The sequence below is a fragment of the Epinephelus moara genome, chromosome 3, assembly GCF_006386435.1.
Source record: "Epinephelus moara isolate mb chromosome 3, YSFRI_EMoa_1.0, whole genome shotgun sequence".
Lineage (NCBI taxonomy): Eukaryota > Metazoa > Chordata > Actinopteri > Perciformes > Serranidae > Epinephelus > Epinephelus moara.
Window position 1 is genome coordinate 30,831,975 of NC_065508.1, and position 144,179 is coordinate 30,976,153.

Here is a 144,179-nt window from a genome sequence, read left to right on the forward strand (position 1 = left end):
AACCTAGTCCCCAATCTGCATGTCTTTGGACTGTGGGAGGAAGCCGGAGTGCCCGGAGAGAACCCACGCTGACACGAGGAGAACATGCAAACTCCGCACAGAAGGGCCCCACACCCGGGATCGAACCGGCAACCCTCTTGCTGTGAGGCAACAGTGCTAACCACCACACCACCGTGCCGCCCATTAAACAGTGCATATTAAATCAGAAAATTGTTCATTATCAATAGACAAGGGAGGGAGAGAGATCAGAACTCAGTGTAACAGCTTAACTAACTTTCACTCTACACTCCACTCCTGCCTCTACACTGTATCAAGATGTCAGAATAGTGTTCCATCAGCAGTTTTGGATTACATTTCCTACGGTGTCATCTGTTCATCAATACCTCAGTCTGGATGATTATCCGACTGGATCTTCTTAATGAAGCGTTCGGCTTCGTCGGCGCTGTTGAAGATGTGTGAGCGCTCCTTGTAGGTAACTACAAGCTGGGCAGGGGGTATCATACCGTACTGGAGCCCCAGTAAACGGAGTTGTCGCCTCGCCTCCTCAAACTCTTTTAGCTTCTTGTGCATCTCTGCTGCCATGTCTTGGTAGAATCTCACCGGCTGATTTTTGCAGAGGACCTGCCTTTTCGCCCTAGCCGCTCTCATCACCGCTTCTTTGTCTTTATAATTTAGAAACTTCATTGTGAGGGTTCTAGGTGCGGAGTTAGTTTTATGTTGTCTTCTTGGTCCAAGCCTGTGTGCTCTTTCCACCGTAATTTTCCCCTGGAGCGGCGCTAGCTCCAGCGCCTCCGGTATCCAGCTCTCCAGGAATCCACAGGTGTCTTCACCCTCCGCGCCCTCAGGCAGATTAACAAGCCGTACATTGGAGCGACGTGATCGAGCTTCCAGGTCCAGTACTTTCTCTTCCAGGTCTTTATTTTTCCCCTCTAGATTTTTCACCTTCTCTTGGAGCGCAGTCACATTGTCTTCTGTTGTTGAGATTCTCAACTCTGCCTGTGTGACTCTTTCTGAGCAGTCTGTAATGTCTCTCCTTATATTTTCAATCGCAGACAGGATGCCATCAAATTTGGATGAGAACTCAGTCTTCATGGTGTTAATAGCTGCCAGTATTGTTGTCAAAGTGGTACCGGACTCCTCCCTGGCAGTAGTAATGTCTCCCTCCGACTGTTTTTCGGGGCTAACGCTAGCGTCGGGCTAGCGCCAATGCTAGTTTCCATGGCCTCGCTGTTAGCGGTGAGCTTGGCTTTGGCAGTTGGAGTTGCAAAATTAGTTAGGTTGGTTTGCTGTGTCCGGCCGCGATTTGTCTTCCTTTGTCTCATCGGTATTTTCTTAAACCCTCGTGTTGTAGTTGGACCGAATGACGCATAAAATTGAGCTTCTTAGAAAGGATTTGAAGATTTGAGTAGCAGAGCAGTCTTACACGCGTCTACTCAGCAAGCCGCCATAACCGGAAGTCTTTGTGCCATATTTGAAGTAAATTCTTCAAGGTGTTCTTGAGATACCGAAAGAGGGGCACAGTGAACTTGAACTCTGACCACCAAAATCAAATCAGTTCTCCCCTTTTGTTCCTGAGCTATAACATTAAATAATTGCTAAAAAAGTGTTTTTGCAGAACATTATGATTAGGGATGGGTCACGATTTTCGAATTTTCGAATAGTCGTTTTATTTTGAAAAATCGATTTCGCCGTCTTATTTCCCCCCTTTATTTGACATGCAATTCAGCTCCTAACCGCACGAAGGCAGTATAGGATTGCTACAGCGGTGTGAGATGGGCTACCAGCTAGTTTGATGCTCTTCTACAAACAGGAGAAACATGCAGAGACTACTACAGTCATCAAAAGGTTCCGTACGCAGTCAGTGGAGCCCAAATGAATACGCCGCGACACTACGCTGACGTGACGCTTTGCAGCAAGTGGAGCCCGGCCGTAATGATGAATGGATCTCTGTGTGCATGGCTCCAGGAGGGGAGGGGGGAGGGGGGGTCGATTATTCGAAAAATCGTCGAATAGTTGCCATGATTTTCGAATAGTGTTTTTGCTTGTGCTGCCCATCCCTAATTATGATGTCACAGTATAGATGACCTTTGACCTTTTGGATATAAAATGTCATCACTTCATCATTTTATCCTGTTAGACATTTGTGTGAAGTTTGTCAGCGTATTAATTCTTGAGTTATGGCCAAAAACATGTTTTGTGAGGTCACAGTGACCTTTGACCAGAAAATTCTAATCAGTTCATCGTTGAGTTTGTGCCAAATTTGAAGATATTCCCTCAAGCTGTTCTTGAGACATTCTCTTCATGAGAACGAGACAACCAAACTCTAATCAGTTCATTGCTTTGTCCACGTGGACGTTTGTGCTAAATTTAAGAAAATTTGAAACGCGTTCTTGAGATATTAAATGCACGAGAAGGAAACGGACATGGTCAAGGTGACCGTGACCTTCAAACACCAAATTCTAACCAGTTCATCGTTGAGTCTAAGTGAATGTTTGTGCCTAATTTGAGGAAACTCCCGAAAGGCCTTTTTGAGATATTGCGTACACAAGAATGGGACAGACGTACAGACGGACAGCCATGGCTGTTGTCAGCGCAGAGACTTAAAACCACGTGGCTCAGGTTGTAGCCTACTGCTAATTCCTTTACTTTGACTCTGAAATCATTGCTTTCCACTGTTGGCATTAAAATCCATTCTTATTTCAGCCTGTGAGGGCGACAGACTGCAGGTACCTCTGTAGTAGGGCAGCAGATCGAGGAAAGCTTGTCGGACTTTCTCCCCTGTGAGCGGCTGAGTGTCCTCCAGGCTGTCCAGCAGCGGGCCGATGGAGTAGTACTGAGCCTCTCTGTGCACTGCCCGCACCCGGTCCCTGTGGGGAAGCTCGCCTTCTCGCAGGAAGTTCAGGATGTCCCTTTAAATGGAACAGATATGGACAGATATGGAACAAATTCACTCAATGCTTCAGTATATTTCAAGCTTGCCAACATGCCTGGCTACATGTTTATGTCTGCCTTTCTGTTTTTTTGATATATACATACAATACAGTTCTTAAGTTTGGTTTTTATTTCTGTTATAACAGACATTATTGAAGGAAAGACGAGAAACATGACAGCTGATTCCAAACCTTTAGCCGACGGTGTGCATTTTTAGAGAAAGAATAAAATATACTTTAATAATCTCAGAGGGAACATTTATTTAACACACAGGCCCGAAATACACACACCTGCACAAACAGGACCTATACATGCGCTACATATAGAGATGTCAGAGCAAGGGGGCTGCCTATGGATGAGAGCCTTGCTCAAGGGCACCTCAGCAGTACCCAGAAGCATGGACTTGCACCTCTTCAGCTACCAGTCCACATGTCAAGTCCACAACGTTTGCGTTATTAGCACCACACTCTATCCAACTGAGGTAACGGTCCTTAAATCTGTTTTAAGTCTGGTTCTTGCCACCTTGAAAAGTTCTCCATCGACTCCTCTGTTGTTGGATGCATCAGCAAAGACAACGAGAAGGAGAACAGAGGACTGATACAGAGCTTCATCACAAGGTGCAACTTCCTGTACATTTGTCTTCAGCTGTGTGTGAGTACACTGAGAGCTCCTGACAGCTGGACTCCAAATCCTTGTTTGTATCAACACACTCGGCCAGTAAAGTAGATTTTCTGCTTGTCTGCAGCAGAACCTGGAGGGCTCGTGAACACAGAGGATAAAACAAATGCAGAAAAATACTCCTGGAGGGGGAAAAAAAGCTGCTGCAGTGTACAACAACAGCAGATTTATTTTCCAGCCAAGACAATAGCCATAAAAACACTGGTGTTAATGGCTCGTCCTGAGCGTCTGGATACATCTGCAGAGGTTCTCTTATTGTTTTACTTTATATAGTTACACATCTTCCCGTTCTTGTTCTGCTTGCTCCTTCTTTTTAAATCTTTCATACACACCCCCTCACACAGACACATTCATACAGACCTGACCTTACCCCAACCCACTTCTTACATCAGTCATAACGTCTTGACTCAGCATGTCATCACATTCATATTTAAAGCTATTTGCTTTTGCTTTTTAGCAATGCCAGCGGCCCACTTTGGTCCAGACTTAAATATCTTATGAAATTTTGTACAGACATTCATGTTCAGCAGAGGATGACGCCCACTTGACCTTCATGAGCGACTGACTTTTCCTCCAGCACCTCCATGAGGCCGATGACTCGACAACTATGGGATGGACTGCTATGCTTTGTTACAGTCTATTAACACAAAATTTAAGCTAATTTTAAGCTATAGAAATGGCTAATGCGAACCTATTTTACAACGAGGAGGGTTGTTCTTTAAAATCCCAAATATCTGTGTGAAGTGACAAAATATTCCCATCAGCCTCAGCTGTTTGGCAGGGCTCTAAATACTCAGACTTTCCTTGTGCTGTAATTTGCAGTGGAACTACAATATGGTCATAGTCAGGAACATTTGGTGCAGAAATCCACTGCACTGTTTTGATCATGTTAGGACTTCTTTGATGACGTCACAATTTAACAATGATGTGTTATAAATTATTGCTGGAATGCAAATATTTCTTCGTCCTTTTGGGCTGCTTCAAAACCCGGTATCATGACAACATGAATAGAAGCACATCAACATTAAAGGGGCGGCTGACTTGCCCAGGTTTTTTGTCGACAGAGGACCCATGATACGATATTATCACGATACTTAAGTCACGATACAATATCATTGCAATATGCTCAGTATTGGGATAAACTTTTGTTACATGCTAAAAACATTTTGCTGCAATAAAAATGTCAGATGACCAGACTGAAAACTTTATCTTAGGGGGTAAAACTGGTGTTGACAAAGTTTTCCTTTGGGGAAATAATTTGCAGTTGGAAAAAAGGTAATAAATAGGAATATATTGTATCGCAATATTGCAATAATAATAATAATAATAATACATTATACTTATATAGCCCTTTTTATGGCACTCAAAGATGCTTTACAAATTAAGGGACATGACAGAAAAAAAAGCAAGAGAACAAATTAGGGATGAGGAGAAGAAACTGTCAGTGATTGCAAGCAGCGTTGAACAGTTGAGTCTTGAGTGATTTTTTTAATATGGAGAGAGAGGGGGAGTCTCAGGTGGGTTTGGGGAGTGAGTTCCAGAGGGTGGGAGCAGCGATGGAGAAGGCCCTGTCCTCCCAGGATTTGTGCTTGGTCCGGGTGGGGTGGGACAGGAGGTTTGCTTCGTCAGTGTGTGTGGGTGGGAGTGTGATGATGGACGAGCTCAGACAGACAGGGTGGGGCCTGGTTATTGAGGGCTTTGTATGTTATGAGGAGGATTTTAAAGTGGATTCAATGGGGGATGGGGAGCCAGTAAAGCTTATGGGGAACGGGGATGATGCGGTCACGAGCAGCAGAGTTCTGGATATACTGGAGCCTATTGAGGGTTTTTGAAGATGAGCTATAGAGTAGACTGTTATAGTAGTCCAGACGGGAGGTGATGACAGCGTGGATGAGGGTTTCTGCAGCTGGGGAGGAGAGGGATGGACGGAGGCAGGCGATGTTCTTGAGGTGAAAGAAGGCTGTTTTGGTGATGTGTTTAATGTGCTGGTCGAAGGAGCGGGATTCATTGAGAATGACGCCAAGATTTCGTTTGTGAGGGGAGGTGGATACTGTGGAGCCATCATTGTTGAGGGTAAAGTTATGGGTGGATTTGGTGAATGCTTTTGGTCCAATAATGATAATTTCAGATTTGTCATAGTTTAATTGGAGGAAATTGGTTTGAAGCCAGGATTTAATTTCATTTATGCAGTTTGTCCGGGTTGAGTGGGTGGCAGTGGAGACTGTCTTGGTGGAGATGAGGAGCTGGATATCATCTGTGAAGCAGTGGACCTGGAGACCATGACAGCGGATTATGTAACCAAGGGGAATCAGGTACAGGATGAAGAGGAGGGGACCGAGAACTGAACCTTGGGGGACACCTTGGGGGAGGGGAGCAGTGGGGGATTTGCAGTTATTGATGGAGATGAACTGAAGTCTGTCAGAGAGATATGATTTAAACCAGTATCGTATCGTGGGTCCTCTGGTGACTCCCACTCCTATGCTGAGCCCTGGTTTCGGCTGCCTCCAGTATCCTCACAATTAATTGTACATTAGTTCATTAGTTTTCAATTGAATGTAATATTATATATTAGTTTATTGCTGTACTTCATGTTAATTGTTTCACGTTGCAGGCTTCATGTTTAAGGTAAAAGATAAGAAAGATTTTACTGTCAGGTTAATGCAGGATGACTAGACTATATACAAGACTGTGTTATGAAAGAATAGAAAAGTATAAATAGAAGTGAGAATGTGAGAATAGGTGCAAAGTGTGATTATTGCAGCAGCAGGTCGTGGGTCTCTGAGGATATTTATTTAACACCAACTGAAAAAAGCGATCCTTTCCGTTAAATATAATTAGTTTTGTCTGTGGCTGAGACAATGCACACTGCTTCACACCTTTTCTTTCTGTCAGTTTCTGCCGGCTTTCTTTACAACTTTGTCACCCTTTCCTGTCCTTTACATAACAGAACGACACCACCACGTAGCTCAGGGCTATTGTGTGTCTGTCCAGACGCAGACTGAATCTGCAGCTTCGTACATTGGCCAATTTTTTAAATTGGTGCAGGCATATGTATCAGCTAAAAAGCACAAAAATAGATATGTAAATCAGTTTACAGGAGTAAGCCAGAGAGACAGAGAGGCTCATGGATACCTGTCAGAATATAATGAGCTGCCATCAGCGGCTTTCAGACTGCAGAGTGTGAACTTTTCTTATCCTCCGCTATCTCTCGGTTGCCTTTTACAAACGTCCTACTCTCTCACACAACCCTCCTCTCCCAAGTGTTTCTGGCAGTTCTGAGGAGATATTACTGCAGCTGGTCTGCAGACAGACAAATCAACAAAACAACCACAATACAGGTATACTATGCAGGATTTTTCTAGAAAACAATTATCAGACAAAAGTAACTCCCTCAATCATCACTTATAAACCACTCACAGTGGTTTATAAGTGTGGTTACAAGGTTACTTCGACATGCAGACTGGAGGAGCCGGGGATCAAACTGATGGTCTTCCAATTGGTGGACAACCCACTCTACCTCTGAGCTACAGCCGAGAGACTCTGCTACTGCCTGAATTTTCTTTTTATTTTGCTGTGTTCGGGACGTTCCTGGGCACAGAGTGTTTTTAATGGAGAGCCCTTTCTGGAAGAAATCTTTTATTTTAAACCAAAACACGATCTTTTTCCTAAAACTTGAAGGCAAACTTCTCCCAACAACCATAAAACATGGATTAACAACATCATCATTTAACAAAAGTATATAACTTGGCTCAATAATAACTCTGAAGGTTCAAAGACACAACAACTGTTTTTTGCTGGTCACCCATTATTAGTTCACGCATGTTTACTCTGCATCAGTTAGCCTAGAAGCTAGCGGAGATTTCCACTACTTAAAGCTTAACAAATGATGTATTATTTATACTTTTTCTAACGCACCATTGGTTTAAGTCACTGCATCTCCTGACAGAACAGCTCGGTTGAATGTCAGCCTGCATGCAGGTGTTTTCAGCCGAACATTGTTGAAACAGAGCAGATAATGTTGCTGTCGTGAGAAGTTAGCGGAGTGAGATGTCCATCCAGGCAGGTACGTCGTTTTTTGATCCCATAACAGCATTATTTACATATGGCATGTGCTTTGACTGCTCACCTGTATGTTCAATATTTCCATGCTGCTGACTTATTCCTGTGTAAATACCATCATCCTCATTGTCTTTGTCTCGACTGCTTGCCGTCTGCCTGCTGATGCTGCCTGAACTTGGATTTTTCAATTTGTTTTCCAGGCCAGAAAAGCGTCAGTGACCCTCAATCATCACTGAATCACAACGGTGCATTTGGACTCTAAATATTTAGTTTGTACGTTTTTCTTTGGGCCCTCTGCAGTCTACTCAGTGGTGACATTGAAGAGGTTTAAAGGGATATTTCACTGATTTTCTACCGGCTTTGTATCCAAACATTGTGGGCAGTATGTGTAAATGAACTGTGGTAAACTTCCCTCCATCTAACCAGCGCCCAGATATCATCCCCTCCCCCAGAAACTGCGCTGACTGATGTTAAAGACATATCATTAGGCTGAGTCTCGCTGGCTGTTGCTCAAACCACAGGCTGTCCTTCCGCATTTTCGTATTGAGTCAAGTCAGTTCAATTCAGTTGACTTTATTGGCTTAACATTTAACATGTGTTGCCAAAGCACAAATACAGTTAAAAGGCAGTGAACAATATTTACAACTGTTTACACAAATAATAGTCAACAGAGCAAAATAGAAATATATATATAAAGTGCATATATAGACACATATCATGTGTCACATATGTGTTACCGATGAACACGTTTTATGTGTTTGTGTGTGAAAAACAAGCAAAAAACAAACAAATATGGAGTAGAGGAGGAAATAAAAAGCAGACTGAGCTGTAAGGAGATTTTATGTGGTGCTGTGTAAGTAAAGAAACTAATAGAAAATAATATATTCATACAAAATCATAGGTATTAGTTGGCTATAAATCAAGATTATGTTAATACACTGCCTATTTCTCTCCTAAAATGTCTTAAGAATCACATTTTAGTGCCCTGTTTAGCTGTAATAGTGAGAGTTTTTGAACAGGAAGTGAACGCCATACTGTTTTCTGTATAGTGAAAACAGAGGCAGAGAAAACTGAGTCGAGCTAAATAATGAATCTATTGCTGATATTTGGCTCAGCTTTTTGATCTCACGCACACACACAGTGCAACTCACCCAAAATATGCTCCATCCCGATCAATGAAGTAGCGTCCCTCAGCGTCACGTGGGATGTAGTGACGCCCGCTGAACATGGCGGCCAACATGGTGTCCTCGTATCGTCGCAGCGTGGACAGGCGGGTGGTGAAGTATGTGCCCCCAACGTTCAGAGAGATGACCTCTGGAAACTGGGAGAACTTGGAATTAAAGGCTAAAGCTGAGACTGTAATGTTTGTTACACAAATTTAAAAACGTGTTGGATAGATGGGCATACACCCCCAGAGCTCAGGTGAGGTCAGGACTTCTAAAAAGTCCGCAACCAGGTGTCAGACCATAAGCAACTGGCATCTAAAGCTTCGTTTCCACCGAGCAGTTCAGTTCAGTTCAGTTCAGTACACTTTTTTTTCTGTTTCCACTGTGAAAAGTTGTGGATGGTACCAATGGAACCGTTCCTTACCGTCCCCATGTTTGGTCCCCCCTCTGCTGGGGTACCTAGCACACAGACCTGGTACTAAAAGGTGGAGCTGTGAACACTGCACTCTGATTGGTCAGTAGAGGACGGTCACTCTGCTCAGGGCTGAGTTGTGTCTGGTTTTGAGGCTCATGTAACCACTGTTCATACTGTGGAGAGTTTTATTAGTAAACTGTAACTATAAAATGAAAGGATGTTTTGCTGCCTCTCACAGCAGCTGGAGTCTGAGAAAAAATAACTTCTTTCACTGGGCCGACTGCCGGCAACTTTTAAGGTGGAATGTTAACTTGTGATGTTACTCAATGCATGAGTTGATGACGTGAATCCATCAACACACCTTAAATTTCACTTTGACAACTTTGACTATCACTTTAGTTTTTATACATTCTCGGAACCCATCGGCTGTATTAGGCGTCTGATTTCCGGCAGACGGCGATACAGCCTCTAAGGGCAGACCCCCGATTTTTTGGCATTCCGTCTTGATTTGGGCGGAGGAGGTGAATTTCCGTTTCCGACTTCCATTCATATATAAGTAAATATGCTGAACCATTGCGATGGATTCAGAGTTTGCAGTGACGCAAATATGTTCCGCCTCGTTAGTTCACCGCACGGACCGTTTAACCTGGCAACAACTGCAGCCGGCTCAAACTTGATTGGTCAATATCACGCGGACTACAAACAGCCTACAACCGGAAACCAGGGCTCTTCCGCTCTTCTTCCGGAGGCAAGATCTCCGGGGTTTGCCTACAGACTCTACATTCACTGAATGTAGAGTCTGTATATAGAGACTGGTTTTTATATGACAGACACTTTTAGTAATGACTTTAAAAATATAGATTAATTTGGAGCGGATTATGTGAAGGTCATATATTCTAATTCTCACCTCCTGCGGGCTATAGCAACACTAAACCCCTGAGCTTGCCTGAGAAGGACTAAATGCACAAAGCTGCCATTTTTAAATATCTCATGGAGAGAGACTCTCACTGCAGCCTGTTCTATTTTGTTCTGAAAATGTCGGCGTGCAGCCTCGTTCTGTGGACAATAAACCAGGTGCAGACTTCCATCTGTGTCACCGCTGATGAGGAAATACAGCGAGTGCTGGACGGAGCAGTGAGTGACAACAACCCCGCCCACATTTAAGAGGACTGTCTGTGGTGGAAAAACTAAACAGACCGAGGATCTAGGTACTTTGTCTGAAGGGTTACTGTTGGTTCCAAAGGTACTGTACTGAAAGGGTTTGGTGGAAACTGGGCTTTAGAGACACAGGGCCAAAAACCCCAAATACAGCGAGGCAAACGCAAAACGAGAGTGAATCTGTGGTTGGCTTTTACCCTTACCTTTTTGGCGAGTGTGTTTACAGACAGTAACCGACAATCCTGCATAGTATACCTTTAATTTTGGATATAGAGTAAACTTGTTTATCTTTATGTACTTTAGAGACCTAAAGAAGGTTTTTCCAAATATGCACCAGAGGAGCAGTAGTGGTGGTTAAATTTATCAATTACTAGTCTTTAACTGAAAGATAAACTGTTCATCCATGAAATTAAATGTGCAGTGTAGATAAATAAAGAATTATGTGGTCAATTTTAACCTCATATTTTTGACAATATCTGTCTGTTTTACAATTTTTTTTGTGATATTTGGTTCTTCTTTTTATATTAGTTGTTGTATTGGATAGTTTGTCCCCACCTACAGTAGTTTATCTTGTAACCTTGTTTACAAGTGTAAGATCTAATTAGCCTTAATTTAAATGGATGCCAGGAAGCTGCTGCCCCTTTAACTGGTGACTATATTTACACTTCTATATATATGTGGTTACTGTATATTTAAAAAGGTACTGGCGCTACTTGTCTATATTAATTTTAACTAATAATAATCTCAGGACTGAAAAGTCGTTATTAAAGTTAGCACAGGACTCTTTAACCTCTCCTAAAATTATGTCTTCAAGGATGAGTAACACAACTGCTACTGGTACTACTGGTACCGCATTACATTATAGGAGTTAAATATGTGTCCCCCCACCACTTCACCCCCTTTACATGCACACAGTGGACACACTTTCCTAAGAGTAGAACACTGATTTCTATGTTGTTGTTTACAGGAGTGCATCCTGTTGGTCACCAGACCAAACTTAATTAAAAAATTCAGAGTTAATGCCTCTTTGGATTATTCACAGAGCTGTGAATAGCCCGTCTTTGACTTCACTGTCAGACCACAGATATAAGAGGATTATTCTGCTGTAGCCACGTCGCTCATTAACACAAGCAATGTGACGCACCTGTAAGCCAATCATAGACAGGGCTGTGCCAGCTCAGCTGACCTCTGACCCCTGTATAAGCAGCCATATACAGCGCAAACTGTGCCGTAATTTGGTCGAGATATTATGCACTTTTATAGTGTTTCCATTTTCCACGACTTTGCACTTGTACTCCTGCAATTCAGAGGCAAATGCAGCACTTGTTACTCCACTCCATTTATTTGACAACAATAATTCATTTGCAAATTCAGGTTAATGACACAAAATATAATCAACATACAAATTATAACATCTTATTATGGATAAAGAGAAGACGTTTGATTCCTCGCTGCCCAGCAGCATGAATTATAGCAAAATATATTTTAAAAAAATATTTTAAAAAATGCTCTGCTGTGAACTTTTGCACATCTCCTGTTAAATATTTTTGCACATCCTACACAAAACTTTACAGCTTATTCTGAAACAGCTACACTGCACATATTGCACGTATATGTTATTTGTATCAACTGTTGTGTAAATTAATTTGTGATAAAAATCATATTTTATTAACTCTTTTTTTTTCTAGGGACTGTTTGTTATTTATGAGGGAGGAGGGTGCGGTGCAAAAAGGGGGAGGTATGTCAAATAATTTTTTAAGCACTGAGGAGGGACTTATGTTTTTTATTTTATTTTAGCTTAGAAGAGGGGCATACAAATTCAAATGGTTGTATATTGCATTTATTTTAAAAGAAAACATGTCTTACAAACAGCCTGCGTGGGTTTAAAAGGCATGTTCCTTTAAAAATCACCAAAATCACACCATTTCTCGCAGCTAGAAAGTGGAAAAACAGAGATTACTGTTGGATTTTTAAATTTCCGATGATCCCTGGACACATCATGTGCAACAAACACTTATATATATTTCATTAAAATCACAATTTGGCCAAAAATAAACCATTTGCACGATGAGTAAAAAACTGAGGCTTTTTTCAACTCCAGGATTTCATCCTCAACTTTTAACTTTCAAACATCAAAGGGTAACTTTTAAAATCTGATAACTAATTTATGGTGGAGAGAGGGTCATGGATTGTCCACCAGTCACCCAGGGATGCTCAAGGAAAAATATTTGTAGCTTCAGGGAGGGTAAAAAAAAACAAAAAACAAAAGACAACTTGTTACTTTACAAATTAAGATTTTTGCATAAGGGACTGTTCTTTATTTATCAGGGGAGGATGTGACTTTATTTTATTTTTTTCTTCTTTTTGTTTTTAATTTTGACCCTCCCCAAGCTACAAATATTTTTCCTTGAGCCTCTCTGAGTTACGATGAAAACACATCATGTGACACCCGTCAAGTTCCGCCCTTAGCACACACCGGAAGCGTCGCGTCATCAGACGACCACGCAAAGTTATTATCACTTTTACTGACAGATCTGTACTTCCTCCACCTCTGCGTTAGCTTAAAATCACGCGTGGACAGCCCGTAATGAAACTTGATTTCTCACCTGAGGAGTTGATCTCCAGAGCTATGACTCACCAGGCAATATGTTTTTGGTGATTGTTTGGCCACAAAAGATTATTATATCAATTTCATCACAGATAACCAAATTTCATGACTTTTCCAAATCTGGAAAATGTAACTGTGAAATTCCATGACTTTTCCATGTTTTCCATGACTGTGGGAACCCTGCCCAGTGCTTAAAATAATCATTTGACATAGGGCTGCCCCCTGATAGTCGACCAAACATTGGTCGACCAAAAGGGTCATTAGTCAACAAGATTTCATTGGTCGCTTAGTCGCACAAAAAAGTGAAACTCTATTTGGAGCTGCGCCTTGTCAAAATAAATCCAAACCTATATAACTGGACCATGTGGGAGTTCAATTTGAAAGGACAGACACAGGAAGTGTCCACGCTCAGCAGTCAGACGGGAGTCAGGTTAATTTCCATGGCTGGTACATGCGGTTATTCCACAGGCTAATTAATAACATGTCGGGCAGGAAATCCAAAGTGTGGGATCATTTTGAGAAGGTGAAGGACGAACCCAAGGTGATATGTAAACTCATCTTCATTGGTCCACTACAAACATGACGTATCATCTGAAACATGGAAGTAGCTACATGCCCATTAGCCCACAGCGTCATTAACAGGCGGCTCGCTCAGTGTGTGACGTGCACTTGTAGATAAAATATAGGCCTATATTAATGAAGGTTCATTAGTATGGTTTTGTATTTCTCTGTAATGTAGCACAGTTTTAACAATGTTACTGATACTATTCTTTCTCACACCTTCAACTCAAACCACTAAAATATATCATTTAATCATTACATTCATATCAGAAACATGCGGGAGACTAGTCGACTAATGGACCGTGATGATGACTGTTGGTCCACCAGCCCTAATGTGACATGCCTCCCCCTGTTTACACCACCCCCTGATAAATAGCGAACAGTCCCTCAGATAAATGTAGTGAAATAAAAGATATTCCGCTCTAAAATAAAGCAGAAGTAGAAATTGGCATTAAAAGAAAAGTCTCAAGTATAGTACAAGTACTTCAGTAAATGTATTTAGTTACATTCCGCCACTGAAATTAGTTCATTGGATGTGAGGCTAACTCTGGTGTCAGTGTGGTGGCTGTTTGCTAGCTTGTCTCTGCGCTGGTTTACCGTGATTTCCTCCGGTAAAACAGGCCGGTAAAGCGGCCTAACGTTACCTCCTGCTCCGGTGTGTTGAGCGAGGAGCGGAGCGGCGTGCCGAGGCTGAAGCTCGGTGCTGGGGAGGCCGGCTTTCGGAACTCGTCCTCCGCAGCAGAGTCCGCGCTGGACATGGCATCGCCCGGTTTCTCGGTGTCCCCCGCGGCCGAGAACACCACCATCACTCTGGGTAGAGGCAGCGTCCGTCTCTCCTGAATGAAGCGCCTCACCCGCGTCGTGGCGGCGGGCAGCGGGCTGAAGGACGGAGCCGGACGATCCCTGCTGCCGCAGCCGTCAGAGCCGTTGGAACCGCTCGAGCCATTCTGCTGCATGCGCGCGGCGAGCCAACTCTCGGCGGCACCTACTCAGCGGTTGACAGCACGAGCCACAGAGCGCGACTGTTATTAATAATCAAAACAACAACAGCGGAGGGTGGGGCTCGCGCGGCAGCAGGAACACACCCCCGCCTTCAGAGCGAAAGCGGAAGTAAGTTCGGGAAATTCCGCTTCAGGAATGAAACATTTACAAACTACAGGAATGTCAGATTTTGGATCCAAAATGTTTTTAGTTGGCAGTCCAGACTGGGCCCGTGCTGTCTTTGCTCGTGCGTGCTGTCACGTGTCAGACAGGCACGCCGTCATCACGTCAAGGAGCCGCTCGTGGCCGCGAGGGAATTAGGCCTAAATCTGTATGGAGATCGATTTGTCTCAATATTATGTGTGAACTGATCGATAACCTGTGTTAATGTGTAATCTGTACATATAAAACACCTTCTACAAAATGAATAAATATGCAAATAAATAAAAATAAAATTTAAAAAATAAATAAAAATTGAATAAATAAAAAATATATTTAAAAAAATGTCAACTCAAAAACTATTTTGCAAATATAAAGGGATCTGCAAATACACAAACAAATTCCAAAAATAATATTAGAAAAAAACACCCAGTGTGCTTAAAATGCAAATCCGGCAGCATAAAATTGAGATTCACAAATATCTGCTGGAAAGTTGTAAATGTTGAAAAGATATTCATAAGTTTTTCACTGATTTTTAAATTAATTAAATGGATCCACATTTTTTTTTAATTGGTGGAATTTGTATTTGTAGATTTTTTTTATAATTCCAACATGTTTTTTTAGTTTACAATTTTAATTTATTTATTTATTTATTTACCTTTTTTATTTATTTGTTTTAACACATGAACACAGAGACTGTCAATGTGTTCACACACTAAAAAAATGAAACGTTGGCAACTCACATTAAAAACGTCCAAATAAAGGCACATAAATCACGGATTTGTTATTTATATGATTTACATTTATATGTAAATCATAAATCTGATCTAATAAGTGCTTAGAGTTATTTCATAATGGCCAATTTTAAGGAATGCAATTTAAAATTCTTACTGGTGGAATGTAACTATTAATTTTTTATTATTTTTAATTTCATCATTTTATTTTATTTTGTATTATTTTATTATGTTTTTGCTTTTATTTATTTTTGTATTCATTTATGTTGACATTTTTCGTCTTGCATTTTGCCCTCCTTTCTTTCATCTTGTTTTAATGGTAACCAACTTTACCCCAGTTTTGTCTCACGTCTGTGTTGGTACGACTGTTTGACTTTTGCCTTCTGAGTATTCTGTTTCTGCTTTTGTTTTGTTCATCTAAGCACTCTGTCATCTCTGTTTTTAAAGGTCCTTTAAAAATAAAGTTATTATTGCCCCTTGAACTTTTGTAGGTTTGATTTTGATTTGATTTTTTAAATTTGATTTGATTGTGCAGTTTTTGTGGGTTAATTGGCTTTAATATAAATCTGTCTCACCAGCTACTACTCCACTTAACCAGAGTGCAGTTTGGTTTTTATATTGTTATTTTACAATAATATACATGTCTATGGGGTTTTTTTTAAAGGGCAGATATCACAGGTCAGACTTTACTTAATTTTGACCAAATATGTAAACTAGCTAGTTACTGTGTTCTGGCTGAATAGTGACACATAACCAGGGGTAGAAAGTAACTATGTAGATTTACTCCAGTACTGCACTTAAGTACAATTTTGAGGTACTTTTACTTGAGTGTTTTAATGTCCTTCTACTTTATACTTCTACTCCACTACATGTCAGAGGCAGCTATTGTATATTTTACTCCACTACATTTATCAGCAGTAGTTACTTTACAGATAAAGATTTTACGAACAAAAGGTGAATTCGTAAAATCTGTTACTGCGCCACATATAAAATTATACAACAATACATAAAGTTGTTAAAATGTGCTCCACCTCTAAAAGTTGTACATTAAAAACTTAAAGCATCTCTGTACTTTAATAGTTTAAGTAGCCTATATTTTACTGTTAATACTTTTGTATTTTTACTTGTAACAGAGTATTTTACAGAGTAGTATTTCTACTTTTACTTCTTCCACCACTGTTCATGTAACAACATCTGAAAATGAACAGTGGGCCCTTTAAAATCCTCAATAAGCAGCTTGAATTAAATTAAATGAAAATACCAAACGGTACACTCAGTTGAATCGGAGCCATGTTTTCGTGTCCACTTCAAACCACACAGATTGTAGATGTGCTCTTTAGGGAGGTCCTCTCGGCCCCAAGTGTGACGGATGTGGTGTTGAAAGAGGAAGCACAGCTTGTGCTGCTTCTACTGTCTGAAGAATGAAGACAGCCGCAACACTGAAGGTAAAACACAGCAAATATATCAGATAAGAAATCTTCTGTTTAGCTCCAGTCGGTGCTTTTATTATTCTGAATGTGTGTGTTTGTGTTGGACTTAAAGTAGAACTCATAGTTCTGGTCTTCAGTCCTGCAGGTCTGGGGAAGGAGAAAATTAAGTCTAATTAAAAAGGACACAGGGACGACTTTAAAAGAGATTAATAACTTTGACATTTGTGACCACACTACTGAGAGTTTTTGTAAAAGGTGCAACATTTTTTCTTCGTGGATCCACGGACACGAAATATTTTACTTGAGTCATGATTTCCCCAAAAATAAGAGAAGGAAAGTTGCTAAATACATTTACTCAAGCACTGTTTTGAAGTGCTTTCAACAACTACTGAATTTCAGAGCGTAATATTGTACTTTATAAGTAAAAGTAAAAGTAAGTAAAATATATTTAAACTGCACTTTTCACAGACAAAGGTCACAAAGTGCTTCACAAGGGCATTTTACAACAAGACAGAAAACACAAGGACAAAGTGACTACGAGGGCCACGTTGGTAATAGTGCACAACTAGCAAACTCTTTGCATACAGGAAAAGTGTCTAAAGTCAGCAGACGGTAAGGGATCAGGCAAAGCATTCCAATATTTAGGTGCTATGGCTGCAAAGGCTCGATCACCACGGGTCTTACGGCGAGTGCAAAGGACAGACGACAAATTTAGCGTACTAGATTGAACTGAAGAGTGCGGGTGAAGTAGTTCAGCCACCTCAGAGGGAGCCTGACTGTGTAATGCTCTGTACGTAGGAATGAGAATTTTGAACTGGATCCTGAACTCAATAGGAAGACAGTGAAGGGATTTTAGTTTAGGGGTAATATGATAGTAGTCTTGCAGCAGCGTTCTGGATTGCTTGCAGTCGAGCAGGAGCAGACATACTCAATGAGGAGAAAGGTGCAGTACAGTAGTCAATGCAAGTTGAGATAAAGTCATGTATAATCATTTCCAGTTCAGCAGCTGAAACAACAAATCTCAGTTTACTTATATTTCTCAAATGGGAAAAAAAAAAGATTTGGTCAGGTGCTTCACGTGGGTGTTGAAGGATGTTGACTGATCAAATGTTACCCCCAAATTACTCAGGTTTGAGTGAACAGCAGAGAAAAGAGGCCCAGTACTTTGCACAATGAGAGGGACGACCTTTTCTGGAGCATCTACTAGAACCTCCATCTTACCAGCATTGAGCTGTAAAAAACTGTCAGCGGCCCAGACCTTCATATTGAGGCAGTCAAGGAGTCTAAATAACATGACAGGCTCACCGGCTGTGAACGAGAAGTGGAGCTATGTTATATCTGTTTGTTATTTGTCCCAATGGCAGCAAATATAGAGAGAATAACAGAGGCCCAAGAACTGAGCCCTGTGGGACACCACAAGACAATAGAGAGGAATCAGATACAAAGTCACCAATAGAGATGGAGAAACTCCTGAGACGTGAAGCAAACCAGTCCAATGCTTTGCTTGATATACCAACGCCATCGCACAACCTGTTTATAAGAATTCTATTGTCTGTGTCTTTTTACTGCTACATTTACCTGACAGCGTCGGTTACTGAGTATTAAACATTAGATGAACTTTTGAAATATGATAACAAAGCATGTTTTCTGATATGTTTTGTAAGTTTAATATAGACAGGCTTGATGGTAGAAACTTCGACCCATGCTTACGAACATTTTGGAGACAGGAAATGAGTGACACAGATGGAAGTCTGATGTAGAAATTGTTAAATATCTTTTAGCGCACACCATTTTTGGCCATTGTTTTATAAATGAGACTCCTGATGAATGTTGTCTGGTGTGAGCGGGAAATGTTAAAAACTAAATAACTATTTTAATTTACAGAGACCCAACAATTCAAACTAATTCCCATCAAGAGCAAACATTTATTTGGGACAGGCCTTTAATTACTTTTACACAAGACTGTTGCTCAACAAAGATGGGAAAATACGATCACATTGTTTATTGAAACTAGTGTGACTGTCACTTGTATAAAAATTTGGCTTCAAATAACATTAATTATGATTTATTCATTTGATCTAGCTCCAACAGACAGAGCATCAGAGAGAGAGTTATGGCCCTCGGCATAATGACACAACACCACTTTATACTGTTTAAACAATATACTTGGATTAATATTTATGAAAAACCCTTTTGACTCTTTTGATCAGAGGACTCTTACAGACTAAAGGAATATGAATAACTTACTAGGTCATTGACGTATGGACACATATTCTGATTTACGTCCGCTTCAGAGGTAACGTTGGCAGTCACCGTTTTTTTTTTTTTTTCTGTCCCTCTTTTGTTTCCCAGGTCAGTAAATCTGAATCAATTATTCTTTGGTGCTCATGGTTTTAATAAAGTGACCTGAATGACTGAATTATTGGGAATCTAACCGAGCTAACGATGTGTAGCATGTCTGTACTGACAAAAGTTTAAACATTCATATTTGTATGTGCGATCTATACAGCTAACTAGCGTTAGCTCTAGTGGGGAGCCAACAGTCTGGTTTTACACATCCAAAGAACTTCTAAAAAAATGAACTGCTTCGCAACCAGAACAGGCCTCTTATTGAGACAGGCCTTTATTTGTTAAAATTTGCAGCCACATTGGGCTAGTAAAAGGGACTGGTTGTTTAACTGGGACGAGACCTTTAATTTAATTTTTAAGGTACTGAGGTAGTTTGCCAAGAAGTGCTTAGTAAAGGAATAGTATATAGTGTTGTTCTCCTCTCACTGCCAACAACTGCCATCCAACGTCCTCATTCAATAAACAACGATGTGTTCTAAAGTTAAAGTATAATTAGGCTAATGTTTAAATTACAACACATAAAATGGTTTAGGTACAAGAGGCCTTAAAGAGCGCTTAATATTTAAGGGGATAAATTAAGAGTTATAGGCACATTATGATTCAACATTCAAAGGTTTCATTTGTCACATGGTCGTTCAACAGGCGCAGCGACATAGGGAGGCACACTCTTGAAGGTATTATGCAATAAAGAGTAACATTTAGAATAAAATCAAAAATAAGATTTAAAGAATAAAAACTCAAAAAAGAGAGAGAGAGATGTAATGTAATGATTAAAAAGCTTAAGTGTATACTGAGTCAATGTGTAGGCAGGTTGGGGAATTTTCAGTAAATAAAAATAAAACATATCACAGTTGTATTAAAAACATAAATATGACTCATGTTTTATAAACACTGCTGCTCAGCTGCAACTAAAATTTTACTAAACAGTTTATGGCTAAAATTAATGCAGTTTGACGCAAAAGTCCTGCAATAAATCTTACCTTTATGAAGTGTTCAGTTTTTGTTAAAACCAGAGGTCAGCGACCTGCGGCTCCTCTTTAGCCCCTCTCCACTGGCTCCCTGTGGCTTTGACGTAAATGCACTGACCCAAACTGGGTAAAGTTTACATGGTAACCATAATTATAAAAACCATTGGGTCGCTAATTACACCCAAAAATTGTGTTATTTTAAATCTAGTTTAAAAACAAACCAGCCTCCTGTGTATGAAGTGAACAAGGTCAGCTATGAACTAATGTTTGAGTCATTATTTGTTCTGCATCAGAAAACAACCTAAAGTCAATACCCTGAAACTGGGTTAGTAACTTGACCCAGTATTTTTAGGGTGTACATATCACAAAGGTGTCATGTAAAAAGTCAGCAGAAGCGAAGCCTCCCCTACATGAAGCCACGTCTCTCTGCAGCAGCACCTGAACGCCTCATGACAGCAGAGAGCGAATACAACAAAGAAATCACAAAGGAAAATTTGACACAGAGGGAGCTGCGCCTGCGGAAACATTTACAGTACTTTCCAGTAAGACCACGACCCCATACGTAGGCCAGCAACTAAAACCACACAGATCTTCCACAACAACAGTTTTAAAGAAAGATAAAGATAGTTCAGATTTTTTGAAGTGGGGTTTTATGATGTTATAAACCATAGAGAGTGTATTACATACATACGAGGATATTAAGCAATCTACTGATGTGGAGGGGTCAGCAATTATGATAACAATAATAATAATCATAATATTCCATATCTTTTTACTGATATCATTCAACATTTTAAATACATTCAGACTAAATGTACCCAATTCCCACTTTTCGCGCACCAGGACTGGTGCGGGGTCGCAGGCTTTAAGCTCTGTGTAGGTATGAACCCTTACAGAGGGTTCTTTAACGACTCACATGTGACCTTAACAACTCTGTAAATGTTCACACCTACACAGAGTTTAAAGCCTGCGACTCGCACCAGTCTGTTGGAACCGAAGAAGCTTCTTGGGTGAGAGGTGAAACATCTTCAAGAAACTCAAGCAGGTCCAGTCGCCTACGATATAGCACTAAAGATGACCATGACCTGGATGACTGAGAATCTCCACCGACATGTCAACTCCAAATTCTTACACCTTTAAGTCAGCAATTCAATGTTGCTTAAGTCCCTCAAAAAACTTTAAGTATTCCAATTTTTTTTTTTTAAACATTATTGGTATTATTCAACTTTTGAACCAAGTAATTCAGTTTGGCATCAGCTTTTCTAAAAACCTTCAAGTATTCCACATCATTCATACATTAACAGTATTATTCAATGTTTAAATCAGCACTGCAGTGTAGCATCAGCTTATAACACCTGGCAATCACATCTGCACTTTCTTCAGAAATTGCATTCTCTAGTTAGTTTGTGTGACTTTGGTGAATCTGAACGAACCCTTTCATTTGCCAAAGTCACAAGGCCCAGATCACACAGAAAGCATTTCGCAGGTTGCAAAGCATGAGGCGCACTGTGCTGCTTTTTTTTTTTGAATGCCATTAGGAAATAACTAATCTCTCAAGACAGATTCTGCAATTTACATTGTAGGAAGAAATTTTTTTTATTTTTTATTTTTTTTTACCGATGGATTTCCAGATTGGGAAATAACTGCTTGCTGCATCTTTTTACTGTTACCAGGCAACCACCCCATCACGTCCTTACACTAACCTTCCTGTGTAATCAATCTACCGTTGTTGTTTTTTTTCCCCACAGTAATTAATAATTAGCAGAGGGTACTGTCTGTAGCTCTGGTTGAGGGTGAGAGGCTGTCAGCAGATAAATAGAGATCTGTGTGGGTACATGAGACCCTAAAAAAGAGGCTGGATCATGGGGAGCACCACCAGTTGGTCCAGGAGCTTCTCCTCCATGATGGACGTTTCCAGACATATTTTAGGATGACTCAGGGGCAGTTTGACAACCTGCTGTCTATCATCAGGTCGTATAGCTCTGGGTATCCAGCAACCACTACCACCAGTTTCTCCTCCATTGTTTACCAACTGTAAACTTGTTGTCGTGACCACCACAGATCATCATCATCTGATTGGACAATGGGGGGGAAAAAAAGCAGAGATGACGAGGCGTTTTTCCGCTCGTAGTTAAAGGTTTTTTCAACTCGAGGAGTTCAGAACGCTCCGGCAAAAAAAAACAACAGGTGCCTAGAGCGCAGAAACACAAGGTGCGTAGCAACGCAAAAACAGCGAGGGAAAAGCTTCATTCTCATTAAAATCAATTACAAAAAGGCGCCTCCAGCTGCTAAAAAGCTTTCTGTGTGATTGGGGCCTTACTGTTCAAGGCAGTGGTGGTCTCCTGTGTTCAGCGAACTAAAATTACTGGTTTTGTCAATGGAGTCTGGTGGCTTTGACAAGAGCATAGATGGGAAACTGAAGCAGAATGGTAGAGGTAAAAATACTCTCAACATAGCGTACACTTTAAGTGACACTGATTTTTTTAGGTGGCTAACATACGTTTTGTTGCTGAGCCCTCCACAGCAGTACATTGTTTAGCTTCCATGTCAGACTCCAGCCTGCTTCTCCAGACTTAGGGGAATGCATACTGACATCTACTGTATGTGATTTACTGTCTATGGATAAATACCTCATACAACCCCACTTCAAAAACTCCGAACTATCCCTTTAATGGCCAATCAGAGTCCAGTGTATGAAACTCAGCAGGTGTCATGCAGGGAAATAAATCATATGTGCACACTAATTAATAAATCATGTTGTAGAATTAATAATTAATGTGCACAAGTTAACAGAACACAGCATTTAACAGTATTATATAAACTGTTTACAGGCAAAATCTGCAAACATCCACGTGTCTCTGTTCAAAATCAAACTCTATCTATCTGTGGAGCAAATGAGACGGTTCAATAGAGGTGAATGGTGCAACACTGATCATAGTTCAGGATAGCTTCCTCAGTTCTGGGACTTCTTTGGTCGAGGCGGCTCACTATTTTGTCAGTAAATTCACCCTCACCTTCTTCACGGCCTCAAGCAGCAGACTGATATGATGCACAACAGGATGCCTTTTCTTCCTGTGGCTATCAGACTTCACAACTCATCTACCTCACGCTGAAAGATGGATGGCAGACACACAGAGTGTTGAGGAGACTCCAGCCTCCATCTCAGCTGTTTGATTGTTAGCTCCCTGTCTTTCCTCTCGTGGATTACATCAGGTTTTTTATCGTTACAACTCAGCTTGTCACAACGGACTTAAAGTGTAAAAATGGGACATTAAAGGAACAGTTCACCCACAAATCCTCTTCCCTGTAGAGTTATTTATCAATCTAGATCTTTTTTGGTGTGAGAGTGTTGGAGATATCAGTGTAGAGATGTCTGCATTCTCTCCAATATAATGAAACTTAGATGACACTCAGCTTGTGGCTCAAAGCGTCAAAAATAAAATTTAAAAATTCAACAACAATATCTCTTTCCAGAAATCATGAAATCATTACTCAAGATAATCCACAGATCTTGTTGTGGGTGGTTTCATGCAGGAACTATTTTCTGTCTGCCAAACTACACCTAGTGATGTTACGCTCGAGCTAGTTTGCTCGACACAGTGTCGATCTTTAGAAGCGCAAGTGTTCCGAAGCAGTGTTTCGATCCCTGCTTCGGCACGCCCACAATCACGTGACTACCGGGAGCGAGGCCTTGTTACAGGCAGTCCCAATGGTCTTCCACTTAGATGCAGTTCTGACACACAGCCAGCAGATGTCACTCTTCTGACTGTATGAAATGCTTCGAAGCAGTGTGTCATTCTTGAAGCAGGTGTGTCAAAGTGGTTCACTGCTTCATGAAGCTTCGATTTCACCATCACTAACTACACCTGCCAGCAGTATCACCCTGCAGAAAGAAGCGCCTACTGCTAGCTCACCTAGCACCAGTGAGCTAGCTAACGTTACAGCTCAGCCAAAGAGGGTGACATTAAAGCAGTGTGTAAGATTTAGGGGGATTTAGCGGCGTCTATAGCAGTGAGGATTGCAGATTAAAACCAGCTGAAACTCTTCCTGGTTAGATTACCTTCAGTGTTTAATGTTCGGGAGGATTTAACCGGGAGCCGAATTACCGGCAGAGGTCTCTTCCTTTCAAAAACAAACAGATCAGGTGACTAAAACCAGTAAAAACACTGAATAAAGCCGTTTCACTGCTGTGTTTGGCATGTTGGAGACAGGCCTCGAGCCTAGTACCTGCTAATCTGTGGTCACCTTTTTTCTCTCCAGGAGGATTTATCCATTTATCCTTATCCATCTCTTCCTCTCTAAAACAAACAGATCAAGAGACTTAAATTGGTAAAAACACTAAATAAAGCAATTTCACATTATAATCAGTGTTTCTCCAACACTGTTTGGCATGTTGGAGATGGGCCATTAGCTTAGTAGCTACTTGCTATTGTGCGCTCACCTTTTTTCTCTGATAATTAAAGTTACAGACACCCAGGAGGTTTTTTACCTGGAGCTAAATTATCCACAGAGGTCTCTTCCTCTCTAAAACAAACAGAAAAAATGATTAAAACCGGGAAAAAAAAGAATAAAGCAGTCTCACATTAAGTAACCAGTGTTTCTCCAATGATGTTTGGCACATTGCAGACAGGCCGCTAGCCCAGCACATGCTAATGTGTGCTCACCTTGTATCTCTGCTAACTTAAGACCCAGATCTCCAGGAGGTTTTTACCTGTAGCCAAATTATCCACAAAGGTCTCTTCCTCTCCAAAACAAACAGACCAGGTGATTAAAACCAGTAAAAACACTGAATAAAGCAGTTTCGCATTAAAAATCAGTGTTTCTCTGATGCTTTTTGGCACATTGCAGACAGGCCGCAAGCCCAGCACCTGCTAATGTGTGCTCACCTTTTTCTCTGATAAATAAAGTTCATAAAGTTAATAAATGTGCAGTACTTTGACTGTTGACCTGCAGCTGCAGTATGGGGTTGGTGGCCCCTTGCTAAGGGCCATCCAGTCCCTGTACCAAAGGAGCGCGAGTCTGGTTTGCATGGCCGGCAGTAAGTCGGACATGTTCCCGGTGAGAGTTGGACTCCGCCAGGGCTGCCCTTTGTCACCGGTTCTGTTCATAACTTTCATGGACAGAATTTCTAGGCGCAGCCGAGTGGTGGAGGGTGTCAGGTTCGGTGACGGGAGGATCTCGTCCCTGCTTTTTGCGGATGACATGGTCCTCCTAGCTCCATCAAACAGTGACCTCCAGCTCTTGCTGGGACGGTTCGCAGCCGAGTTTGAAGCGGCTGGGATGAGAATAAGCACCTCCAAGTCTGAGGCCATGGTCCTCAGCCGGAGTTTAAGTATCTCGGGATCTTGTTCACGAGTGAGGGTAGGATGGAGCGGGAGATTGACAGGCGGATTGGGGCGGCGTCAGCAGTGATGCAGGTGCTTAACCGGTCCGTTGTGGTGAAAAGGGAGCTTAGCCAGAAAGCGAAGCTCTCGATTTACCGGTCGATCTACGTTCCAACCCTCACCTATGGTCACGCGCTCTGGGTAGTGACTGAAAGAACGAGATCGCGAGTACAAGCGGCCGAAATGAGTTTCCTCCGCAGGGTGTCTGGGCTCAGCCTTAGAGATAGGGTGAGGAGCTCGGACATCCGGGAGGGACTCCGAGTAGAGCCGCTGCTCCTCCACATTGAGAGGAGCCAGTTGAGGTGGTTCGGGCATCTGGTAAGGATGCCTTCTGGACGCCTCCCTTGGGAGGTGTTTTGGGCATGTCCAACCGGGAGGAGACCTCAGGGCCGCCCCAGGACACGCTGGAGGGATTACATCGCCCGGCTGGCCTGGGAATGCCTCGGGGTTCCCTCGGAAGAGCTGACGGAAGTGGCAGGTGAGAGGACTGTCTGGGCTTCTTTGCTGAGGCTGCTGCCCCCGCGACCCGGACCCGGATAAGCAGAGGACGACGAGTACGAGTACAAGTACATTAATTGTTTGCGTCAAAGCTGGTGTGACTTGGCCTTTATATTTGGATTTAATATAATTTATTTTACTAAACATTTTTTATCTATTAATCTTTGTCATAATTATATCACAAACATCAGATGGAGGATCAGAGACAGGCGACACATTTCTGTCTTCTCTAACATAGGACTAATTTGCTGTTTATTTTGGGGACATGAAGCATCTTCAAAGACCTGCTGACCGAGCAGCTTGCCTGAGAGGAGCTGTGGTGGGTGAGACATGACAATGTTCTATGATTAACAGCCGTATCACTTTAGAAACACAGCTCTCGGGCCTGAGAAGGTGTGAAGGTTTATCACTCTTTATAAGACGACTCTATAACCGACCCAGCGCTGTAGATATCTACAGATATAAATGACTTTATGACTGTATTGAAGTTGTGACTGTTTGTGTAAGTTCATTTAAATCCCTGAGTTTCACGTCTTAAATATTTCACTATCTTTGGATCTTTGTGCTGGTGGAAGAAGTATTTAGATGAGGTGTGGACTCGTGTCACATGACTCGGACTAAGACAGAGTCAAGTCGTGAATTTGATGACTTTAGCTCGACCTGTCATAATTTTAAAAGTCTTGCAATTTGACTTGGACTTTAACACCAGTGACTTGTGACTTCACTCAGACTTAAGTCTTTTGACTTGAAAATACTTGACACCTTCCAACAAACCCAAAGATTACAAAGTGTATTTGATGTTTGATTGTGACATGAATCAACTTCACTCGACATTTGAAGTGTCACATAGAATCAAAACTGAGGATAAAATTAACGTAGTTAGCAAGCTAATGCTTAGCTAATGTTAGTTTAACAGCTAAGTAACTTTTCAACAAATTTGTTTTAATAAATAAACAACATTTTTAAAAATAATTTTTTGAATTAAATTTAATATATTAACGCTGTTATTAAAGTGGCATAACGTTTGGTGAGGAGCGCATCAGCACTTGTTTAGGACTCGAAACTTTAAGTTCAGGACTTTGGACTTGACTTAGGACTTACTGGTCTTGACTTGGGACTTATTAGTCTTCACTTGCTGACTTGATAGTTTTGTTATGGGACTTGACTTGGGACTTGTTAGTCTTGATTTGGGACTTGACTTGGGATTTACTAGTCTTGACTTGGGATTTGACATGGGACTTGTTAGTCCTTACTTCGGACTTGACTTTGGACTTGTTAGTCTTGACTTGGGACTTGTTAATCTTGATTTCGGACTTTGAAGACTGGTGGTCTGTGATGCGTCTGGAGGTCTGTGATGCGTCTGGTGATCTGTGATGCGTCTGGAGGTCTGTGATGTGTCTGGTGGTCTGTGATGTGTCTGGTGGTCTGTGATGCATCTGGTGGTGGTCTGTGATGCATCTGGTGGTCTGTGATGTGTCTGGTGGTGGTCTGTGATGTGTCTGGTGGTCTGTGATGTGTCTGTGATGTGTCTGGTGGTGGTCTGTGATGTGTCTGGTGGTCTGTGATGTGTCTGGTGGTCTGTGATGAGCTGGTGGTCTGTGGTGCGTCTGGTGGTCTGTGGTGCGTCTGGTGGTCTGTGATGTGTCTGATGTGTCTGGTGGTCTGTGATGTGTCTGGTGGTCTGTGATGCGTCTGGTGGTCTGTGATGTGTCTGATATGTCTGGTGGTCTGTGATGTGTCTGGTGGTCTGTGATGCATCTGGTGGTGGTCTGTGATGTGTCGTGGTGGTCTGTGATGTGTCTAGTGGTCTGTGATGTGTCTGGAGGTCTGTGATGTGTCTGATGCGTCTGGTGGTCTGTGATGCGTCTGGTGGTCTGTGATGCGTCTGGTGGTCTGTGATGCATCTGGTGGTGGTCTGTGATGCGTCTGGTGGTCTGTGATGCATCTGGTGGTCTGTGATGTGTCTGGTGGTCTGTGATGCATCTTCAGTGTTCTGGGTGTGAGTTTTGTATATAAACGGGAAACCAGGTTTCAGTTTTGTTTAGGCCGACCACATCCTGTGGGCTGCTAACTGAAAAACAGTAACGACCCGTTGACCCATAAACGCAGCGTGTTGCTCTGCTCTGAAGTCAAAGCTGTGTGTCTCTGTGTGTGTTTCAGGTATGATAGGAAACTCCAGCGTTCTGGCTGCAGTCCTGACAGCTGTGTCGGTGTTGTCACTGAGTCTGATGTCCGTCCTCTGCCTGAGATGTAAAAAGAAATCCAGTAAGTGTGTTTCTGTTCCAGAGAAGAAGAAGAACTCGCTCTTAGTCAAATGTGGGCTTGTTTTTGGCTGGTTGACTTTTTGCAGGCACATTTTGCGGAGGCTTTTTTCACACTAAACTTTTTTATTTTTTTTAGTGGGTCCTGTGTGTGTGTTATCAGTAGTGCAGCGAGTGGATGAGTGGAAGTGTGCTACATGGCTGGCACTGACTGTGCTGCGTTCAGGTCCAGATGCTAAAGACAGGAGAACAGAGCGAGCAGAGGAGTCTTTAGAGTTTTGCACAAATGTCTGTTTTCACAAGCACAAAGTGTCAAATATTAAAAACAGCATCGTAAACGACCATCTCTCTGCTTTGTGTTTCCTGCAGAGGTCATACACGAGGAGAACCAAATATACGACCCACAGACCTTGTGAGTCTTGAGTATTTGTTCCACATTAGATCACAGCATTGTTTCTATTGGTTTTCTATTTGTATTCCCAGGAGAAAATAAAGACACACTGTGACATGATGACCCCAAACTGTCTGTAGGAATCTATATAAGTCTTTATGAAATCTTCATGGTATCAATCATCAACAGTAAGAGGTAGAGCTGAAGTCACACATGGTCCAGTCATATAGGTTTGGATTTATTTTGACAAGGTGCAGCTCCTGATAGTTTCATGTTTTGTTTTTTCTTTCTGCAAACTAAGTGACCAATGAAATCTTGCTGACTAATGACCTTTCTGGTCGACTCACATTTGGTTGACTATCAGGGGGCAGCCCTAGTAAGACCAGTCTTCGTTTTAGCATTAGCCTCATTATATCAGTCTCACATATGTTCAGTTTTTTGCTGTAAGTCTTGTTTAATTAAAGATTTAATATAACACCAATTCCCAAAAAATATGGGAGGCTGTGTAACTCATTAATAAAAACATCCATCTTCATCCGCTTTTCCGCTTTTATTTATGTTTTACACAGCGTCCTAACTTTTTTTGGAACTGGATACGAGGCAGATGTTTTAATTACTTTATCAAAATGTTGACTTGATGAAAATATTATCTTGACAGCCAGCGTGGGGGAAGTATGTTTGCTGTGACTCGTTCAAAAACAGGTAAAGTTAATCAGATGCTGCAACTGTTGTAACGACAAGTGAGCAGTTTGTTTCTATTCATTATTCACTTTTAATTGACACATTTCACTAGTGTTGGAATGTATTTACACAAGTACTGTATTTAAGTACAAATTCAAGTACTTGTACTTTGAGTTTTTTCATTTTATGCAACTTTATATTTCTTCTCCACTACATCTCTGAGGTAAAGACTGTACTTTTGCTTGTTATACTTAGTTAAGGTTTTGAATGCAGGACTGTTATTTGTAGTGGAGTATTTTCACAATGTGTGTTCTAACTTTTACTTCAGTAAAATACTTTACGTCTGAATACTTCTTCCACCTCTGTATTTAATTACCTTTGACACTTTTTCTTTGCTGTTTTATTTTTCAGTCACCAGAGCCAATCAGATCACCCCAACTACAGTGTACGTATAATCTGACACAATCTCATTTTATCACAGCAACACACTGATACACACTGATCTGGTTCAATCTGTGGTACACCTTATAATAATGTTCATTCATTCTCTAAATGCAGTGTGAACTAGATCTGATGTGTTTTAGCAAACTACTGTTTCTTTTTCATTTGGGGAATAGCATAAAGACTGGGAGCAGGGGGAAACAGCTAGCGAGGCTCTGTCCAATGGTAAAACTAGAATTACTACCATGCAGTTGATCGCTAATCTGTCAAATTGCACTTACAGTTAACGCCCATGTCTGATAACATGGATGCTACACACACACAGAAGATATATACACTCGGCACATTTTCAAGATTAGAGTCACCAATTCAGTGTCTGACCAAATGTCTCCCCTTCTGTTCCTGAGATATGATGTTGAGTAATGGCCAGAAAAGTGTTTTTGCAGACAAACAAGGTCATAGTGACAAAATCTAATCGCTGAGTCCAAATGGATGTTCTTGCCAAATTTGAGGAAACTCCCTTTGAGGCCTTCTTGAGATATCGGATTCACAAGAATGAGACGGATGCAAGGTCACATTGACCTTGACCTTTGTCCACCAAAATCTAATGACTTTGTTGTTGAGTCCAAGTGGATGTTTGAGCAAAACCTGAAGAAATTCCCTCAGGGTGTTCTTGAGATATCATGTTCACAAGAATGAGATGGATATGGGGTCACACTAACCTTGACCTTTGACAACCAAATTGTAATCAGTTCTTCCCCGAGTCCAAGAGGACGTTTCTGCCAAATTTGAGGAAATTCCCTAATGACATCTTGAGATAGTGTTCACGAGAATGAGACAAACGAGGTGACAGTGACCTTTGACCACTAAAATTTGATCAGCTTGTTGAATCCAAGTGAACGTTTGTGTTAAATTTGAAGAAAACACCTCAATGTATTCTTGAAATATTGCGTTCACCAAGAGTGAGATGGACACAAGGTCCCATTGACCTTGACCTTTGACCACCAAAATCGAATCAATTTGTTGTTGAATCCAAGTTAGCATTTGTACTAAATCTGAAGAAATTTCCTCTAAGTGTTCTCAAGATATCGCATTCACAAGAATAAGACAGAAGCAATGTCACAGCGACCCTAGTCTCTATATACAGACTCTACATTCAGTAAATGTAGAGTCTGTAGGCAAACCCCAGAGGTCTTGCCTCGGGAAGAAGAGCGGAAGAGCCTTGGTTTCTGGTTGTAGGCTGTTTGTAGTCCGCTTGATATTGACCAATCACGTTTGAGCCAGCTGCACTTGTTGCCAGGATAAACGGTCCGTGCGGTGAACTAACGAGGCGGAACATAATTGGCGTCACTGCAAACTCTGAATCCATCACAATGGTTCAGCATATTTACTTATATATAAACGGAAGTCGGAAACGGAAATTCACCTCCTCCGCCCAAATCAAACCGGAATGCCAAAAATCGGGGGTCTGCCCCCAGAGGCTGTATCGCCGTCTGCCGGAAATCAGACGCCGAATACAGCCGATGGGTTCCGAGAATGCAGCGACCCTGACTTTTGATCACAAAAATCTCAAATTTGAGGAAACTCCCTTTGAGGCCTTCTTGAGATATCGCTTTCACAAGAATGAGACGGATGCAAGGTCACATTGACCTTAACCTTTGTCCATCAAAATCTAATGACTTTGTTGTTGAGTCCAAGTGGACTTTTGTGAAGAAAAATTTGAAGAAATTCCCTCAAGGTATTCTTGAAATATCACATTGACAAGAATAAGATGGAAACAAAGTCACAGTGACCTTTGATAACAAAATTCTAATCAGTTCATCCCTGAGTCTAAGTGGACATTTGTGCCAAATTTGAAGAAATCCCCATCGCATGCACAAGAATGAGATGGATGCAAGGTTAAATTGACCTTTGACCACAAAAATCTAACCAGTTAATTCAATCCAAGAGGATGTTTGTGTCAAAATTAAGGAAATTCCCTAAAGACATTCTTGAGATATTGTGTTCACGTGAATGAGACAAACAACGTCACAGTGACCTTGACCTTTGATGGCCAAAATCGAATCAGTTTGTTGAGTCCAAGTGGACGTTTGTGCCAAATTCCCTAAAGGTGTTTTTGACATATTCCTTTCACAACAATGAGACGAACAGACAACCCCAAGGCCTCCAGCCTCCGCTATTGCCGGTGCAGACACATAAAAACGTCTACCAACACCTCAGAATCTCACTAATGACACAATTTATTTATTTTGTTTAATTTGTAAACAAACAGAAATCAACATTTTGTTGTTTTAGCTGCAGAACTATTTCTTTACAAACAAGAGTGTATCCATCCGCCAAGTGCTTTATCATCAACTGAGGTGCTGCTTCTCTGTGGGGGATTTAAAACATGACACATGATCCAGAAATAACCCAAAGATTTGACTTTACATTAAACTACTGTTTAATTTGTTTTTCAGTGAATCTCGAGAGGAACCTGACGACTTTTCAACGGGTAAGATCATTGTGTTTTTGTGCTGAATTTAATGTCAAACATTTAAACACTCTTATTCTGCACATGCGAGAGGTTTAAATTTACTCCTCCATGTGTAACAGCTGCAGACGATGACTATCAGAATATCTCAGAAGGTAAGTTTACACATGTAATACACAAGATATATGAATTGTTTTGGAGTGTTTGTAACCTTCATATATATTCATCATCAATCTGTTGCTGCAGCTCAAACAGGAAGTCCAGAACATACATATGTGTACGTATTTCAGCTGTTTTTAAACATTTTCTCATTAGAAAATATAAATATAAAACCTAAAACATATTTGTGTGTTGTTTTACAGAGATCCACTCCCGCTCTCAGTGTATGAAAATGAAAATGCACAGACTCAAAAAGGAGTAACAGGTACAATCTGCACTAAATCCTCCAAACTGCTGTGTCACATAAAAAAAAAAAAAAGACAAACTGAAAATATGTTTGTCGCCAACTGTTTTTACAGAAGCTGATCAGAATCCAGGTGTCTATGAAAATATCATCCAATCATTGCCGTTAAAAGATGGTATGTTTACTGACTGCATCGTAACACCAATACTGTAATTTAAGAAATTAAATATAAAATGACCAGATGCTAAATTTTGACTCAAACAGATGACGACGACTACGAGAACTCTGCCTTCCTGGACCAAGTTGTGCAGCAGCAAGAAGACAGTGAGTGTCGTGAATTATATTTATTCATTAAGTACATTAACAAAAGCTGTATTCTTTGGTTTTGTGTTTTTCTGTATTTGGGGAAAAACAAAATATTCTGCTCGAACAGAAGAATTTTTGTGTCCTACACGAGCAGATGTGAACCACCAGGCAGAATTTATCCAAACAGAGCTGCAAGATTGAGTCCAATAATCCATAAATAGATCAGGACAGGAAGTTATTCAGCTATTTTTTCAACTGATTACACGTTCAGAACCCAGTTATGTTAAGTTCTAAACACACACACACACACACACACACACACACAAAATGCACTCATAAAACAAAAGCAATTAAAAAATTTTTTTTTTTACATTTGGATCAGGACACTTAATTATGTGGGGGTTTTTCTGTCTGAACGCACCTACATGTAAAAATGACAATAAATGGTCTTAACAGACATTTTTCCTTTTTTTTTTTTAAACAAAAAAACAACAACATATAATTTATGTTTTTCAAATTGTTAACTCATATGTCCTATAAATAATTAAATATATTATTAAATAATAATAAAGTGATGTTTTAAAACACATTACATTTATAGTTTCTATTGTATTTGTCATCACGACTAAAAATACGCTGAATTTTTAGAAGCATCTCCAGAAAACAGTTTGTTGAAAACCTCCTGTTATAAATATTCTATAAACATAGTCAATAAAATACATTATAAACTGAATGTTTGATTAGAAAATAAAATCTGAACAGTATTTTCCTTTTTAAATATTATTCCATTTTCCGGTGACACTCAGATCCCCTTCCATTCCAATGGACAGATATTTTTTTAAATAATTCTGCTTGGGCAGGGTTTTCACTCACTGCTCCGTCCAGCACTCACTGTTTCCTCATCACTTGAGCTGTGGACGATAAACCAGGTGCAGACTTCATCTGTGTCACCGCTGATGAGGAAATACAGTGAGTGCTGGATGGAGCAGTGAGTGACAACAACCCCGCCGACATTTAAGAGGACTGTCTGTGGTGGAAACACTAAACAGACCGAGGATCTAGGTACCATGTCTGAAGGGTTACTGTTGGTTCCAAAGGCACTGTACTGAAAGGGTTTGGTGGAAACGGAGCTTAAGTCTTTCAACCATTGTCTACGAGAACATGAATGAGACATTGGATGGCGTCCACCTGCCCAGAAAACCACAAGTTTAGGTGTTTTAACATCTGCCAGCAGCTCACAATCACATACAAAAACATTTTGTAACTAACTTCACTGTCAGTGGCAGGCGGCATAGAATATTTGACTTTTGTATATTAAATTTAATACATTCTAGTTTTTAAAAAAAAATAAAATAAAAGATATATATATATATATATATAATTTTTTTTTTGTTTTTTTTTGATGAAACTAAATCTAATATTAAAGACCTGCAGACATGATAGTAAATTAATAACGAACTTATTTTTAACAGTGTTGTTGACTCACTGGGCAGCAGCAGGCACACACACTTATTTATTTATCTATTCTTTAATAAGGCCACAGTTTGGTTTAGGCAGCTGCTATCATGCCAAGTTATTAAATAAAGCTTTCACTAACACCTCTGACTTTCATCCACCTTCTTCCTGTGACAGATGAGCCAGATTATGTGAATGAAAACGAATGACTGCACCTGAAGTTGACGCCATGGACAGCGCCACAAATCATCGGCCTGCACCCTGAACTTTCTGTTATGTTGTTGTTGTTTTTTTAATTCCTGCCCTGTGTGATGTGCTTATGATGTGGACGGCTGTGTGAATAAAAGGATCATGGACCCTGATTGTGTGTGAAAGAACTGACGCTGCCATCTAGTGGTGAAAAATCCACATACAGTCAATACATAGAAGAGACACTTGTTTCTTCATGGCATTTTTGAATATTTGCTTTTGGGGTAAAAATAAATAAACTCTTAAGAATTTGTTATGAACTTTGAGTATTAAGGAAAGATGTAGGTTTTATTTTAACATGGGGGGCACATACATATGAAACGGGTTTTTTTTGGATCTTCTGTCAAACCATTTTGAGCATTAAACAATTTCCTACATTCTATTTGTCACACGTGGAATCACAATAATATTCACAAATATACTTTTGGCTTAAAAAAAAACCTTCTTTACGATGGTTCATCTGCAGAGAGATGGTAAAAATGGACAAACATGGATTTTATCAACTTCATCAGTCAAAGAAATCAGATGACTTCTCTTCAGTAAGTAGAGACATGTCTTGTTTCTGTTTTTAATATTATCATCAGTTTTGGTGTTAAAAGACATGCAGACAGTTAAAACCAAGCTAGATTTGGTTGAAAAGTTAGTTTTACTTTCAGGTCTGTGGCTCCCAGCCCCAAAGATAAAGAAATTTTGAGATGATAAACAAGATATTAAAGATAGATAAAATTCTTTTGTCTTTACAAAAATGTATTTTCTGGCCTTTTGCAGTGTTGCCTCTTCAGGACTCCTAAAAACTCCAAAAATGGTGTGAGAAGGGAAAATAACTGTGGTTGAACTATTCACAACTTATTAACAAATGTAACCTGATTCAAAAGCTTTACTGGGGTGGTGGAGTGGGTCGTCCACTTATCTGAGATCCGTGGTTTGATCCCCAGCTCCTCCAATCTGCATGTCAAAGTATCCTTGAGCAAGATATTGAACCCCAAATTGCTGCCGGTGGCTATCCCGCCAGTATGTGTGTTGAAAACTGAGTGGCAGGCGGCACCTTGTACGGTGGCCTCGGTGCTTTGAGTGGTCAGATAAGTAGAAAACTATACAAGTGTAGGTCCATTTGAAGAAAGCTCCAGAGGTCTGTTTAGATAGTTACGACTACAATACATATATATATATATACACTGATCAGCCAAAACATTAAAACCACCGACAGGTGACATGAACAACACTGATCATCTTGTTACAATGCAATGTTCTGTTGGGAAACCTTTGGTTCTGACATTCATATGGATGCTACTGTAGAGGAACAGCCTCTCTGGACTTCCCTTGAACCAGACCACCGGGGGTCAAATGTTTAGGACTCACACCTGTATCACCCCGACTGGACAAAAACTTCTTTCAGCCATCCTTAAGCCAAAAGGAGGTAAAAAGTCACTTGGGATCCCTCAAGTTTTTATCTCCAGTTTTTCAACATTTTTATGCGCGTTTATAATAACTTTAATAACAATGTCGAACGGCCAACGATATAGCTAGTTTTCACCATTATTATAAGCGAGTAATTATAACAAAGTAGACAAGTGCCTTTTTCGACCTGCCTCTTCAGCCAAAGATTCATCAAACCCAGCGGCTGCCAGCCACTTGCCACAGTGGTTCTCGTGCCAAACCCAAAGGCTTTCTGCAGCGTAAAGGGAACGGACGTGGGGGTATCCACAAGACTTCACAGACTCAACCGCTCCCCCTTCCACAGTGCGCCAGCGGATTTCATTCTGCTGGAAAGTCCGGGAGTTGCGAAGTGAAAGTTCGGGGCCCCAGGAGAAACGTCTGCATGGTTCGCTTAAGGGGGACAACAAACTCCCCCTCACAGGTGACCCGCTGGGCAGTGGTAAGAGCTGATGTCGAATAGGAGATTTAATTATCTTAATCTTAATGTAGGATTCCTTAGATAAATATTTTGTGCCAAGTCTGTGGATGTTTCTTTTGAGCAGGAATTAAGATCACTGTATGGAGAATTCATAACCCAGATATTGAGATTGATTCATTATTGATAAGCGTGCTGACGAATTAATAATTGGTTTACAGAGTTATTAATTTGATTAGTCGCTTCCCTCATTAGGAGGGTGGTGCCCCAAACTTTATCACGAGTGCAAACATTCTCAAAAAGGTATTTCCCCTACACCACTGGACACGCTCCACCCACCTAAACACCAGTGCAGACCAGGTAACCCCCCTCATGGCAGCGCCACTCCCCAGTAGCATTGGCCCCCCAACAGGACACTGCACCATGCCACTGCTCAGGAATGGTCCGAGGCACTGCCATTGATAAGTGCCATCACTATAAGGGGGTTTACTTGGTCTGCAACGGTGTTCGGGTGGGTGGAGCACGTCAAGTAGCATTCACATGAATGCCAGGACCCAAGATTTCCCGACAGAACATTTGACCATCAAATTCTGATCAGTTCATCTTTGAGTCCAAGTGGACGTTTGTGCAAAATCTGAAGAAATTCCTTGAAGGTGTTCTTGAGATATCGCTTTCATGAGAATGAGACAGATGCAATTTCGAATTGACCTTTGAGCACCAAATTCTGATCACTTCATCACTGAGTCCAAGTGGATGTTTGTACCAAATTTGAGGAAATTCCCTTAAGTGGTTCTTGAGATATTGTGTTCATAAGAATGGGACAGACGGATAACAGTGACCGTGACCTTTGAGCACCAAATTATAATCAGTTCGTTGAGTGAGTGAACATTTGTGCCAAATTTGAAGAAACTCCCTCATGGCATTCTTCAGATACCGCTTTCCTAAGAATGGGATGAACAAATGACAATCCAACAACATAATGCCTCCAACCACAGCTATCACCTGCACAGAGACAAAAAATACTGAGGTGAAGTACTTGAGTAAATGTACTTACCTGTAGTGAGATTACACCACTGCCTGTCACTAATTAATAAGAGCTTTCTGTGAGTTGATGGATGAGTGTCTTCATAATAACCTTTGTGATGACACTGTTGTCCTGTGAGTTACCCTCTGATCACTTCCTGTACTTAAAATGACAAAACAGCCACAGACAAGTTTTTACACAGAGACGGTTTTATTAATCTGAACAGATTAGACGCCACGTCTCCATCTGAAGCCGCTTAGAAACCAACAACCAGCATTAAAGACAGATGACCAGAGCCGACGAAAACATAACGCCTACGCACACATCACATAAACCGTTTCTTTACATATATATATATACTGTATGTATACACACTGAGGGTGGGGCAGTGATGTTTCAGTGACGCAGCAGTACACACATTCACACACACATACGAGCCAGTGCTTGAGTGTCTCAGGGGTGAACGGCCAGATTAAACCCAGATCCAGGTGACAGTAACACCGTGTCTGCTGTGTTTGAGCCGTTTATTCAGCAGGTCAACAGGAAACAACTCCCATCTTTACGAGCCATTTGATCTTTTTATGTCTTGAAGGTTGAACTTCTCTACCCGCAGAGTTTCATCAGCGTGTTGGAGTAAGGCAGAAGGCTCTACATCGATACATCTGAGGCAAAGTAAACTTAGAAAAACAGACTGAATAAAAGATGAAATGGCTGGAAAAGCAGGTGTGTTTAATGACGTTTGAGAGAAAACAGGAGTCGGGCTGAGTAGCTACACACCTCTCGCACTTCCACACACATTCACCCAAACACCAGCAGGTTGATGGGAAGTTTAGACGCTGCTCAGTGCGTCCACACCTGGCAGGACTTTACCTGGAGAAGAGAGCAAACACACAATTCAGCATCATCAAGCTTCAGTAACACACTGAAATGATCTGAGGATCGTGCTGGTGTTTTTATATGTGAATAAACATCATACTGTTTTTTCGGTCACTCACCCTCCAGCAGCTCCAGGCTGGCTCCGCCTCCTGTGCTCACATGGCTGACCTTGTCCTCTGTGTTCCACTTGGCACAGCAGGTAGCGGTGTCGCCCCCACCTGGACACAAACACAGGATTTAAAGGTTCACTGCAAGATCTTATACCAGGTTCAGACTACACAACAATTTTTATCTGTTCCAACAGTCACTATGTCAGAATAGGTGATTATGGAGACATAAATCGTGCCGAGACTTGGCCGACAGACATGACAGACTACACAATGGTCCACACCAATCATTGCTGGTCGTCATTCACATCGTGCATCAGATTATTCTTGTCCTCTTTCTATTATTATTAATATTATTATTTCAGTCACTGTGGCTGTTCACATCTTAGCCTAAATAGTAGTAACATAAAAAGCGCCACCAGATGGGCGGAGCTACATTTAAGGCCCTATTTAGACGGTCTAAAGCGGACGGCGGAGGGCGCATAATCCATGTCGCAAGTGTCATTGCTATTTAGATGCAGGCACAGTTGTCATTTTCACGCCCTGCGCCCCCGTCATCTAACTAGCAAATGAACTTGCGCTCCTCTGGGTGTGTTGGTCTAAAAATGAGGAGTGGTCAGGCGCAGTCATGGCGCGTTGCTAGTTAGATGACATAAAAAGCAAATGCGCCAGTGACCAACAAAAATCCGGTCTAAAGTCAACGGCGCAGTATTTCGCTGTTAAACAAGTTGGTAATATGCGTCTCTAGGCGGTTTCGCTGTTAAACAAGTTGGTAATATGCGTCTCTAGGCGGGTGCATAGCGCGTGCGTGCATATTACAATGTGAAAGGTTATTATTGTGCACATTAAAATATTTATCAGAAACACGTCTTAATGGTCAGTCATTAATCAGAATGATCTAATTGCAGTAATAGTAATGATCATCATAATCCGGGAGGTCCAAGCTCGCGGTGTACGAATATACGGAACTGCGAGCAGACCTCCACGGGCTGATGATGCATAGCCTGTAAAATGAACTCGTCTTTCCCAAATGAATTGTGATCATTTTGGCATGTAAATCACAAAATCAAAGATGTGAAAACGTTTGATAAACTTTATTTTGACATAAACGCAACAATAACCAGCTTCTGTGAACTAAAAACGTAAAGGTATAGCCCTACAAGTACAAATGTATATGTAAAAAAAAAAGCTTTTAGAATGTAAAACTGAAGATCATCTTGTCAGGAGGAGGAGGAGGATGCACAGCGGTCGCACAGCCGGGGGCCAGCCCTTCCTGGACCTTCGGGCGGGGGGAGTTCAGGATGCTGGAGAGGGAGCTGGGCTCTCTAACCTCCCGGATTAAAATAAAATTGAATAAGTTACAATTTGTTGACAGCGTTTCTCTCGTGCGCGCGCGCTCTCTCTTTCTCTCTCACAGTCTCACTCTGTTTCTTTTCTTTGGACTTTTCTAAGATGACAGATGCTGAATATATACTCCCTATCTGGCTGTTTGTGGCTGGCTGAGAGGGATGTGAACTTATTAGTTTGCAACTGTGTTAATCAAATCAGGTTGGGTTTCCATTATGCGTGCCAAACGGTGCCAATTCCCTTTGATCTGACATCAGATGTGACAGGACAGTCGATATAGAGATACATTTATCGTCTCCTCAGCTGTAAAATGCTCACTCTTTCCAGTTGGTAGGTCCGCCATCTAACTAGCTCTCCGCCATGCGCTCCAATCGCGCCTCTTTTAAAGGGAATGAGAGGTGACACTCTGATTGGCTTATTGAATGATACACCCAAAACACACCCATGACTAATTCACAGAGTCCAAAGTCCAACCCTTTTAGACTCTCCGCCATGGCGCACAGTCTGAAAACGCGCTGTCTGACTAGCAAGTGACTGGGACACGCCCATTCGCCGCACGCCTGGCGCTTTGCGTTTTAGACCGTCTAAATAGGGCCCTTAAAGTACCACATGTAACCTATACAAGTCACTGAATCCTTCACAGGAAGTTCCTGCAAATGTTTCACAATAAAAGCCTTTTTCGAAAATGAAGGAATTCTCTCAACCGTAGTTCGAAGGGGCTTTTACTTTTAAAGGGACACAGGAAGTGTTAAGTTTGAAATGACGGTGTGATGCATTAAATTTCACAGGAGCGGATTAAAAGTAAAAGTAGAATAAGACCTGATGCCTGTTTTTAATGTCGTCTGTTGTTTCTTGTTGGAGCAGATGACTCTGTGTTTCTATTGGTCAAAGTGACGGCTGTGACGGGAGCAGTCGTGAACGACAAAAATAAAACCAAACACACTAGACTTTCTGTCGGGATGTCATGAGGTGTCCCAGAGGTGGTGTCGGTTGTCTTAGACTGTGACACACTACACGAGATGAAAAGATGGATTATTACGTACGACACTTGTTCTGTACAAGGCTGCATCAGGCTGATGTCATGTAGTCTGAACACGGCATTTAAGGTATAATCTTTACAATATTCTATATCTGTGTTATTTGATGATCAGAAAATACAAAATCACCAGACTTCTTTTATATCACTTAAGATTTTTGATCAAATGAAACCCAGTATTTGACACATCTATCAATCACCAGAGATCTACAGGAAATGAGGCAGCGTGTAATCGAGCTTTACTATTTGTAATTTCATATTGACTTCAGCCTCCCTGTTAACAGTCTACAGCTGATTCAGAGCTGCGTTCAGTTCCTGCTGATGCAAACACAACATTTCCTGCTGCTGCTAAGTCACATTAAAAGCAGTTAACCGTGGAACCACAGGACGGCTTCAGTGTGAAACAGATAATTGTTACTTCCTGTGTGTTTTGTCAGCAAATACGCTTTAAATATTGCATCAGAGCACAGTTGCTCATGGTACCATGACTGACTTTCTTAAACCAAAGAACAGTTGAAGACAGAGTAGTGCTGCTCCCCAGTGGCTGATATGTGTATCGTTTCAAACTGAGAACTTGTTGCCACCAAATAACCACAGGAGTCACCATGTGAACCAGGACTTAAATCATTAATGAATCACTGTTAGCATCCCAACATGCTAACGGTATATTTGGACCAACGATCATCACACTGACTGACTTACAAACTGAACTACAAGGCTGAAAACAAACAATCAAATAAACAAATAAAAAGCTCCCCTCTCCTCTCGTCTTTCTTACCAATGATCGTGATGCAGCCTGATTTGGTCACCTCCACCACTTTGTCCATCAGGTTCTTCGTCCCCTTGGCAAAGTTGTCCCACTCGAACACACCAACTGGGCCGTTCCACACGATCTGCTTGGCCCTGCCCACAGCCTCTGCATAGGCCTTGGAGCTCTCTGGTCCACAGTCCAAACCCTTCAAGAAGAAAATGTCACCAAAACAGAAGCGAAAAACACACAATGACATCCGTCCATCAGTGACTGAGGTCAATCTATTCTCACCATCCAGCCAGCGGGGATGCCAGCAGCGACGGTTGCGGTGCCAGTGGTGGCTTTCTCGTCGAACTTGTCGGCAGTGATAAAGTCGACGGGCAGCGTGATCTTGACGCCGTTCTTCTCTGCTTTGGCCATCAGGTCCTTGACGATACCAGAACCCTCCTCGTCAAACAGGGAAGTACCGATCTGACAAGAGAGAGAGAGAGGGAAGGAAATTAAATTCATTTTATAAATAATATGTCCTTATATCTCTAGAAGCAGAAGATCTTTGGTTAAAAAATTAGTTTCATCCTGACTGAGACTGTGTGTCATTTAGGTAGAAGGTGAATCATTTTCTTTGGTACTGATGATTTATAAAAGCATATTTTCCATTACGAGACTCAACATGGTCATCCTCGCACATTGGAAAGACAGATGTGAAGTGGCCGCTAAATTAACAGCAGCTTTGGCCAAAATTTACAGCTGGCTCTCTGAGTCTTGCCTGACACTTGATGTAAGTAAAAGTGCTTGCATGTATTTTTATATTAGGAAAAATGGAAGTCAGACAGATCTTGTGGTAAAAGGAGAAAGGATCCAGACTGTGTCACATGGCTTGGCGGGGACGGAGTAACTGCCGCAGCAAGCCAACACGCCGTTTGCGGTCATTTTGACTTGACCAACAGACTTCACTACAAGCTGACTGGCTGTTGAAACAGGTGATGTGCTATAAAACCAGATGCCGGCGATTTGACCTGCTGAGTTGCAGGTGACACCATTAGCCGGCTTGAGTCGATCTCAGACGTCCAGTTCACACCACTGCAACTTTTCTCTTCAATGTTCTCAAATGGTTTCATCTTGTCACAAATCTTTGGTCTGAACTGGACTTTAGAGAGAGGGATCTCTTTTATTGATACTGGGAGAGACAGAAGGTTCGATGAAAGGTACTAAAGTAGATGTCAGGAAACCTACTGACCGTGGTGTTCAAACAGACTTGTGAAAGCAGAGATTGGTAATCACAGTCATGACCTAAATTTGACCTCTAAACAAAAAGATCTGGAAAGAAAAGCTTTTGTTTAAAATGGTCATATTTCCACACTTCTTTGTATAGCTATAGAACCATGCAGATATAATTGTTGTTGTATTTGTGCAGGATCATTTTATCAGGCCTGGAAAATGGTTCCAGTCATACCTGACTGATAGGAGCTCCTCGGTTTGCCTCAGTAAACATTCCTCAGTGTTGGTACTCACTTGTGGGGTTCCTCAAGGCTCTATATGGGGACCTATTCTCTTCTCACTGTATATGCTGCCCTTAGAGTCAATTTTTAAGACTACCAAGGTAAAGGCCAATCTCCTCCCAAAAGATCTCGAGAGAATTATTCATGCTTTAATTACCTGTCGGCAAGACTATTGTGATACTTTGTATGTGGGTGTAGATCAGTCGTCATTGCATTGTCTGCAGTTAGTAAAAAATGCAGCTGCTTGTCCCCTGACTGGAAAAAGAAAACGGGATCACATAACACCAGTGTTGGCCTCCCTCCACTGGCCTCCTGTCCATTTCAGGATTGAATTCAATATTTCATTGATGGTTTTTAAGGTTTTAAGTTTTGGCGCCACCTTATTTAGATTTAGGAAAATTCTCAGGCAGGTTCTGAATTTTAAGGAGAATCTTTTTTTCTATTATTTTAATGTTGTAATTTATAGACATTTACATGATAGATGGATATTAGAAATAATAATATCCCCTACAATCTAAAAATATCGGTATTAGGATTGCTCCTGACCAAGAATATTCCTAGTCGACCAACAGTCATCATCACGGTCCATCAGTCGACTAGTCGCCTGCATGTTTATGATATGAATGTAATGATTAAATGATATATTTTGGTGGTTTGAGTTGAAGGTGTGAGAAAGAATAGTATCAGTAACATTGTTAACACTGTGCTACATTACAGAGAAATACAAAACCGTACTAATGAACCTTCATTAATATAGGCCTATATTTTATCTACAAGTGCACGTCACACACTGAGCGAGCCGCCTGTTAATGACGCTGTGGGCTAATGGGCATGTAGCTACTTCCATGTTTCAGATGATACGTCATGTTTGTAGTCGACCAATGAAGATGAGTTTACATATCACCTTGGGTTCGTCCTTCACCTTCTCAAAATGATCCCACACTTTGGATTTCCTGCCCGACATGTTATTAACTAGCCTGTGGAATAACCGCAGGTACCAGCCCTGGAAATTAACCTGACTCCGGTCTGACTGCTGAGCGTGGACACTTCCTGTGTCTGTCCTTTCAAATTAAATTCACACATGGTCCAGTCATATAGGTTTGGATTTATTTTGACAAGGTGCAGCTCCTAAAAGAGTTTCACTTTTTTTTTTTTTTTCCCTGCGACAAAGCGACCAATGAAATCTTGCTGACTAATGACCTTTCTGGGCTTCTAACGTTTGGTCGAGTTTTAGGGGGCAGCTCGAATCATCTGTATTGTGTCAGATTTGACAAGTGTGATTCAGAGAAGGAGTATGATTCTTGCTGCTTGTTACAGCAGCCGGGCACGGTTTTTGAAATACCTTAATAACCTCTACAAGCTGCTGTTGTTGCTTCAGTTGCTGATGTGTTGGTCAACAGGCCACCTTTCAGTGCTGTGAGCCCTGTAGATATCTAAAATCTGGGAAAATAAAACCAAAACTGTTTGCTTGGATAGATACCACATTGAGAGTTGAGAAGAAAATATGCTCTTTTGTAATTAGAGTGAGCTGAAGCTTGTCTCTTCACATCTTTTAGTCTGACTTCAGGTCATGGACGTAACTCTGCTGTGAAACTAACGAAACAAAAGCAGTTTCACAAGTCTGTTTGAACACCACCAATGTTCAGCAGCGAGCCCAGCAGCTGGATTACGACAGCACGTTGTCTGAGTGATGAAAACACAGAACTTGTGAAACACCTGAAACTCAACACCAGTGTTTTTTAGTCACACAGAGTTCATTTCTGACACCTTTTCACTCGGTCACAGAAAAAAACCTGGTTTTACAGAAATCATCAGTGTTAGATCAGGAGGAGGGGGAAATGAATGGATTAATAAATTAGATTAATGAATGAAGTACATTAAACCTCGGCCAAAGTGCTTTGGAAATAGAAACAAAGCCCATAGGCGTGAATGTGAGTGTGAATGGTTGTCTGTCTCTATGTGTCAGCCCTGTGATAGTCTGGTGACCTGTCCAGGGTGTACCCTGCCTCTCACCCAATGTCAGCTGGGATACGCTCCAGCCCCCCCGTGATCCCCAACAGGATAAGCGGTTACAGAAAATCAATGAATGAATAATGAGCGAGAGAGTCATTTGCATCATGTCCACTGCATCGCCCTGCAGATCTTTGCATCTAATCACATCTTTATGTTGATATGTAATTCACTAATGTGAATTGTGTGAACACATCAGGCACTGAACAGGGTTCTATCTACATTGTTAGAAATTATTTTGTACTGAAGCGGCTGGCTGACAATGTTTTCCACCATTTTTCCATATCTTCAAATCTGACCACAGTGAGTATTCAGTTATTTCAGAGAGCTGTATTCAGATCAGTTTTAAAAGCCTCCAAAGCAGCATTTTTACATTAAGTATCTACTCACTTTAACCTGCTCCTGAAACCTGGCACCTCTAAGCCTCAATATCAGGTGTGCAAAGTCATCTAGTGGGCCGGATTGGACCCTTTGGCGGGCCGGTTCTGGCCCCTGGGCTGTAAGTTTGACACCCCTGCTTTACTAAATAAATTCTAGTCTGCAGCCTTGAGCCACGGTATTTTGGGGAAATGAAGAGACTCTGACGTGCCATGCTGTTGCTAGCTGGCTAACTAGCTCAGTGCGGCTGAAAGTAACCGACTGATTGATAGTGGATGTGGTGATATTATTGGTTATAAATAGGTTGGTACTAGCTTATGGAAAGACACGTCGTATTTTGTTTTACAGGAAGAAAACACGATTGGATTTTCAAAATAAGAGTCCTGCACGAGTGCATTTTTGAAAACCTACACCCGCCTATACCCGTAAAGCTCAGTGCCAGAACCAACCTGTTACCCGCCATTATGTCTCAAGCCCAGTTCAGACCAGTGATTCGGGACGACACGAAACCGTTTTAGAATGTTGCATTGAAAAGTGTCAGTGGTGTGAACTGGCCTGTCTGAGCTCGACTCAAGCCAGCTGACGATGTCACCTGACACTCAGCTGGCGGCTGGTTTTCAAGCACGTCACCTGTTTCAACAGCCAATCAGCTTGTAGTGAAGTCTGCTGGTCAAGTCAAAATGACAGCAAACGGCGTGTTGGCTTGCTGTGGCAGGTGCTCCGTCCCCGCTGAGCCCTCTGTTTCCTTCTGTATATCTTTTGTTATATATTTTGTATTTTTATATTTAAAGCACAAAACTGCACCAAACATTTCACTGCACAGTGTGAAGATATGTTTTTGTGTGTGACGAATGTAAAAGCCTTGAAACCTCTAACTGTTCTTGTCTTCCTCACCTCCATGTTGTTGAGGACTTTGAGGAAGGTGAAGGCCATGCCGCCGCCGATGATCATCTCATCGACCTTATCCAACATGTTGTTGATCAGCTGGATCTTATCTTTCACCTTCGCTCTGAAACACAGACGCAGAGAGGCGGCACACGTCAGTGTAGATAAGGAACACACATGTAGAAAGAAGCAGAGGAAACAAATCAAACACAAGCCAGAGATCGACTGATATGTACACACAGAATTAAACTATTTTATTTCTTTTAATAAAATGTCCTGACCTGGGTTTTAATCATTTATTAAAACTATATATTTTGGTCTCCTGTGATGCTCTCAAGTCTGCTCCTGAAACAAAACTCTTATAATAAACTTTAATAATGCCGTGTGTAGACCGTCTGAGAGCTGCAACCAATGATTATTTTCACTTTCCATTTTTCTGCAGATATCTTTCTCGAGTCACTGAGTAATCATTGGGTCTTTACAATGTAATTAAACTGTATCTTAAATATTAAATAGTGAAAACAGGCAGAATTGCAGCCACCAGACACGATTTATCTGTTTCAATGACGTCTGATGAACTCTGCGGCCGTTCACTGGCTGATCATTACACACTAATGTTCAATGTCCTCTGTTTGTGACCTGAAAGAAAAGGATTGGCTGCGCTGCTTGACTCTGAGCGGGAGTGACACTTGCACAATGCACTCAGGGTTCAGCTGGACTCTGACACGAAGCCAAAACCCACATGTGGCCACCGGTGGGCAGCTCGGTTAAACTAAGCGTCTGTTACAGCAGGTTCACCCCGTGTTTCCCACAACTATGACCAACACAGGAAAACAAGTACAAAACCACAGGAAGTTTAATAAGGTGGCAGAATTTTGTTGCTTTTATCATTAACATTTTCCTTCTCTGTCTGCTTTGGATGTAACCTCTGACCTCCTCATGATCAATTACAGATGGATTAATGATTAGGAATTCTAACTTACTGTAATTTCTGTCATTAAAGGGGATTTATACTTGTGCAGCAGACCCTACACACATGGCCTACCGCTGTGAGCATTTATACTTGTGTGGTGGTGTGTCTGTCACTCTGCAGTTCCAACTCGTAAACACTAGGTGGCGGTGGGGTTTCTGTGAAGTGCTGTAAAGTTTGGTTGATTTCCCCACAAATACAACATGCTAACGTTATTAGCACAAGCCTATGGCATTTTACATTGTATAAATTAGCCTAGCAGCTAGCAGACTTTTCATCTAGTCATATGAAGCCAGGGACAACAGCAACATTTAATAAAGGTAACGTTACATAATGTGTCTCTGTTACAACTCACAAGGTTCACCAAGGTTATACTAAACATGTTTTCCAAACAAATACAACATGCTAACATTATTAGCACAAGCCTGTGGCATTTTACATTGTATAAAACTAGCCTAGCAGCTAGTGGAGATTTCCTCTGCTCATATAAAGCCAGGATAAATCACACACAGGACTTAAGATGTTATTTTTGTGGAGGCTTTATTGTCTTCACAATTTATTGTTTCTTATCTGTGAAATTAAAGTAAATCAAAGCTTTGTTTCCACTGAGGGAAATGGTTTCAGCATACAGAAATAGACAGGAGGTCTGCGTTCCCGCGCCGTGTAGTTACATGTCTGGGGAGGTGCACATCAGGCTACGGCGTAGGCTCTATGTTGACGCAGAGCCTACTTATGTACAGCGTCAAATCGACGCACAAATATAAATCCTGCATAAACCTGTGAAATATCCAACTTTCCTGAAGGAATGTACACCATCATGTCTGTGTATGTATAATAAAAAAATAAAAATAAAATAAAAAAAACAAGTTCAACTTCATCATCAGCCAAACAAGTAGGGGTGTTAACTAGGGCCGTAACGGTACAGTTGCAGTGTAAATTATTATTATTATTATTATTTTTTTCATTTCATACATAATTACAGTCCCTTTTACGGCTCAGACTTTAAACAGAATATTCTGCCTTCTCTCCCACGCTTTACAAATAAAATCTGCAACAAAAAAGATTCCCTTTCTAAAACACAACTCAAGTTTCTCATACTCGTCCAGCCAAAAGAAATCAGCATAAATAGAGGACATTTTAATAAAAAGTACACCCCTCAAGTCCTCATAAACAAGACAGTGAAACAGAAAATGGACCTCACTCTCAATTTCACCGAGCTCACACACCTGACAAAGTCTGTCCTCCTCTGGAATGGCATTAAACCTGCCGGTCTCTAAAGCTAAGGGTAATGTTCCTGAACGTAACTGTGCACATAATGATCTTTGTCTTTTGTTTAAATTATACTTCACATACATTTCAACATCATAACAGTTTTTTATGAGACAGTAAGTTCATAATTTTGGTTTATACCATATATCGACAGACCATTTTTCCTTATACTTGAGAAACATATTATTCTTTAACTCCCAAATATTACAAAGTAACCTGTTANNTTTCACTTTTATATTTCTATTTTCATTCAAACAATGTGAAAAAGCAGGATTTTATATATATTTGTTTCATTCAAAAATTGTGTAAAGAGTTAACTGCTGTGGTGGTATGTTTTAATAAGGTCACCAATAAGTAAAAGATATTTAATAGTTGTCTATTTTTTCATTACTGTACCGAAAAAAACCGAACCGTGACTTGTGTACCGAGGTACGTACTGAACCGAGATTTTTGTGTACCGTTACACCCCTAGTGTTAACCAATAAACAAAAACACTACACAGTGTGTGCGACCTCTCGTCTGCCTGCTCACCATCAGATCACTCAGTACTGAGCAGTGACAGAGTCTCGAAGAAAGCAGCTGTACTGTGACACCACAGATTACATAATGAGCTTATAGTCTCTATTCCAGGACAGCCTCCTGGGTGTTTTAAAAAGAGGCTGCAGGGTGACGATGTCCGAACTGCAGGAGAAGGAGAGGACAACCCTGACCAGGAGATTTCTTCTTCAAACCAAATGGTACCTAAAATAAAAACTGGTGTTTTAGCTTTGTAGCCTGGTTTGGTCTGAAGGAACAGCACTCTCTTGTTTTAGTCTGACTGTCGGCTGTTGGTCAGTGTCGGGCTGTTAGTGAGCATCTGTCGCCCTAGATTTTTGGATGGGTCCCACATAGGGCTGTGTGGTATACCGGTTCGTATCAAAAAACGTTTTTTATTTTCGTTATGAATTTTTCATATACCGCAATACCGGTGAATAGCCCATCAACGTCCGGAACGCGCGGTGGGAAAGTGTTGCAGCGGGGACCCATTTCACCGCTGTACACCACAGGCATGCTAGAGCCAGCGAGAGTGAAAGCATAGAGAAAAGCTAAGAGGCAAGAATGGCTGCCGGAGAGAGTCCTGAAAGTGAAGCAACTGTATACGTTGCTGAAGAAGAACACGATGACCCAGAAGAACTCACACCAAAAAGAGCAGTGTTTCCCCTATAAGCAACTAGCAGTGGCACCTCGCAGCTGCTGAAATATGACTGCCGCTTTTTTTTTTCTTTTTTTTTTTCGTCTTAGCTCTTTAGAAACTACTGTTTTATTATTTGGTGCTACGGATGCTTCATATCCAGGCCTATAGAACAGGTCTATACCGTGTCCTTTTATTAAACAAACTAAATAGCCTCATGTTATTTATCTTATTTACATGACGGCATGTCATTTCTGTCTCTACATGGTCACGCCTTTACAATTCTCCTCTGCTCTGTGTATCGCGCACGGCGGAGTTTTGCACAGACACACAGACACAGACACACAGACACAGACACATGGCTTGGGCCGCATTTTGCTGAAATGAACTATTCTCACCCTCCGAGGATGGCCAGGAAGGGCCTCTGAGGTTTCTCCAGAGCCATGGCGAAGTAGTCCAGCTCCTTCTTCATCAGGAAACCAGCCGCCTTCTGAGGCAGGTTCACTCCCACCATGGAGCTGAGGAGGAGCAGGAGACATCAACATCAACATCACATCAACATCACATCACATCACATCACATCACATCACATCACATCACATCACATCACATCACATCACATCACATCACATCACATCACATCACATCACATCACATCACATCACATCACATCACATCACATCACATCACATCACATCACATCACATCACATCACATCACATCACATCACATCACATCACATCACATCACATCACATCACATCACATCACATCACATCACATCACATCACATCACATCACATCACATCACATCACATCACATCACATCACATCACATCACATCACATCACATCACATCACATCACATCACATCACATCACATCACATCACATCACATCACATCACATCACATCACATCACATCACATCACATCACATCACATCACATCACATCACATCACATCACATCACATCACATCACATCACATCACATCACATCACAATCACATCACAATCACATCACAATCACACTGCTTCATTAATCACCACCCTGCTCACCTGTGGGCTCTGTGCGCCGTGCCGAAGGCGTCATTGACGTACACATCTCCCAGTTTGGACAGAGACGCCCTGAAGGAGTCAATATCAGCCTGGGAGGCTTTGGTCTGAGGGACAAGAGCGACAGAGAAGAAGAGGAGGATGAGTACTACAGGTAAGCAGTGTTGGACGAGACACCCGAGAAAGACAGGTATTTGATTTGTTTTTAAGGCTTCAGAATGGTCACCATTAATCAATAGAAACAACATTTCCATCTTATCTCATCATCACTGTTGAATACTGAAATACAGGTATTAATTGATGAATTATTTTCATTGTTGCGAGCTGCACCTGCTGCATTATCATCCTGAAGCTAAATTCAAAGCCTTCAATGTGTTTTTATCACCAGACCAATGTCTAATGTCCATATTCACATAACAACCGTTACTAACAGGACTATTAAAACCGCCGACCAGCAGCACGTCCAGTTTCATGAACTTCCTGCTGTTTAGCAAACAAACACATTCTGTAGATGCTGCTTTTATTTATTGTAACATTATACACAACCTGATATTATCAATCAGCACTGATCAGAGCATAAACATGAACATACAGTACGACTGATCTGTCTCAGTTTACACGCGATGATGTTTTTCTCGCCTTCATCTGCATAAAAAGACTTAAATAAGACGTGATTAATTTTCAATGAATAAACGTTCATGCAGACTGAAATTTAACCATTCTCTCGGGAGGTACGGTGCCTTTAAAGGGATAGTGCACCCAAAAATGAAAATTCAGCCATTATCTACTTACCCATATGCTGACGGAGGCCCTGGTGAAGTTTTAGAGTCCTCACATCCCTTGCGGAGATCAGCGGGTGGAGCGGCTAGCACACCTAATGGCAGACCGCACCCCAGACTAACGTCCAAGAACACAAAATTGAATCCACAAAATATCTCCATACTGCTCATCCATAGTGATCCAAGTGTGCTGCAGCCGCAACATAAAAAGTTGTTTGGAAAAATGTCATATGAACTCTGTTTTTAGCCTCACTGTAGCCTGTAGCTCTGACTGCTTCTCTGTGCTCCGCGTTCACGTGTGTGCGCCTGCGCGAGACCAGCGAAAGCATGAACTTTGCTCACCCATGTTGCACTACGGTCTTTTAGCAAAGGACAGCCCAACATGTCTGAAGACTTTGAAATTGAAGAGGAACAGCATTTCTTTGTTGAGCCGTATTTGTTTGAGCCCGAGTATACGGACGGAACTCAGGCTCCTGGATGAAGCAGCCGCCGCAGCTCATGAGCCTAACCCTCAGCCCGCCGCAGAATACCGGAGTCGAGCACTGGAAACCTGGTGGTGTAGTGCCAACGGATGAGGAAAGTCTTTGCTGCTCAGACTGGGAATTGGCAATACCTGCACTTGAGAATCTGGACATCAGTACTGACGAGACTGCTGCTCTTCAGAGATCACAGATCACCCTGAGCACGCACACGTGAACGCGGAGCACGGAGAAGCAGTCAGAGCTACAGGCTACAGTGAGGCTAAAAACAGAGTTCACATGATGTTTTTTGAAACAACTTTTTATGTCGCGGCTGCAGCACACTTGGATCACTACAGATGAGCAGTATGGAGATATTTTGTGGATTCAATTTTGTGTTCTTGGACGTTAGTCTGGGGCGCCGTCTACCATTAGGTGTGCTAGCCGCTCCACCCGCCGATCTCCGCAAGGGATGTGAGGACTCTAAAACTTCACCAGGGCCTCCATCGGCATATGGGTGAGTAGATAATGGCTGAATTTTCATTTTTGGGTGCACTATCCCTTTAACCAACTGTGAGTACGAAAAGTAACAAATGGTCTTGTTGTTTTATGGCTGTTTGGAGAAGTTTGCCTTCAGGGCTTTAAGACAGATAGTCCTGGTTTGAGTTAAAATGAAAATATTTCTTCCAGAAAGGTCTCTGACAAAAAGCCCTGAAGGTAAACTAATCCCATGTGCTGTTTTATGTTTGTTGGTGGAGTTAATTTAGAGTAAACTCCGCTGCACTTATTATTTATCTGTTGTTTTTATCTTTTATGGCCAAAAGTATAACAGAAAGGTGCAACAGCTTCCTCTGTTACAGACTGTGTTAAACGGGCAGATAATATCGTCTCATAACGATTGCAGGCCCCTGAATCACATCGAACTGAAATCATTTCATGGTGGATTTAATAATATCGACAAATATCATATTGTTGTCCAAAGAATCGATATAATATTGTAACATGATTTACACTCCTACCTTTGACCACCAAATTCTAATCAGTTTGTCACTGAGTCCACGTGAACATTTGTGCCAAATTTGGAAAAATCCCCTCAAGGCACTCTTAAGATATTGCGTTCAGAATAATATGAACACGTGTGGACGGACGACCCCAAAACATAATGCCTCCACCACAGCTATCGCCAACACAGAGGCATAAAAACTTTTGGGTTGGCACAGCAAGCAGGTGACCTCCTGGAGCCCACTGATAGCACCAGGTCTGCTAATAAGATGATATCGGATTTGGGTTACCAGGTTGAAATTGATATTTTTGGGAACAGCCCATGATGGCCCAACGTGCAGCGATACACCCGATGAAATCCTGATAACGAAGGCAACGTGTGAAATGAGTTTAAGCAGCCATTCTACAATAACTGCACTGATCACATGATGAAATGCATCAGACTCATCTCAGGAGAAAACACAGTTTAAAAATTTAATCTGATAGAAAATTTCTCTGGCTCTCCGCCTCCTATACTGAGCTCCTTTAGGTGCATCTATTCGAATGTGTGTGTGTGTGTGTGTGTGTGTGTGTGTGTGTGTGTGTGTGTGTATGATCAGTCAGACACTGAGTCGGTCATTGTGGATCAGGTTCCTGCTGCACTTTAACAGCTGAAGGTTGTTACTATGTGACTGGAGGGCAGAGAAAGGTCAAGAGACTTCTTCAGTGTCGTTCAAATGTCAGACGAGTGCTGCACGCTACAGTTGCCCTCTTCAGATCATACAGAGAAAAACTACTAATAACTCACTGCTGTGTTACAAACTCTGTTAGAAAGGGCACCATTTATATATGCACTCTATAGTATCATCATTTGGAGTTGGGACACACTCAGTGATTCTTCCTCTGAGGTTATTTCAGTCTGGTACAGTAGCAGCAGTACAGTAGAAACCCACCCACACGGGCCACATACCAACCAGGCCTCTCAGGACAGGAAAAGCAACACGTCCAGCCGGGACGACCCGCTGACCTTCAGGGTAAATGTCAGCAGGTCAAAGCTGCTGTGTGAGGACGGTCCTGAGCCTGGCTCTGTGGTCATATATCATACCACCTGCATCTCAGCGTGATGTGTAAGACTCAGACGTCAAAGTCCTTTCATTGTTGCCTCTTAGGAGGACGAGGATTGGAATACACCAAGTCGTGATCTGACACACTCAGTCTGTGTAAATTCAACAAGTCAAAAAGCTGATGATGTGGCAGAACGACGGGTCGGACACTCAACAGTTTGAGCTGCATCCTACCGCACATGCATCCATGTTATAGTTCCCAGAGCACAATGGAGCGTTACGTTTAGTGGGCAGCCTCACATAATAACTTTAATAATAATCATTTTAACACAGTGCCTTGTTTTGAGAATTCTTCTTTTAGTCTCTTGATTTAATTTTCTTCTGAAATCTTTTACTTTCAAATGTTGTGTGTGCCACCACTCAAGCATTCACTCTTTCCTTTACAGTAAACACTGCCTCTTCTCCTCTATAAGGAGCAGTAAATTGAGATGTCGGACCTACTTATGAATCATCATCATGAACAGATGCAGCGCTGTATCAAATTAAATTAGAAGTCTAGTAAAGAGCAGAGTTGTAACCAGTCATCGATCATGATCGATATGTTGTCTGCAGTTCTTCCTCATCATCTCACTGTGGCTGTTTCTGCTTTTACTCTTCCTCCCTGCTGTATTATTACACTAATTGAAGAAAAGCGGCTAATAAAGTTTCGCTAATTCTGTAATAAACATATTTTAATTGCTATAGTCTTAAAAATAAAAGTCCCCTGTTATTTTGTTATGTAAAAACTTTTATTGTGAAGCAGCAAAACAAGAAAATGTGGAGTTTTCCAGCAGCAACTTCACACAACTTCTAATACGGCTGATAGCGAACATGAAACAGTAAAATAAAGCAGATACATGAAACAGTAAAATAAAGCAGATATGTAAAGTAAAAACAGGACGCAGGAGAGAAACTAAACTCTATAGAGATTCAGTTAGAAGCTACAGATGTACTGAGAGCTGAACACACTTTTAAAAACACCTTTCTCCCTGGTCTCCTGCAGACAGAGGGGAGGAGAGTCTTGCAACACACACGGTGGTCGGGTGTTTGCTGTGGTTGGCTAGACGCCACTGCTACCATCTTAAGGGCGGTTGACCCGGCTTTTGGACCTACTCCAGAGAAGGAGTAGTTGTCCAAAGAATTGATATAATATTGTATCATGATGACAATAGTGATTTACACCCCTGGTAAAGAGGAAGATTTGCTTTGGGGAAATTTAAAAAGTTGCGTAGTGTATTTCATAGTGCACTGCAGTAGGATGCAAACAGAAGGTGGTGTTGGACACAGCCAGATTCTCTGCAGCACTGTGACCATGACATCATCAGACGGTGACATAGCTATTCCAGGAGGCTGCAGCTGGAGTGACTGTGCGATTTCCTTCAGGGGAGCCAACAGTGAGAACAGAAAGCCAAAGAACAGCCAGAGTTTAGCTCCAAAAAAACGACACAACTGACATGAAATAGCCTCAGTTTCATGCTTTGGATGGAACACGGGTTTTTTTTGTCTTTCCAAATAATAATTGTTAATAGTATGAAATCAAATATGATGATATTTTGATTAAAATAAGACACATGCAGCTCCACAACATTATTGGGTTTGACCCATGAGGCAAAATAACCCCTCAGAGCCTCCTGGTTATGATCTGCAGCTGAACGCAAATGCAAGAAGAAAATCTAAATAAAATGTCAAGTCATTTTAATTTTTTTGAGGGCAGGCTTTAAAGGAATACTTCATCTGAGAAATGACCGTTATACAGTGTTATGTTGAATTCATTAAGTAAACTTTGTTTTTCTGGCATGCCTCCATGATTAACGGAGAATCCAAAAAAGCCACCTTTAACAACAGCAACACTATATCAAAACATCCTTTTACAAACTCTCACACAACACTTGCAGTAAAGTCCAAGTCTCATTAATCTAGTCGTACCCTCAGTACTTCCCTAACACATCGCATTTTCACTTAAACCTACGATTTTAAACACTTCTGTGTGCGAGTGGCGAGCCCAAAAGCCATTATGTTTGTAGTGACACAATGTGGTTTGTACAGCTGGACCTCAACCCCATATCTCTACTCATCAATTCTTCGACACACACATGATGACATCATCATCATCCATGGTGAGGAGAGGAGACGAGCTGCCACAGGAGCAGAGAGGAAAAGTCATTTAGTGCTTTATTTTTAAAAGTATGTTTAGGCACGGTTTTAAACCCAACCCTAATCTCGTCCTCTTCTTCTTCAGGTTGTAGCAGACTGGACACACTGATGGCATCGTTGACTAACTGGGGGTGAGGAAGAGCCGATTCATTGGGGCGTATCCTTTAACTTTTTTTAGTGATTTTTTTTATGTGATATTTACAGGATACGACTCTCTCTCTCTCTTTTTTTTCCTAAAGATTATTTTTGTGGGCTTTTTGCCTTTTAATGACAGGACAGTTAGTGAAAGGGGGAGACAGAGAGAGAGTGGGGACTGGCATGCAGCAAAGGGCCACAAGCCGGACTCAAATCCACAGCCGCTGCAGCTAGGCAGTGCCTCTGTACATGGGGCGCCGGCACTATCCACTACGCTACTGACGTCCCTACGACTCTCTAACTCTCACTGACACAGATACGATGTGCCAAATTCGGCACAAACACCAACACCAGTGCCCCCTATCGTACCAGGCTGTGAGACTCACCTTGTTTCCGGAGGCGTCCTTGCCCTTTCCCTCCTCGGCGACGTGGAAGCGGAGGTTCTCCAGCAGGATGACGGATCCGGTGGCGGGGTTGGCGCAGGCAGCTTCCACCTCCGCACCCACACAGTCCTTCAGGAAGGTGACGTCCCTGCAGAGTCAGAGGAAATGATGCAATGATTTCTGATGCAATGATTTCTGATGGCAGAAAAAGCTCTGTCTTCTTCTAAATGTGATCATGAAATAATTATTTTGTAATGTCTGGAAACTGGGCGTGTTTGTGGTCGATCCATGTCAGATTTAGGACAGAACTCTGGGACCTGAAGTGTTAAACCACACTCGATGCTACCACCAGAAACGAAAGATATTATCAGTGCAAAATTTCTACGATACAAAGACATAAATATTCTAGTTACGAACTTGTAACTGCTTTAGAGAATAAACTGAATTTGTTCAGAGAAGGAAAGCAGTTAACCAGCGCATTGACCAACCTCCCCAGCAGGGTCTTGAGCTCTGCGGCGACGGGCTCCAGGGAGTACTTCTCAGGCATAGGGTTTCCGTCAGGTCGGCCCAGATGACTCATCAACACGACGGATTTGGCCTTGTGGTCCAGGCAGTGCTGGATGGAGGGAACAGCCGCCTTGATCCTGAAAATCAACAAACTCTCCTTCAACCTCCTCCACTGAAGAAACAACGTAATTTCCTTTGTCCTACATTTAACTAACTGATTAAAAAACATGATGTTCACAAACAGGTTGATTTTTGTGAATTAGAGGGACTTTACCTCTGGTTGTTTGTGATCTGCTTGTCCTTCATTGGAACATTGAAGTCAACCCTGAAAGAGAAGAAAATTGAATTACCGTAAAGTAACAAACTGATGAGATACTCTATGTATCACAGAAGTTTTTTGTGACTTCCTTTGGCTCCATTCTCTACGACCCATAGGTCCAGTGTTTTTCAGCTGTGATTTAAACATGTTGTCAAACACCATCAACGTACAGGGAGGTTTTTAGACATAAAATATGAGTCAAAGTCAATGTCTACTCAAAAAATATATTTTCTGACCACTCCAGAACTCTGTAACTGTCCATGTTCATGGTGATTAAAATAAACCCCTTCAAGAGAAATAACTAACGAAGGCGGAGTTTCTGCGGATAAAGACACCACCACACACTTCTAGTGGGTCAACTGAGAGGGATTGCTTCTGTATGAGTTTATACATTTAGCTTCTGACTGGATGGAAATCCAGAACCACATTTTGCTAAACTAAAAATAATTTTAACCTGAATTTCTCCATATTTCCCAACGAGTGAATCCACTGTACACATCAGTGTTGGGACATTATCCACCTCTTTAATCTCCTACAAACACACAACTTGTTTTGTTGCAGCACTGCATTCTGGTACCTGTATAATAACTGAATGTGTCATTTGTACTGATGTTCAGACAGACTCATTCAGCGCCTTTGGGCTACTGTAACCACCATGCAGCGCTGCATGCTGGCAGCTCATGAGAACATGCGGCATCCCTTGTACACTGGGCAGTTACATAACCACCTCGCTCCTCCCTCCGTCTGAGAACCTGATGCACTGACACACATGATCAGCTTGCGCACAAACACCAACACTCTCTGCGCACACACACACACACACACACACACACACACACACACACACACACACACACACACACACACACACACACACTGCCATACCAACAGCAATCCATTGTCTTAAACCTGACAGTCAGCAATTCCTTGGATCAACCGCTCTCGTGCCATTGAACAACTGCAGTAGTTTTCCTCTCTTACTTTGTGCCATCTGTTGCTTTCAAAGGGTAGATCTACATGTCATCGGAGGTTTTGCTGCATCTTTCAGTCTGGACTCAGACATTGATTAGAGGCAGAGCTGCAGATATAATCTCACCGGATGATTTAAACCTTTAAGGAACTGCAGTTGTTCACGGCCCAGGTTAGTTTATGGCAAACTTAAGACCGCAAAAACAATACTTGAAAAAGTTTGTTGTTTTTTTCCCCTCGAAACTAGACAGCTATTGATTATGACGGCAAGTCAGACCTCACAGTCTCCAATTAGTCAACTAAAATAACTTTTTTTATTAGAAGCAGAGTGGTAGTGTTAAAACATTCATGTGTCGAAGCTTCAGACAGAAAAACTGCCTCTTTGGCTCCATTTATTGAGATTGTTTCTGTCTCTAAATATGTTTGTGCAGCTCTAACTCTGATGTGCTAAAGGAACTGTTCACTTTATGATGCTACAGTGAGCTACATGATAAGACCAGAGAAAAGTGAGCCTCTCCAGGAGGTCAGTTCCTGGCCTCTACTGGATTTGGCTGCTGAACAGAGATTTCTGTCAGACACTGCCGGGTCTCTACAGCAACGTCCCGCCTTCCTTCTTTTTCATTCTGGACCAGCAGCTCACACAACACTTCCCCTGCACTGTCTGCAGCAGGAAGTTCATAAAACATACTGTGAACAAAATCCATGGCGTGTTGAATTAATGATACAAATGATACAAATTAACTTATTGTCTCCTCACTGAGAACAACTCAACATGGAGTGAATCTGACCTTTTAACACCGAGCAGAGCGAGCTGGGGGCTGCTGCCGCCGGTGAACCTTGTCCTATGCTGCCTGTCGTTTCATCACCAAGCTCAGCAAACCAAAATGGCCCTCTGACATTTTCCACAGAGGGTGTCGGTTTCCAGTGCATCATCTATGCCCATTACAGTCTGTAGAAATAACCAGCGAGAAAAAATACTGTGCTGTGATAAAATAAAAGTGCTTTAAAAGCACTTTTTAAATATCACAAAACGACGTTAGGTTCTGATCAGACAGGCAGAGCGACATCCAGCCAGGTAAAGAGACTGGACTTGGACCATAGAGGGTGGACTGCACTGCCTTTGAGCAAGGCACTAAATCAGCGTATTGCCTTTAAGTCAACAAGTGCTGAAACACACATTTAATGGATTCCCTTTTTGGTTAATAGCCAAGAAGGAAAGAAACACATTCAGAGGACTAATCTACAACTATTTTCATCAATCTTTCAGCTTATTTATTTCATGCAGAACACCACCTGTGTCTGTCTCTAGTTCCTCCAATGTGCTGTTCTCTGTTTTGTATCTTTATAAACTGAATATCTTTGTGGTTTGGACTGTTTAGTTCGACAAAACATGCAATAAGAATGATGATTTTCAGCTGACAGTTGCTGCTCAGACAATGTGAAGACATCATATAGGGCTCAGGTCGATTGGGAATATGTCATTAAGTTCCTTTAACGATTTCACAGTACTTTGATTTTGAAGCAGGACAACCACCACTCCACCCATCTTAGTCTTAGCAAGGTGCTGGAAACATGAGTAAGTCCAAACTGGTAGAAAAGATTTCCGCACACTTACATCCAGGCAGTGCTTCACTTTATTCTTGAGATTTCGGTCTAGCGTAGCTTCATGTTCTCTCTGATGAAGTTCTGATACACTGAAAGCTCAAGAACGCATAGATGCAAGTGCATGGAAATCTTTCCTACTACACTGTACTTTGATTTTTGCAGTTGGTTGCATCCATCTATTAATAATCTGAATCTGCAAAATTACTGGTAACTGATGTCTTTTAATAAATGTAGTGGACTTTTTTTGGTATTAATTTTTTTGGTCATTCTTATCCCTGTTTGTATTTTTTTCCCTTCTCTTGTCACTATCACAGTTCATCCTGAGGGGAGGGTTAGACGATAGGTCAAGTTTTATACACATTTTAATATTTGTTATTTGCACGAGCACTTTTGCTGTTGATGTATAGTTTTATCCATATTTTATTCTGAGAGTCAAATGCAACAAAATTTCATTCTTTTGTGCAATGAATGACAATAAAGTCTATCGATCTAATTTTTCCTGCTGGAGTTTCAATATCCGCAACATTTGTAAAAACATATGGATGTGATGCGGCTATGGATATATGATTTATTATTAATGCCCTGCAATTAAACTAGATGAAAATATGATCACAAAAAAGAAATAAATAATATAGTGAAGTAAGAAGTACAATATTAACTAACTCCACTTCATGAAGTCAAAATACTCAAGTAAAGTACAAATACTTGATTAAATGTACTCGGTTACATCCCACCACTGACTAAAATTGGTGATGCTCATGTGGTTTAAGCAGGACTTACTGAGTTTGTCTTTATACTGAAGGCTTTATATACTATTAGATTACATAGATTACACACTAGCACTACTAGCACTGTACTAAACAATTTAGAGAATTCATCTTTACACTGAATGTTTTATAGACTATTAAATTACATACTTTACATACTAATAAAAAAAGAATACCTGGATTACTGCTGAATTTCCCCAGATTATTAATGTCTAATGCGGGCGTTTGCATCCACATATGTAGTGAAGTAAGAAGTACAATAGTAACTAACCATTTTAATAAAAGTGGAAATACTCTAAGTGCATATACCTGATTAAATGTACTCAGTTACATCCCACCACTGACTAAAATTCAAGTCTGAGGTGCTCAGTGGTCGAAGCAGGACTCACTACTGAGTTTGTCTTTACATTAATGGTTTTATAGATTATTGGATTACATAATCTACTTACTAATAATTATGAATACCTGGATTACTGCTGAATGTCCTCAGATTATTAGAGCAGTGTGTGATACATGACATGGATTATTTGGATTATTGCAGTGATGCTGCTGTGTTTTAACTTGGCTCTGACACCATGTGTGATGCAGGCGGTTGCATCCATGCAGCATCTCCTCTCAGGCACGTATCGTTACTGTAACGGAGATGAATGGGAGAAAACGTGACGACCAAGTTCACTTCCTGTGCTCTGATGCAACGGTCTGAACCGACTCACACAGCGACACTTAACATACATACATACCATCACTTTAGTGTCACTGTGGGAGCACCACGCAGGTTGTTACCACAGGAAGGACAGATTTAAACACCTCCAAAATGTCAGCTAGCTAGCTAACTTCATTTAATCCAGTTTCCGATTAGCCGCGTAGTTTTGGCTAGCTAAACATTACCCGCTCACCTCATGACGACGCGCTTCCCGTTGACGTCCACCTTGTCCAGGGTGAGTTTGTTAGACAGAGACATGTTGCCTGGTTGTTGCCGGTTCTTTACTGCACCTTTCCTTCGCTGGGTCTCCTCCGCTTCCTTCGGCTGGTTAGCTACCGAGTGACAGCAGTGACCTTAGTGCGGTACAGAGGAGCAGGGGCGGGGCGGGACCACAGCACGCCCCCGCTGCTAATTGGCTACAGCGGGGAGGACAGCGGGTCTTCTGATTGGATCCAGTTGTTGTCTGTTATCTGACGTAAACGGGTCGTACCCTATATGGTCGTACCCAGTGCCGTAAGGGCTCTGGTCGTACCCATTGATTAGCCGCTCACCTGATGACTTCATCTGCCTTACACAAAGTACATTTACTCAAGTACTGTACTGAATCAGTGATGCAAGAACTCAGATGTTTTATGAGTAGCCAAACTGTCCTGTAAAAATACTGTTAAACGTACAAGTCATGTTTTCAAGCTCTTACTTGTGTAATGGACAATTTTATTTGAATTTAATCTCTATTTATGCACTTATTCTAATGTATTTTGTTTTTTTGTCTTTTATGAGCTGCTGGACAGCTGCATTTCCATTTGGCATAAATAAAGTTCTTACTATTCTATTCTATTCTATTCAAGTATGCTACCATATGATAAGACAGAACTTCATCCCCAGGGTACAGCTTGGCAGCAGTTGTAATACAAAGTTAGAGGAGTGCAGATGCAAAGTATGCAATGTACAAGGACTAACATCAGTAGAAAAGAAATGTATAGCAAAATAAAATACAATACATAGCAAGTTTAAAACTAAATATAAACTAGATAACAGTGGGGTGGCTCACAGCAAGTTTTAAAAATGTAAAATATAGCGATAATGTGAATGTGCAAAGTTATAAAACAAATATAGTGGAGTAAAAAGAACACCATTTACCTCCAAAATGTGGTGGAATAAGTTTAAAGTAGCATAAAATGGGAATACTAAATTGGAAAGTAAATATGTTTAACCGAGGCTACAATACACATGAAAATATTGCACTTTGTTCTACATTTATTTGGTAACTTTGCTGACAAGTTACTTTCAACATGCAACATTAAAGTGATGAACACGTTAATGCATCACTAAATTCAACTCAACAATAAAACACATGATTCAGAAATGGGCCATTTCAACTGAGTATTTTATTTTTTGGTACTTTAAGTGTATTTTGAGGCTCATTCTGTACTTTTACTCGAGTAAAATATTGAATGCAGGACTTTTTTTGTGGCAGAGTATTTCTACACCATGGTGTTGCTACTTTGACTTTATTTAGTCTTCTCTGTTACAAGAAGTCGTCGAGTTTCTTCATTTAAACGTACAAAATGTACACAAAGTAAAACACGTATTGTTGTAATGGAGTATTTTTATGTTGTTGTGTTCCTCACTTTTACTTCAGTAAATTATTCAGTACTTTTTAATATATGGGAAAGATATGCATTGGTAGAATATAGAGAATGTTTGCATTTTGCTTTGTGGTGTTTTTATGCTCTCTGCTCACCTGACTTCCCTAAAATGAGTGAATGTTTTAACCATCGCACCAAGGTAGAAAATTTATAAATAAATATATAAAAAGAAATGCTATCAATGACCATTCATAAATATACCTCACCGTTCTCTATCATGACTTTGGAGCAATAACATATTAACTAACAGCCTGAAGTCACAGCTGTGATCTCTAACGGCAGTGACTGTATCAGAGAACTCACACGTCTTAAAAAACATAAGAAAGAAATAGTGATCAGTAGAATCACATTTAATTTATTTGGACAAAATAACATGTTGGAATAAACACAGGCATTCACTGTTGTTCATCATCTGTACAACCAGAAGGTTTATTAGGTGGGATGCAGTCATCGCAGCTCTTCACTCCTCGGCCTCTCTCCAGGGTTTGGGTGTGACCTTCCCAACTGGTGACAGATTCCAGGTGATGCCAGTCTGAGTCAGCACCTGCACCAAGACAGGAAAACATGTTTTTTCCAACAGCAATAACACTTTTTAAAAACATGTATGCACTTATTATTGCAAAGAAATTCAACTTTAAATTCCAATTCACACCTAAGTTAAGATACAGAACTGAAGACACAGTATTTGCTTCAAAGTCTACAACTGAAGAAAGCATGCACACACACAAAAAATAAATAAATAAATAAAATGGAAAACGTTTAATCCAAAAATCAAACACCTTTGAGCTCATTTAAGGGATTTTATTGTGGTAAAATAATAAAACATTCTCAGGAATTTCAGTAAACCTGCTAAAATTCCCCTCCAGTGGTTGGCAGATGTGTTCAGGGACAGGTTTCCTAGCAAACATTATCGGAAAAATGATGTGTCATGGTGCTGCTGGATGAAAAACAACTAGTTACCATCTTGAGGTGTTATACCTCTGTGAACCAGTTGAGTTTCTCTTTTAGTTTAAACTCATGTCTGTGAAAACATGGATCCTTCACACACATCCTCCCCTAACAGCATAGGAGATCTATACAATCAGCATGGCAAGGTCACCTTGACCTTCAACCACCAAGTCTAATCAGCTCAATCTTGAGTCCAAGTAAACGTCCATGCCAAATTTGAGGAAACTGTCTCTCTAGGCTTTCATGAGAGGGTATTGTGAGGGTATCATTAAACTAGACAACCTGAGGCATCCATTGGTACCAGCTGTTAGCTCATTGTTGAGTCCAAGTGAACGTTTGTGCCAGATTTGGGGGAAAAAACCCCCCAAAAAAATCCCTCAAGGTGCTCTTGAGATATCACATTCACAAGGTCACAGCAACCTTGATCTTTGACCACCAAATCTAATCAGCTCATCATTGAGTCCAAGTGGATGTTGGTGCCAAATTTGAGGAAATTCCTTCAATGCATTTGAGATATTGCGTTCATGAGAATGGGACAGACGGACGGACAGTATGTCTATCATTCCTTTCTCCTGACTTGAAAAAAATAATAATAATAAATAAAAAAAAAAAAATCAAACTTCCACATATGATGCTTTATGTACGGCTACGTGAGCGAGCTGTGTGTTCAGCTCATACTTATAAATGAATGTGATGTGGTCCAACACGACAGCACTACTTACATATGACCACACACCCACGCAGAAGGCAGCTCCACCAACCATCAGGCCAGTGCCGTACTTGGAGTGGAAGTTCGGGGCGGCGGTGGATCCATGCCTCACCTGCCTCGCGGCCTGACCTGGATGACGACAAAACACAATGGCATTTATATACTGCGCTAGTACTAACTTGCAGCTTACAGCATTTTGCAGTTCTCTTTATAGAGTCTAAAGGTTTTTAATAAAACAAAGTAGAAATACAGAGGGAAAACAGGAACAATTCAGAGTGCGAGGAGAAGAGAAGTGACAGAAACTAACGGGATCATGAAGCTGGATACTCTGACATTGTCATTTTGTTTTTTTAACATGCAATAATTGGTGCAATTATACAACTGTGGAATATTCATCAGTGTACGCCTTTATTCTCACCAACACCTCTTGAACTGGTAACTGTACATATTTCTTTTGTTTATTCTTATTCTTATTTTCATTACATTGATGTGTAAGTGTAGGGATGCACGGTATTGGATTTTTTTTGCCAATATCCGATATGCTGATATATAAAATGTTAATTGGCTGATACTCAATACCAATATAGATATATCCATTTTTCCCCCACCAAATTTTAGTGATCATCAAGTCTCCTCTGTAGTAGAAGTAACATCATATTATGCATGCATACTCTTATTGTGACGGCCCACCAGCAAATGGAGACATGAAATACAATACTTCTCAGTGTATGTGATATTTATTTATTGTGCAAAGTAAGAAAAAGCAAGTTGACCAATTCTGATAGTTCATTGTAAAGCCAATATCGTCCGATACCGATGATGTGCCAATATTATCATGCATCCCTACTAGGTTGTAGTAACCATTATGGCATAATACATTTTTTATATTTCTGAATGGAACACTAGTTTCTACAGTGTAATGTAGCACAATGCACATATTTGCATATTTCTACACACTTACAGACTCAGCACAGTGAGGATACATATTTTATTCTTACTATTTTAAGTACTAGTGTTAAACACTGTAGCATAATGCACACTTGTATCTCTATTCTATTTTATTACCTAAAATTTACATACTCCTATTTCATACTCTTACCTTTTATAATACTCTACTCTGTAAATCAGAGAGACGCAAATTCCCCTCGAGGATCAATAAAGTATTTCTGATTCTTATTCTTATAACACTTGGATACTTTTACTTCCATGAGGTTTTGAATGCAGGACTTTTACTTGCAGTGGAGTTTATTCACAGTGTGGTATTAGCACCATTAGTTAAGTGAAGGTTCTGGATACTCAGGGTGTCTGCAGGTATAAGACAGTTTAATTTAATGCTTTTTAGAACCCTCTCAAGACACGTTTTAACCACCTTTAGGACAGATTTTTGGACAAATCCTGTTTTACTTATTTAAGCATCGCAAGTAAGAAGTATATGTGATCTTGTGCAGAGGTAGGTGTTACATGATTATTAGAATGACTTAACTCGATCTACAGTTTGCCTGAAGGTGAGTGCAAGTATGAAGTTAAATGACAGTATTATTGTTTTTTAAAGATTTGTAACATAAGAAATATGGACTTTAACAAAGACAAACACTCATTTTTACAAAAATAAATTAAAAGATGTATAAATGAATTCAGAAAAAATGTTTTTAGTGGTTACGACCTCACAAATTCAAATTCAAGACTATTTAGTGATCTTCAAGATCTTATTGTTATATCATTGAAGTGAGAACATTTTAAGACTTTTCAGGGACCTGCAGACATGCTCATACTTCCTCCACCATTGACTGCACACCATTTTTAACTTTTGTGCCAAACATGGAAGCTGAAAAATTAGAATGACTTACACTTTACTTTCCGGCTGATGTCACACAAGTTAATTAATATGTCATCATTTGTAATTACTTATTTTCCTCTCTTTTGGATTCCCTTTGACAGGTCGGACTTTGTTTGTTTGTTCTTGTGTTGACGGGTGAGTGGGGCTATGTTTTTGTCCTTATTGGTTTTGTGTTTGTTTATTAGTATTCTGCATGTCTTTATTGACCTGCTAATAAAAATACATTGTTTAAAGACCTCCGTGAATGTTGGTGAAAGACATGTGCCGCCATATCCAGATGACAGGACTGTCCTTATTTGCCCTTCCTTTCAGACTAACTTCATGGACATCAGATAGACAGTTTAGCGTCTCCTTACATGCTTAATTACTAATGCATTTTCCATAACTAATTGAAAAGGGTATTATCTGTATAATTAAAACAAATAAGTTAACTAGTTATCATGCTAACTCACACAGATCAGCATCGGACATCTAGATGCAAAATGACGCATTATAAAGGTCGCTTCCGGTGGCAGTTTTGACTTTATTTACGTAAGATAATTAAGGGCATTTAATTACACAACTAACTGTTTTTGAGTCATATCTTTTACATGAGTTGCTGATATTAGGTTAGGTTAGCTTGGCTAGCAACATTAGCACGGTGACCGCGGTCACCGACCAAAGGCAGGCCGTTTAAACTTGTTAATGGACTGATGTCAAACTGTGGCCGGCCCTAAATATGTACAGACAACACACATTTTCATAAAACTCGTTTCCTTACCGGTGATGTTGACTGCAGCTTTAGCAAACCGATACATGTTGTCTAGCCCGGTGCCTTCAGATACCCTTGAAGAACGGAAGTGTAATATGGCCGCCGCACGTACACACAGCGGAAATTACGAAGGTAGCATCCTGACGTCACCTTAAAGGGATGGTTCCAATTTTTTGAAGAGGGGTTGTATGACTTATCCATTTACAGTGTGCTACAAACAGGAACAGGCTGTCTGTCAGGAAAAGGTAAAGCAGTGAAAATACTCGAAATACATTGTACATTTAAACTGATACAGATTTTTTTAATTGAGACTTTATATAGGTGGCTAAAATACGTTTTTTGCGAGCCGTAATACACCAACTATGGGTAAGTAATGTTAGCCAATCTCTCTCATTAAACCCCGCTTCAAAAAATCCAAATGTCCCTTTAACGTAAAAACAAGTGAACACGGAAGTGAAATACGCACTTTTAGACATCGATACGATAAAAACATGGCGAAAAAACAATTACTAGTGATTTATTTTACAAATACAACAAAATAATTCACAATTTACCTGGTTTGTGTAATAGATAAAAGTCCAACTGAGATCATCCTGTAGCACCGTGTCAGGATGGCCGAGTGGTCTAAGGCGCCAGACTCAAGGATAATCTCCTTCCGCTGAGACGGGACTTCTGGTCTCCGAATGGAGGCGTGGGTTCGAATCCCACTTCTGACACATACTTTTTGCGTGTGCTTTACATGATGATGGAAATCTAAAAGCAGTACGACAAAACGATATTTATCTCCAGAGGGGAAATTCAGATTATTGCAGCAGCACACATGATGGTGTAACGTTACACTCACTGCCTGTTAACACAAATAGATAATAAGCCAATCTCGTTGCAGCAGCTCATGTAGACATGGTGAACACAATACAACACGACCTGCTGAGCGAATCTGATGAAGCAACATGTGAAACGCGTTGTTCGCCCCTTCTCTTTTTAACTTTTGATAATAAACCTTCTGTCAATCCTATGCTATAGTGTGCGCTGGAAGTTTTTTGAATTTTTGACTGTGATTTATCCTGCACCAGCTGGCACCTAGAAGTAGCACTTAGTTGCTGTGCACGGGACTTAAAAACTTTTTTATGACCTGCTGAAGTTAAAACTGAGCATCAGAATGAGGAAGAAGGTGATTTAAAGGGATAGTGCACCCAAAAATGCACAGAGCACAGAGAAGCAGTCAGAGCTACAGGCTACAGTGAGGCTAAAAACAGAGTTCACATGACATTTTTCAAAACAACATTTTATGTCAGGAATTCAGGACACTTGGATCACTACAGATGAGCAGTATGGAGATATTTTGTGGTTTCAATTTTGTGTTCTTGTATGGAGATATTTTGTGGTTTCAATTTTGTGTTCTTAAATGTTAGTCTGGGGCGCCGTCAGCCATTAGGTGTGCTAGCCGCTCCCCCCGCCGATCTCCGCAAGGGATGTGAGGACTCTAAGAGGCCGTTTACACGTTGCCGGCTATTTTCATAAACGGACATTTCACGTCTCCGTTTTCAAAAAGATCTTCGTTTACACTTACCCGTGTATATATACACGAGAGCATGCCAAACCTGTAGGTGGCAGTGTAACGAGAAGCTCAAGTCTTCCATGTATCCATTGTCACCATAGCAACATAGGTCGCACTTTTGACCCAGGCGCAAGTTCCGGTGCACACTGTGACGTCGGCTGCCTATAACTCCATTTATCTCCGTTTATCTCAGTTTACATGCAAACGCGCAACCGGAGTTTTCCAAAATCTCCACTCTGGCCGGAGTTTTTAGAAAGACTCGCTTTCAAAGGAGAAATCTCCGTTTGCGTGTAAACGAAGGGCACAAACAAAGGAAGATGTCTCCGTTTATCAAAATCACCATGTACGTGTAAACGGCCTCTAAAACTTCACCAGAGCCTCCGTCGGCATATGGGTGAGTAGATAATGGCTGAATTGTCATTTTTGGGTGCACTATCCCTTTAAGTGACTTTGATGGTGGCATGGTTGTTGGTGCCAGACGGGCAAAAACTTATTGCATTAAATACACGGAGCCTCCTATGCAAAAAAATAAAATAAAATAAAATCCTACTTCCCATGTCTCAGCATTTTTTTTTAAAGATTTCTTACAGATTGATGTAAGATATTTTAATACTGATTAAGGCCTAATTCTCAGATTAATGAATTCACTGCCTTTTAAGACTTTTTAAGGATCTGCAGGAACTATATTATAAATTTCATACAAGGTACTGAATATGCTTATTTAGTTTGATATATCATACATAAATGCAAGGTCATGGCGACCTTGACTTTTGACAGCCAAAATCTAATCAATTCATTGTTGACTCAGAGCGGAAAGTCTGTGCCAAATTTGAAAAAATCCCTCAAGGCATTATTGAGGTATTGTATTCACAAGAATGATACACATGAGGTCACAATGACCTTGTCTTTGACCTATGACTCCAAAATCTAATTAGTTCAGTTCATTAGTGGATGTAGGTACTAAATTTGAGGAAATTCCCTCCAGGTGTTTTTTTTTTTCAGGTGTTGCATTCACGAGAATGCGATGGACAAGGTCACAGTGACCTTTACCTTTGACCACCAAATTAAAACCAGTTAATTCTTGACTAAAAGTGGATCTTTGTGCCAAATTTGAAGGAATTCCCTCAAGGTGTTTATGAGATATTGCACAAGAATGAGACAGATGAGGTCACAACAGCCTTGATCTTTGACCTATGACCCCAAAATCCAATCAGTTCATAGTTGAGTCCAAGGGGATATTTGTGCCAAAGTTGAAGAAAGTTCCTTAAGGTGACATAAAAATATAGATGATAACTAAAGATGACTTAAATTTATTTTGTCGTTTTTATTAAATCAAAATACCATTTTCAGGATTATGACATTTAGATTATGTATGTACACACACGCATACTGAAAATGTTCCCTCATTGAATCTCTTTTTACAGAATGTGGACGATCTCTCCAGTTTTTACAAGGACGATGATGGAAAAGAAAAATATCAACAGATGATATAACTAAACATTTAATACAAACTTCTTCCTCATAACTTCAGGGTTAAAAAATTAATGATAATTACTCGCAATAAAAGCATTTGCAGCACTTCATGAGCATATTTGTGAAAATAAAACTTCCTGGTCTAGAATTATTTGCAGTTTGGGGTCTCGGACTGTGAAATATTGCTGAAACAGGCTCCGATTATCAATCTAAGTTTTTAATTATCTAGTCGACAAGACTTTGAGCGCACCAGAGATGACCTCACAACGAATGTTTAATTCTTTTCCGTCATGGATATAGTTTAAAAATTGTAAATCATTAGCTGGATAGGGGATAAAAGAAACTGTGATTCTAAGATTCATAATATTCAACCTAATTGGCAGCAACCTGGACTTTTTAGTGTTTTAAGGGAAATTTGAACTTCCTGAAACTTTTTCTCTGCACCATGTGATAAACTAAAGAACACAAAGAAATTACTGCACATGAAGAGGAGCTTCATATCTTATGTTAAAAAAAATCATTGCACATTAAATGTTTTGTTCGACCTACAGTCCAATATCTAAAAGGAATTCAAACCATATTTGTACAAAGCAAAGAAAAAGCAGCAAATCCTTATTATCCTTAATATTTTTGCTTAGTAAGTTGGGATCTGGGGTTGTGGACTCAGGAAATCTGTGAACTCCTGTCAGAAAACTCTGAATTAGTTAAAGCGAAATCAACACTGAAAATCTGACAAACGTGTCAACACACGGGAGAATTCAGATCAGCAGATACTTCTGATGAGTTAACAAACATCTGGGCATCTTCGTCCTTTTATTGAAGATTAGACAGGAAACTGTTGTGGCCAGTTGACACATTATATCACAGAATATATAAAGTAAATGTCGTTGGTACAGTTTATCAAGAAAAAGTGCATAAAGGAGAACTCATTAGTGTTTATGTGACGACATCTTTAATCTTTACATCAGCTCATCAGAGTCCTGTTAGAAGGTAAATTCCTGTATTTTATTAGCCCGGGTGTTTCTCTCATAACTGTGTCCAAATATATGTACTGGGGCAGGTACTGCGAACCCACTATGGAGATCTGTGTGGGTACATGAGACCCTAAAAAAGAAGCTGGATCATGGGGAGTACCACCAGTTGGTCCAGGAGCTTCTCCTCCATGATGGCTGCTTCAAGTTGCACTTATGCTTCCACACCTGCTGTTTTCTTTTGAGATGATAACTGTGGTTTGTAAAGTCGTATAGCTCTGGATATCCAGCAACCGCCACCACCAGTTTCTCCTCCATTGTTTACCAACTGTAAACGTGACCACCACAGAAGGCCCGCCTCTCAAATCATCTGATTGGACAAAGGGAAAAAAAGTGGAGATGACGTGGGGCGCTTTTCTGCTCTGAGTTGAAGATTGTTTTACTCGAGGAGTTCAGAGCGCTACAGCAAAAACACCAGGTGCCTAGAGAGCAGAAACGTGAGGTGCATAGCGATGCAAAAACTGCGAGCAAAAAGCTCGCCTCCAGCTGCTAAAATGCTTTCTGTGTGATTGAGGCCTAAAGCTTTCCAGATAAACTTTAAATAACTCCGCCACGGAGGTGGTGTTTGCTTCGGGTTTGTTCGTTTGTCAGCAGGCTTTTGGAAAAACTACTGCCCCAATTTTCATTAAATGTGCTGAAAGGGTGGAGCATGAGCCGAGGAAGAACCTGTGAAAGTTTGGAGAGGATCCCATCATGGGGCAGACACACAAATTATTTTACACTTTCGGTAACATTGCGAAATCGGACATTTGGCCTTGGTGGCGGTCTGCCCTCTCTGATACCCCTTTTCCACTGACACAGGACCTGTTTGTTCTACTTCCTGCACCTCATCTTGAACAGCATTTCGACCAAAACTAAATTGGTTAAGAACCCAAAAAGTTGGTTCTCAGCTGGAACCAAAAAAAATAAGAGGTTTTCCTTGACCTAAATAGTGAACTGTGGCGACATCATTCGGCGTATCGTAGGCTGGAAAGAGGATGGAGAAGTGAAGTGAAACATCGCCAATGAGTGTACAGTGATCTCATTAATAGTTGGTCCATGCTTGCTTTTTGGGTAAAAACACATATCTGTACCAACAGAACAAAAGTTTGCACATACCAATGCAGTCCACTACTTTGTTAGTACTGTTTACCTCCCCTGTGCATCGTACAACGCCCTCCATTGATGATACATCCTTGATTACAATGGTTCTGTTCAAAACTGGTAGAAACGCAGGCTGGTTCACAAGATAGCACCCAGGTTCCAGGAATCATGAACAGAACCAGTTCAAGAACATGAGCTCATTTGGTGGAAAAGGGAAACAAGTGTCCTTCTCGTTTCGTATGAATCATTTTACCCATTTCAGAGTCCGACCAAAAGTACCGGCAAACATGGAGACTGTGTCTCAGTTGAGGGGCTGCAGCCTTCAAAGGCTGCATTTTAAGACCGATTGCGTCACATTGGCGCGGCCGAGGCCGTCCCATTTCAAGGGCTCCTTCAAATGCAGCCTTCTTTCCCAGTTCTTTCCCATTTGGAGGATGCAACAGATGAATCCTTCTTGGCCCATCCTATCCCATGATGTATTGTGCACCGGTAATGATTATATATTAAGTTAACTGACAGCTAGCTAACAGTTAACTGTTGTTAACATTACTATTAGCTAAAAGTGCACAGTTTAAACAATGTTAATTTCAAAAGTTTACCTGCAAACAGTCCCTCAGCCTGAAATATATCAAACGTCTCTGGCGGTGAGTCATCACCTCAAATATTAAATTTAAAAATATATATATATATATCTAATAACATTCTCTGGGTCCATGATTTAGGGCTAACTAACTTACTAGCTTACTCCTTCTTTTGCCAAGTGCAGCTGGTTGCTAGGTAGTAGGAACACCAACGGGTCGGGGTGAGAACAACTGGTGATGCAACAAGGAAATCTTCTGCAGACCAGAGACCAGACCGGAGACAGTTCGGTTTGGCTGATGTGGCCTTGCAAGGATGTGGCCGACGTTGACTGCGAAGGCCGCGTCCGTCAAAAGCTGCAGCCCCTGAACTGAGACACAGCTCGAGATTAGTCCCCTGGATAGGGACCTATTTTCAGGGAGACTTGCTGATGAACCAAACTAACTTTTGGTCGAGCTCACTTGAAATGATCTCTGTAAAATTAATTCAAGAGTTTATTTGGAAAGACTCACATTAAAAAACACTTTAAATCTACCCTCTGGCTCCATTTTAGATTATGAGTGAAACTACATTCTGAGACAATTTTTTTTTAAATTTGAGATGAGCCCAAACTTGGATGAAAGGAATGTTTACAACCTGCAACACATCAGCAATCACGTTAACAAAGTGTACGACAGAGCTGTGGATTTACTCACAGCTTCAACTGATCTCCTTCAGACAACAGGACGTATAACCGTCAGTGGAATTGGTCCGAGTTCTCGATTCTCCGCAACCATCTAAAGATCAATTTTACAGTTAACTGATGAACTCTAACAACTAGAGCCCGACCGATACTTGATTTTTGGGGCAGATCCCGAAACCGATATCAAAATTCTGGTTTAGATATATACTGGCTGATATGGAGTCTGTCAATTATCCCTAAAATGTGGTTATAAAACACTTAGACAAAGGTATGTAACGGAGGCTAGATGTTATAAGGCAAGCAACAAGCCGTCAGTTGGCTGTAGGTCAATGTTGGGCTGTCGGTGAATGTCTGCCAGCTTTGTCAGTGCAGTGTGTCCCGCACCGTTGCCCCTCGTTAGCTGCAGTTGGCTTTTTTTGGCTGATTCAGCATGTTGAATTGGTGGCTGCGATAGTGAAACCCGTCGGTGAATGAAATCACTCTGATTGGCAGTTCAGCTCAGCGCACGAGAAGAGAAACAGAAGTGGGGAAAGTAAAAAAAGAAGGAGTGAGACCAAAAACTAACGTGTTACATAAGGTCAAATTATTTTTCTTAGTCAGTGAGCTCTTTAGCAGAAACGCTGCTCTGTTCTTTCAACACTGGATTGTGTTGTTTATGTGCTAACTGGCTAACTAGCGTGTTACTGTTTCAGTGCACAGTAAACTTCATTTGAGGATTTAATAATTATAAATTACTTCAAGCATCCTTTTCTGCGTTGTGTTCTGTAAAAGAAAAGTTTCATATTGGTGCATATCAGACAACATATACTCTGATATATCTGCGCCAGGCTAATATCAGCTGATTGAACTGGCAGACTGATTTATCGGTCGGGCTCAACAACACTGCACAGCTCTGTATCAGAATGCAGCATATTTAACTGTTAATGCCACAAGATAAATGGAGATAAATGGAATTCAGTCAGCATATAAAATGCAGGATTGTGACAGTCCAAAAGTGCTAAGATACATACAGAAGATTGGCCCTAACAGGAGGCAACAGGCATCAAAATTACAAACATTAAGGCATCGATCAGTTTTTCCTTGTCTTCTTCGCCTTTCATTTTCTAGTCCGCCTTTTTGTCTTTTCCCTCCTCGTCGTCTGTGTACTCTGTGGGCTCCTCGCCTGGTTTCAGGAGCTTGCCGACGTAGTCGTACTTAACTGTAATGGAGGAGGAAAAAAAGAGAATAAGAAAATTATTTACAGCCTCAATAACGACAAAACAGATTCAAGGACACATCATTGGGAATTTGTTCATGTAACACCATTTCTTACAGAGATAAATATAAATTATTTGTTGTCCGACATTTGAAGAAAACAGTCACAAATGTCTGTTTATTTTAAACCAAGAGTCCTCTGGCGAACCTGACTTGGAGCGGGAATTAGTAATAATGTGATTAAATGATCAATTGTTTAGTCTACAAAATGTCACAAAAAGAAACGGTGAGCACGGCCCATGACATCAACTTTCTAATTTTTTAAAAATAATTTTAACCATCAACCTAAAAAAGTCAGAGCATGAATGAAAACATTAACAGATGCATAAAATAAAGCCCCATTTCCACTGAGCAGTTTGGTGCACTTTTTTTCCTGTTGTTTGTGGATAATACCAATAGAACCGTTCCTTACCGTCCCCATGTTTGGTCCCCCCTCTGTTGGGGTACCTAGCACACAGATCTGGTACTAAAAGGTGGAGCTGTGAACACTGCAGTCTGATTGGTCAGTAGAGGACGGTCACTCTGCTCAGGGCTGAGTTGTGTCTGGTTTTGAGGCTCATGTAACCACTATTCATACTGTGGAGAGTTTTATTAGTAAACTGTAACTATAAAATGAAAGGATGTTTTGCTGCCTCTCACAGCAGCTGGAGTCTGAGAAAAAATAACTTCTTTCACTGGGCCAACTGCCGGCAACTTTTAAGGTGGAATGTTAACTTGTGATGTTACTCAATGCATGAGTTGTTGACATGAATCCATCAACACACCTTAAATTTCACTGTGACAACTTTGACCATCACTTTAGTTTTTATCGTCTCTCTTGGATGACAGACACTTTTAGTAATGAGTGGATCTTCAAGAGTTTAAAAATATATATTAATTTCGTCTGGATTATAAAAACTGCATATATTCTAATAAAAATAAAATTTTAAAAAAGCGTTGTTGAGCCTTACTTCCTTTGGGATACAGCAACACTAAACCCCTGAGCTTGCCTGAGAAGGACTAAATGCACAAAGCTGCTATTTTTAAATATCCCATGGAGAGAGACTCTCACTGCAGCCTGTTCTATTTTGTTCTGAAAATGTCTGCATGCAGCCTCGTTCTGTGGACGATAAACCAGGTGCAGACTTCATCTGTGTCACCGCTGATGAGGAAATACAGCGAGTGCTGGACGGAGCAGTGAGTGACAACAACCCCGCCCACATTTAAGAGGACTGTCTGTGGTGGAAACACTAAACAGACCAAGGGTCTAGGTACCATGTCTTAAGGGTTATTGTTGGTTCCAAAGGTACTGTACTGAAAGGGTTTGGTGGAAACTGGCTTAAGAGACAATAGCCAGGTTTCCCTCCAAATGTAGCTCAAATTTTTACCAAATTTTCAGAAAATCTACAGAGGAAAATGTGAATTTATACACAACTGATGTGTCAATATTAGGAGTCGGTTCAACAGCTGGTGGAGCTGATTCTCCAGTCGGTACCATTAAACCATTGCTGAAGAAGATGACGTCACTGAAAGAGCTCCATTAAACCCCCCTTCAGCCCCCTTTATACAGCCTTTTCAGGGTGGGAATTTCACACTTTTAAGCCCCCTTGTCGTTCTGTATTACAGTTATAATCACAGAATGGGGGACAGAGTTGTCTCGCCATTAAGGCAGCATCAGAGGTAGTATCGGCACTGAAACGATGTCTGTATAGAAGGGACAGACAGCAGGACAAGATCATGGTTAGCAGTTAGTGGCTAACTCAAAGAAGAAAAACAGCAGCTAAAGATGTCCACATATTGGTAAAACAATGAGGTCCAGGAGCTCCTTACCGTCGGAGCAGAGGGTTAGATCAGTCGCTATGTAACAGAGACGGTAGCAGATCGTTATTGTCTATAAAGTTATATGTCATACTAGAGGCCGACGCTGTTGTATGACATGTCACGCCCATCATGCCTCTTTTTGTTTGGCAAGGCTAACGTGCTGTCTGAAATCACACACTGGAGTGACATTGTGTAAAAATGCAAAGGCGACAAAAAGACAGGACTTTGTAGCAGCTCTTTAGCGCCATCTCTGTGTAATAAGGGCTGTAGTTGTTATGTAGTATGGGAGGGGTTATGATAAAGATGGCTCCAATGCGTCATCGAGCCATGACTTCAGGCCAGCCCAAAATATAATTTGCTGATATTTTGACTTTTTTGAGTAGTTTGTCATGGTTGGAAAACTTAACTACATCTCAGCTCTGGTCGTATTTCAGGAGAGTGTGACACACTGTGGTAATATTACTGTTTCCTGTGGTACTTCCTGGCAACATAAATATGGTCACATGTCAAACTCACAGGTGAACTGAGTCTCCCACTCAGAGAGGCTCTCCTGCTGCATGGCGTTCAGGTCGGACAGGTCGTCGTGTTCGTCTTTCAGGGCCTCCTTCTCCAGGCAGAATGTTGCGAGGCCTCTGGATGCATCTCTGCCTGCAAACACTCCGTACGGCCCCTCTGTAACACAGTGAGGACACACAGCGATGACACACAGCGATGACACACAGCGAGGACACACAGCGAGGTGGATGCAGCAGCAGTGGCAGCAGGAGCTACTACACTGATGAAAACGGATCATTTAGAGCTTTTTTAACGTGAGATTTTCTCTCTAGTCGCCTGAAGTTGAGCTTGGCAAAGTGGTTTTGACTCAGTCCCACATAAACTCACATATACATATATATATATATATATATATATATATATATATATATATTAATATGTTTAATATATATATATATATATATATATATTACATATATATATATATACATTAATATGATATGAAATATTCATATAGTGATATTCACGATATTTCAACTTGTTGACATATGATGTCATACTGTTACCCACGGCAACAACAAGCATGGCTGAAAGCGAAATTATTATCGACCCTGTGGTGGTTCCAAAAAGAGGAGCAGCTTCAGTAGTGTGGAATAAACTGTGGTGTCCTGAATGTTTTATGAACAGCCCCGGACTTCTCAGACTCTTTTAGCGACTTACCGCTCAGAGGGAACTCATTCAGCGGCTCCTCTGGCAGCAGCACAGCGTCTCTCCCTGTCCTCTGTCTGATTTTGTCATAAACCTTTGGTAATGTTAACCTACATGAAAAACTGCATATGTGTGTATATGTGGTAGTTGTGGTATCATAACAGCCTGTCACAGGTTACAGCGTCATGATTAGAGGAGAAATGGCAGAGCATAAAGGTCCAGGTGGAAAAAAAACAACTCAATCATTTAGGATTTTACTAAAAGAAGGAAATCACCTGTTGATTTATATATATAGATCCTGACATTTTTTGTATTTGGGAGCTGTTTAAATGTGTCATTTGTGGTAGATTTTATTTAGCTGAACTATTAATATTGTGACAGAATCTGAATCTCACTCTGAGTTTTAGCTGAACTATTAATATTGTGACAGAATCTGAATCTCACTCTGAGTTACTGTTGTTGCTCACAAACTAAAGAAATGAGAGATCATTTTAGTTTTTACTGAATATTTGAAGCAAACTGTAAAATTAGATCACAAACTATGGTCTTAAATAATACTTTTTTTTTTTTTTTTTTTTTACTAATTTGTCACATTGCCAAGAATATCGTTATCGCAAAAATACCCTGAAATATTATTTTAGGGCCACATCGCCCACCTCTATTTTGCATTTAAATGATCAATTTATAATACATACAGTACAGACAACTGATAATGACACTTAAAGACTTTGTCATGATGGTTAAAAGAGTCTTTGAAAAAGTCAGAGTGATAATTTTCGAGATATTAACAATGAATTTGTCTATTTTTTTCCCCGTCACTTTATACTTGACCATTTACTCTACAAAACAACAGGAAGCAGAGACAAATATTTACTCATTCTTTCATCAGATGTTTCCTGATTTAAAAAAAAGAAGTTATTTATAGACTATTTTAGTTCAGAGTTCTTGTGCAGTTGTGTGCTGAGACAGAATTTAACATTTAAGGGGAAAAAAGGCATTGTTGGGTTATTTCTATATCTGTGCCAGAACTTTGAAACAACACGCAGCCCTAAATGTTCAAAGTTTGACAGCCTGCAGGATCCATGAGTGACATCATAGCAAGATCTGTCTGAGGACAAACTTTAAATCAGCTGAATTCCTTTAATAACACAGACCGCAAGCAGGAGTACAGGCTGTAGGGCTGGGCGTGCAGTTTGCATGACAGTGAGATATTATGTTGGCCAGAGGTTACACGCCACAGAGGTTACAATCTGAGATAAGATAAAACAACAGTGAGGTCTCACTCTGCGTCTGTTTCCAGGGAACAGAAATGAAGCATGACGGGGCAGATTCTTATTTTAGATAAGTGGAGATGATGGAAAAGTTACAACACATTTACTCTGGTGAAATCTTTATAATTGTCATTTGTTTTATGTTTGATTTGGATTTTTTTTTTTGTACAAATTTTAGTGAATATGTTTGATACACATAATATGCACATTCCAGACTGTCACTATAAAAGTTGTGGAAAATACAATTTAGAATTTAAAAATAATGGAAAAATAAATTCAGTTGCACAACATAAAAATAAAATGTGGGGAAAATAATGAACCTGAATCATTTAAATAATTTAATTTTTAAATTTTTTTCACCCTAATCAAAAGAAATCGACGACAAAATAATGAATGATTTTTACCCTTCAAATTAAATTTTAAGACTAAGATTTGGTTTTGGGAACAACGTGTGTGTTCTCTGCAGAGGTGATATTAAACAACGTAACATCTCTCTATGTCTCAAACACAGATTTTCTGGAAACAATTTAGAGAATAGTTGAGTTGGAAAACCACAATGATGCTGATTTAGATCAAAAGACTTTTCATCTTGGTGCGTTATTCACAGACCTGAATTACCTACTTCTTTTAGCCAAACTTCTTTTTATTCACTAAGCTAAAATGTATTAACACCCACCTGTCTTTATTGGCTACTATAATGAGATTCAACTTTCCACCAAGTCCTTTAAATTAATAAACTCCAAATGTGCAAAGAAAAAAGCCTCTATAAATGAATCAGTAATGAATAAATATTTTAAAATCACTTATTCAGCCTTATTATATCTTTTAATGTTTGTGCAAACTTGAACCCTCTTCCACCTTTATGTTGTTTGTGCCTTATTTTTTTTAACTGAGCGTAAATGCTTCTAACTTTTCATCTACACCTCAGCTTTTGCAGTCGAGGCCCTTCACCTCTGGAGCTCCCTGTCAGAGGATCTGAGGCTGAATCAGTGACATGTTTTTAACTGCTTCTTAAAATGTATCTGTTCAAAAAAGCATTTTATTAGTTTTCACACACTGCTGTTTTGTGTCTCATTTGATTATTTCTATCTTGTGCTGCCATCAGTTATTGTATTCTTTTATTTTGTATTACTCTAATAGTTTGATTTGCTGTACCTCAGCGCAATTTATAGGGCAATTAGTTGCCATCTTTGCTGATCTGCTTCAGTGACGGCACTTTCTTTATTTTATTTTTTTGCTCTTTGAATTTTCTTAAAATTGCCTCATTTTATTTGCTTGGCATTGTTTTTGATCCGGGATCAACCGTGTAAAGCACGTAAATTTGTTTTATTATTATTATTGTTTATCATCCTGTATTTCTACTTTTAGAGCTCATTTATTGTTGCTGTTGTTCTGAAAGACTTCATTTCTTTTTTAATTGATATGCATGATGCTTCTTTGTCTGCTTACTGATTGTTTTAATTTGAGGGTCTCATTTATTGATTTCCCGAGTCTTAAGTACAGGTTTGAATGAAGTTTATTTACTTTATTAATCCTCCTGAGGAGAAATTCAATGTTTGAATGAATGAATGCATTTAGAGTTTATTGTGCTTAATTTATTCTATTTTTTTTTGTTGCCTTTTTTTGTTTTATTAGTTGTCTGTGTGTTTTTGTATTTCTGGTGTTGTGTCACTGCACCCTGGAAGATGTAAGTATCTGATATCTGCTTTCTGTTTGTACATTACCCGTTCACATGGTTAATTAATTAATTAGTTAATAATTATTGTGGAATGATTTACCTGTCCACATTAGACTGGCCCCCTCACTGTCCGTTTTTAAAACCAGTCTTAAAACCCATTTTTACTCCTTGGCTTTTAACCCAGCATGAGACTCTGCTCTTGTTTTACTGTTTTATTGTTTTTATTGTTTGTCTTATGTTTTTATTTTTGTACAGCACTTTGTTTCAGCTGTGGTTGTTTTTAAAGTGCTCTATAAATAAAGTTGAGTTGAGTTGAGTTGAGTAATTTAAAAAAACCTTAATAAAACATGGCGGCTGCCGGGTTATGGTTTTTCACTATGTAGTAACTCATCTTAGGTCATAGACGATCTTTGGTCCCAAGGCTACAGCAGCTACAGTGTTGTGAAACGGGATCTGAGCTCGCTAACTAACGGGGGGTGTGACGTTAGCTTCCAGTAACAAGACTCCATTTTAACCAGTTGTATTTGGTCGTAATGTCGAAAAGATCCTGATTAATGTATGAATAAAATATCCTATCACAGCCGACGGTCTCCTCACGCGAGCAGCCGTTGGTGATGGTGCGTTCAAATCCCAGGAGAAACGACAGAACAGCTCGTACCACCGTAACGGGACCGCCGGTTCACGGTGGGTTTTTACCTGGCCCGTAAAACTTCTTCCCTCTGGTCACGTCGAACACTTTCCCGTTGACAGCCATGAGGATCCTCGGGTCCTGGAGTCCATCGTAGGGCTTCAACTCTGCGATGGTGAAATCTCTCTTCTTCAGTTTGGGCAGCGGTTTGTCCGCCTCACCGAGCTCCGGTGGTTTGTCCCCGCGGAAGATCTTGTAGAGGAGGAAGAGACAGAGGCTGAGGAGGGTCAAATTCAGCGGGGAGGTGAAGATTTCTTGGAAAATACCTCCAGAACTTATCTCGCTGACTTCTGCTTCAGCCATGTTGGCTCCTCTCTGGCTCCGTGTGTGAGTGTGTGTGTGTGTGTGTGGGTGGGACTGGTGGAGCTCATGAGTCCTGAACCAATCACAGCTGCAGCTTCAGAGGCGTCGGTAACAGTTTGACCAATCAGGTTCTTGTAGCTGCGTGCCAAAATTACTGTATTGTAAGAACTGTTGTTTGTTTTCTGTCGATCATGTAATCGATTAATCATACCAGCACTACATGGTGTGTATATCATATGGATATCAATATATACTGAACCCAAAAATGTAAATGAATCTTTATTTTTGCTCATTTCTTGAATTTTCTTTTGATGTTAGAATTATACATTAAGCAAAGTCACGCAAATAAATGAAGTGACATGAGACATATAAGTGACACAAAATGACCACAAAGTGACACAAAGGAACAGTCACACAAACAACTACAAAGTGACACAAAACAACTACAAAGTGACTAAATGCAATAATGACAAAGTGACACAAAAAAATACAGTGACCAAAACAATCCCAGACAAATACAAAACAAACACAGATGAATACAAAACAACTACAAAGTGACACAAAACAACTACAAAGTGACACAAACAACCACAAAACCACAACGTGACACAAAACAATTACGTGACACAAAACAACTACAACGTGACACAAACAACCACAACATGACACAAAACAACAACAAAGTGACAAAAACAATCAAAAGGGACACAAAACAACTACAAAGTGACACAAACAACCACAAAACAACTACGTGACACAAAACAATTACGTGACACAAAACAACTACAACGTGACACAAACAACCACAACATGACACAAAACAACAACAAAGTGACAAAAACAATCAAAAGGGACACAAAACAACTACAAAGTGACACAAACAACCACAAAACAACTACAACGTGACACAAAACAACCACAAAGCAACACAAACAGCCACAAAACAACCACAACATGACACAAAACAACAACAAAGTGACAAAAACAATCAAAAGGGACACAAAACAACTACAAAGTGACACAAACAACCACAAAACAACTACAACGTGACACAAANAAACAATCCCAGACAAATACAAAACAAACACAGATGAATACAAAACAACTACAAAGTGACACAAAACAACTACAACGTGACACAAACAACCACAAAACAACCACAACGTGAAACAAAACAACTACAAAGTGACACAAACAACCACAACGTGACACAAAACAACCACAACGTGACACAAAACAACCACAAAGTCATGAAAAACTACAAAGTAAGTAAAAACAAAGTGACAATAAAACATCAAAGATACAAAGATACCAATTTTCAAAAATACCTCACAACTGTTCTAAGTTGACTAAGCTCAAAAATGATAAATAATTAAAAGTGATTAGATTATTTAAACATTTCAGTTTTATTCCAACTGTTTATCAGAACCTTATTTTTATATTTTTTTCTAATTGTTACATTATGTTTTATATGTTTTATATATTTATAGAGAATTACATTTTCACCACTTGTATTTTGTTTTTAATTTCGTTTTTTGTTTTTTAATCCGTCATTATTATTTATTTATTCTTTGCAGTTTAGCTCAGTTTTAATCATATTTCAAACTGTATTTAAATTTCATATGACGTGCCTTGTTGATCGTAAATACAATTCAAATAAATAAATAAATGAAAGATTTATTCCACACTATACTTCCGGTAATTGTCTCATTAAATCCGGGCACTTCCGTCTGTGGAAACCGCTGTGTGCCGCCTCTTTGGTTCCCACCCAAACAAACAAAGCTCAGATGGAGATTTTCTCCCCCTCACAAACAGCTCTGTCTCCGGTCAGCTGAGTCCCGACACTCCGCTGGACTTGTTCGGATAATACCCAGAGACGATGTCAGCCGGTTACCGTCTCTGTCTTTAACGTCATCTACCGGACCGATCTGTATTTTGAGTCATTGCGCAACAGTGGCGGTAACGTTAACCCACCTAACGTTAGCTAGCTGCCGCTCTCAGTATCCAGGCAGCAGCTGGAGAGATGACAGTCGGTCTGTCGGTTACCGTCAGGACTCTAAAACAGGTTTGACCGGCCCGGTACGGCTCCTGCTCGGAGGAGGACAGACGGTGAAGATCTGTTGAGTCAAGCTAGCTAACGTTACCAGGTGAGTGTGTGTGTGTATGAAGTTAGCTCGGTTAGCTAACGTTAACGTTAACGGCTGGTGTTTTTGGCTATGTCATGTTTGTCCCGGTGAGGCAGTGCTGGAACAAATACTCTCAAGTAAAAATACTACACCATAAAAATACTCGGCACTACCTGACTACGTTATACACCGCTAACTAGCTTGTGAATCCCCCTCTTCGTAAATTATGACCTGTAATAACACATTATATTTAATTTGTATTGTTAATCTGAATCTGCAAAGTTATCAAAGACATGTAGCGGAGTACAATATTTCCCTCTGAGATGTGGTGGAAAATGGAAATGCTTAAGTAAAGTACAATTATATATATATATATGTGTGTATATATATATATGTATGTATGTATATGTATATGTATATATATATATATATATATATANNNNTATATATATATATATATGTGTGTCTATATATATATATATATATATATATATATAGACATATTTTCTATTTTTAAATCTTTAATTTTCTTTTATTCAAGTAACATTGTCACCCTCCCTTTTCTGTCTGTGCTTTGAGCTGCTGTGACATGTGAATTTCCCAAGTGTGGGGAAGTCGTGGTAGTTTGTTGTGTGTAATGAAATAGTTACAGTAGTCTTTAAAAAGGCAAATTTATTTTCTGAAGCTGTTGACAAGGGTTAAGATATTAGACGACATTTTAACGGTACGATCAGGTTCAGGTTACTTTTTTTATACTCGTAGGTAGATTTGTTTTGCAGCAAGATAGTGACATCCACTCAACAGACAAATGACAAAACAATGTAACATGAAACAACGAAAAACAGGCCGAGAAATAAAAACAATACACATTAAAACGTGATAAAATAAAATAGAATAAAATAAAAGTGCTCAAGTCTCCACCAATCAGGACACAAAGAGAAATAAATATTAATAAATAATAATTAAAAGGCACCAATGGGTCTTAAATACAATAAATGAATAAAGAAGATGGTGTCAAAATAAACAGAATTTCTATTATTATCAGTCAGAATGAACTTTAAAGGAATGAAAATCGAAGGATCATTGTTGATCGAATAAATTGAAACTCGAAACCATTTTGTTGTCTTTGTGTAAAAAGTCTTTCCTTTAAAACTAACTCAAATAAAGGAGAGACTCTCCGTCAAGTTGCTTTTTCCCCCCAATATCATAGATAAGCAAATGTACACGGTGTGATAACCGTCAACTTTTCTATCAGGGTAAATCTTGAAACAGGATAAAGCTCTAACCCTACTGTCGAGGTATATATATATATATATATATGTATATATATATGGAAAAGTTTTCAAATGTTGTCAATGAATAATGGCGGGAACCTTGTTTTTAATTAACTCTGGCATCTTATGTAAAACAGTTTATTTTACTTTACAGATTAATGATGAATTGTGATGTTAAAAAATGAGTAGTTGTTAGTAATGAGTACTGAGCAGAAACAGAATACTTTGGAGTTTTTCCATTTTATGCTTCTTTATACTTTTCCTCTTCTACATCTCAGTGGGAAACATTCTACTTTACTGTGCTACATTTATTTGTCTGCTTTAGTTATTTTGAAAACGTAGATTAATAATAGAAAATATATAATGAATGATGATGTATAATTAAAGATTAAACTACTCATCAGTATATAAAGCATTTAAAATGAGCGCCACTTTTACCAGCTGCAACTTTTAAGTCGTTTCCGGCGCGCTTTCTCTCTCTTGAATGTGATCTCACTGCTCGATGACACAAACGACCCAAAACTTGTGTTTGTAATCAACAATATCAGATAATTGTTGAGGGCTTTAATGCATGAATGAAATGGCCCATTATTACACCTGGGGTGGGGTTTATTATTATTATTATTATTATTATTATTATTAGGTCTATTCGTGTTTAAAAATATACATATACAGCTGGGGGCGATTCATGAAACATTTTGGGGCTGAAGCCTCAGACGCCCGGGACTAACAACACCACTGTATGAGTACTTCTTCCACCACTGTTCTTATCTATTTAATGTGAATACTTTCGGTTTTTTGGAGTGTAGCTATTTACATTTGGACTCTGGTAACTCGTGACAGCTGTGCTATTATTTCTATCTTTACTGGCAGTGCTTATGTAAACTTGGAGGAAGAGATAATGTGGCAGTTACAGTTTCACTTTCATGTCATAAGAATGGAATCCTAATAATGTGATGGAGAGACTCTTTATGAAGGTGACTGCAGTTTGTCTCAGTATTATTTGTGTGAACAGATCCACAACCTGTGTGTCAATGTGTCATCTGTAAATGTAAAACACCTTCCACAAATACAAAAAAAAAAGAAAAAAGATTTGTAAGCACACAAAAATATTTTACAAATATAAAAAAGATCCGCAAATACAAGACAGAGAAGAACTCAGCAATATATTTGACGGTGCATAAAATATAAATCTTCAAGCGTAAAACTAAGATGAACAAACAAAAACTGGATTCACAAATATCTGTATCTGTAATATCGAAAGTTTGAAATGTTAAGAAATTCACAACTGCTTTTTTAAATTTATTTGTAAATGAATTCAATATATTCACAGATTTTTTTAATATATATTTTTGGAATTTGTTTGCATATTTGCAAATCCGTTTTATATTTACAAAATAGTTTTTTGATTTTACAATTTTGTTTTGTATTTGTGGAAGGTGTTTTATATTTACAGACAAATAGTAATATTGAGACAAATCTATCTCCAAACTGCAGACTTAACTAACACATCAGATGAGAGGAAGTAAAAATATTTGTGATTCAGAAAAGTTTGGTAATTATTTCTCTCTCAAAAACCATGTTTGTTATTGTTTTAAATGGATGTAAATTGTATTTCTGACACCTTACTGTTGGCACTCATCTGTTGTGCATCCTGTCTTTTCAGCACACAGCACACTTGTACATCAACCCCCAGCCTCCTCCTCTTCCTCCTATTTGCTGTGCTGCGGTCTCGTCCCGGGCTTCTCCACACCCTGTTACCATGAGTGCAATGCGTGTGGATGCTAAAGTGGTGATGCTGGGAAAGGAGAGTGTGGGGAAGACCAGCCTGGTGGAGAGATACGTCCACCATCGCTTCTTGGTCGGCCCGTACCAGAACGTGAGTGTCTGCTGATCTGCTTCCATTTCCATGTCACTGATGAAAGGCATTACTTTTATACTCGGCCCTGGGGAGGTCGTGGTCATCAGGCTCAAGTCTGTGATCGTCTCAAAGCATTAAAGCACTGATACAAACTGATGCAGAGATGTTTCGCTTTGCTTCTTTGAGCACATTTTGCATTGGACAAGCATGTTATTAAGATTCTTACATATTAACCCTTTAAAAACAGGCATCCCGCAGACGGCTGCAGGAGATTGTTGTTAACATGATCCTGTTTGAATAGATCCAAATAAGAACTATAATAGTTAGACCATTTATTCTTTTTGCAACAGAAAGCTACTGTTTCTGTCTTCCCCGGCATCATCGGCAGTTTGGCGCGGCATCTGCAGTGATGCAGCCACTGTGCTGGACCGTCGTGGTGAAGAGGGAGCTGAGCAGGAAGGCAAAGCTTTCGATCTACTGGTCCATCTACACCCCAACCCTCACCTATGGTCATGAGGTCTGGGTAGTGACCGAAAGAATGATATCACAGACACAAAGGGCCAAAATGGGTTTCCTCTGTAGGGTGTCTGGGCTCAGCCTTAGAGACAGGGGGAGGAGCTCGGACATCTCGAGGGAGCTCAGAGTAAAGCTGCTGCTCCTTTGCGTGAAAAGGGCTCAGTTGAGGTGGTTCAACATCTGATCAGGATCCTCCTGGGCGCCTCCCGCTGAAGGTGTCCCGGGCACATCCCACTGGTAGGAGGCCCCGGGGCAGACCCAGAACACACTGGAGGGATTATATATCTCATCTGGCCTGGGAACTCCTCGGGGTCCTCTAGGAGGAGCTGGAAAGTGTTACTGGGGAGAGGGACGTCTGGGGTGCTTTGAAAAAAAGAAAAAGTCTAATTTATGTTTTGTTATGACAAAATTTTCAAACTTTCATCATTTCATATTTTTTGCAGTTCAATACAGTTTATTGTCTTCTATAACCTTTTAGCTCAGGTTGGTCAGATTTTAGGGACATGAAGCATTTGATGATACTCCAAGAAATGACATCACACTAAGCAAAAATACCAATGTAGCCATAGCAGACTGTTTCTATCACAGAGTTTGAAGGGTTAATGTGGAAGCTGTTGTGACGTGCCTGTCTCGTGTCCTGTTTAAGAAAACACCATGATGCATAGAGCGATACAGCGGCTCTGGAAAGTAACGGCTCAGTGCCAGTTCGGTACAGCTGGGATAAAAAATATGCATAAAGTGAAAACATTTCTATTCATGTATTCTCAACAGACAGTGTTCAAGTGTAAAAGACAGACACAGTCGTCCTGCTGAGGACTATTGTCATTATAAAAACAAGGAACATTACAAACACTTGTGGATCAAACCGTACAAACCCTTTCCCAAAAGGCAACAGGTCACAACAGGCTTTAAAACTGGAAATCATCTCATGCTATGAAAATGAAAAAATACGAAATATATAGAATAATAAGACGAGTTTGAACATTCACAGCATTTATGTATTGTCATGTATTTAGCAGTAAAATGTGACTTCACACACTGACACACCATCCCCAAAATAATCAGTAAGTTGTCACTAATAAATTAACGGCCAACTAATTTGATAATAGTTAAATTGGTTTGAATTTTATTTTAATAAAACAAAGTCACATTTCTCTGATTGCAGCTTCTTAAATGTGAATATTTTCTGGTTTCTTTCCTCTGTGACAGTAAACTGAAGTGTCTTTGGGTTGTGGACAAAACAAACAAGACATTTGAGGACGTGATCTTTGACCCATGAACACACTGATCGACAGTTTTGAGCATTTCCTGACATTTTAAAGACCAATTAAGAAAGTAATCAACACATTAATCGACACTGAAGTTCAGTCTGTGAATGTCCGATGCTTGACTGCGACTGTTTTGTCTTCCCAACAGACTATCGGTGCTGCTTTTGTTGCCAAACCAATCCAGGTGGGAGAGAAGGTGATTACTCTGGGAATATGGGTGAGTCAGACGCCGCCTGATATGAACTTGAGCCATTTTACTGCATCATTTTCAGCTCTAGTGAGGTGAGATCTGATTTAGTGTTCCAACCCTTTAACATTATCAGACTCTAGATCAACGTTGATGCAGCAGCACCAGACACATTGTCTTTTTTTATTCTATGCATTCTTCTTTCAAAACCTGGTGCCTACATTACCCACAATGCAACTTGAACACAGTCAGAGATTCAGGTCAGAGCTGTGATCAAGCCCAAAATATCAGGCCCAACCTGACATGAACAAACAGAGTATCTGTCCACGCTCGACCTGAGCTGATCCACAGCAGTTGTTTTCAGCCCGATTTTAAAAACCTGAATTTCTATTGTTAACAAATATAACATGTTATATTTCATATTTTATATTTTATATTTTATTAATATCAAGAGATTTATTACACGCTAAGGGCTGATGCATTTCCTCGCACCACCTCTCCTTCTTCTCTTCCTTATTTCCTATTAGAATAGTCTGTGGTCTCATGTACGACAGGTTCGGCAGAGTGGGCTGAGCCCCTCGGTGTGTCTAGTGTGCACGCCGATCTGTGCAACACCACTGCTGCACAAACTGATGCTCCTCAGCCATGCACATAAACTGAGAGCTCCCTGTACTGATCCTGCTGACATGGCCACATTTATTTATATATTTGCTGTTTGTTTTTTAAGTTAAGTTTTCTGTAATTGGTAGGATTCAGGATTATTATTAGAGAAAATGTGGTTTTGAGACTAGGTTAGAAAATCTGATTGTATAAACTTGGAATCTAATTTAAACAATTAATAAATATCTTTTTATACGATGTTAAATGTTAGTGTGAGAAATAAGCTATTTATTTTAGTTTGAGGAAATAATAATAATAATAATAATAATAATAATAATAATAATAATAATAAAGGCAGGAGAAACAGCTGAGGTTTATGTGGAAATGAGCTGGGAGCTGCAGAGCGTGTCACAGTGGGGGGATTACACAGCTCTTACAACCTGAATGGGGGTTGTAGGAATGTCGACTGTGTACAGAGACATTACACGCACGTTCAACAAGAAGCTGGAGCTCAGTTTTTTCTCTCCTCTCTGTCTCCCTCAGGACACAGCTGGATCAGAGCGCTATGAAGCCATGAGCAGAATCTACTACAGAGGAGCACGTGCTGCCATCGTCTGCTACGGTAAATCTAAAGTGTTCCTAATCACGTTACAGTGAACTCTCAGGTGTCGTAACTTTAACCTCTGGTGGCTGCGCTGGAGGTGTGTTTAGTTCTTGGGCAACAACAGCTGGATGTGTTTCTAAATCAACCTCAGAGCAAACAGAACTGAATGCACAGTGTTACTGTCTGTGGTGTGTTCAGTGGGGAACTGAGCACTGTGCTGCTGATACTATTTCAGGTGAAGCTGATCTGGTTTGGGCTGGCAGTTATATTTTATAACTGGGGGTTTTGGTGCAGAGATGCCGCTCTTTTAACTCTGTTTCCTCATGCTAACACGGCCTCGAGCTTTGAGTCACTTCGGATTTGTGACACAACTTTAAAGCTGCAGGTGGTACTTCTGTATTTTGACAGCTATTTTAGATTTAGTCTTGAGATCAAAGTGTTTTTTAGTTTTAGTCACATTTTAGTCGTTTTTATCCGTCATAGTTTTAGTCAACTTAAAGTCATCATGTTTTCTGTTCTTTCTCTTTAAACTAATCCAGTGAGGCTAATTCATGTCTCATAAATCAGAATCAAGATGACAGGTTGTATAAAATAGTATGTGTGTTGTGTCTCCAGCAGTGTTTGACAGGTTTAAGGGCTGATTTACGAGCACACACTTACTGATCATCATTTGAAAAGCTCAACATCTCTCTATTTATGCTATTGTGAGACAACTAGGATTTGCCCACAGGTTCATTGTGAACTGACTTATCCATCTGACTGTTAAGAAGCAGAAACATAACTTTCTTCATCTGCAACATGTTAGTCTGGAGGTTTAAACTGGTGTCCTCTTGCAGAGTTGGTGATTCAAACTAAACTTTCATCTCTGTCAGAGAAAACTGATCTGAATTCAGACTGTTTACTTACAGCACAGCTACACTCACAGATAACTGAGCCTCCTACCTGCCTGTCAAACACCATCAACCATCAACTGAGTGGAGTCCTGCGGGGTGAAGCTGTGAAGTCCGGCGGCCGCTGGCTGCGAGCGGAGCTAACTGCTAACAGCCACTGCTGCAACTAACAAACTCCACAAATCCATTCAGCAGCTCCACCATCCACAATCAGACACACATGGCTGATTATTTACTGCTGAATTACAGCTCACAACTTGCACCAACCGAAACATCCTGGTGCAGACTATTCACTGGAGTTTACCAGCCTGTCGCTAATGTGGCATTTGAAGATAATTACAAGCACAGCTGCTCTTGGCTTTCAGTGACCGATAGTCCACCACAAACATTTTCATCAAGTCTCGCCAATGAAAATTAAATGTAGATTTCCTCTTAGATTTTATTAAGATCTATTTTTTGCCCGACTACACAGGACCAACCTGAGTTAAAACACGTCCAGCTCAGCTTCTGCCACTCTCAGGTTACAGTCACATTTCCGTTCTAAGAAATTGGTCGGCTAACAGCCCCAAAAGTGAGGTGTGATGTCATGTTTCTGGTGCAGGTAATAATGAAATATTCATAAGCGTGATCACAGAACTCGTTTCCGGTCGCCTCTCTGTCGGCTCCGCTAAATCTGTGCTAAATATATGCTCTTATGTCTACGTTGGGGGTGGTGGTGATGCTTCTTCTGGTTGATGTTGGGACAGTGGTGGTGGTGGTAACTGCAAGTCACTTTTTTTGGGAGAAAATCAACTCACCAGTCTATAAACTCAACTCCTGCTGACTTCTACTCGCTGACTAGGTCGAGGTTTTCAAATGTTAACATCAGTAAACATCGAGGAAAAGATGGCACCTGTGGAACTAGCACTGCATTGGGGAGGAGCAACCATTTGGCCACCTTGTTGAGGTCAAGATATGTATACAAACTGTGACGCATGCCTCCAGTCTGGAGCACATTCAAACAACAGATTATCAAACACACTGCAGCCAGTCTGGATACAGGGACAATTATAAAGCAGCAGCCAACAAGATACGAAGAGGCAACAAGGACTAAATTACACAAGTTGAAGGACAGCAAAGGCATGCTCGGATTCGTCCGTCATTTGGGCCTCAGCAGAAAGGGAAACAGAGCGAATATTCGTAGCACAGAAATGTAATGTGACCACGCCTTAAGTGGTGGTAGCATAAATGCAAACCTACTGAAGAAAAGAGACCTAAACTGAACACTGACGACTCCAGGATCACTGCTGTGTGTGGAAAACTAACTGTAAATAACTTTGAGTTTAAAATCCATTCCAATAAACAGAGTTTGGAGCGTGACAGTGGGTCATTAGAGGAGTGCTGAGCTCATCTGATGCTGCACTGTCCGGTACGTTCTCACATTACATCAGTGCTGAGAGTCTGGGTGTACAAGCAAGGAGAGTCCCTGTAACTGAGTGGAGATATGGAAAAGGGCAGTGAGTCGAGAGAGGAGAAAACATGAAAAGTTTCATCGCTGAGAGGACGAGAATCAGAGCGATCAGCAGCAGGATGTGGATACGAAGATAATCACAGTATGATAAGACTTACAGGGTCGGCGTGACACTAACAACATGCTGTTTATGTCTGTTTCTCTTTTTTTAGGAAACAGCTGATGGTATTTCCTGCAGATGACTCACTGCTGTCACGTTAACATCTTAAAATCTGCTTCTCTTTTACCTTCCATCTTCTTTCTGCAGATTTGATCAGTTTGTTTCTGTTGTCTTTGTTTTAATGTTTAACTTTTATATTTCTTTCATTTAACTTTGTGAAAATTCACTGAAATAATATGAGCTGGTTGACTGGTTGTGGATCCTGGTGTCTGTTTTGATATCGCTCTCCTTGTACACAGGGTTGTGTTGATATCTCATTTTGACTTTCAGATCTGACCGACAGCAGCAGCTTCCAGCGAGCTCGGTTCTGGGTGAAGGAGCTGCAGAACTGCGAAGAAGTAAGAGAGCGTTTCTCGTCGAAAGTTCAGTGTGACAGAGCTGGATATGGTTTCTGTTTTACAGGACAGTTACTCTGCACCATCCTTATATATACACGTAAAGCTGTGGTAAAAAAATGCAGGAGCAGTGGAAGTATGTGACTGTTTACACTGTTTTGGTGCACTGATACCAAAATGGTCATTTATCAATAAAAAGTAAAAATTATAAACACTTTTTTTCTCTACAAAATTCTGAATTAATTAATTAAAGAAGCAAAAATTCTCAAATCTTAATAAAATGCAGTCTAAAATTAAAAGTTTGATTTAAACCAGGAAATATCTGTTAAAAAAATCAATCAATCAAACTTTATTTATATAGCGCCTTTCATACATCAAAAATGCAACCCCAAAAATAAGGATCACATTTATCAATCTGATCAGACATGCGATGTCTTTATTATTATAGTTTTATATTTTGCATTAGTTTTTATTTTCAGTTTGTTTTAAATTTTTGTTTTCTGTTTAGTTTAGTTGCCAGAGTGGGTTTGCTCTTTTCAGTTTAGCTTTTATTTAAAAATGTATTAGTTTTAGTTTTTAATCATAACAGGGGGGGTATATGTAAGAAGTCCAGAGTGGGTAAAACAATCGTGCAGACGTCCCAGTCTCAGTCCACAATCTGCACCGACATCTCTTCACACTTGTTGGGTTGACAAATTTGACCAAATTGTTTAAGAGTAAAAATAAAGACATTTGTTTTCTGCATATTTTTATTTATTTATTTTAGTTTGAACACAATACTGTTTCAGTTAGTCTAGGTTTTATTTTCTATTTCATTTAACGAAAGATGTTTTTCACACCTTGTTTAGTTTTAGTTTAATGAACTTACTAAGATGGATGACTGATGACTTAGGAGCTGTGTCTAAGTGGTCGTCTGTCTGTGATTACAGTTACGTCAGAAATACAAAGTCAGTCATGAGCCACTTGAAGTTATAAAATTCAAAGTGACATGTTGAACCTCTGAACTCACCAACACTGTGTTGTGTTCTGCAGCACTGTAAGATCTACCTGTGTGGAACGAAGAGCGACCTGATTGAAGGAGATCGGAGCCTGCGCCAGATCGACTACCACGATGCTCAGGACTTTGCTGACGGTAATTTAAGTCTCTGTGTCATTAACCTGCCTCTCTTATTGGTCACTATACTGGTCACTACACTGGTCACTGCACTGGTCACACTGGTGCTCTTACCTGGACAGAACTGTGTGTAATTAACTCGGTACACTTCAGTCATGCAGCCTTCATTAAGATGCGTGACCAGCAGAATGATGTGGTTATTTTGGCGTCATATTTGTGTATGTGCACTAATTTGTATATAAAATATGTAAGAAACTGGTTAGTGATTTAATTCTAACATATCTGATCCTTTGAGTTAGTTTAAAAAAGATAAAAAATGTATGAGGGCTGCAACTAATGGTAATTTTCACTATTATTGCTATATATTTGTTGATTATTTTCTTATAGTTTAAGTGATGGTGCAGCTGTAAAACATCAGAAAATAGTTTTAAAAGGGGTCGACACAGTTCAACCAACTGTCCAAAATCCAAACATATTTAGTTTAATATCACAGAAGACTAAAAATCAGCATATATTCATATTAAAGAAGCTGAAAACTGAATATATATGCATTTTTTTTTTGCTCAAAAGTTACAGAAACAAATAAAAACCAAAATAGTAACCTATTAATTTTCAGTCAATCAACTTGTTTATGCTCTAAACTTGATTCATTTTAAAGGGATAGTTCAGATTTTTTTGAGGTTGCGTTGTATGGGGTACTTGTCCACAGACAGTATATTACATACAGTAGATGTCAGCTGACATACCTCCAGTGAGTCCGACATGGAAGCTAAGCAATGTACTGCTAACCTAAATAGTACACCTAAATAAAGTCACACCTAAAAAAATCTATGTCAGTTATGTGTACACTATATTTAGAATATTCTCTCAGCTTTACCTTCATGTCAGAGATTTCCAGCTGGAAAATGAAGCTGTTAAATCTCTCTCTTCGAAGCCAGACTCCATTGAGAAAAACAGTGATTTAACATATCTGAACACAGAAGCTGCTGGTCTACTGCTGCCTCGAAGAGTTGTGTTATTGTGTGACTTTGGTGTTTTAAAGGGATTAGTTTGGATTCACCAAAGTCACACAATAACACAAACTAACTATCTGATCCAAGCAGCAGTAGACCAGCAAGCTCCTGTGTTCAGTGAAGTAAAATTAGTGCTTTTGTCAATGGAGTCCTGTGGATTTGACAAGACCATTGTTGGGGATCTGAAGTCATTAATGGCTTCCCCATTGGAGCAGGCTGTCTGACAGGAAAAGTAAAGAATAAAATACTCACAATAGAGCGAACACTTCAAGTGATCAACATGTTTTTAGGTGGGACTTTTTTTTAAGTGGATATAATACATTTTATTGTTGACCAATCCACAGCAGTACGTTACCTAGCTTCCATCTCCAGCCTGCTTCTCCAAACTGGGAGCATTTTGACTGACATCTACTGTTTGTGGATAAGTACCTCATACAACTATCCTTTTAATATTTTGCTTCATTTTTTAAATATTTGTAGATACTGGATTAACAGAGTCTGTAAAGGGCAAATTAAATTTCCAAATCTTTCTCTTACTGACAGTCAAAAGTACGTGTTTGTTGACTTTGACAGTTTCAGCTGTGGTCGTGACTCCCTCCTCAGAAGTGTCGCAGGTTGTGGTGTGACGAGAGTCCGCCTTTTGTTATGAGACAGTTGGTTCACTGTCGGGCAGCGTACGTCACACCACCAACTGTGACTGTGTCTGATGAAGGTGGCCGAACTACAGCTCATGGAGCTCTGTATTCTTACTGCGCGCATGTGTTTGCTACTTGCAACCATCGTTCAGCCGTGGAAAAAGTTTTCTCTGAGCCATTCATCCTGCTGTGCTGCTGCCACAGTGGGTGCGTCTACATGCACACCAATAATCCTCTATTAGTCTGAATTTTATGTGGATCACTTAGCATATTTTGTTTAGATTTCCCAAACTAGGCCTTTTTCCAAATGCAGCATTTTTCTTTAAGGATGCCGTTACTATTCAGCTTTTAGAAGCATTATTTAGACATGTATTCAGGTTATTTGATATATGTGTCTCAAGTGGGGTTTTTGCAGCAGTTTGCGACACACGGCCTCTTGTCCGTTTACAGTTGGCTCTGTGTGTTGTCGTGGATACGCTGTAAACAAGCCAACTCTCCAACAGTTTGTTTATTTTTGATAACTGATTAATTTTATTTTCTTGTCAGCTTTTATAAGTTTTTTACTCATTGTCATCCCCCCCCCCCCCCCCCCCCATGCTTTCAAAAAAACAAAAAAATCAAACCAATTTTCTCAGATTTCAAAGGTTTAAATGCTTGTAAAAGGCGTCTGAATGCAGCATAAGAAAACTGATGTCGATCCAGGTTTCAAAGGGTTAAGGGTCATTCTGACTGATAATAATGGTGGAAGCTTATGTTTCGAATTTGAGCAAAATAAATAACTTAATAAATTAATCTTTAAGTGGTTCATCCATCCAGGTTCTGCCACTTATCTGGGTCCAGAGAGCTTTAATTTAATGAATTTTAATATCAGGAATAAGTGTTCTACTGCTGAGAGGAAGTTCTGAAAAGTTTTCCTCAAATGACCTAATTCTTGTCCAAATCATCCCTCATTTCTGGCATTAAGACGGTCTTAAAAAGTCTGAGCCTGAACCTGGTGAACCCTGCAGAAACTCTGTTTAAGAAACAAGTTTAAAGCTTTACATTCTAGCTGTCAGCAGAGTTAATCCTTTAACCTGGAAAAAAGGGGAAACCAGGATTTCCATTTCCATGAACATTTCTGCGATTAGGTGACTGCCCAGACTGGGAAATAATGAGATTACTGAAACGCTTGTAAACATCCAGAATGTGGTCAAAGGATATTAGGAAACGGTTGACCCCTGTCAGCATCTGTGTGCCTCCGTCTGACTGACATTTAACCTCCATATTATGGTTTGCTTCCACAGAGATTCGTGCGCAGCATTTCGAGACCTCCAGTAAAACAGGAAACAACGTGGGTGAGTCACACCTCCAGTCATCTGCAGACACATTTAACATCAGTGGCTGGCTCCAATCACAGCTGTATTTACTCCTGTTTGTCAATGAGGAAGTGGGTTTCATCAGGACTCTGATATTGTAAAATCTGGGCAACTTCTGAAGTGCGTTAACACACTCGATTATAGTCAGAGAACATCCAACAGGACGCAGCAGATACAGTTAATTCTTCGGGAAACACTGTTGAGTGGCTGCTGTTGTTCTGCAGAAAAGTAAAACTGAAACACAAGAATGATCAGTTGTTTCACTGCCTTTAGAAAGCTGTGATAAATGTATCACTCATGGTGCTGTAAAACCTGCCCTGTTTGGTTCGGTTCAATCAAACTTAAGTTGGTTTGCCCCCTCAGTGCGGTTCGTTTGGGCAGGTGTGAACACAGCAATCACACTCAGGTGTGCACCAAAACAACCAGACCAAGACCTTCTTGAAGAGGTGGTCTCAGTCTGGTTACAAATGAACTCTGGTGCGGTTGCTTTGTGGTGAGAGCGTGTTCCGACCTGGATCTGAACCAACTGCAGTCACATGACACATTGTTTGGGTTAAACATGAGCATGTTACAGTCCTGGAGGATTATTAATGTGCACCTCCTCCTGTACTGCCTTAATATGCACATTCAGCACATCCAATGCATCAAAACATTGTTTTCTAGTTGGAGCCGCGCCTCGTTTTCAAACTGTATGGTTTGACTAAAATGAACAATGACAGCAATATAGTCCACGATGAGCAGCGCTAAAATCAACCTGCGTAGTTGTCCCTCCATTGTGACATTAGAAAGTGTCACATTTATCTTGCAAGTGTACTCTTCTTCAACGTTTGCTTTACTTCCTGGATTTTTCCTACATGGAAATTCTGACCAATCAAGAGCAGCTTTCTCAGAAAAGGCTTTTGATCTGGTCCGCTTGTAAATGCTGCCGTGAGAACACGAACCAACTCTAGGCAATTATACAACTTTGGAACAACATGAGTCCCTGATTCAGACCAAAGGAGATGACTCTAGGTCTGAGAGCAGCCTCAGTCGTCACCTCTAACACACAAAGCTTCATAAATTGAGGATGGTCGATTCACGCTGTTTTCTCTTACAACCACAACAACAATCAGACCAATACTTTCTTTGCATTTTAAAAAATCTGCATTCAGGTTAACATCTGAGGAATTAAAACTGGAAAAGCATCTGTACCTCATTTGAATTCAGCTTCTTTTAGACAAATGTCTCGTTATGTAAACATGAAGCAAATTTAATGTCCGTCTCCTGTCTGATAAAGCTCTTGAATTGAACACCATCAGAGTATTTTAAAGGCTACAACAGGTTAAAGGTCCAAATGGGAAATCTAGCAGTGTTTCCCCTACCATTATATTAGGGGGCCTGGAAAAAGGTCCTGAAATTAAAATAACTGGTAAATGTTTTTTTTTTTGCGGTTCTTTAAAATATTGTCTCTTTTAAAATGTACAAGTTTATAAAAATGTCAAATTACACTGCACTTTTCTGTGTGTGCCATAAGAATATTGGGTTTGGGGCATCTCTGACTGAACACACTGCATGTTTGAAACCAGCCTTTGTGCAGTTATTGCTTGTTATAAAACTGGTATCATGACTGTGAGTGGAGCTGTGGTTGTGAATGACCTGATGGAAACTGACGGGCCTCGTTATGTTTCTACTCGACAGATGAGTTGTTCCAGAAAGTTGCAGAGGATTACAACAGCACTGCCTTCCAGTATATGACAGGTGAGCGTTTCATTCACATGCAGCTGATTCAACATGCTGAATCGGCTGAAAAATAAGCCACACTACACGCTACAAAGACGAGTACTAATGTTCTAATGCTAGCTACTGGCATTTTGTTAGTGTTTCAGCCCTTGGTTACATATAGTGCAGGGTTCCCACAGTGATGGAAAACCTGGAAAAGTCATGGAACTTTACAGTCACATTTTCCAGGCCTGGAAATGTCATGGAATTAATAAAAATAATTAAAAGTTTTGGAAAAGTCATGGAAGTTTGTTGCGTTTAATGAAATTGTTGCAGTAATCTTCCACATGGATAACCTTCCACATAATGTAACATAACGGTAAATATATTTTCTGTTGCTGTCGGCGCAACGTAGCTCTACTATGTGTTGATGTGTGACATTTGTTAAATATCTCGTACGTCCCCTCATTTTCTCTCCGCGCTCTGCCTCTCCCTCTCCCTCCTCATGTGCCGGCTAACTGACATTATGTTTGAATAGAGTTTAAAGCTGATATGATTAAAAAACGCCGGGCAAGTCTAGCAAGATAAAATATAAATGTTTTATGGTATGCGTAAGGCATTTTAGAGTGGACATCTTCAGCAACTAACATTACATAAAGCATGCAATAGACTTCGTCTCCCTCTTCCTGACCGATATTATAATCCTGTCAGTGCTACACTGTCGGGCCCCTCACTGTAATGACTGTTTTGACATGGCGTCTTTTGAAAGATCAAATCAAATTCCTTACAAAGTCACATCCTGCCTGCCTGTCCTGGTTTACTCGGAAATATGTCACAATACTGAAACTGGATACTCACGAAATGCTGTTTCATCTTGACTTAAAGAAGTACCTCCACCAATGGAATGTAAGGTGTAAAATTATAGCTGCTGTGCAGCGATGGGTCGGGTCCAGGCATTTTTAGGCAATTCTGAGCAACAAGCAGAAGAATTGGAAGGCATTTAGGAATTGCATCAGCTGAGGCTTGAACTCACAACCTTTGAGACTAAGAATCAATTTCTATCTCACTGAGCTAATTAGTCAGTGACAATTCATGTGTAGCTTCACAAATTGACTAAGCCAGACGTGCAGGTTTAGCAGCTGTCCATGCATGGAAAAGCAGATTTCAAACCACTGTAAAAAATTCAGTTATCGAAACAAAAATCTGAAAATACACATATTGCATCTCAACAGCATGGAGATGTTGGTAATTTGTTTGTAACAATGATTGATTTGCTCCCTAAGTGAAAAACTGATGTTTAAAATTGCCATTTTTACATTGACTCCAATTGTTCACATTAGAGCAAAATTCAAAATGCTGTCAAAAATTCAGTTTTTGAGATAAAATTCTGAAATTTGCCACACATCTACCATGACTCTAGAATTTTGTATTTTTTTCATGAACATTGAAGATTTATTTAGCAAGAATTTGCATGTATATGTTTCTAGTACCGTTTACAGTAGGGATGTCCCGATCCAGCTTTTTCACTTACGATCCGATACCGATATTGCAGCCTTGAGTTTTTACCGATACCAATCCGATCCAAGCGCGTATTCTACATATTCACTTATTTTGTTGTCAGTCATGTTAGAAAAGGTTTGATCAAGCGATATTACTCTAACAAGAACAACTTAATGGGGTTAGTTAGAATGATCCACAACAGTTGGTATGAGAATCTGACCTCTTTATTGTTAACAGGGTTAAATAAACAAACTTTAAACTTGAACATTAACATTAAATAAAAAATATAGCTGGTTTGCTTTGGCTGCTTTGGCCCCTTAATAAATAGAAAATAAATCAACACAAGAAATCTTTAAATTGTCTAACATTGAAATAAAAATAGCAGCAAGACTCCACACACTTGTGCTTTGGCCCCCTAATAAATAAAAAAAGAGATTAACACCACAAGACATTGTTGACATTTAACAAACAATGCAGCCTGTCCTTTTCAGTTATTCTTTAGTGTCAGTGCCAGCCTGGTGCTGCTGTTTCCTGTGTGTCTGCATGCTGGCCTGGTGGATTGATAGTAAGTGCTGGAGCGGATCACTGGAATAGACTGCTTGAATCGTGCTGGGCTGGCCGGAAAACCTAGATCAGACTCCATGAAAAACTGGATCGGAGTTCTTGGATCAGTATTTTTCCATGCAGTCCGGACATCCCTAGTTTACAGTCAAACATTTTGATGCACTGTAGGGTCAATTTTTGATAAATCAAAAATCTGAGAAATGTAGTAGACAGTCTGAAGACAGTCTGCTCTGTAGCAAGTTTGGTGTCAATTGAGCAAAAATTGTGGGAGGAGATAGGTTTAAGAAGTTTTACATTTTTTTGAAAAAAAAAAAAAAAAAAAAAACAGTGATGAACTTCATAATTTTTAATAGGTTTAAATGTACAAAAGTTTCGTTTAAAAAAAGTATTGGGGCTACAGTTTGATGAAAGTTGTGAAGTTGTAGCACGTATGGTTGATTTGTTATGAATTTTCAAAGTTTTGAACTTTAGACGCTTGCTGTAGCGCCACCATCAGGACTATTGGCTTGAGTTTACCGCTGAGGATATCTGGCACCCATGGGAAGTATGATTTCCTCGGAAGAAGAAAGAAGAAGAATACCTAGGATTACTATAGTGTCCTGGCAGCTTAGCTGCCCGGACCCTAATAAGGCAAAATGTGCCAATAAAGAAAACATTCAAAAGTCCAAACAAACACGCTCAACCCTCAGAGGTATGAATGGGTGCTGAATCCTCAATGAAAAATGTAAAAAATGTGTACAAAAGGTAAATAAAGAAAACATAAAATATAGTATAGTACGATGATATAACATAGAATTAGAAATAAAATACTGTACAGAGTGTGGCCCAGTTGCAGCTTATACACAGAAAAAAGCAGCAGTCCTAAACTTGATCCCTGGGGAACACCAGAATGAAGAAATTTCTACTTCAGAGCTATAATATAGAATATTTTTAACATTTTGGGAAATACACTTATTTAATTTGTTGCTGATATCTCTCTTAAATCTGTATTTTAAAAATCAAGCTTGGTGTTAAGCTTAGCATAGCATAAAGCCTGGGAACGGGCAACAGCTGCCCTGGCTCTCCCCAAAGGTAACGAAATTTTCCTACCAGCACCTCTAAAGGTTACCACCATAGACTGTATATAAAAGGTGGACGACATGACAGCTCCCTGAAAGTGATCATCCTGATCGCCCCCTTGTGGGTGGCTGCAGTAATGGTCATAAGCCCCGCCCTCTCCATGTTAGTGGATATTGACAGCTGTGTGTGCCAATCGGTGTGCTCGCTATCAGTGGTGCTGCTCGTGATTGGTCAGATGGGTGAATGGACAGGAACTCGATCTGTGCTGCGCAGACTCTGGCTCCAAAATATGTTGCCAGCCCAAGACAACAGCAGTGGTGTCGGGGATATTTTGGCTTCATTTTTCTACAGTGGGAGAAGTGGAGACGCATCGTCCATCTGTATTTACAGTCTATGGTCACTACATTATATCTCATTTGTTAAATCCAAATAATGTGTTCATGAAAAATAACTTGAGTATCTAAGGGGCCAGATTTTCCTCCACCTCCTGAAATGATCCCAAAGCTGTTCTAAGTACATATGTAGATCTTGAACATAAAGTCTCTTCCTGTGTCTCAGCAGAGGAAACCGGCGTGGACCTGGGCCAGAAGAAGGACTCATATTTCTACTCCTGTTGCCATAACAACTGACGCCAAGCAACAGGAAGAGAAACAGAAGTGGTCACCTTCCCCTCGGCTGAAGTAAAAACCTGGATATGCTGGATGGGCGGTCACATAACTCAGCTCTGGTCCTGGGATCTGCTGTTACACCTTGTTAGATATGTTTATTTCTTTTGTGCCATAAAGAACTAACGGCTGCAAGACTTTATGGAAGAGGATCTACTCCTGCTGCAACTGTTACTGGGTGGAGTGGGATTTAAAAACAACAGCGCTCCTGCTCTCCACCCTGTTAGGTCCCCTCTGTAGCTTCCTCTGGGCTGGACCGTGGAAGTGAACATACCCTTAAATCTGCGCTGTTAAACAATCAGAAGTGAAAAAGAGGGATCCCGCTGGACTCAGACCGGCTTAGAGAACGTGACTGTTGTAGCAGCGCTTTAGGAGGGTGGATGGTTTGTTTACAGCAGTTCATTTTTGTTTACCTCCAACCCTATTTAACCTTGTCATGGAAATTGTCTGTTAGTCTTGCACATCTTCGATGAAGCCCACAAGAATGAAGTGAAGCCAACTAGGATATAAAGTGTCAAAAAACACACTCCTATGTTCCCAGTCTTAATTCAAATTAATTCTTATACCTTTGTAAATGAAATGATACCAATGATCTTTGTAAAGGCCTTATTACCCACAGTAGTAATGTCAGGACTGTGTGAGTGTCCAACTCTCCAGAGCACTGGCTCTTCAGTGTTTACTACGACATTATGGATGTATTAAAGGTACAATATGCAGGATTTTCCTAAAAAAGCAAACCCAAAAAACTAAATATAGACTCATACAAACGTAATCCCTCTCAGTCATCAGCGGCCTATTTATTTGGAGACAACCTGGCTGTATTTTCTTGTTTCCTACATTCCCGTACATCCTACATTAACATTCATGTTGGAGTTCAACTTTGGTGAACTTTGACTGGCCAATAGCAAAGAAGTATGTGTGGAGGAGACATTGAGTATGTTTACATACACACTAATATTCCAAATTTGACAATATTCTGAATTTGATACAGCTAATGTTAACAGCACATTATGTTTAAATATATACGTAATTAGGCATTTTTCCAAATTTAGCATATTCCGCTCAGGGGAAACTTTGGTATTTTTCAACCTGTCTCATGTTTTTGTGTCTAAGTGACTGATGGCAAGAGTTTACAAACAGTAAACAACAAATCCTGCATAGCATACCTTGAAGAGAGCTGGATACGGCGCCACTGGTGGACACTCATGGTACTGCAACAAGAAAAAAAAAATCCCCAGTGACCCAAAAGGCATTTTTCCTAAAAAATACCATTATAAAGGAGATGTCTAAAAAAAACTATTGAATCTTTGTATTATGAATTTTTAATCCAGGAAGGTTTTATATTTGTAAAACTTGTGAAGCCTGTGGGATGAGCGGGAACGTGTTGATGGGACCAGCAGGTAAAGCTGAACCCTTCTTAATAAGCATCTTTTGTTCAAATGAACGGCGGCCATCTTTGGAGTCCTGTATCCAGTTCCTGTAATACATCCATAGTGACACCACGAGCAACATGTCTCTGGTCCGTTAATCTTGTGCAGCATTAAGCTATGACTCCGATTTTAAGGTGGTGGTTACTAAAATGCCAAGTAATTAAATTGCACCGTGTGAGCTGGCTGAAAGAAAATTTTCGGGACAGTTACTTTTCTACATTTAAACTCTAAATGTTCTATTTTGTAATTTAAAATTCATAGTGCACACATGGAAATTTGACTGTTAAATTTTCTTTCAGTCTCCTGTGGCGGTGAAATATTCCTCCGAAGCTCTGAAAGGTTTTAAGACACACTGCTGCAGAAAGTTGTTTAAAGTTCTCCTCGGCTGTGGTGAGAAGATTTCACCAACACAGCAAAAACAAGAAGCATTGTGGGTGAATGTTGTAACATGGTTCAAAGTGTCATCTCAGTGTCCTCAGAACAATATTTACAGCTGTATTTAACTTAAAGACTCTAATTTATTGCCTTTTGAGTTGTGCTGCCAGAAGACGCGGGGGAAATAAATGGACACAGCGTCAGTTTCCTCCATGTTGCTGCTTTGACGTGTTGATGTTTCACGTGTTGATATTTTGATGCACAATATTTTATACTGAGGGCTGTTTCAGACGGACCAGTGTAAAGTACAGTTATGTTCTGTCAAATTAAAAGCTGAATGTTTCAAAGCTCTGTTAGATTTTACAGTGATTGATCCTCCATTTTGTTTTTCCTTTGGATTTAATATCTGAGCTTCTTATGCATTTGAGTTAAAAATAATGGAAACTTACTGGATGTAAAATGTAATGTAAATATCGCAGATCTTAAATGCATCACAGCCCACAGAACTGAACTTTGTGCTCAGTTTGGTGTTTGCAGCAGCTTCTTCTTATTTCACTCACAGATATTCTGCTGGGTTCGAACGTCTCACCTCCGTAGTATAATCTTGTGCCATCTGAGAAGGGAAAAAATAATTAAATAAGAGCTTGTGCTTTGAAAATGAAGGTTGAAAACAGCAAAACTGTCACTTAGACTAAACACCACACAAGGAAAAAAAATCACCTGTGTTTACAGTTAAACCCTCCATACTGTGGTTTAAAGGGTTAAACCTGTCACTTGTGCTTTATACTGCAAACTATTTTAAGAATAACACCTGTTAGTTTTCAGCTTCCTTACAGGTTGAGAGCATTTCCAAAGCTGTGGTGCATTTAGGGACATTCTGACATGTTAGAACTGATTATCATCACGCCTCTGGAACACAAAGAAACATTATCTGCAGGAGTATCAAAGACTGATTTAGAGATCCTAGAGAACTAGGATACAAAGATAATATATCAAGTAAAATAATCCACACACTGTTAACTGGCTCCCGTTATTATAAATGCCACATTTTGGTCAGACAGATGTCGTCAGTCATCAACTACTTTACTTCAGTAGCAGAAACAGTCTGACATTAGCCTACTTTAAAGTGTTTATGTGACATATTCAGAGGAGTTTCTTCAGCATCCAACTAAACAGCAAAAAATATTCTATACTAATGTCACATACAGCTCAGTGATACCTGCACGTAATTTAAGTCTCGGATGATAGTTTTCAGTGTTTCTACATTTTCCATTTTAAGATTACAGAGTGTCATTTACATCCCGGATCACTGACATTTTACTGTCTTGTAGTCGCAGACACTTCTGCTACCATTTCATGATATGAAGCGGCCCACATAAGAAGTTTTCACCCAGCGTGTAAAGGCCATATAAGATAATGTTAATCTTATCTAACATGAAATGTATGTACTATGAGCTCAACATCAGTTTTTCTGTGATATGTAGATGCATCACTCAGTTATTCAGGCAGATGGAAGGCATACAGTGGAACGCTGCACAACTTGTTGTAAGCTGTTCCACTGCCCCCTTTGCCCTAAATATAAGCCCAGCCAACCTGCCAAGCTCCAGCGGCACCTTGATGTACACATCAAAAACGCCATCACATTCAAAGGTATGCATCTTTATGTGTCTGTGTGTGTGTGTTCTTGTGTCTTGTTAGTCATTGGCTAATTTAAACTTTTTTTCGTGACTTGCTCTTAGACAAAAAAATCTGCGAATGCAATTTGAACTGCCAGAGTGGAGGACATTTTCATTGCCCTATGTGTGAAAGAAGCATTATTAGAAGGACAGACATGGAGGGATACCTGAAGGCTTGCCAAGGTGCCACAACATCCTCAGCTGCTGCTCAATGCAAGCCAGACCCTAGTCCATCAGACACATCTGCTACACCCTCTCCCCTGCTTCCACCATCCACCATCCACACGTCTCCTCCTCTGCAGGATTGACTGTTCCTCCTCCTCAACAAGATACAAACGCGCTTGCTGTTCCCTCGGCACAGTTAACTAAACCTTCTGCCATCCCCTTCTCAGCAGATACACATGTCTATTTTAAACCTGATTCAGCAACAACTGTAGCCTCCTCACCACTGGTGTCAAGTTCAGCTGACATGTCTTCGGTCCCTACTGCCCAGGAGACTAAAACTCCAACAATAACCCTTGACATACTGCAAATGTCAAATTGATGATTGATGGCCTTGTAGGGCACGACTGTTGTTGCTGTGCTGAATAAAGGGCAACTGATTGTTTGATCATTTTGTCATTTTATGTGTGGTTTTTAAATCAAGCACCAAATAATTTATGTTGAATATACCATGAAGAAAACAGGTAAGTTAATGCATTTTAAGATAATAAATAGATTTAACTATTCTTGCCCTTCACGTATGCTGACATTGTTATATATATTTAAGCATAGTAAAAAATTTGATTGGCCTATATAAATCAGCGACAAAAGCGCAACAATAGCGCTTCCACCGGAAGTGTCTACATGATTTTATTTTGAAGTTTATTGTGTCTAAATGATTTTATTTTGAAGTTTCTTGCATGCACTTCCCGGCCTGAGACTAGAGGCTGCACCGGAAGCGACCCCACACTGGAGGTCTGCAGCCAGACTCTCTTGTGTGGCATCATTCATGGCTCTGATGATGTCACTCATAATTAACACCCCCGCCCCTTTCACAGTTGGCTGAACTGGTTGATAACCAGCTTTGTAGTACCAGTTATCCAGATGGACGATTTGACGGGTTCGTCAAACCATATAACGAAAGAATATCCTGGGTAAGTTGAGCTGGCTTCGTAGCACAGGCCTCAGGTGTTTGTTTATGGAGATCACCATGTTGCATCTTCACGTTTCTACAGTAGCCCAGAATGGACAAACCAAACACTGGCTCCAGATTACCATGGTAAGAAGCCAGACTGCAATGTGCAGCGCTGGAGTTACACTGTTATGTAACATGCAACTGCTGTATTTAGTGTTTCTGGTGGTTTAAATCACCTGATCTGTTTGTTTAGAGATGAAGAGACTTCTGTGGGTAATTTGGCTTCAGGTGAAAACCTCCTGAACGTCTGGATCGTTTGTTATCGGAGAAAAAAAGGTGCATGTGTTGCACTAGCCGCCCGCAGCGACACGCCAAAGTCTGTTAGAAATGCATTGATTTATAATATGAAATGTGTTATTCGGAGTCATTATTATGATCAACTGTATACATATGTCTTTGAGAAATTCAATTTACTACGATTTCAGTCAAACTAACATGTTTACATGTATTTTAAAAGTCCGGTTTTAGTCCGACTGACACAATAAATTAATTTTGCTCTTATGTCATGTGAATCTACTGACTGTTATACAAACGGTCATTTTACAGGTGAAATATTCCTTTAAAACAAGTGGGAGGAGAAATCTGAGGAAACTTACCTGTGTTTTGTTTCATATTGTTAAAATCACTTCCCATCCTGGACACTGTCGGCAATGTCGTTCTCACCACCTCCGCCCTCCTGCTGCTGCAAAAACAAATCCATCGAGTCGTTTACAGGAAGTCTAAAACAAGTGGGATAAATAAAAAGTACAGAAAATCATGACTTACTTGGCTTTGGTGCAGTGTGACGACCTTTGTGGACTCTAAACACACGACTACACAGACGAAGAAAGAACGAGGCCGGTACGAAGCTCATTCCCTAACTTCTTTTTCTTATATATTTATATAGCAGTTGTTTGAACAGGTCAATGGTTGAGATCTAACAGGTCATAATTACACTGGAATGAAACATTGCTTGTTGGGCGACTGTAAAAAGGCATTAGTAGGGACACTTGGCTCTCACAGGCGCCAAACCATTCCTTAAAAATATCTCCAAAGAAATACACTCTAAGGCATTGGCAGATAACACACAGACAATATTAAGCTTGAAGACAGAGCAAAAAACACGTGGCAAGAACACATACTGAAGTGCAAGCATCATAGCAGGAGTCCGTTGTTTCAAGCATCCCATCGAAGACTTTAGTTTGAGTCGAGACGAGGAGGGAACCAGGAGCTAACACCCCCCTGACTCTCCACCTCCTCCTCTTCATCATCACTATTTGTGCGTCACTGAACAGTAGATAAATAATGACTACAGAGCACAGCATACACACTGAGGCTAACTATCTCTGCATTCAGACCACCAGGGTGAGACTGACTCTTTGTGACGGAGGATATGAGCCTCAGGAGCGTCCAACTCGTCTCCTTATAGAGCTGCTAAAGAACCTACGAGACAGCTTCAGCGTCCCATCCTGGTATCAACACTTTCTCTGAGGCATGAAGACTGTTCTCAGTCAAACACTGAATCCTCGTCCGTTTATTTTGGCGTAAAATTAAGAGAACTCGAGATGCCTGCTGTTGGCAGTATCGCTAGTTGTGTGAACTCTTGTTGAGGCTACACCAGGCAGCCAATCATGTGGCACTTTCAAGTTATCGTAGATGGTATGATCACCAGCACCGTCAAATGATCTGAGGCGTCAAGGAGAACTGGAGACTGAAACTGAGACCACAGGAAATGGAAGCAACTACTCCTGTGGACAATAAAATCCTTATTGTTGAACTGATTTCCAAAAAAACCCAAAGTGCTCTGACCACCAGTGGAGCTGGTTTTGTTTCATTCTGAGTAGGGCTGACACCTTCTGGTCGGTCGGTTTGTCGATACACTCTTATCCAATGTCATTGGTCATCGTTACTTTTGAAAGGCCGTGTGTCCACCAAAGTTTTTCTTTTTCTACTTTGAAAAGGCCAGGAACTCTTTTGAAAACGCCTGGCTGGAAGTGCAGTGGTTGATCAGATACGGAATACCCGCCAAAGTAAAAGCCTTGGCGCAATGTAGAGCCCTGCTCTGGATGAGGAACATAGGCAGAGAGGACGGACGTGCGGGTTTGTGTGTGTTCATTTCGACGGTTGGTCTTTCCAGTATTTGTCCTGCCCCTCCTTCACTGTGATTAGACAGCAAGTAACAAGTGACTAGGCTTCAGCGGTATCTGTTTTTCATTCCTTCCTGACATATCACTGGGGTGAACGATATAAAGCTGAGCTGCTGGTGATAAAAGTCACAGTAGCATGTACTGACATTGTCTGGCCAACAATGTGTTTTGAATACGCAGACTTAGACTTAGAAAAGTCTTGATGGGTTTAAATACTTATGTCCCAAAGAATAATGACAAGATAGGAAATAAGCGCCCCTCTTGCTCGAGAACTTGGTAAAACTTGTTGTGACTGCTTTTGTAGTTAGAAGAATTCATCTCATGAAAATTTATATGCGGTGATACTCCAAAACACGGGCAGAGGCATTCTAATTTACACTACTCCTGTAACGTTATCCCCACCACTTGCAATCTTTCTCAGCTCAGCTGCCTGTTCCCCCAGTAGACACTGACCTCTGGTGGTGTGAGCTGTGAACTACATCAGTTCAATCAGAGTTTGTAAGCCAGCTTTTGGCTGGCATCACATGTAGTTGTCTGGCAGATCAAAGTATCAGCGGCTAAATTGTCCAGTGGGAAATATGACAAATAAATAAATTAATTGATACTAATACTAATTAAATATATCAAATAGCCTAACACTGTGTGACCTATAAGATTTGTTGCCAAGCAACTTAAATATAAACATATAAAGACCAGATTTTCTTTGGAGCATATGCCTCATCCACGTCGGTCACGGTCTTCCCAGGCCACATTGCCTACATGAGCAGTGCGTGTGCAAGGCAGAACCTCTTGTTTTTTTTTCTCCCAGCGCCAGTGTGAACAAGTCAGAGCAGCCACACTGCTACCGTGAGCAGCGCTGTTCAGGTGCAGTGTGGCTGCTGCTCAGCTGTGGAACATCTTGAGAATAGGAATCTCGCCTATTTTCCATGGGTGACGTGCGCTGTTTTCAGCAAAAACAGAGTTTGAAAATGGTCTTTGATCATACTGACATTATACCACCTTTCACTACAGTTTTGATGTCTTCATTTGACACAACTAACTCAACGCTTCCTGTTTACGTTTCAAAATAAAAGTGCTCTAACAGCGTTTCTGTGGACGGAATCCCTTCATTTGTAAACACGAGGCTTTCTATTGTGAAATATTTGCAGGACTGTGTTGCTGATTATGCAGTTGCTTGCACAGCTCCAAAAACTGTAGAGTACTAGCTTTTAATAGTGGAAATACAGTAGTTACAGCAGTAACGCTGTCTGTGTAAACACTGTACGCTTGCAAGCCGCAGACGTTCAGTGAGAACGCTGTCAGGCATTGCTCAACACACTGCAAGTCTCCTCGTAGTTCAGACCAGAGATATGCTTCACTCCTCCACTGCAAGCCCGACAGTGAATAGCAGACTTGGTAATTTACAGTGATGCTTGGCTCATCAAGTCCTTTTCCTCCTCTGCCACTAAACCTGTGATTCGTCACTCTGTTCAACAGGCCACTTCTTCATTTAGCTTGTTTTCAGGTTATTTAATTCAAAGTGTTTTGTTGCTGTATAAATGTGGGCTGTTTATATGAATATTTAAAACATACAGTGTGTTTGACAGTTGTTCTCTGTGGCAGGAATTCTGGAATATTAACAGCTATATTGGCCTATATTTCAACTCCCAGCAACCAGAAAAAATGTCAAACTCAGTTCAGCACCCATTCATTCATTCATTCATTCATTCATTATCCATAACCACTTCTCCTGTAAGGGCCGCAGGGGGCTGGAGCCTATCCCGCTGACACTGGGTGAGAGGCAGGGTACACCCTGGACAGGTCACCAGACTATCGCAGGGCTGACACATAGAGACAGACAACCATTCACACTCACATTCACACCTACGGACAATTTAGAGTCACCAATTAACCTGCATGTCTTTGGACTGTGGAAGGAAGCTGGAGCACCTGGAGGAAACCCACGCTGACACAGGGAGAACATGCAAACTCTGCACAGAAGGGCCCCGGCGAACCCATAACTCTCTTAACCACTGCACCACCATGCCGCCCAGGCTCAGTGCCCACTGCAAAGGATTTAAAATATACACTAGCCTCATGAAAGAAACACTGTGGTGGACACCGACACCACCAGGTAGCAGCCAATTTACTTAATCTGTTCCCTCTCCTTGAAGAGTTGGTAGAATTTCAGTCGACCAAGATTTTCCGGCCCTGATTTGGAGCGACATCCAAGTTTAAAACACGACCCAAACTGAAGGTGATCCCTGCAGGGACAGAGAACTGATCTATTTATGGGAAAAATCAGGTATTTTGCAAACATGGCCACTGTCTGATTCAAATGTTACCAAGCTGAGGTCATTTACCGAAGACCGGAGAGTTCACCCCGCCCTGACAGGAAGTGCAGTCTTTTCTAGCACGAAACACCTACAGTACACACTGGCTCTGCAGAAACAGGAACTGTCTCCAATTACATGAAGCTTTTTTTTTTTTTTTTTTTTTTTTTTTTGCAGGTCAACTTGCTGAAATACTAGTGAGAAGAAATACTGAAACAAACCAGCAGGTGAGAAAACAAGTAGTGACGTGAAATATGTTTACAAATCCCAAGTTCTACGGTCTGTAGAAGTTCCAGATAATTTTCTTTGTCAGATCTCCCACATCAAGGTGCAGTCAGCGCCAGTGTGTGCAAAGTCACTGTGTCACCACACGAGGATGACTCATAGGACAAAACTAAATCAGTAATACCTGTCTGTGTATATATGAGTCTATACAGTATTTATGCTGTTTATTTATGGACAATTTATTTATGTGTTGATTTAGTTTTGTCCTAAAGAGCCCTCCGTACGTCCACCTGCTCGCTGGGTACAGTGACAGACTGGGCTGCGTGTGATTGGTTAATCTTCATTTGCGTCCCCGCTGTAGTGACTGCTTTTGTGTAGCAGTTAATCTGTTCCACTGTAAATAATAATCCACTGTGCGTCACTCTTCCTCCTCCTCCTCCTCTTCTTCCTCCTCCTCCTCCTCATCGTCCTCCTCTTCCTCCTCCTCCTCATCCTCTTTGATCTCCAGGTATTCCATCACCTCCTCTCCATCCTCTTCGTGAGGATCTGATTTCTGCCTACCCACCTCACCCTCTTCCTCTGACTCGTCCTCCACTTCCTCCAGCAGCTCCTCGTCCTCCTCATCCTCCTCTAAGACATCCCTCTCCTCCTCATATGAGGAGATGGGCGAGTAGTGTGGGAGGTCATACACCGGTGGGCTGCTGGGGGCATCTGAGCTGCTAGGGGGAGGCGAAGAGGCGGGCGCTGCGACGGGGATAGTGATGGGTACCGGTATGGAGAAAGCAGGAAGCGGCTCAGAGGTACATGTGCCGGCGCTGCTGCTGATCTCCTGGACCTTCCTGGCGGTCGGGATCTGACTGGTGTTGGCGTTAGGAGCAGCAGAGGGGATGATGGCCATGCCCAGCCCCGAGGTCAGGGCTCTGGGCTCGGGGGTGTACTCCCTGATCTCCCCTGGCTCCAGTGGTTCAGGCCCGCAGGGGTCGTGTTCGCTGCAGCACAGTTTGCCGTCCAGCTTGGAGATGAAGAGCAGGCCGTCGCGGTGCTGGCTGCAGTAGGAGCTGGGGCACATCTCGCAGAAGGACGCCGCATCCTTTCCACAGATGTCGCACTGGTGCCACGGACATTCCCAACGACCTGCGATAAATATAAAGACAAGAAAGCCAAAGAATGTGTAACATCAACTGTGACTGAAGATCTGACTTTGAAAGCTGATTTAAAGGGATAGTTAGTGGGGCTGCATGAGGTGCTTATCTGTAGTTAGTGCCGTGCAACAAGAACATCTAAAGCCCTATTTCCACCGAGCAGTCCTGTTCAGTTCAGTTTGGTACACTTATTTTCTGTGTCCACTGTAAAAGTTGTGGATGGTGCCAACAGAACCGTTCCTTACCGTCCCCATGTTCGGTCCCCCCTCTGTTGGGGTACCTAGCACACAGATCTGGTACTAAAAGGTGGAGCTGTGAACACTGCAGTCTGATTGGTCAGTAGAGGACGGTCACTCTGCTCAGGGCTGAGTTGTGTCTGGTTTGGGGGCTCATGTAACCCCTGTTCATACTGTGGCATATTAAGCGGGTTATTCTGTTAAAGGCGGAGCCACTGACCTGCAGGTCTCTTGGTGAGGTTGAGGCAGTCGGCGTGGTAAACTTTGGGGCAGCCGGGTCTCTTACAGGAAACCATCTGTCCTCCGTCTCCGCAGCTGAAACACTCGTCCTCTCGTTCTTTGGTCACCACCACCTTGTTCTTCCTCTTGCCATGGCCCCTCCTCTTCAGTTTACGACCTTTGTCTTCAGACGGAGGGTTGTTCTGGTTTGGAGACGAGAGGAGGTTTTAACGCTGCGTTTATTTAGACGACTACATGTTGTAGTCCTTCAATTACAGACTGAATTCAGCTCTTCAAAATAACTTGTAGCTCAGACAGCAGTGGACTGGAACTAAGTACATTTATTCAAGTACTGCACTAAACTTCAACGTACTTCACTTTACTATTTTCAGTGCGGTATTAAAGGCTCTTCTTCCCCTCTCTGACCTCAGATGTTGAATCAGATGAATCAGACAGAGTTGTATTTTGTTAGTGGCCCTCACCTTTGGCCTGACGCCCAGGAAGCCGCTGCAGTTTGGCGCTCCACACTTACAGACCGTCTTCCCGTTCCCCAAACACTCCAGATTATAGTTGAAGGTGAGCTCTGTGCCTGGTCACAAACACACAAATAAAGCTCAAATGTTTAAGCCTCATTTTAGCTTCAGTCAGTCAACTGTGTGACGCTCGATCAGATGCACTGTAGAGTTTGTTCTCATCACGTTACACTGAACTCACAAGAGGAGGGGACAGTTTCACGGCCAGTGTGGACAGGAGGACCAGTTACAATGACTAACTATCAATCTACACATCATGTGAGTACTGTAAAGCTCGAGTGCAGGACTTTTACTAATCGTCTGTGACATTCAAACCCTCGCGACACAAGGTCACATAAGTTTCCCTGGTTGTGATAGGCTGAATCAGCTCTCTTGTGTTCCGCAGTGTACAGATACAGTACTTAGTCACAGTGTGTAGCTGTGGTGTTGGGTTTCTGTGGTGACGTTTCTATGCAGACGCACCGGAAGTGATGCGTTTTATGTCAACCAGTCAGAGCTAACAGGGGGAGAGATTAAATTATTCATGTTACATCAGATTTGTTTTTGTTGTATTTTTCTGTTTGGCACTGATTTTCTTTTCTCAATGTTTCATCTGTATGTGCACATTTTCTTCTTTTTCTCAAAGTAAAAAAGAAAGTAAGAGGGGAGAGACCAGTAACGACGGAGCTGCAGATGGTGGAGGCTGTGGCAGAAAATCCTAAGAAACGTCCAAGAAAAGTTTCTGAAGTGGAGGCTCCAGATAAAAATAAACTCAGTGTTCATATGGGAGAATAAAGTTAAAAAAACACACAAGACAAGGGAGAGGGGGAGATTCAGAAAGCTCTCCTGCACACATACATCATCAACAGGCCTCGACAGTGTTTATGTAATTTCTCTTAAAGCCAGAGGGGGGAGACAAACGTTTGGCACTCCATCTTTTAGGGTGCTTTCAGACCTAGAGTCGCCTCCTTTGGTCTGAATCAGGGACTAATTTTGTCACAAAGTTGTATAATTGCCTAGAGTTGTTTCATGTTCTCACGGCAGCATTTACAAGCGGACCAGATCAAATGCCTTGTGCGAGAAAGCTGCTCTTGATTGGTCAGAATTTCCATGTGGGAAAAATCCAGGAAGTAAAGCAAACGTTGAAGAAGAGTACAGTTGCAAGATAAATGTGACACTTTCTAATGTCACAATGGAGGGACAACTACGCAGGTTGATTATAGCGCTGCTCATCGTGGACTATATTGCTGTCATTGTTCATTTTAGCGAACCATACAGTTTGAAAACGAGGCGCGGCTCCAACTAAAAAACAATGTTTTGATGCATTGGATGTGCTGAATGTGCATATTATTATTATTTGAATATTTATACATTTATCAAAAAATAAAAGCATCAAATATCTCCAAATAAAAATCATTAAACTGGTCATTTTTGATTGTTGACCAAACACTGAATTTAAAGGTTGATTTCAAGGACAGAGCCTGGATTCTTAAACCAGCTGATCACAGAGGTTATTATTAATGCTCAGCTCTGATCTTGAAGCAGCGTACCTGCAGTGATGTCAACAAGGGCGAACAGTCCCACCCGGGTGTCTCCGCTCACCGTCCACTTCTGCGTCTCACAGTTGGGTTGACAGCAGTGGTTCATGAAGCGAGCCTCGTTCCCCTTCGGCCCGGCATCGATGATTCGATCCTAACCCACAAACACAAACACAAACACAAACACACACACACACACACACACACACACACAGTATTTCTACATGATGTCCACAGCATACACAGAACGTCGATGTCTCTGCGAAGATCTGCCGAAAGTAGGTCCAAGGCTTTGGGCTTGTCTGGAGTTAGGCATGCAGAAGATCCTGAGAAGCCTCAATATGTGTGTGTGTGTGTGTGTGTGTGTGTGTGTGTGTGTTAGAATGGACAGTCAGGACGTTGAAGACACAGTAAATAAATATTATTTGTTAATTTTTATTTTTGCTAAATTGTCTTGTTTTGTAGGATAATGTGCAGTGTTCATACGCCCGATGCAAAGTGCCACACATTTCAGCAACAGACACCATTTGGTTATTGAAAAATGTGATTAACAATTTAAAATGGCTCATAATATACACTACATTTTTTTTAACAATATTAACCCTGACAGATTCAATTTAGACCTTTTTGTCAAGTGTTTTCTTACTTTCAGATGAGCTGACTAACCACATTTACCTCTGTTTGAACATCAGAGAAATTAGTTGTTAGGAACAGCCCTGGTTTTTAGTGTCAGTACGTACCGTAGTGTGAACCGAGGACACAGTTCCTGTTTAAACACACACGCACACGCACACGCACACGCACACACACACACACACACACACACACACACACACACGCACACGCACACGCACACAGAGTCTGGCTCCAGAGTTGTACCTTGTCCAGTGTCAGCATATAGAAGTTACAGATGTCGTTCTCCTGGGCATGTCTGATCCTGGACCTGCACTCCTCCTCATCAATCACCTCCCCGACGTACTCGCTCACAAACTGACCCTGAGATAATACAACACAACAAACATCCATTATTTAGCCCGACCCAGTCTCACTGATATCAGCTCTACAGTGGTACAGTAGTGCCAGTATTATTATTAATGACAGTATCCAGTTACCTTCTTGATGTCATGGACACAGCGGAGCCCCCAGCCTCGAGACAGCGTCCTAAAGATCTCCACCTGGCTGTACTGACGCTTGGTGAATGCCTGGTTGAGGCAGCGTTCACCCGCCGGACAAACCTGCAAACATTTTAGCGTCTTTGAGATCATTGTTTTGGTTTTACCGTCCACAGCTTCAACTGGTTTTGGTTCAGTTTCAGCGCTTTCATCAGGCTGTTTCAAGCTCCAAAATTCACTCATGTTCTGTCTGTCCTGTCTTTGTAGCTCCGTGTGTGGAACAGTTAAGGAGGTTTATAATGTTTGATGTGCCTGCCTGTGAACTGAATGAAGCCAGTTCAGACCAAAGATTTGTGACATTTTAGAACGCTGCAGAGAAGTGTGTCAGCGGTGTGAACTGGCCAGTCTGAGCGCGACTCAAGATGGCTGATGGTGTCACCTGACACTCAGCTGGTCAAATCACCGGTGGCTGGTTTTAAAGCATGTCACCTGTTTCAACAGCCAATCAGCTTGTAGTGAAGCCCGCTGGTCAAGTCAAAATGACCGCAGCCGGCTTGCTGCAGCAGGTGCTCCATCCCCACCGAGCCCTCTGTTTCTGTCCTCACGGTGTGCCGGTGTTGCACAGTGGGTCGCTGCTGCTGCTGGCTGTATGTGCTTATGCCCCGCCCACACACACATTCTCATTGACTGATGAATTGGCGCTGGTTATATTATTGTGCCGTATTGATTATGAATACAGTCCATCTGATGCTGGTTTTGTTTTATCACTGTAGCCAGTATCTCACTATCACCATCCTCATTCAGATTTTAAAAAGCTACAAATTATATTCAGCCATAATATAAGTCTGAAAAGCTGCAAATCACAACGGAAGAACAGAGAGTTGTTGACTAGAGATGATACACCGTCTCATCTATCTGACTTGGTGTGAACCAGCAGGTTTTTAGAGCGTTGTAGAACGGCACGTTGCAGGTAGTCGCATGTTTCAACTTGTCTTGTTGCAAATTTTGGTCTGAACTGGGGTGTTAACTTCTCCGTGCAGTTCTTACATTTTTGAGCTGTGGGGAACCAAGACACAAGGCTTCATTTGCTCTTGATTTTTGAACGTCACTTAACATGGAACAATTAACATGAGTGTGGTGGAGGTGTTTCTGTACCTGTGGGTGACATTCGTACAGCAGCATGCGGTTGATGCACTCTGAGTCCATCCCACACGGGCTCTCATCTGTCGCCTTACAGTTGCAGCGCGGGATCTCTGATAGGTCGGCCGTAAATATCTGAACCTTTCCTATTGGTCGATTCACCTGAATGAATCAGAAAAAAAACATGAACACTATTACAACAATTAATATTACATGGATGAGAGTATGCAGACCGAGTAACAATATCGATGTGGGCCTCAAAGGACAATGTACTGTCCAGGATGACACCCAGACGCTGAACCTGAGGGGACGGACAGACTTTGGAGTTGTCAGTGGTCAGAGATAAACTGTGCACATTAGCTAAGGAAAATTTAGTACCTACAAGGAGAACCTCAGTCTTATCACTGTGAAGGTTGAGGAAGTTGTACAAGAACCAAGATTTAGTATCCAATAAGCAGTCAGACAGGGAAGTGGGTGAAAAAGTGGAAGTAGGCTTGGTGGATAGATAGAGTTGGGTGTCATCGGCGTAGAAGTGGAGTTAACGATAATAAAAGATTAAGTCACCACTGATTCACTTTTTAAGACACCTGGAGGATCAATGAAGCATTTTCAGAGTTCAGAAAGACAAAGTAAGACCACAAGTCTGAACCTTGATATGTTTGTAGGGCGGAGGCTTCCTGTCATTCTTCCTGTCCTCCTGAAGCTGCCGAAGCTCCTTTTCCGCCTGCAGCTCACGAAATCGAACAGCCGCCTCCTCCAAAGCTGAGGAGGAAGATCAACAGTCACAGAATCGGTCATCCTCGCAGGTACAAACTGAAGACACAACCAACATCTGCCTGAACACGCAGGATACCTTTCTTGTAGGTGGCATCGACACCTTTCCCCATCTTCTCTTTGCTGTTGGCGTCCACGTCCATATAAGGGAAGACCCTGGCCTGGTAGGTCCACAGGTAGTCGTTGGAGCCGAAGAAGTGGACGGGAAACTCCCCGACGTCGTGCCTCATACGCTGGATGTTCTCTGGGATTGTTTTGGGATGGCTGACCTCTGCTGGCCACCACCTTTACGGAGCAAGAGAGGACGAAACACAAAAGGCACAGGCAAATAAAATATCCTAAAATATCTTACTGTAACATAAATCTAATTTAGTTTAAAAGAGAAAACTGACCTGTAACGGCCAACCTTCACCCAGAGGATGTCCTTGTAGTGAGGTTTCTTCCCAGCCTTGCAGTCGTTGCAGTACCAGCTGCCTTTAGGCATTTCCATGTTCAGACACTCCCGGTGGAACGCAGCAGGACAAGACTCACAGCACAGCAGACTGCCACCTGCAGGAAGGAAGGAGGAACTGCACTGTTTTCACTGTTTTAAGGTGCGCATGTGAACGTTTGCTAGCTACTGTTTGGCCAGAGCTACACTGAAGTTACACGTAGGTTTTTGGTCCTGTGTCCTGAGTTTATTTGCTCTCTTGCTGAGAGTTAGATGAAAGGATTAATACCACTCTCGTGACTGTACTATAGGAAGCAACAGCCAGCAGCTGGTTAGCTTAACTTAGCACAAAGACTGGAAACTGCAGGAAACAGCCTGGCAATGTTCGCAGTAACAAAATCTGCCTACAAGCACCTCTAATTTATTGACATATGTGTAAGTATGAATGAAACCTGAAGTGTAGAAATGACAAATCAATTCAAACAAAAAATCAATAAGTTACAGGAGGTTATGTGCAGGCAACTAGATCCTGCTACTGCTAAGCTAAGTTAGCAGTGGCTTTAAATGTCCTGGACAGACATGAGACTGCTATAAATCCTTTCATGTAACTCCTAGCAAAAAAGTGAATAAGCGTAGTTCCCCAAATGTCTGACTTTTCCTTTAAACTACTGGCTTCAGGCTGAAAGTTTCAGCTGTCAAAGTCAAAGTCGTACCTTCAGTGCAGACGAAACACCAGCTGACGTTGACGTGTTCGTGGTTCTTGACGCCGCGGCGGGGGGTGAAGTGGTTAGGGCAGATGATGCTGTTGTTGGACAGGATGACGCTGCCTGCTGCCATGCACAGGTCTGTAGCGTGATAGGCTACCGGGCAGCGCACACATCGAACCAGGCGACCTATGGAAAAACAAATGGGCAGTCAGTGTGTGGACGGCGCACCAAATAACACAGGTAATTACGATGAAATGATCTGAGCGTCCCCTGGTTGACCTTTAGAGATGGACGAGCTGTTGGGGTTGGTGATGAAGCAGGTGAGACAGACGTGGATGGAGCAGCGGAAGCCTCGGTTCACAGGCGCGGTTGGGGCGTAGTTGGCGATACACTCCCCGTGGTAAAACTTCCCACACACAGGAATCATACAACGCCGCACGTCCTCACTGCGCTTCTTACAGACGAAGCACGTGTGGATGCCTGAGGAAAAAATAATAATTTTCACCTTTTGAACCTTTAGAGGAGCAAGTTAACATCTATCAGATATACTTTTGAAATTTATATTTATATCAAGGGAACTATTATAACACAAATACACCCAATAACCAACCTGCTGACCACTAAGCCTTGTAAATCATACAAACAATAAACTGGAGTCTTGTTATTTGTAAAGTTTATGTTAATGTACTACAATTACAATTGGAGGAGCTCAGCAGGGTTTTTGTTGATGCTTAGAGACGCTGCTGGCTCTCTCTGATTGGCTGGTTTTTCCCAGGCTGTTTACTTAAACAGTATATTTATTTAATTCAGTTGGAGGCCTTTTTCAGAGAATACTTATAGACACAGATGTACCTGATTTGCACTCCGGACAGACAAACTTCCCTTTAGGGGCCTCGGCCAGAGAGATGCAGGGCAGGTGGAAGGCTCCACAGCACTGACCCTCACACAGCAGCAGCTCCCCCGTCTTCTCACACACCTGGACAGAAAACACACCATACTTTAAAGACCAAATACGATAAGAGTAATTCAAAGTCTGGGTTGGGAGAGAGTTACTGCCTCAAGCGAAGGAGTTCAAGGTCTTGTTCACGATCGAGGGTAGTATGGTTATGCGGGTGCTGCACCGCACCATCATAGTTAAAAGGTAGCTCAGTCAAAGGCGAAGCTTTCGATTTCCTGGTCCGACCACGTCCCAACCATCACCTATGGTCATGAGCTTTGGGTAGAGACTGAAAGAACAAGATTGTGGATACAAGCAGCCAAAATGAGTTTCCTGCATGGGGTGGCTGGGCTCAGCCTTAGATATAGGGGGAGGAGCTTGGACATCTGGAGGGAGCTCGGAATAGAGCTGCTGCTCCTTTGAATTGAAAGGGATCAGTTGAGGTGGTTCGGGCATTTGATCAGGATCCTCCTGGACGCCTCTTTTTAGAGATGTTCCAGGCACGTCCCACTGGTAGGAGGCCCCGGGCAGACCCAGAACACACTGGAGGGATTACATATCTCATCTGGCCTGGGAACTCTTCAAGATCCCCCAGCAGAAGCTGGAAAGCGTTGCTGGTGAGAGGGATGTCTGGGGTGCTTTGCTTGGCCTGCTGCCCCTGCAACCTGGCCCCGGATAAGCGGATGAAAATGGATGGATGATTCAAAGTAGCTGTGAATATAGTCAAGTGTTTTAGATGTCTACTTTCTGTGTAGTCTGATGGTTTTAGGGTGGGACTGTTGTTGGGGATCCACAGACTGATACAAAATACGTACTTAGGGCCACTGTCATCTTACAAACCTTACCTGTGGGGCAACTGTGTCACTTATGTTGATAAAATGGGAGAATATATTTTGGTGTGTTTAGTAACAAACTGTATTTTCCTCTTGCAGGCCGGTTGGAACTTAAACAGTAATGTCCCATAGTCTGTAGAGAGTGGTCTGCTACGTTCAGACATGTAGCTACAATGGCAGGAAGCAGCAGGAAGTCAGTTATTTTAAATGGACGCCTGCAGAGATGTAGAGGTTTCACTTGGTGCAATTATCCCTGCAGTGTGACATGTTGTCATAACAAGAAACTTGTGTACTTTCTAATGAGACAAGTTATCCAGTCGGTGCTTGAGGAGAAGACATAGCTGACAGTGGAGGCAAGAAATGGCAACATGACTGTTCTTTAGTTTATCTTTTTGCAAATATTAAAAAATAATGTAAAAAAAAAGAGATGCAAGGTGGAGATCAGATAGCAGAGGCCAAAACTGCACAGAGAAGTCACAGCCTCCGTCACTGACAATCACTGATCTAATCTGACATCTCACACAATAATTACCCATAATTACCCCAGACATAAAACATAAACTACAATTACAGCCTTGTGGTTATGTGCCTTCACACACCTGTCAAATTGCAATTTCCATCCATGTCAGTGAAAACATGGATGTTTCACACACAGAAGATCTATACAATCAGCACAGTTTCAAGATTAGAGTCACCAATTCAGTATCTGACCAAATGTCTCCCCTTCTGTTCCTGAGATATGACGTTAAAACGTGATGATGTCACAGTCAAGCTGACCTTTGACCTTTTGGATAGAAAATGTCATCACTTCATTATTTTATCCTGTTAGACATCTGTGTGACGTTTTGTCATAATTAGCAAATTAATTATAGTGAGGTCACACTCACCTTGACATTTGACCACCAAATTCTAATCAATTAATTTAGTCCAACTGAACATTTGTGCCCAAGTTGAAGAAATTCCTTGAAGGTGTTCTTGAGATACTACATTCACAATTTTACTAAAAGAAGGAAATCACCTGTTGATTTATATATATAGATCCCAGGGGACATTTTTTGTATTTGGGAGCTGTTTAAATGTGTCATTTGTGGTAGATTTTATTTATATTGTAACAGAATCTGAATCTCACTCTGAGTTACTGTTGTTCACAAACTAACGAAATGAGAGATCATTTTAGTTTTTACTGAATATTTGAAGCAAACTGTAAAACTAGATCACAATTCTATGTTCTTTAATCAATAATACATTTTTTTTTATACTAATATCATTAGCACAAAAATACCCTGAGATATCATGATATTATTTTAGGGCCATATCGCCCGCTCCTAACACCAAGAAACTTCTGTGGTAGATTAAGAAAAGTTCTGAAAAAGAAAAACCTGGTGTGCAGTCATGACAAAAATATGTCCTTATAACATGAAAACTATCTAACAGATATTTTAATGTTCCCTTGTCACCTGAGCACCTGGTTATCCAGTGAGGTAGTGACAACACACACCCAACGCTCACCTGACATATATTCTCCTTCATGGAGGCAGGACCTCCTCGGTCCCCGATGATCTTCCTCGAGGGTAAAAGTGGATCATCGCACAGCAACAAGTCGTCCTTCATGGAGGAGAAGCTGTGATCCAAGCCGGACAGGTCACCCTTCAGAGACAACGGAAGAATTCATAAATCAGAGCCTGAAAGTTATTCAGGAAGCTTCCTACAGTTACAGAAGTTACAGTTTAACAACACTCACAGCCACAAAGTACAAATTATCTTTGATGTGTACAGATATGTAGCAGAGAAGCCGGACTTGCTCCAACGGTCCGCTGGAAAAGTGAAGATCAAGGACGTGGTGACGCGGCCCTGCCACGGCAGCCGCCCGTGGGCAAACAAATCAGTCTCCAGCGTGCCGCTGTCCAGCAACCTCGAATCTGTAAAGGAGGGGGGGCGGACACGACTCGCGGCAGTATTTTGAATTTGAGTGCAGTAACCGTTTTGGCCACATTCTTACATACGGCGCCTGTAAATATTTGGCTGGATTTAGATCATCTGGACTAATGTCAGCGCGTTGCTGCAGCGTCATAGGTTCAATTCCGACCCATGTCCCTTTGCTGCATGTCATCCCTTCTCTGTCCCCCTTTCACACTAACATTGCCCTACCAAACAAAGGCTAAAAAAAAGCCCCCCCCCCCGAAAAATTTAAAAAAGGTCAGCATTAATGGCACCACGAGGAGCATTGCTTTCTAACAATGGCCTCTAGTTTCGCAGACCGGGCAAGACACAGCGCACCTGCGCTTCGCCAACTGGGTGTGGCCAGGTGGATTTTGCAAGTTTGGCACACCGTGCGCGCTGACGCAGCTACTCGTCTTTCCCACCTCCGTCCCTCCTACCTGCGCAAGTCGGAAAGAGGGATGAGAGAAGGCGTGGAGTGGGTTTTACACACATCACACCAATCAAATGAGCCCCTCTCCTCGCCCTTAAATGCACCGCGCGAAGGCGTAATGAGAGTTTACTCAATTCGCCATGGCAGAAGAGAGCAGCAGCGTCAGACGGCCAAACTTCTCCGAGGAGGAAACTGATGTTTTGGTCCGGGAGGTCCAAGCTCGCAGTGTCCGAATATACGGAACTGCGAGCAGACCTCCACGGGCTGATGATGCAAAGGTAGCCTGGGAGGAGGTCACCACAATTGTAAATCAATGTTGCGTTTCTCTCGTGCGCGCGCGCTCTCTCTTTCTCTCTCGCAGTCTCACTCTGTTTCTTTTCTTTTGACTTTTCTAAGATGACAGATGCTGAATATATACTCCCTATCTGATGCTGTGGCTGTTTGTGGTTGGCTGAGAGGGATGTGAACTCATTAGTTTGCAGCTGTGTTAATCAAATCAGGTTGGGTTTCCATTACGCGTGCCAAACGTGCCAAACGGTGCCAATCCCCTTTGATCTGACATCAGATGTGACGGGACAGTCGATATAGAGATACATTTATGTGCTGATTGCAGATAGTTGCATTGAATAGTGTTTTTTTGGGTATTTATTGTATCGTTAATGTGTCTGATATTCTGGAGACCTGCCTGTGAGGTTTTGGTGACGTGTGCGCACTGTCCGCCGGTCAGCCAAACTTCGGCTGACAGTAGACCTGGTTTCAGCTGGCGAGCTTTTAGCGCACCTTCGGTAAAGCCTTTAGGCACGGAACTGTCACTGCGCCAAGCTGGATCTGTCAACACCTCCCCCTGTTGCGCCGCCACACCCATCTCAGCGCACCTCGGTCCAAACTACCAAACTAAGCACGCCTCGGGTTGCGCTGCTCGAAACTAGCTCTGTGCGGGGTTCGCCACCCTGGGAAACTAGAGCCCGATGTGTTGTTTGAGTACACCACTAAAACAACAACAAATGCAGCAGTTGTTTTACACATCTTAATCATCAAATATCCCCTCAGGAGGGCTGTTGGATTTTTAATCTTCTCTCCCACCTCTCAACTACTCCTCCTGTTAATTCATTCACCTTTAAAGATGGAGAAAGTATATGATTTCAGTGTTGGGAAATCCACTGCAACAATATAAACATATACGTCTTAAATTTGGCTCCACTTCAGGGAATTTTATACAAATGAACGAATAACTAATTGAACATTCAGCTTGTTTTTCAATAACTACAAACTCAGTGGTGGAGAAACGATCTGTGAGCAGGATTTAAATTTGATACATTACTGCAAAAATGATTCTATGTGAGCTGTTGTTTCCCTGCTGGGAAGTTGCTCCCTTTTGCCCGTAAAAAAAAAAAGATTGAATCTTTATTAAATCATCTCTTTTAATTGTCATTAACATATCTTTCCTCCCACTGAACGTGCTCTTTCTCTGTTTGAACACTGTCTCCTGGCGCCTGCTGACAGACTAGGACACCTCTGGAGCTCTCCTAAATATCGGCCCAGATAAGATTCATTTCCTAAATTAAGTTGATGATGCAGGAAAACCACCGCTTCACCCAGCGCACTTCTGGCAAGATGCTAGAAATAGTCCAGACTGTTAGAAAAGATTTCCGCACACTTACATCTACGCAATGTTTCACTTTACTGTGAAACTTCATCAGCTCTGATGAGGGTGTAAATTAAGCTGATAAAATCTTTTAATTCAAGACTTAAAATAGGAGCGAATATGCATCACTGATAAATATGAGTCCTGAAATCAAATTTAGCAACTTAAGAAAAGAGCAAGTGGAAAAGCACAGTGTGCAAAGTGACAGTAAATCATTCACTTTAATGTTACAAAGTTCCTTCAGTGTGCAGAATGAACAGAGGAACAAAAGTAAGACAACTGACCTCTGACTCTGCTGTGTCCTTTTTGTCCTCTGCTTGAGGAGCATCTATGCCTTCTGACGCCGTCTCCACTGGGGCAGGTTCGGGCGGGTTTGGCGCTGGAGTGGAAGGTGCAGGAGAGGTGGGAGGGGGATCTTTGGGCGCACAGGTGGAAGCTTCTGTGGGTGTCGGTGCGGAGCTGGCTGCTGTGAGCTGCTTAATCTTTGATTTAAAAGATGGCGGTCCAGAATCTGGGTGTAACAAAGATGTGTTAGTTACAAGACAGATGTGTTAGTTACCATATTTAAGCAGTGTTCATCACAATTATTAATTTAAGTCACAACACTGCAATACAATTTCAGTGTTAAACAATTTATTCTGATTAAGAATCTGGATTATTTTAAATCCTATTTGCCTTATGAGTAACATTTAACTCTTTCAAGGGGTATTTTGTGTCTTTTATATAATGTAACAATGAAGGAAGTTCATATTAAATGTGGCCAACGTTTTAAATAACGATGTTAAAGTGTGCAAAAGTAATCCTTTAGGCAGAAACCTCAGACTGTTCACAACACTGTTTCCAACAGTTTTTCTACTCTGGCTACAGTATGATGTCATGGTGTGCTGGATTTAGTATTTACATTATGTAGCCTACACTGCTACATGTAGCTACAACATAAGGGAAATATGTCATCTTGATTGCTGACGTACATTTCTTCCCAATTTTGTTCGGAACATGTCCAGTTACGTTAGGAAGCTTTTATTGGTCAGTTTTTACAGATAAAAGTGCCACTATTCTCCGTTACAGTCATTCCTCTGCTGGAAGTACAGTGCTACATGTAGCTACGGACTAACGTCAGGGAAACATGTAATCTTGGTTGCTGAAGTTGTCAGTTTTTCAGATTATATTCCTGCTGGAACATGTTTAGAAGCTTTCATTGGGGATTTGTCATGGTAGAAAGGTCCACTATTCTCCATTACAGTCATTCCTTGGCTGAAAGTACACTGCAACATGTAGCTACATACTAACGTCTGGGAAACATGTAAACCTGTTTCTGATGTTGTCAGTTTCTCCCTGATTTCATATCATATTCCTGTTGGAACACATTTGGTTATTAAGATTTTGGTTTAGAAGCTTTTATTGGGGATTTTTCTTGGTAGAAAGTGCCACTGTTGTTATTTACAGGGTACACTGCTACATGTGGCAACATGCTAACATCAGGGAAACATGTAATCCTGGTTGCTAATGTTGTACATTTCTCCCTGATTTCAGATCATACTCCTGCTGGAGCATGTTCGGTTGTCAAGATTTTGGTTTGGAAACTTTTATTGGGGATTTTCCTTGGAAGATTTTCCATTACAGGCATCCCCCTGCTGAAAGTACACTGCTACATGTAGCTATATGCTAATGTCTGAGAAACACATAATCTGGGTTTCTGATGTTGTAAATTCTACCCAATTTCTGCTAAACATGTCTTCTAGTTGTGTTTAGAAGCTTGTCTTGGTGAGTTTTTACAGATAAAAGTGTCACTGTTCTCTGTTACAGTCATTCACCGGCTGCAAATGCACTGCTTACATGCATGTAGCAACATGCTAACGTCAGGAAACATGTCATCTTGGTTGGTGATGCTGTAAATGTTTCCCTGATCTGATTTCAGATCATATTCCTGCTCGAACAAGTTTGATTGTTAACGTTTTGGTTTAGGAGCTTTTATTGGGGATTGTTTTTTGGTAGAAAGTGCCACTGTTCTCTGTTATAGCTTTTCCCCAGCTTAAGGTACACTGCTACATGTAGCTACACGCTAATGTCAGGGAAACATGTAATCTTGGTTGCTGAAGTTGTCAATTTCACTCCAGTTTAAGATTATATTCCTGCATTTCCAGTTGGGTTTAAAAGCTTTTAGTAGTGACTTTTTCATGGTAGAAAGTCCCACTATTCTCCTTACAGTCATTCTTTGGCTGAAAGTACAGTGCTACATGTAGCTACATGCTTACATCAGGGAAACATGTCAACTTGGTCGCCCATGTTGTTAATTTCTTCCCGATTTTGGTTGGAACATGTGTGGCTGTGTTTAGAAGCTTTTACTGGTGATCTTTCACAATATAAAGTGCTGAATTCTCCACTCTTTAATTTTCTGAAGTTAGCCAAACTCCAAGGGAAATCATTTTCACACAAAATGTACACAAATAAAAAAGCGACGTATACTATAATGAATTGCACCACAGTAGGAAAACACAATGCTGTGAGGTGATTCACTGACCTGACTGAGCCACAGGATTTGAATTATTCTTCAGTGTTTTGACCTGCGAAAAGAGAAACATGATCAAAACCTCTTCCTGTCAAACTGAAGCATTAAAACTTTGTACTGAAACGTCGTAATCCATTCATACGTGATACTGCGTTTGTGTTATCTTCCCTGATCCTGAATACTGTCTCTGTCCAACATGCTGTTCTCTGTCTCCATGTTGCTGCAGACTGAACTGAATTATTTTGTTTTGTGGTTAATTTTTGACTGAATTAATCTAATTACCATTTTGGAGGCTGCAGTTGGTGCTGATGTTGCATTGAACTGTATTAAAACAATATTTAGATATTGAAAATATTTATTTATGTTATCATATAAAAAACATATCATGATAACCCAGTGCAATATACACAGACTTTACAAAAACACAACACTTTTGAGTTTACTGTAGAGCTGGACAACTGCTCTGCACTGGACTGTAAAGTGGTACCTGAGAGAATAAATACACACACGTGACACACACACACACACAGATGTACCACAGATGGACACATGTACAAACAACGGATACATTTACCTTCTTCTTGGGGCCTGTTGAGGCCTCGGCCTCCAGACAGTACTCCAGGATCTTCTGCGTTGGTTTCCTCTTCCGCTTCTTCTCCAGCACAGGAGCACTTCCTGTGAATCACATATGATAGATAAAAACACTCATTGTTGTATATTCACCCAGTAGTTCCCTGACTTTGGCTTGTGATCCTTCACAAAACATAACACAAAGCAAAATAGCTAACAGTGTTTTAGGGGGAAATGTTTAAACGTCTTCCTCTTCAGAGTGAATCCCCTGAACTGCTCTGATGGTTTTGTTTAAATGACCGTTTGAGACCTAAAAATGTCAAATTACCCAAGATTTAAAAAACCAGCAAAGATTCAGGTCTGAAAAATGATCTGTGGAGCAGAAATTAAAGTCTCTTTCCTTCTTTCCTCTCCTGTTAATCATCTCGTGACCGACGACAAATTCATCTGTCAGCAACTGTAAAATGCTGCAAACGTACTGAGGTATCACTATATCATTACTACTACTGCTACTACAACTACAACTACTATTTCCTCCAGCACACAATATTTTTAACTGTGAACTTCCATCTTTGTGACAACAGTTTGGAGTTTTTTTTCCTGTTTCAACATGTTAATTGCTCGTGCACAAACTCAGGTCCATACAGAAATTATTTTCCCAGTTTGGTGTGGAAGAATTTAATCTCAACCTAATCCAGCACCTTTATGATGCACTGGAAGACTGACTGCAAGTCCTCGTTCAGGTGTCCACATTCTTTTGGCCATGCAGTGTGTTGAAGACTTTATTCTCTCTGAGAAAACTTCACATTCTCTGTGTTAAGCTGCAAACAAACACAATAATGTCCTCACCGTTGTCTTTGACGAGGCCTTCTGACAGCGAGGGGTCAGCTTCAGGAGGAGGGGTTAGTGTGTCGATGGAAAGCACCGGTGCATCTTGGGTAGTTGTGTTTTCAGTGCTGGGAATTTGTATTTCAGAGGGTGTTGTTGCGGTGATCTCCTCAGGAGGTGGGGTCTGTATTTCAGGAAGCAAATTCAAGGACGGGTGGTCGTGTGCGCTGTTGTCCGATCCCGGGGGTTCAGACGTGGACGTTATGGGCTGAGCAGCCTGAGAAAACAAAATGATTTCAGTAATGCGAGCTTTGTGTGTAGCTGCAAACAAGTGACGCTTAGTGCCAACAACATATAATTACTAAGTTACAAAAGATCTTACTTTGTGTGATTTTTACCTTTCCAATCAACTGGAGAGGCTTTTTGGTTTTCTTCCTGGTGGAGAAAATCTGATCATATTCTTCAGTCCATTCAATCAGCCTCTTGCTTGGTTTCCTAATTCGTTTATGTGCTGAAAGAAAGTAAATAAAAAAAGACACTTGCTTTTTTTTACTTCCTGATGTTTACAGTAGAGTAATAGAGAAATTAAAGAGTTGTGTCGCCTTTAAGGTTCCATTGGAGGTAATAACAGCGCCAAAACAATATCTGTATAAACGGGACAGCCAGCAGGACGAGATCATGGCTGGCACTGTGTCACATTTTGACGATGTGTTATGCATGCACCCCCCACCTGGGAAATTTGAAAAGTAGCTGGTAGAAGTTAGCAGCTAACTCACAGACGAAGAACAGCGGCCAAAAATGTCTGCAAATTGGGAAAACAATGGAGTCCGGGAGAGCCGTACCCTCTGAGCAGAGAATAAGATCAGCTACTGCATAAAAGAGACGGTAATATGCTGACACATATGTTATATGTCACACTAGAGGCCTATGCAGTTGTGTTACATGTCATGCTTGTCGCACCTCTTTTGAGTCTGCGATGTCATCATGCTGTTTAAAATAACGCACTGTAGGTACTGTATCGATTCAACGCAGGAGTATAAATCCCGCAGTAGTGGCGGCACTATAATGCAATCTCTGTAAAAAGGGCTTTTGAGTCAGATCTACCCCTCGCTCCTCCACAGCTCCTTTCTCTTTGCGACTGTCAAAAAGCCAAACTTTAGGCTTAAAAACAGGAGCCCAGAAACCCCTAGGTGACTTTATAGTGGCTACTTCCATTTCTTAATACAGTGTATGACCCAATCAAGCTTTTAGGAGAGGCAATTCCAAACTTTTGAATGTCTGTGTAAATTTGTTAAATTTTTGGCAAACTGGCACCATTTAAGTAGTTAAAGTAAAAATTTGCCATGTACCTGTGGATGTGCAGACAACTAGGGTTTGGTACCATTCACATTTGAACTGGTACCAGTGCTGGTACCTGCAATTCGACTCTGAGAAAAACTTCTTTTCTTCTGAAAATCAGGGGACAAAACTACAATAACTACAACTTCTCTTTCAGAGAAATAGAATACTCCCAGGATTTGGGTCACACTGTGCTTCAGTGAGGCATCAGTGGCTTAGTGGATAGAGAAGGCACCCCATGTACAAAGTCCCTGTCCTTGCTGCAGCGGCCCGGGTTTGATTCCAGCCTGCAGTCCCCTGCTGCGTGTCGTCCCCTCTATCTCACGCTATCTTCATGCTTAACTGTCCTATCCATTAAAGGCAAAAATACTGCCCACTGGGATAAACTAGACTGTCCTTACCTTTTGGAGCCTTGTCGCCCTCTCCAGCCTTGTACATAAAGTTTGTGTTAGTCTCAGTGCAGCCTCCAACAAGGCCATTCGGCTTTTCCAGACACAGCGTAGTGTCACCACCCCTCTGCTCCAAAGGCACCATGTTCTGTAGATCCGCATTTATTCTGCTCCACCTGTCTTCCTCCTCCACCACTCCTTCACTATCTCCAGGCTGCTTCTTCCAGCCACTGGTCTGTATGCCCAACAGGGACTGGACTCTTGATGAGCAATCCACTCCTGATGAAGAGTCTACTGCTGGCAAGGACTCCAGTCCTGGGAAACCAGGTCCAGACCTGGCAGGACGACAAGGCACTTTACGGTTGGCTTTCTTTCTAACGCCAGTGGAACTGCCCCTTCTGTTGTAGGGCCTCTTGGACGCCTGACTTGTGCTCTCCTCATTGTGTTTGATTTCAATTTTGTCTAGACTTGAATTTGAATTTTTAACATGTTCGATTTGTTGAGCTTGGCCTGTGAGTGTAACCTCTCCAGGCATCACTAAAGGTTCCTCCTTAACATGTGCACTTGGGGGCCCAATTTCCAGTTCTAAGGGGGTCCCGTCTCGTTCTCTAGTGTCATGCAAGTCCTTGAGCATCATGAGAAAAGTGCTGAACTTGTAGTTTGCATCTGGTTTGAAAGAGATGGGTTTACCATCGCTCTCATTTGTCAGGGACTGGAAGGACACCTCTTCGACGTTTTTAAAGGCATTCATAAAAGCAAATGGTGAGGGAGGCGAGGAAGAGAAGTGTATATCAGAGGAATGATCTTCCCTCTTGGCCTTTACCTTAGAAGTAAGGGGTATGAAGTCCATTGGTGGAGTTGAGGATATTGAGAGGTCTTCATCTTCGCTCTTGACATCAACTTCGAAGTCAACCGTATCAGAAAACGTCAAAGAGGGGGTGCTACAGCTAGAAAACGTGTCCTGATCATACCCGCCATTGTCATTATGATGAGATTTAAGAGATTTAATTTTATTGCTAAAGTTCAGTTTGGACTTGCGCGCAGTGTTGCACACAAGATCCTCAGCTTTTCTGTAAGGATTTAAGAGTTCCTTCTGCTCAGCCTCCTTTCTGGCTTTTTCACGCTTCTTCTGTTCCGCCTCCTGCATGGCCCTCAGGGCTCTGGTCATCAGCCGACTGCTAGCTGGGAGGTGGGCAGGCTGCTCATGGAGAAGGACTTTCTTGACTTCTTCTTGAACCTGCTTTGACTTGTGGATGACTTTCTTGGATTTTGCAGAAGACGGGCCTTCAGGCACATGAGCTTTCTTACATACTGAATCCCCATGCTGGTGCAAAAGCAGAGGAGCTGCATTAAAATCTGTACTAGCGGCAGATGTTTTGTTTTGCTCTGAGCTGCCTAACTCTTCAGAGGACATGCTTGTTCCATTGGATGCGGACACCTTCTCTCCTTCTGGCTGTTCTGATTGGTTAGAGGATGAGTAAGTCACATTGCCAGGGCTCACATTTAAAACCTGTTCTGCTTCTTGGCTACGTAACTCATCAGACACACTGGCCACACTGGAGGCAACGATAGTTTTAGCTTTTCCTGATTCTGATGAGAGACGCAGAACACCAGTCCCACCACTTGCTTTCAACTTCTTAACTGAGACCTTTATTGATTCTGAACTGACTACCTGCTCTAGGGAGACACTTGCTTTGCCGTCCACCCAATCTGATTGTTTAGTGGACACTTTGGTCACATCAGTATCTGGTGTTTTTTCATTCTTTGTACATCCAGGATGGTCACCAGGGCTAACAGTTACACTGGAATTTAGGAACTTTTTACCCTTTATGTCCTTGCGTATTAATTTGACAAATGGCAGCCTACACTTCGAGACCAGACTTGTTTGCTTTTCTAGCCTTACTAATGGGTCAGTAGTGTCAATATTTAAAGGGGACCCTGGACTCTTTTTAGTTTCTTTTTCTTCTGCTTGGTCAGAAATCCTGTCAGTTACATGGATCTTTTTATTAGCCATCATGTCTGAATGTTCAGTTCGACCGACTCTCAATCTGGATTGGTTGGACTGGTCATTGACAGTGACTGGGCTAGGCGGCTGTGAGGCCTTTTCAACATCTGAGCTAGCTAATTGGTCAGACAGCAAGCCAGTAGTAGTGTCAGTTGTATTACTGACAATCTGTCTACCCTTTGAATATCCACACTTGTCAGAGGGCACACCAGTCTCAACAGAGACGAGGGACTTCTGCTTGTCTGACAGTCCTGACTGTTCAGTGGGACTGCCAGCTGTACCAAAAGGCCTGTTAGCAACCAGGGGGTTTTTACACTTTGAATGTCCCAACTGTTCAGGTGACAGATTTGTTTCAGCAGGAGTCTTATGCTTGTCTGACAACACTGACTGGTCACTGAGCCCACCACTGGAAGAGGAGGCACTAGGAACCAGTGTCTTTTTAGTTACAACAGATGAGTTCTTCTTCTTACAGGGCACCTTACTAAAGAGAGTGCGGTCCGGCATCGGACTGGTTGTTTTGGGTCGTCTGTCTTTGCCTGATTTACTGAACCACAGACCACTCTGAATCTCTGGCTGCTTCTTCACCTCTTTGACAACTGTAACGGATGGCTGAGTTGGAGCTAGCTTAGACTGACGTTCAAGTGCTTTAGGACACAAAATCTTAGGGACTGAGTCGAGGTCAGAATATGGGCATTCTCCATTGTCTCTATCTGACTGGTCAGGGCTATTATGCAACGTCTTTTTAGAGTGTTTGCTACTCATGTCCTTTGACGATTTACTTGGTTTCTTCTTGCCAGATTTCCTTAAAGTGCTTGGCTTTGCTGGAGTTGTAACTGGGGATGAAATGGATCCATTGGTCAAGTGCGATGACTCAGGAAGTGGAAGTGGTGAAGGGGAGGGAAGAAAGGTTGGCTGGGCCTTATTCTCACTCTCCACTGTGGGACTGTCGTGGAAGGCATCGTCTATGGAGGAAGGAATGGAGGAATCTGTTTTGGGTTTTTCTTGGAGAAAAAATTCCGCTTCTGCCACGCTGGATTTCCAAGAGTCCTGATAACGCTTTGCAATCTGCAGGAAGACAAAGGGTAAACACTGCTCAATATTTGCTCACAAATCATGGCAGTTTACAGAAGAACTGGTTCAGGATAAGTGATGTAACTGAAAGTATTCCTGAACAGGTCTACAAACTTTTATATTGTCTAGCACAATGATAACCTATGATGTTTTAGATCAGGTTTTTATTAGGGCATGCAATTAATTACTCATCATTCATAAAACAGTAATTACAGTGTATTTGTAGTTCTGCTCCCTTTGCTTCCTCCTCCGGCGCAGTAGGGGCAGCTGTTCAAATTCAAACCCTCCATGGAAACTGTGAGTTGCTTTTTCCTCCACCCAGGTTAGCTCCACGGGCTCCCCAAAGGTCCTGACATGGTAGAGCCGACAGGGCCGGTCACTGGGTTCTTAGACGACAACAAAGTCTCATGAGACACAAATTAAAACTACATCATCCTACACAGTAAGAATATGAGTGCATCAACTAGGCAAAGGGAGCTTTAAAATGCAAGGACACTGAGCTCTCGACAATCAAATGTGCATACTAGTGTCAGCTGAAATAATGGCTGTAGATTCATGGCAATTTTCTCAACCTGCTGAGACATTAGGACAATCCGGCAATAGCGCTTGTGACTAGTCTAAAAGGGACAGTTCACCCCAAAAACCAAAAGAATATATCTTTTTCTATTTATCAGTCTAGATTGTTTTGGTGTGAGTTGCAGAGTGTTGGCGATATTGGCTGTAGAGATGTCTGCTTTCTCTCCAATATAATGGAAGTAGATGGCACTCAGCTTGTGGAGCTTATGCGCCACAAATTTTTATTTATTTTTTTTTAAACCAAGAATTACCACTCAAATTTGAAGAAATTCCCTTACGGTGTTGTTGAGATATTGTGTTCATATGATTGAGCTTCATCCAAGTGAATGTCTCTGTACCTGGATATATTCAATCTCCTCAAGATATCGCATTCACAAGACTGAGAGAGACAAGGTCACAGTGACCTTGACCTTTGACCACCAAAATTTATACAGTTCACTGTTGAGTCCAAGTGGACATTGCGCCAAATTTGAAGAAAATTCTGTCAAGGCATTCTCAAGATCATGGCCTGAGAATGGGATGGATGGACAACCCGAAACATAATGCTCCAATACCTCCAGTCAGGGTGATCGCCTGTGCAGGGGCATAAAAAGTGGGTAACTTCTAAGCCCCAGTTATCCGAATACCAACCGAACGGGCCATTTAACCAACGGTTACAGGCCGCCACTCCGAAATGTCGCCATTCCGATGGTCCGCCATCCTGATTTCTGGTCCCTGAGTCCTGACAGTGAGCTATGGCGAGCCTGTAGAAGCCGTATTTCCCATGCATGTCAGCGATTTCCACCGGGGACGCACGCGAGTAATTCAGGCTAACATTACCTGTTTTTCTGCGAACTCCTCTGGTAATTTCATTAAAAAGCATAGCATAGGTCCACAGTAACTTATTATTATTATTATTGGGTCTTATAAGAGTGGGCTACAATGAGTACCGGGCCATCAAATCACAGCATCTGAAGTGAGAGAACACAAAATTGTGTGCGGTACTCATTGAAGCCCACTGGCGAACAACCCCCTTAACGAATGCGCCGTTTTAATAGAACGGAGCACGTAGGCTACTGATCTGTTGCCAAACCCGGTCCCACATCATTTCTTTTCTTATTCACAGTCTATCACAGTTAGTCAACAATTAGTATCACCCCCCTCCCCCCTAAAAAACCCAAAACATTTTTCGTGTACTAATTTTTCATAACCGTTTATGATCTCAAACAAGTGTACATGTGTAAACGTGTACATGGACTCACCCCTAATAGAAAGCGGACATCTCTTCAGCTGATATCTCCAACACTCGACAACTCACACCAAAATAATTCAGGTTGATAAATAGCACTACAGGTAAGAGGAAAAATGTGTATTTTTGATTTTGTGGTGAACTGTCCCTTTAAATATGTATCGGTATCCACGGTTGCAAAGGAAAAACATATCATGACCGTATGATGCGGACAGTGGACATGTCAGTACAACATAACATGATTAACAGAGAGTGATGAAGGGGATCCATGGGTTGAAGATATAATGTAGTTTTTGATGGCAGCATAAGAAATGTGACACTTTTCTTTGCTTGGTGACCTGATCTAATGCAGCATTTGGCATGACAACTGTAGGACATGGAACATTTCAAGACATAATAACTGTGCATTTTGAATGTGTTTTTCAGCATGTGTCCTGTATCATGTACTGAACTATTATCTCAAATAATCCATCAGATTTTTGATGTATTATCAATCACCATTAATGCTCAGCTTTTACCAGCTGGAGATGTCAACTAACTGCAAAAACAATCCATAAAGCACATCACACAATTGCAAACAGCCCTTATACAGTGCATTGGTCTAAGTCAAGTGTCAGCAACATTTACTATGAGAAGAGCCATTTTTGGCCACAAATAATAGTAATAAAAGAATTTGTCTGGAGCCACAAAATATATTTGAACCTTATAATGAAGGTAACGCAGCCTATCACATCTAAATTAGCCAATTAACATTACTTCGAGGTCTAAATGAGCATTCATTAATATGCTTTACTACGTGGTGGCTACTCAAATTTGCAGAGTTGGTGGTGAAATCAAATGAAGCTGTTCACACATGATTCAGTTTTTGGGATTTGGAATCATAGGTAGCCTAGCTAGGAAGATTTAAGACTAGCTGCCACTCTTGAGGTTTGGCAAAAACAGAAGGAAAAGGCGCCAGGCTGTAAACGTCTGAAGCACATTTTAGTTGATGAAGTATTTAAACCTTTTTTTTAATTTGGTGCATTATTTGTTTAGGCCTACAACAATGATAAATGAACATCTTAGCCAACATTTATTTCCAAATGATTTTTTTTTGTCAAAGCCAAAGGAAGCCCCTGGAGAGGGGCTAAAGAGTCACATGTGGCTCCAGAGCCGCAGGTTGCCTACCCTCGGTCTGAGTAATCTCATGAAGTAAACAGTGTCTCAGGCCCACCTTTCACTCGGTGATAGATTCCCTGTACAGGGTCAACGGTCACCTTACAGGGCCACCATGGTCTTCGGTTGAACTTTGCCCAAATAACTTCACCTTCCACAAACTTCACAGGCGGCAAAGACTTTTTCTTGAGGCTGTTTGGCTGTTGACAACACGACAATAAAGAAAAACACTGCAGTCAGACAAGTGAAAATGAGTGACATGTTTTGTGTTCTCTACAAACATTCTGTATCAGAGCTGCAGGTGTTGTTTCATTTGATTATCTGTTGTCACCCACTGCATTTAAATGTGCATGTATTCTACTTTCAAAGGCATCAATTCAGAGATGACGATCATACATGGCTGCCCGATCCTCCAAAACTGTGCATTTTAAATCCTTAATGTTACATTCATGAACAACAGCCAAAGTAACTTAAATAGTGCAAATCACTAAAACGTATAAAAGTTAATGCTTACTTTGAAGCTCCAAAATATGAGACTGCTAGGGATTTGTTTACCTGTACAGCCGGGCTCAGATTGCAGGAGTTCTAAAATACTGAATGTTAAAACAGTGTGCATCACACATATAAAGAGAAACTTCACAGATGTTTTTATCTCTAATCTGATTATTGTTCCAGAGGGAGCCCGAATGCAACACCTAATGTAAAAGGACTGCACTTGTATAGTGCTGCTCTAGTCCTCTGACCACTCAAAGCACTTTCACACCACCTGTCACATTCACACACCGGCGGTGGCCGAGGCTAGCATACATGGTGCCACCTGCTACTCAGCAACCATTCGCATGCACTCACACACCTATGAAGCAGCCATCAGGTGCAATTTGGGGTTCAGTATCTTGCCCGAGGATACTTTGACATGTAGAACGGAGGACCTGGGGATCAAACCTCTGATCTTCCAATTAGTGGATGACCCGCTCTACCTCCTGAGCCACAGGTAGCCCCCAATATCACGTGATCTCATGGGGAAGCAGATGTAAACAAAACGGGGACTGGCGTGGTGCGATTTTAACAATGTTTTGCAGTGAGGAAAACTTCAGCAGAAAGCGAAACGAGTCTGGACGAGAAAAAAGTTGGGGAGATGTGAACACGCGTTGTCTATTCAGCAAGAACAGGAGGTGAGATCTTAACTGTTAGTTTTAGTATGGGACAACAGTTGTATGCTAGCTAACCAGATTTTAAATTGTAACATCATTTGAAATGATCAGGGTGACCCTGATGAGCCTGCAAACAGTAAACTTCTCATATTACCAGATAATCTGGGCCAAACATCGGCACCGACCAAAGTCTGAGACCAGATTTCTTCTCCCATTGTTGGAGAGGTAAATCAGGGTAAATCTGCCCAAAACTCCAGCAGCCTGAGCCCGGCTTGAGAGGTACGTTCGGTGTGTTCATACCAAACGCGATGTGAGTGTTTCAGGCAGCAAGATTACATAGAAAGTCAATGCAAAGACGTGAATGGACACAAATTCCCGCCAGTCGAAGTGATGGATGTGAATCACAGAACGTGACTGACGCTAAGATGTGATATCTGTGTCGCTGTGTCGTGAAAGCCTATTAGTGTTGAGATCTGGCTAAGATTCTTCTGGTGTTACAGAGATTCAGAAATGAAGGAGAAACAATGTTGTTGTCCATGAACAAAGCTACACTCAAAATCAGTACTGTACAGAGAAAGAACAAATACGGACTAGAAAGAACTCAGAGATTAGTGAGCAAAGCCATAACGTTACATGCTAAGCTGTTTTGTTGAGTTGCTCTTTAAGTTGGTCTTTTATTGTGGAAAGTAAACAATGGAAGGCGTGACGTGGTAATGTGCTGCCATGACAGTATGATAAATAACAAAGAGTGTGACTGTCTTGGTTCACACTGGCTCAGGGCATGGAGCCTCCATGTTAACACTCAGCTATCAGTTGTACTTCACTGCAAACCAAGTTAGCATTTAGCTGGCTCCCCCAGTTCGTTAGCTAGCACAACCTTTAAGGCAAATTTCTGCGAGTTGCAAAATGCTCCAAAAAACACTAGCGGCCATATATGCAAAAATTTGCATCTTGTTTAATGTGAACACACACTATAAGATGTTTTGGATCTTGCATGACTTGTCTTGGCTTCTTTAGGCATTTGACTGAACTGGTGTGTTTACAATCTCTTCACTGTTTATTGTTCCCAAAGGTCAAAAATGAACATTCATAAACCAATATTGGCTTTCTTTTCATCCATTATTTTCAATTGACTAAACAGCAAAGGACAGTTGAGCTTTGTATTGTTCAAAAAATCATGATACCAATACCAGCAGCCTTAAAGTGATACTAACGTGTGCTACCACATGTCACAGGTGTGTCGTATCGCCATACATTGGAACATTGGCGGACTCTTGGCACACTAAAGTGCCAAACTGTAAACACACCGTGCTCGACTTCATCACACCACAGACTGTTTGGGTCATAGCTGCTGCTGTCGTGAGCCAATCACCAACATGTTAAACTGAAGAATTCTTGTGGTGTTCGGTCATTTTTTTTTTCTAGACCTGGTACAAAAAAAATCAAATGCAGGTAACGTTTGGCTGGAAAAGTTTCAATACGACCTGGAATTGGATTTTTTTGGTTGATACTTTAAAGATATTGAGTACCCAGCAGTAAAGCAATGGTTACCAACTGGTGGGTCGCGGTCTACTTGACAGAGACAGCAAACTAGCTTGACGACACGGCCAAACGCAAGGAGGACGCCGTATGTATTAAACTATGTGGACCTTGAACGGGCAGGCAGACACAAAATCTAAAGGATTGTTTGCTTAACATTTTCTGCTGCACGTAGTTCAAGATTTAATATTTTATAACATTTGTGGATGTGGAATCTTTTTTCAGTGGATGAAGGATAAAAGACGGGGGTACTTGATCGAGGTGAACAGTTTTTGAAGAGTTAAACATGATGTATGTTTATTTATGTTTAATATATTTCATATTAGTGGATCAGACATGAAGATACTGGGGGTGAGCTCACTTGTTTGATGGGTGGGCCATGGGTGTTGTATGTGTTGACTTCCTGTGTTGTGTTGTTTTGTTTTGTCATTGAGATTTTAAGCCTTTGTTTTGTTGTACTGAATATAGTGAGAAATCTAAATAAAATCTTAGCAAATATACATATTTTACACATGTAACACTATATAATAGGTCAAAGGCTTCAGCTTCTATCCAACAGTGTTCTTAACAGGCTTTTTCTGAGGTCTAATTTTAGTCTTGTCTTCAAACCACAACACAAACCACAGAAGAGAAACATTCCAACCTGGTGGCGACTGTTTCCTTTGTGTTAACGGGAGTTACTGCTCACAGCGGCAGGTTGGGTGGACTGGCGGGTAAATGAGCAGGCCTGAGTTATGACTGGCATGAAGCAGGAACAGCCTGAGGGCTAATACTGGTTGCAGCTATGATGTAACCCTGGCTGGAGCGTTTTAAAGGGATAGTTCAACATTTTGGGAAAACTGCTAATTTGCTTTCTTGCAGAGAGTTGGATGAGAAAGCTAATATCACTCTCATGTCTGCCTCTTGAGTATAAAGACAGCCAGGGGATGATTAGCTGAGCTTAGTAATAAAACAGGAAGTGTGGGAAGAGCTAGTCTGTAGAGGTGTTGCGGCCCCGACACACCAAGCTGGTGGCACACTGCCTCCCTAGTCTTTGCTGTGTGTCCTGCATCCTTGGCCCTTGTCCGCTTTTTTTCAGCCGATTCAACATGCTGAATCAGCAGTGGCGACGGTGGAGTCTGTCACTGAATGAAATCACTCCGATTGGCAGTTCAGCTCAGCGCACCAGAACTCCCATATAACCTTTTTGTCGAAGCCAAAGGGAGCCGCTGGAGAGAGGCTGCGGAGCCGCAGGTTGCTGAACCCTGTACTAGTCAAATGACCACTGCAAACAGTTCAGTGTTGTTTCTATTCATCTTGTTGCTATGGCTGACTCATTCTGAGGACTCCATGGGCCTTTTTCACAACAGAGATTTTGACATGTCACAGGTGTAAATAAAGAAATAAGTGATGGCCGAGTTCTGTTGAGCTGCTTCAGTGTCACAGTCCTGGTACTGGGCATGTTGGCTCACTGTCACAGCATCATGACGAACTCACTGGGACACTTAAACAGAACACAGACACTGGTAATGTTATTAGTGACATTGGTGATTTTCCTAAAGTGACAAGTCAAAATGTTTGCTGTGTTCGACTGACCTGTCTCTCAGATGATAAGTGGCGATTTGTGCTGAAACACTGATTAATAGAAGTAAAACTAACATGGCTGCATCAGAGTTATGGGCTCCATCCTCTTTTGTTGGATTTAGTGTCACCTCCAGAGCAGTGCCAACATTTTCTGTGGAGGAAAATGTCCCCAAGGCAGGCGGCGAAATAAAAGCAAAACTTGTGATAGCGAACAGACAAAGGAGACTGTCCATGCTCCCAGAATATAAGAACTGATGATGGAACGTTTTAAGACTTAAAACTATAAAACAATATCTACAGTGCAACATACAATGAGTTACTATTAATGGATTTTGTCACTCCTGTCAATATTCTTCGTCTTACTTGTATTTGAGGGATAATCATGCTTTAAGTTTTGGAACTGCAGTTCCCATAATGCTTTGGGGCTGTAAACAGGTAGTATGGAGTTCACAACTTAAACACACTGTTTTTCCACTAATATTTGTTCACATTTCAGCAAAAGACATTTAAAAGTATGCCAAATGTACTCATGGACGTACAGACGATCATCACTGGATGACTTAAAAACGGAGGAAAACTTAAAAATGTACTGATTCTCGACACATTCTGGAGTTATTAGGGGCGTCTTTTCTCTATGATTTCTAATCGGATTTATTTAAATTTGTTCACGATGGACATCAGAGGTAATGACATAAGTTCCACCGAATACAAAATATGTATCGTGTGTGCGCATTTACATGCGACTCAGTTTTGACTTTGGAGTGTGATTTTTGCAATCAGGCACTAAGGGTTTTTAAAGAAGTATTTCACTGCTGAAAAGTCGGTCTTTTCATAAAACTGTCTCTGCAGTACAACGATGCAAATACTTTTCAAATTGGTGCGACATGACCAGAAAAAAAAGAAAATCGCTGTGGCATTTGGTTTTACTCAAGAGCACGAAAAGCTATAACTACCAGAATGCACTGCACTGCACTGTCTGTTTGACACAATGGCGCCCAGCTGGTGACAAACCATCTCGTATTACAGTTAAACAGTGATGTAAAACGTGTCTGAAACGTCTGAGGCAAGAAAAAGGCAACTCAGTGACAGAATCTTGGTTCATATTTGATCAGTGCTGCTTAGTTTTACCATTTGATCTCAGTATTTCCAGCCTCCGTTTTTACAATACAGGAAACAGAATAGCGCCCACTTCCTGTTCACAAATGATCATATTACAGCAAAAAAGTGCACTAAAATATGTTTCTGAAAACATTTTAGGCGAGAAAAAGGCAGTGCAGTGACAGTCTTGGTTCATATTTGATCACACTGCCTATTTTTACAGCTTGATCGCAGTCTGGTCTGAATTTAAGAGACAGACGGGCCGCTCTCTTGCTCAATCCACTTTACTCTTTTAGCCCTTTTACACTTCTGTTTACGCCGTTTTTTTAAACACAGGAAAACCTGCTGAAATAGGCGATAGACTACTTTTCCATTGCCGGTAGACGACAGCTGCGTACAAGGCTCTGCAGCAGATGAGTAGCAGGTGAAAATGTTATGGTGGTTACTCCACTTATTCTGTCTCTCTTTCAAACTTGGTGCAGACTAATTGGGACGATGTTTAAGCGCTGCTTGGGCACAGACGGATGGTATTTTGAGGTGACAGGTCACTGCATCTCAACAGTAAAGGAGGGGTTGTGTTTCCATCACTGCCCAAAAAAAGCCGATGAAACTCCAGCAACACTCGTAGTATTTAGAGCAACTTCATTACAAGACCAACACGACCTTCATCAGGGTCATCAAGGCACAAGGCCACCAGCCAAATTATGTCAGTCTCACAATTAAGTTGTTCTAAAAACTGTAAGTGTTCCTGGAGTTTCAACACCTTTGATTTATCTCCCTTCTTTGTGCACCTTGAAGTTGGCGACGTCGCTCCTGAACCCTCACCCTGCCACTACATACAAAGTCAGATGTTAGAGGGTTTGTTGTGCAGTGGGAAAGGGGGCTTTTGTGTCTGTGGCAGCGGGGTACAAAAATGGCAAAGTACAATCTGTGGATCAACAGCCCAGGAGCCAGTGAAAATCTGAGCTGAGAAATGAGTG

At 41.2% G+C, this 144,179-nt stretch overlaps 7 protein-coding genes and 1 non-coding gene across 11 annotated transcripts in view; 3 read left to right on the top strand and 5 right to left on the bottom strand.

The window, feature by feature from the left end:
- The window catches only part of kctd7 (potassium channel tetramerization domain containing 7), a 22,076-nt gene extending 7,202 nt beyond the window's left edge, over positions 1 to 14,874 (bottom strand). The window contains exons 1-3 of the mRNA XM_050041470.1: positions 14,221 to 14,874; positions 8,820 to 8,989; positions 2,731 to 2,909 (exon numbers count right to left, since the gene is read on the bottom strand). Of these exons, the coding sequence (XP_049897427.1) occupies positions 2,731 to 2,909; positions 8,820 to 8,989; positions 14,221 to 14,532 (661 nt within the window). The 5' untranslated portion in view covers positions 14,533 to 14,874. The remainder of the gene's footprint in view (positions 1 to 2,730; positions 2,910 to 8,819; positions 8,990 to 14,220) is intronic.
- A 1,445-nt stretch (positions 14,875 to 16,319) lies between these two features.
- si:dkey-183i3.6 (LAT2 domain-containing protein) lies at positions 16,320 to 34,999 on the top strand. The gene is made up of 13 exons (XM_050041028.1): positions 16,320 to 16,337; positions 16,835 to 16,895; positions 28,240 to 28,344; positions 28,710 to 28,752; positions 29,390 to 29,433; positions 29,824 to 29,857; positions 32,313 to 32,347; positions 32,449 to 32,481; positions 32,573 to 32,603; positions 32,689 to 32,750; positions 32,845 to 32,904; positions 32,994 to 33,053; positions 34,668 to 34,999. The coding sequence occupies exons 1-13, from the start codon at positions 16,320 to 16,322 to the stop codon at positions 34,697 to 34,699; spliced, it is 618 nt and encodes a 205-aa protein (XP_049896985.1). The 3' UTR covers positions 34,700 to 34,999.
- A 2,807-nt stretch (positions 35,000 to 37,806) lies between these two features.
- Positions 37,807 to 62,190, bottom strand: pgk1 (phosphoglycerate kinase 1). Its single transcript, XM_050041464.1, has 11 exons — positions 62,025 to 62,190; positions 57,743 to 57,793; positions 57,450 to 57,605; positions 56,965 to 57,109; positions 50,972 to 51,075; positions 50,313 to 50,432; positions 46,514 to 46,628; positions 42,024 to 42,203; positions 41,760 to 41,937; positions 38,611 to 38,709; positions 37,807 to 38,485 (listed from the first exon to the last, which is right to left on the bottom strand). The coding sequence occupies exons 1-11, from the start codon at positions 62,087 to 62,089 to the stop codon at positions 38,445 to 38,447; spliced, it is 1,254 nt and encodes a 417-aa protein (XP_049897421.1). The 5' UTR covers positions 62,090 to 62,190; the 3' UTR covers positions 37,807 to 38,444.
- Positions 62,191 to 63,815: 1,625 nt separating this feature from the next.
- Positions 63,816 to 67,892, bottom strand: LOC126388370 (cytochrome c oxidase subunit 7B, mitochondrial). Its single transcript, XM_050041479.1, has 3 exons — positions 67,735 to 67,892; positions 65,151 to 65,266; positions 63,816 to 64,024 (listed from the first exon to the last, which is right to left on the bottom strand). Exons 1-3 carry the CDS (start codon positions 67,769 to 67,771, stop codon positions 63,941 to 63,943), a joined length of 237 nt encoding a protein of 78 aa, XP_049897436.1. The 5' UTR covers positions 67,772 to 67,892; the 3' UTR covers positions 63,816 to 63,940.
- A 438-nt stretch (positions 67,893 to 68,330) lies between these two features.
- Positions 68,331 to 68,441, top strand: trnal-caa (transfer RNA leucine (anticodon CAA)). Its single transcript has 2 exons — positions 68,331 to 68,368; positions 68,396 to 68,441. It is a non-coding gene; the product is annotated as a tRNA-Leu (tRNA).
- Positions 68,442 to 70,634: 2,193 nt separating this feature from the next.
- Positions 70,635 to 82,373, bottom strand: pgrmc1 (progesterone receptor membrane component 1). Its single transcript, XM_050041477.1, has 3 exons — positions 82,034 to 82,373; positions 77,702 to 77,857; positions 70,635 to 75,329 (listed from the first exon to the last, which is right to left on the bottom strand). Exons 1-3 carry the CDS (start codon positions 82,326 to 82,328, stop codon positions 75,235 to 75,237), a joined length of 546 nt encoding a protein of 181 aa, XP_049897434.1. The 5' UTR covers positions 82,329 to 82,373; the 3' UTR covers positions 70,635 to 75,234.
- A 1,691-nt stretch (positions 82,374 to 84,064) lies between these two features.
- Positions 84,065 to 107,388, top strand: rab24 (RAB24, member RAS oncogene family). 3 transcript variants are annotated; one of them, XR_007569738.1, is made up of 10 exons: positions 84,065 to 84,475; positions 87,395 to 87,607; positions 89,522 to 89,590; positions 90,704 to 90,782; positions 93,595 to 93,662; positions 94,692 to 94,791; positions 97,705 to 97,755; positions 99,454 to 99,513; positions 103,156 to 106,717; positions 106,807 to 107,388. XR_007569738.1 is itself a non-coding variant. In XM_050041475.1 (9 exons), the coding sequence occupies exons 2-9, from the start codon at positions 87,491 to 87,493 to the stop codon at positions 103,224 to 103,226; spliced, it is 615 nt and encodes a 204-aa protein (XP_049897432.1). In that variant the 5' UTR covers positions 84,065 to 84,475; positions 87,395 to 87,490; the 3' UTR covers positions 103,227 to 107,388. The 3 variants fall into 3 exon arrangements, 2 of the variants coding, with proteins under 2 accessions (XP_049897432.1, XP_049897433.1); XM_050041475.1 differs by having other exon boundaries at positions 103,156 to 107,388; XM_050041476.1 differs by having other exon boundaries at positions 103,159 to 107,388.
- A 1,391-nt stretch (positions 107,389 to 108,779) lies between these two features.
- The window catches only part of nsd1b (nuclear receptor binding SET domain protein 1b), a 38,983-nt gene continuing 3,583 nt past the window's right edge, over positions 108,780 to 144,179 (bottom strand). For both annotated transcript variants that reach the window (XM_050041439.1, XM_050041438.1), the window contains exons 3-24: positions 137,907 to 138,048; positions 135,103 to 135,275; positions 131,826 to 134,883; positions 130,485 to 130,597; positions 130,108 to 130,363; positions 129,263 to 129,363; positions 128,701 to 128,743; positions 126,464 to 126,690; positions 123,673 to 123,810; positions 121,246 to 121,369; positions 120,673 to 120,873; positions 120,400 to 120,579; positions 119,649 to 119,805; positions 119,336 to 119,541; positions 119,132 to 119,244; positions 118,498 to 118,644; positions 117,343 to 117,465; positions 117,110 to 117,226; positions 116,243 to 116,384; positions 114,663 to 114,769; positions 114,182 to 114,383; positions 108,780 to 113,717 (exon numbers count right to left, since the gene is read on the bottom strand). In XM_050041439.1, coding sequence (XP_049897396.1) covers positions 113,002 to 113,717; positions 114,182 to 114,383; positions 114,663 to 114,769; positions 116,243 to 116,384; positions 117,110 to 117,226; positions 117,343 to 117,465; positions 118,498 to 118,644; positions 119,132 to 119,244; positions 119,336 to 119,541; positions 119,649 to 119,805; positions 120,400 to 120,579; positions 120,673 to 120,873; positions 121,246 to 121,369; positions 123,673 to 123,810; positions 126,464 to 126,690; positions 128,701 to 128,743; positions 129,263 to 129,363; positions 130,108 to 130,363; positions 130,485 to 130,597; positions 131,826 to 134,883; positions 135,103 to 135,275; positions 137,907 to 138,048 — 6,786 coding nt within the window. In that variant the 3' untranslated portion in view covers positions 108,780 to 113,001. The remainder of the gene's footprint in view (positions 113,718 to 114,181; positions 114,384 to 114,662; positions 114,770 to 116,242; positions 116,385 to 117,109; positions 117,227 to 117,342; positions 117,466 to 118,497; positions 118,645 to 119,131; positions 119,245 to 119,335; positions 119,542 to 119,648; positions 119,806 to 120,399; positions 120,580 to 120,672; positions 120,874 to 121,245; positions 121,370 to 123,672; positions 123,811 to 126,463; positions 126,691 to 128,700; positions 128,744 to 129,262; positions 129,364 to 130,107; positions 130,364 to 130,484; positions 130,598 to 131,825; positions 134,884 to 135,102; positions 135,276 to 137,906; positions 138,049 to 144,179) is intronic.

Bases quoted from the DNA above. Each gene is read 5' to 3' on its own strand.
- si:dkey-183i3.6 (XM_050041028.1), top strand. The intron at 29,858-32,312 runs GTACGTATAATC...TTTGTTTTTCAG, and splicing joins CAGATCACCCCAACTACAGT to TGAATCTCGAGAGGAACCTG. The intron at 32,905-32,993 runs GTATGTTTACTG...TGACTCAAACAG, and splicing joins ATCATTGCCGTTAAAAGATG to ATGACGACGACTACGAGAAC.
- pgk1 (XM_050041464.1), bottom strand. From the start codon at position 62,089: ATGTCTCTGTCTAACAAACTCACCCTGGACAAGGTGGACGTCAACGGG. The intron at 57,110-57,449 runs GTTGGTCAATGC...CTGACTCTGCAG, and splicing joins CTCAAGACCCTGCTGGGGAG to GGACGTCACCTTCCTGAAGG. The intron at 51,076-56,964 runs GTGAGTCTCACA...CTTGTCCCTCAG, and splicing joins AGGACGCCTCCGGAAACAAG to ACCAAAGCCTCCCAGGCTGA.
- LOC126388370 (XM_050041479.1), bottom strand. From the start codon at position 67,771: ATGTATCGGTTTGCTAAAGCTGCAGTCAACATCACCG. The intron at 65,267-67,734 runs GTAAGGAAACGA...GTCGTCATCCAG, and splicing joins AGCTGCAGTCAACATCACCG to GTCAGGCCGCGAGGCAGGTG. The intron at 64,025-65,150 runs GTAAGTAGTGCT...GTCTTGGTGCAG, and splicing joins GCGTGGGTGTGTGGTCATAT to GTGCTGACTCAGACTGGCAT.
- pgrmc1 (XM_050041477.1), bottom strand. From the start codon at position 82,328: ATGGCTGAAGCAGAAGTCAGCGAGATAAGTTCTGGAGGTATTTTCCAA. The intron at 77,858-82,033 runs GTAAAAACCCAC...ACTGTGTTACAG, and splicing joins GAAGAAGTTTTACGGGCCAG to AGGGGCCGTACGGAGTGTTT. The intron at 75,330-77,701 runs GTGAGTTTGACA...CCTCCATTACAG, and splicing joins GTGGGAGACTCAGTTCACCT to TTAAGTACGACTACGTCGGC.
- rab24 (XM_050041475.1), top strand. From the start codon at position 87,491: ATGAGTGCAATGCGTGTGGATGCTAAAGTGGTGATGCTGGGAAAGGAG. The intron at 89,591-90,703 runs GTGAGTCAGACG...TGTCTCCCTCAG, and splicing joins TGATTACTCTGGGAATATGG to GACACAGCTGGATCAGAGCG. The intron at 99,514-103,155 runs GTGAGCGTTTCA...CCTGTGTCTCAG, and splicing joins TGCCTTCCAGTATATGACAG to CAGAGGAAACCGGCGTGGAC.